Raw genomic sequence first — 144,179 nt, 5'->3', positions numbered from 1 at the left:
CAACAGGCTCTCCATGCATGTGTTGTGATTCTCATCCTGTACATGCAGTCACCAGACAGGAAGAACACAGAAGATGGAAGGAGCGGGAGCTACGCAGCCGTCAAGGTAAGACAGCCGTGCACAGCTCCAGGACCCTAGCACCGACGTGTGCACTGCAGCACGCACCACTTTAATGCATGATGGGGCCCAGTGAGCAGAAGTGCATAAGTGGGGCCCGAACCTGCAGGCCCCTCTGTGCACCGCTGCTCACCGGGCCCCATACAGCAGTAAGGGCATTAATGCCCTGATGGTGGCCCTGCCTTTACTTGACAAAAACTCGGTTTCCCCTCCCAAACTGGACAAGCCATTATATTTAACCCTGTCTAAGCTAACTGCAGCCCCAGTGAGTGTCACCCTTTCATAACATACATGAACATCAAATAGATTTAATCCTTTAGCGCGGCGGTTCTCAACCTGGGGGTCGCGACCCCGAGGGGGGTCGAACGACCAAAACACAGGGGTCGCCACCTCTCTCACCTCCCCATCCACCTTCCCCCGTATGCCTGGACTGCTAGCTTTACTCCCGGCATAGCTTTGGGATCCCCGCAGGAAAATGAATCGATCGCGCATCGGATCTAGGGAGATACCAACTTCCGACGTCCCCCCTTCTTGTTTGGTGCAGCCAGGACAGATCCGGAATCTGTAGCACGTATCTGGCAACGGAATCCAGGGATGCAGGAAGAACGCGGCTGCCGGCATCGGTAATCGGCTTGAAGGGCTGCGGAAGAGCACGCCATAAAGGAGCCGTTCGGTACCCAGCAGTGATCCGCCGCCATCACTGTGTTACAGTGTGCCCCCGGACAGACACCTCCCCCATCACCTCCGGAGTAACAAGTAAGACTCCGAGTCCCAGACATTGGAAACCTACCAGTTATTTTTGTGGCTCAATAACTGGTCATTTAAAGCAGAATGTCCTATTTTATACTTTTATGCACTGACTGTGGGCTAGGGGGGAAATGGATGAATCTGGAGTGGACTCTGGAGGGAGGCTTTCTATGAAAAATGTGCCCAGGAGCTGAGGGATGGAGCTTGCTGACCCAGCTATAGGAAACCTAAAAGAAGTGACAAATGGAGAATTATCCCTGTAATAAGGAAGGATGTCTAATTAAGGAGGGGGGGACGCTCCACAATCCATAACATCGCATTACGTGTGTCCGGCGCCGGATTGTGGAGCTGCCAAGAAGATTATAAAGATTAATTTCTGAGCATTCCTGAGGATGAAGAAGATAAGAAAAGATGTATAAGGATGCTATTCACTGCACCCACAAGGTAATGGCAGCAGCTTCATAGGGTCAAAGGGGGTGACAGGTGCGCTTTAAGCATGTGAATACAGCCCCCTGGTCATAGTAACAGGTGTGTAATAGAAAACAACACAGGGAATAGTAAATAATAGGAAACTTTAACAAGCTCTTTAGACGCGACCATCTTTTATTTATTTTTTTAGGAAACTGTCTCATGACAATGAATCGTGTAGAAAAGAATATTAAGAAAAGAAAATACACTGAGGATTTCTTGCAGTATGGTTTTACCTCCATAATTTCAGCAGGAATTGAGAAACCACAATGTGTTATTTGTACTGAAGTTCTCTCAGCTGAATCTATGAAGCCGAACAAACTAAAACGGCATTTTGATAGCAAGCATCCACTCTTTGCTAGCAAGGATATCAGCTATTTTAGAAGCAAAGCTGATGGACTCAAGAAATCTAGATTTGACACTGGTGGCCAGTACCATAAACACAATGTAGCAGCTGTTGAAGCGTCATATTTGGTGGCACTCAGAATTGCCAGAGCTATGAAACCTCACACCATTGGTGAGGATTTACTGTTGCCAGCTGCAAAAGACATAGTTCGAGTGATAATTGGAAATGAATATGTTCAGAAATTGAATGCAATTTCCTTATCTAATGACACTGTCCGCAGAAGAATAGAGGACATGTCTGCTGATATTCTTGATCAGGTGATCCAGGAAATTAAATCTGCACCACTACCAATATTCAGTATCCAGCTTGACGAATCTACAGACGTGGCAAACTGTGCACAGTTGTTGGTTTACGCAAGGTATATTCATGATGGCGACTTTAAAGATGAGTTTCTTTTTTGCAAACCGCTTGAAACAACAACAACTGCACATGATATTTTTGATGCAGTTGGTTCTTTTCTAAAAGCGCATAACATCTCCTGGGAAAAGGTTTGCGGTGTATGCACAGATGGTGCTCCTGCTATGCTAGGATGTCGCTCAGGATTTCAGCGTTTGGTACAAAATGAATCGCCAAAAGCAATCGGAACACACTGTATGATACATCGCCAAATATTAGCGACTAAGACACTGCCGCAAGATTTACAAGAAGTAATGAAAAGCGTCATAACATGTGTCAATTTTGTTAAGTCGAGCGCCTTAAATAAACAGTCGGCTGTTTTGCCAACTGTGCAACGATCTAGATGCGCCAAACAATGCTCTGTTATTTCACACTGAAGTCAGATGGTTGTCAAGAGGAAAAGTTTTAAAACGTGTCTTTGAGCTTCGTGAGGAACTGAAAACGTTTTTTAATCAGAAAGCAAGACCGCAATTCAAAGCATTGTTTAGCGATAAAACTGAGCTGCAGAAAATAGCTTACTTGGTGGACATCTTTGTCATCTTGAATGACTTAAATTTATCACTGCAAGGACCAAATGCAACGTGCCTCGATTTGTCTGAAAAAATGAGATCATTCCAAATGAAACTTCAGCTTTGGAAAGATAAATTGGATAAAAAAAAAATTTACATGTTTCCTACATTATCTGCCTTCTTTGAGGAACATGACATTGAGCCAGACAACAAAATTATGATGATATCTTCTGTGAAAGAACATTTGCACATGTTTTCAGAGGAAATTTCATCATACTTTCCTAATCTACCTGACACCCCATTTGCACTTGCCAGAAGTCCATTCACAGTGAAAGTTGAAGATGTTCCGGAGACAGCGCAAGAAGAGTTCATCGACCTAATTAACAATGATGCAGCGAGAACAGATTTCTCTACAATGCCACTGACAAAATTCTGGATTAAGAGTTTACAGTTATATCCTATTCTGTCTGAGACTGTGCTGCGCCTTCTTCTTCCTTTTCCAACAACATATCTTTGCGAAACAGGGTTTTCCAGATTGCTGGTAATCAAGTCTAAATACCGAAGTAGACTTGTTGTGGAAAATGATCTTCGCTGTGCCCTTGCAAAGACTGCCCCAAGAATTTCTGAATTGGTAAGCAAGAAGCAACCACAACGATCTCACTGAATTTGGCAGCATACTGTTGCAAAATATTGCACTGTTGTTTACTGTTATATTTAAACCCATGGTATGCCATGGTGAAATGTTATTTATTGGAATTCGTAATAAATATTTCTCAACATATACCGTATATACTCGAGTATAAGCCGACCCGAGTATAAGCTGTGCCATATACAATGCTCTGCACCGTTGCCCCAGATAGATACTCCACATAAAGCTGTGCCATATATACAGTGCTCTGCACCGTTGCCCCATAGCTGTGCCATACAGTGCTCTGCACTGTTGCCCCATAGCTCTGCCATATAGTGCTCTGCACCATTGCCCCACAGCTGTGCCATATAGTGCTCTGCACTGTTGCCCCATAGCTCTGCCATATAGCGCTCTGCACCATTGCCCCATAGATGCTCCACATAAATCTGTGCTGCTGCTGCTGCAATAAAAAAACACATACTCACCTCTCTTGCTTGCAGCTCCTCGGCGCCATCTTCCCGGCGTCTCTCTGCACTGACTGATCAGGCAGAGGGCGGCGCGCACACTATATGCGTCATCGCGCCCTCTGACCTGCACAGTCAGTGCGGAGAGACGCCGGGAAGATGGAGCGGCGCCCGGCGTGTGGAACGAGGGAAGGTAAATATGACATACTTACCTGCTCCCGGCGTCCCGCTCCTTCCCCCGGACAGCTGATCTTCGGTGCCGCAGCCTCCTCGAGTATATACGGTAATTGTTTTTGTGATTATTTATTATGTTTGATTTGTAGCAATGAGAATACAATACATAATGCATATCAGATATTTACATTCCGAATCATAACTAATAAAATTACAGTTTTAAAGTAGCCACCAAAATTATTTTTTGGGTTGGGGGTCACCGCAACATGAGGAACAGTATTGCGGGGTCACGGCATTAGAAAGGTTGAGAACCACTGCTTTAGCGTGTCAGGCAGCAGACCATCAGCTCCACCACTCCTACACATGCACCCTCAGAATGGAGGAGGGACATTTAGATATGGAAGCGCAGATTTAACTGGATTTTATTTGGAGGGGAGCCTTTTCTAAACCCTTTTAAGCTGCCAGTCAGGGCCGCCATCAGGACATTACAACCCTTACTGCTGTATGGGGCCCGGTGAATAGCAGTACAGAGGGGCCCGCAGGTCCAGGGCCCGGCTTATGTGCTACTGTTTATCAGGCCCCATCGTGCAGCAAAGTAGTGCGCACTGCGGCACACACATCGGCGCTGGGGCCCGGGAGCTTTCCCGGAGCTGTGCAGGGCCGTTACCTTGACGGCTGTGCAGCTCCTGCTCCCTTCGTCTTTTGTGTCAGGTGACGGCGCGTACGCGATGACGTCATCACGTACCTGCCTCCCGACATGTTCCAGACGCTGGAGGCAGAGTAGCGCTGCTGGGGAGCGACTGTTTGGTAAGTATGCAAAACTTTTTTGTTTTCTGCACAAAATGAATTAAATGGGTGAGGGGAAAAGGAGTAAGGGGGACTGCACATGATGATGTGGGGGGTTAAAGGGGGGCTGCACATGATGTGGGGGTTAAAGGGGCACTGCACATGATGATGTGGGGGATAAAGGGGGACTGCACATGATGTGGGAGGGTTAAAAAGAACTGCACATAATGTGGGGAGGTGGTTTAAGGGGGACAGCACATGAAGTGGGGGATTTAAAGGAACTGCAAAGGATGATATGGGGTACAGGGGACTGCACACGATGATATGGGGGATTAAACGGGGACTGCACATGATGTGGGGAGGGGATTAAAGGGACTGTGTTGTGAATTCTGTGGCAGAGCTCCCTCCTGTGGTCACAAGTGGTACTTCGGCTGATTCTCTCTGTGAGCTTCCGTTGGTGGAGGAAAGTGGTACTGCGGCTTCTGAGTTTCCTTCCTCAGGTGATGTGGTGAAGTCGTTAGGTGCTGCTCTATTTAACTCCACCTAGTGCTTTGATCCTGGCCTCCAGTCAATGTTCTAGTATTGGACCTGTTTCCTCCTGGATCGTTTCTGTGGCCTGCTGCTCTGCATAGCTAAGTTCTGCTTTGCTATTTTGTTTGCTGTTTTTTCTGTCCAGCTTGTCTATTTGTTTTTTCCTGCTTGCTGGAAGCTCTGGGACGCAGAGGGTGTACCTCCGTGCCGTTAGTTCGGTACGGAGGGTCTTTTTGCCCCCTTTGCGTGGTTTTTGTAGGGTTTTGTGTTGACCGCAAAGTCATCTTTCCTATCCTCGCTCTGTTCAGAAAGTCGGGCCTCACTTTGCTAAATCTATTTCATCTCTACGTTTGTCCTTTCATCTTAACTCACAGTCATTATATGTGGGGGCTGCCTTTTCCTTTGGGGTATTTCTCTGAGGCAAGGTAGGCTTATTTTCTATCTTCAGGTTAGTTAGTTTCTCAGGCTGTGCCGAGTTGCATAGGGAGCGTTAGGCGCAATCCACGGCTGCCTCTAGTGTGGTTGGAGAGGATTAGGGATTGCGGTCAGCAGAGTTCCCACGTCTCAGAGCTCGTTCTATGTTTTTGGGTTATTGTCAGGTCACTGTATGTGTTCTGACCTCTATGTCCATTGTGGTACTGAATTACCTTTCACAACAGTACTGGAGGCCCAAAGTACTAATGATTCTCAATAGAGGGAAAAAAGAAGTTCTGAGACCATTTTTTTTTTCTCTGCACTGTGTTTTGCCTTTTTTTTCCCCTAGACATTTGGGTGGTTCAGGACACAGGTGTAGCGATGGACATTAAAGGTCTGTCTTCATGTGTGGATCAGCTCACGGCAAGAGTACAAAATACTCAAGACTTTGTGGTTCAGAATTCTATGTTAGAACCGAGAATTCCTATTACTGATTTGTTTTTTGGAGATAGAACTAAATTTCTGAGTTTCAAAAATAATTGTAAACTGTTTCTGGCTTTGAAACCTCGCTCCTCTGGTGACCCAGTTCAACAAGTTAGGATCATTATTTCTTTTTTATGTGGCGACCCTCAGGACTGGGCATTTTCTCTTGCGTCAGGAGATCCTGCATTAAGTAATATCGATGCGTTTTTCCTGGCGCTCGGATTGCTGTACGATGAACCTAATTCAGTGGATCAGGCAGAGAAAAATTTGCTGGCTCTGTGTCAGGGTCAGGATGAGATAGAGGTATAGTGTCAGAAATTTAGGAAGTGGTCCGTACTCACTCAATGGAATGAAGGTGCGCTCGCAGCTATTTTCAGAAAAGGTCTCTCTGAAGCCCTTAAGGATGTCATGGTGGGATTTCCTATGCCTGCTGTCTGAATGAGTCTATGTCTTTAGCCATTCAGATCGGTCGACGCTTGCGTGAGCGTAAATCTGTGCACCATTTGGCGGTATTACCTGAGCTTAAACCTGAGCCTATGCAGTGCGATAGGACTTTAACCAGAGTTGAACGGCAAGAACACAGACGTCTGAATGGGCTGTGTTTCTACTGTGGTGATTCCACTCATGCTATCTCTGATTGTCCTAAGCGCACTAAGCGGTTCGCTAGGTCTGCCACCATTGGTACGGTACAGTCAAAATTTCTTCTCTCCGTTACCTTGATCTGTTCTTTGTCATCGTATTCTGTCATGGCATTTGTGGATTCAGGCGCTGCCCTGAATTTGATGGACTTGGAGTATGCTAGGCGTTGTGGGTTTTTCTTGGAGCCCTTGCAGTGTCCTATTCCATTGAGAGGAATTGATGCTACGCCTTTGGCCAAGAATAAGCCTCAGTACTGGACCCAGCTGACCATGTGCATGGCTCCTGCACATCAGGAGGTTATTCGCTTTCTGGTGTTGCATAATCTGCATGATGTGGTCGTGTTGGGGTTGCCATGGCTACAAGTCCATAATCCAGTATTAGATTGGAAATCCATGTCTGTGTCCAGCTGGGGTTGTCAGGGGGTACATGGTGATGTCCCATTTCTGACTATTTCGTCATCCACCCCTTCTGAGGTTCCAGAGTTCTTGTCTGATTACCGGGATGTATTTGATGAGCCCAAGTCCGATACCCTACCTCCGCATAGGGATTGTGATTGTGCTATCGATTTGATTCCTGGTAGTACATTCCCAAAAGGTCGACTGTTTAATTTATCTGTGCCTGAGCACGCCGCCATGCGGAGTTATGTGAAGGAGTCCTTGGAGAAGGGGCATATTCGCCCGTCATCGTCGCCATTAGGAGCAGGGTTCTTTTTTGTAGCCAAGAAGGATGGTTCACTGAGACCTTGTATAGATTACCGCCTTCTAAATAAGATCACGGTTAAATTTCAGTATCCCTTGCCGTTGTTATCTGATTTGTTTGCTCGGATTAAGGGGGCTAGTTGGTTCACCAAGATAGATCTTCGTGGTGCGTATAATCTTGTGCGTATTAAGCGAGGCGATGAATGGAAAACTGCATTTAATACGCCCGAGGGCCATTTTGAGTATCTAGTAATGCCATTCGGACTTGCCAATGCTCCATCAGTGTTTCAGTCCTTTATGCATGACATCTTCCGAGAGTACCTGGATAAATTCCTGATTGTGTACTTGGATGACATTTTGATCTTCTCGGATGATTGGTAGTCTCATGTGAAGCAGGTCAGAACGGTGTTTCAGGTCCTGCGTGCTAATTCTTTGTTTGTGAAGGGATCAAAGTGTCTCTTTGGAGTTCAGAAGGTTTCATTTTTGGGGTTCATCTTTTCCCCTTCTACTATCGAGATGGACCCTGTTAAGGTCCAAGCCATCCATGATTGGACTCAGCCGACATCTCTGAAAAGTCTGCAAAAGTTCCTGGGCTTTGCTAATTTTTATCGTCGCTTCATCTGCAATTTCTCTAGCATTGCTAAACCATTGACCGATTTGACCAAGAAGGGTGCTGATGTGGTCAATTGGTCTTCTGCTGCTGTGGAAGCTTTTCAAGAGTTGAAGCGTCGTTTTTCTTCTGCCCCTGTGTTGTGTCAACCAGATGTTTCGCTTCCGTTCCAGGTCGAGGTTGATGCTTCTGAGATTGGAGCAGGGGCTCAGGGGCGGACATACCATTGGTGCAACCTGTGCGGCCGCACAGGGGCCCAAGAGGTAAGGGGGCCCATGTCTTGCTCCAAAGCAAGTGCAATTTTGCATTTTTAGGAGTTCTCGGGCTGCAAAGGGCCCATATATTTTTTTTGCACAGGGGCCCTTTTTTGACTGTGTCCGCCTGTTTTGTCGCAGAGAAGTTCTGATTGCTTGGTGATGAAACCATGCGCCTTCTTTTCCAGGAAGTTTTCGCCTGCTGAGCGAAATTATGATGTGGGCAATCGAGAGTTGCTGGCCATGAAGTGGGCATTCGAGGAGTGGCGTCATTGGCTTGAAGGAGCTAAGCATCGCGTGGTGGTCTTGACTGATCATAAGAACTTGAGTTATCTCGAGTCTGCCAAGCGGTTGAATCCTAGACAGGCTCGTTGGTCGCTGTTTTTTGCCCGTTTTGACTTTGTGATTTCGTACCTTCCGGGCTCTAAAAATGTGAAGGCGGATGCTCTGTCTAGGAGTTTTGTGCCCGACTCTCCGGGTTTATCTGAGCCGACGGGTATCCTCAAAGAGGGAGTAATTGTGTCTGCCATCTCCCCTGATTTGCGGCGGGTGCTGCAAAAATTTCAGGCTAATAAACCTGATCGTTGCCCAGCGGAGAAACTGTTTGTCCCTGATAGGTGGACGAATAAAGTTATCTCTGAGGTTCATTGTTCGGTGTTGGCTGGTCATCCTGGAATCTTTGGTACCAGAGAGTTAGTGGCTAGATCCTTTTGGTGGCCATCTCTGTCGCGGGATGTGCGTACTTTTGTGCAGTCCTGTGGGATTTGTGCTCTGGCTAAGCCCTGCTGTTCTCGTGCCAGTGGGTTGCTTTTGCCCTTGCCGGTCCCGAAGAGGCCTTGGACACATATCTCTATGGATTTTATTTCAGATCTTCCCGTCTCTCAAAAGATGTCAGTCATTTAGGTGGTCTGTGATCGCTTCTCTAAGATGGTCCATTTGGTACCCTTGTCTAAATTACCTTCCTCCTCTGATTTGGTACCATTGTTCTTCCAGCATGTGGTTCGTTTACATGGCATTCCAGAGAATATCGTTTCTGACAGAGGTTCCCAGTTTGTTTCGAGGTTTTGGCGAGCCTTTTGTGGTAAGATGGGCATTGACTTGTCTTCTTCCTCGGCTTTCCATCCTCAGACTAATGGCCAGACCGAACGAACCAATCAGACCTTGGAAACATATCTGAGATGCTTTGTTTCTGCTGATCAGGATGACTGGGTGTCCTTTTTGCCTTTGGCTGAGTTCGCCCTTAATAATCGGGCCAGCTCGGCTACCTTGGTTTCGCCGTTTTTCTGCAACTCTGGGTTCCATCCTCGTTTCTCTTCAGGGCAGGTTGAGTCTTCGGACTGTCCTGGTGTGGATACTGTGGTGGACAGGTTGCAGCAGATTTGGACTAATGTAGTGGACAATTTGACCTTGTCCCAGGAGAAGGCTCAACATTTCGCTAATCGCAGACGCTGTGTTGGTCCCCGACTTCGTGTTGGGGATTTGGTTTGGTTATCTTCTCGTCATATTCCTATGAAGGTTTCCTCTCCTAAGTTTACACCTCGTTTCATTGGTCCGTATAGGATTTCTGAGGTTCTTAATCTTGTGTCTTTTCGTCTGACCCTTCCAGATTCTTTTTCCATACATAACGTATTCCATAGGTCATTGTTGCGGAGATACGTGGCACCTATGGTTCCATCTGTTGATCCTCCTGCCCCGGTTTTGGTGGAGGGGGAGTTGGAGCATATTGTGGAGAAGATTTTGGATTCTCGTGTTTCAAGACGGAAACTCCAGTATCTGGTTAAGTGGAAGGGTTATGCTCAGGAAGATAATTCCTGGGTCTTTGCCTCTGATGTCCATGCTCCCGATCTTGTTCGTGCCTTTCATATGGCTCATCCTGGTCGTCCTGGGGGCTCTGGTGAGGGTTCGGTGACCCCTCCTCAAGGTAGGGGGTACTGTTGTGAATTCTGTGGCAGAGCTCCCTCCTGTGGTCACAAGTGGTACTTCGGCTGATTCTCTCTGTGAGCTTCCGTTGGTGGAGGAAAGTGGTACTGCGGCTTCTGAGTTTCCTTCCTCAGGTGATGTGGTGAAGTCGTTAGGTGCTGCTCTATTTAACTCCACCTAGTGCTTTGATCCTGGCCTCCAGTCAATGTTCTAGTATTGGACCTGTTTCCTCCTGGATCGTTTCTGTGGCCTGCTGCTCTGCATAGCTAAGTTCTGCTTTGCTATTTTGTTTGCTGTTTTTTCTGTCCAGCTTGTCTATTTGTTTTTTCCTGCTTGCTGGAAGCTCTGGGACGCAGAGGGTGTACCTCCGTGCCGTTAGTTCGGTACGGAGGGTCTTTTTGCCCCCTTTGCGTGGTTTTTGTAGGGTTTTGTGTTGACCGCAAAGTCATCTTTCCTATCCTCGCTCTGTTCAGAATGTCGGGCCTCACTTTGCTAAATCTATTTCATCTCTACGTTTGTCCTTTCATCTTAACTCACAGTCATTATATGTGGGGGCTGCCTTTTCCTTTGGGGTATTTCTCTGAGGCAAGGTAGGCTTATTTTCTATCTTCAGGTTAGTTAGTTTCTCAGGCTGTGCCGAGTTGCATAGGGAGCGTTAGGCGCAATCCACGGCTGCCTCTAGTGTGGTTGGAGAGGATTAGGGATTGCGATCAGCAGAGTTCCCACATCTCAGAGCTCGTTCTATGTTTTTGGGTTATTGTCAGGTCACTGTATGTGTTCTGACCTCTATGTCCATTGTGGTACTGAATTACTTTCACAACAGGACTGCACATGATGATGTGGGGAAGAGGGTTAAAGGGGGACTGAACATGATGTGGAGGGTTTAAGGGAGACTGCGCATGATGTGGGGAGGGAGTTAAAGGGGGACTGCACATGAAGTGGGGGTTAAAAGGAACTGCAAAGGATGACATGGGGGTAAAAGGGACTGCACAATGAAGTGGGGGAAGGGGACTGCACATGATGAAGTGGGGCGAAGGGGACTGCACATGTGGGCGAGGGACGGAAGACTGCAAATGATGAATTGAGAGTGAGGGAAGAGGGACAGCAATTGAATTGAAGGTGGAGAGTGGGGAGAGCAAATGATGATCGGGAGAGCAAATAATGAATTTTGATTGTTGGGGACTTAATGATGTATTGAATGTGGGGGGAGAACTGTTGATAATGAATAGAGGGTGGGAGAGAGAAAAGACATGACAATTAGTTGGGGTGGGAGGGGCATGTAAATATGAGTAGGGGAGCAGGAGGTACATAGTGGGGGTCATTGAGTATTCAGTGACTGGTCATGAATTATGGCAAAGAATACAGGTGCTAATTAATTTCTATATTTATTAGGTGGGGAAAGTGGCTATGTATAGCTAGAAGGGGCTCAGTGGCGTATTATAATTTATATTTGGAATGGTGGGTTGCATAATAACCAATTATGTATTAATGGTGGGTGCATATCTGTATTCAGATGTGTAGTGTAGAAGAAAGGGAAAAAGTGGGGAATGTGCTCTGGAAGCCATGCTCTAGGTAACTGTGTTATTTTATGCAGAGATGACTCCTGGCTGGAAGAAGTGATGGCATTCTACGCTTCATGAAAAAGAAAAGTAAAGATGAAGGACTTCAGCTAGAGATGTTACTGGTGAGTCAGTGTGTTACCTGTACACTGACACTGTATACTCTGTATAGAGTTCCTGTCACCAGTGATCATTATATTATCTGTACACCTGACACTGTATACAGATGTCCTGTGTATAATGTTACTGTATTACCTGTACACTATATACAGAGCTCCTGTGTATGATGTCACCAGTGATCACTGTATTACCTGTACACTGACACTGTATACTATGTACAGAGCTTCTGTGTATAATGTCACTTAGTATTGTGTTTTTTTTTTATTAGTGATCACTATTGTAGTATTCAGTCACTATGTGGTGGTAATATGTGGTCTGGCCATGGTGTGGTGGTATTCGTTCCTGGTATGTGGTATTATTTGGTCACTATGTAGTGGTAATATGTGGTCTGGACATGGTGTGATGGCATTTGTCCCTTGAATATGGTATTATAGGTCACTACGTGGTGGTAATATGTGGTCTGGTCATGGTGTGGTGGTATTTGTTCCTTGTATGTGGTATTATTTGGTCACTGTGGTGGTAATATGTGGTCTGGACATGATGTGACATCATTTGTCCCTTGTATGTGGTATTATAGGTCACTATGTGGTGGTAATATGTGGTCTGGTCATGGTGTGACTGCATTTGTCCCTTATATGTTGTATTAATGGTAATTTAAAACAATGCATGTGACTCATTCCCTTAAAGAAAAATACTTAAAAATATATTTATGTTTAATAGATTAGAATAGAGTAGGGTCCGACCAAAAGAGTCTACCGTGTCGTTTTGGAGGCTTAAAATTTTTTTGGGCCACCACAAAAGCTGCTGGTTATGAATGTGATCTGGTGTTTGATGGGAACTGTTAATATCTGATTGATGAGGACGTGGTGGTGAAGTTGAGTTTTTCCAAGATTGAGCGGAGGGACTGTGGAAAGTTCGAAGGATGGAGGCAGAGCTGGGGTAGAGCCTGGGCGGAGTCTCAAGGGGGCCCAAAAATTTTGCCAGTATGGGGCCCTGAAATTCCTAGTGGAAGCCCTGCTGCCAGTAATGTGTAAACCCCCTATTTGTGGCTGGCCAGAAAAGAGGCTGTATGCAGTCCAGTGTGTCTCCATCTGCTTCATTACAGTGAATTGTTACATCCATAAAGGCGGTGTTTTTAGTGTTGAAGCGGTTTTCACAATTTTTTTTGTGGGTTTTTCCTACAAATTTTATAGAAATGTTTTTTTTACTGAGTCCCATTGTTGAATATTTTACACTTTGATCTCTGGTCTGATAAACTGCAATACTTCTGCACTATAGTGCATCAGAACTGTTATGTTTTAATCTGATACTTGGTCTGTTAGATCATGCTTATGGAGAGGCCTAACAGGCCACCGTATCAGTAAGTATTACTAGGCCTCAAGTTGTTGTGGCAACCACAAAGGCTGATAGTATTGAAAAGGGAGTCACCTTCCTCTGTTAATCATTTTGATGCCACTGTTGCTATTGACTGTGACATATAGTGGATGAAAGAGCCACGTTTGGTGCTAATACCGACTGTGGCCAATGCAGCAGGGATTCAGCTATAGCTGATAAAACAGCTTTCAACCTCTGCTTCTTTGCATGTCAGGGGGTCCTATTTACTTATTCCTCAGTGCTGTAAAAGGTGGCATTAAGGAATGAGGCATCTAAATGAAAACTGTATATTGAAATGAAAACTGCATATTGGTGGTCATTGAGTGCTTGACACGCAATAATAAACTAGGCCACACTGATTTGCGGAGAGTAATTACAATGTACATAGTATTTGTGTCCTTCAAGGACTATTAGCTGTTATCAGGGATGGACACAATAGCTATGTTAACAGCAACCTGACCTTTTATTAGATAATGTTATTGACTTTGAAGTTATTTGTCTTGTTTTGTCCATTGAAATGGTCTTAAAAAGACAAATAGAAAATCTATCTAGTCACTCTTTATTTTTCTTAGGACATCATTCACATCATGTGTCATATCAAGCATTTCACTGTGTGACCTTAGGGTATGTGTACACATTCAGTATTTGAAGAATTTTGTGCTGCAAAAACCAGAGTGTTGGCAGGAAAAATGCGTAAAATACATGCATTTTTGCATCCGTTTTTACTTGCGTTTTTGCCCATTCCTTTAAATGGGTAAAAACCGCTGCAAAAACCGCTGAAAGTATTGACATGCTGCAAATTAGAAAAATGCATTGCATTTTTCAAATCTGCAAAGAAAATATAAGCAGCATGGGCATGAGATTTCAGAAATCGTATGGATTGGGCATGTATCAGCTGTCAGGTTCACTTTAAATATGCCAGCTTGCGCTACTCATATTGTGTTGCTATGTGTACAAATTATTTTTCCCACATCAAATCACAAAATATTATAGCATGTTATAACATATGTTCCATCAAGGTATACTTGGCTGAGCCTGTAACAGCTTTCTGGCGCATATCTTCTTAGGCCTCTTTCACATTTCCGTCGGTATGGGGCCGTCGCAATGGCAGATCCGACGGACAAAAAACGTTACATTGAACGTTTTTTGTGCCGATGGTCCGCCAAAACACGCCATCGCACGACGGATGCGACGTGTGGCAATCCGTCACTAATACAAGTCTATGGGCAAAAAACGCATCCTGCAAGCACATTTGCAGGATCCGTTTTTTTCCCAAAACGACGGATTGTGACGGATGGCAAAAGACGGAAGTGTGAAAGAGGCCTTAAAGGGAGTCTGTCAGCACAGAATGACTGTTCAACCGGTGCGGCTGTATGAGGCAGAAGCCTTCAGGCAGCTGCATAGACCCGATCACTATAAAAAACTTGACGCTATACTATTGCCTTTATTTCAACGCGAATTAAGCCATCTTCTGGACGAGGGAGAAGAATGCTTGGCCATTACTAATAAAATGAGGATAGCATTATTACCGGAATTGCCGATCATTCCAACCTTCTACCTGCTCCCTAAGGGTACCGTCACACTAAGCGACGCTGCAGCGATACCGAAACGATGTCGATCGCTGCAGCGTCGCTGTTTGGTCGCAGGAGAGCTGTCACACAGACAGCTCTCCAGCGACCAACGATCCCGAGGTCCCCGGTAACCAGGGTAAACATCGGGTTACTAAGCGCAGGGCCGCGCTTAGTAACCCGATGTTTACCCTGGTTACCAGCGTAAACGTTAAAAAAAACAAACACTACATACTTACCTTCAGCTGTCTGTCCTCCGGCGCTCTGCTTTCCGGCTGGCCGGCGCTGACACAGGATGCAGGAGGAGTGCAGAGAAGCACAGCGCCGGGGACAGACAGCTGAAGGTAAGTATGTAGTGTTTGTTTTTTTAACGTTTACGCTGGTAACCAGGGTAAACATCGGGTTACTAAGCGCAGCCCTGCGCTTAGTAACCCGATGTTTACGCTGGTAACCAGTGAAGACATCGCTGAATCGGCGTCACACACGCCGATTCAGCGATGTCAGCGGGAGATCCAGCGACGAAAGAAAGTTTCAAACGATCTGCTACGACGTACGATTCTCAGCGGGGTCCCTGATCGCAGTAGCGTGTCAGACACAGCGAGATCGTAACGATATCGCTGGAACGTCACGGATCGTGCCGTCCTAGCGATCAAAATGCCACTGTGTGACGGTACCCTTAGATTCACAAAGACCCCCTATGCCCACCTGGTAGACCCATAGTGTCGGGCATGGGGGGTCTTTGTGAACCGGCCTGTCAATTCATCGATTTCTATTTACAACAATGTGTTGAGACCCTCCCGCCTTTTGTCAAGGACACCACAGATGTCCTGAGAAGGTTGGATGGTCTTATACTCAAAGATGATATGTGGTTTGTTACCTGTGACGTGGAGTCCCTGTACATGTCATTAGGGCATAGCCACGGGATGCGGGCTGCCAAATTTTTTCTTGACATGACAAATTTTGAACCAAATTTGATCAATTTTATATTGTACTTATTACAGTTCATACTCGCCCATAACTTCTTTGTGTTCAAGGACTGCCCCTTCCTACAGCTCCAGGGTACAGCTATTGGGGCATTTTGTGGGCCCTCGTATGCTAATCTCTTCCTGCGGCTGTTTTGTGAGAGGGATACGGTAATTGACACACCCGGTCACAGCTCCGTCATCTTGTGGCTATGCTATTTCGACGATATCTTCTTCATCTGGCAGGGCTCCACGTCACAGCTAAATGTGTTTATGAACCATTTGAACACTAATGATGTTAACATCAGACTAACTTGGAAATATAGTCAAAGTTCCATCGACTTTCTGGATTTAGAAATCTCTAATTCTATAGATGGTGTTATTAATACAGACATCTTTCGTAAAAAAACGGCCACTAATGCACTGCTGCACTTTACATCTTCTCATCCCCCTAAATTAAAAAGCTCTATACCTATAGGGCAATTTTTACAGGCACGCCATATCTGTTCTGATGACAGCAGTTTCCATAATCAAGCCATGGATTTAGAGACTCGCTTCAGGAATAGAGGATACAAAGGAAGGGACATTCACAGAGGCTATTTAAGAGCTTTACACTCAGACAGGTCCACTCTGTTGGCGAGGCCGCCCAGAACTACCAAAAACATGGACACAGCACCAAGATTTATTACCAGATTTAATTCCAACTGGGCCAACATAAATGGGATTTTTAGAAAACACTGGTCAATATTGCTAACAGATAGGGACCTGTCTAATCAACTGACTCCATACCCTCTTATTACATGGCGCAAATCCCGTACTTTGCGAGACATATTATACAACAGCCATTATGTCCCTCCTAAGAACAAATTTCTCGGTTCCAGCAGTAATGGCCCTCCATGGGGCTGCTTTCCATGCGGCAACTGTTCGGCCTGTCGTTCTATTGTAAGAACAAAAGACTTTGCATATTCCGCTGGGGATAAAACCTATAAGATTGTGCATCATATCACCTGCAATACAGAAGCAGTGGTATACCATGCCCGCTGCCCATGCGATTGTATTTACATAGGCATGACAACTAGATCTTTAAAAGTTCATGTGCAGGAACATTTAAGGGATTTCAAAAATTCAGCCAATTGTTCTGAACCACATCTACTTAAACCAATCCCGAAACACTTCTTCGAAAGGCACAGTAGTAATTCTAAAGGGTTTACAATCTGTGGCAACGATCACGTCTATATAGGGACACGGGGCGGGAATGTTAAACAGAAACTGCTTCAAAAAGAAGCCCGATGGATAGTGATTCTAGATACGCTTTCACCAAAGGGCCTGAATGAAGCCCTCAGTTTCAAGTCTTTTCTATAATTCTCATTGTTTTTAAGTTTTTGGGCCTGGTTGCTGTTTTCCTTTGATTTTAATTTTTTCATTTTCAAATTTGCACTCATTCATTGATTTTATCTCTTATCAAATTAGATGCTGTGCTACGTAAGATTTTCACACCTACTTCATCCTTCATTCACCTATTAAAGGGACCCCATATCGGATGCTCCTCCAGATGACACCATTACATCTGAAGACTTATGGACTCTCGGAAAACTCCGTGTTTATTTATGTTTAGTAGTATGTACATGTTAATAGACTGCCATTAAATTCTGGGACGCCCGGAGGTGATATGTCCTTATGTTTTTGTCATCTTCGGTTGGAACAGGTATTTTTCGTCCTTTTGGATTGGTAGATTACGGTTGTCTCATTAGAATAATACAACTATTATCTTTTGAGTGCTTGATGCACTCCAAAGTGATCTCGTATCATGATGAAACAGGATTTCTGAATTTTCTGACTTCTAACGTCTACCTACTATGTCTTTTTATCTGATGGCACATTTATATTAACCGTTTTCCTGTCCCAACCGAATATGTCAGTTGAATCGACATATGGATGGCATGCCATGTGTTTGCATGCAGTATCTATTACATGGCGTGTTAAATGCATGTATGCACTGTCTATTAATATATTATTGCATTGTGAAGGGATTTTGTGTGGCTTTTTTTTAGCCCTATTGATGTTATTTCGTGTTCTTTATCATCTGAAACAATTTTGTCTTATGTTTATCTGGCTGTCATATGTATATAGTTGATCGACAGTCAGTGTTTATGCCTTATGCATGCACCATGTCGATTGTGTGACATAATCGCTCTAGCATGCCACCGCAGGGATGAGCTTTGACGTCATCCCCATGTGCTTACTACTACATGTATCTTCTCACCTGTAAAGCCTGGTAAGGTCTAACTCTCCCCTTACGGCGATACACTGTCTTTATAAAATTCCCTCTGGTGCAGATGCGCCCCACGCATGCGCTGTGTCGCTGGCTGGAAGTGTTGCTGTGGAGATGGACAGCGATGATGCACGTCCTCCTGCCCATGGTCCGTAGCACGCGGCGGCCCGCTTCACTGTCGGCGTGTACGCATCATGATGGGTCTGCATGCCGATTCGCCAGGGGTTCCTTACACTCTCACATAAATATCCCGGCCCAGTTTTACTGACCACGCCTCCTGACGAAGCCAAAGCGGTGAAACGCACGTCGAGGATCTCCCGTATCCTGCTAGCACACCTGCATCTCCCTGCTATGATGTCTCAAGGTACTAGTACATAGCCAAGTTTCGCAGTTACTTATTCCTAGATACCTTAGATCATATTAATGCTTTAGTGACCCATCATCCCGGGTGTTCAGTAGGACCACTGTCAACCTATTTAGGCTCTCCACTTACTCTCTTTCAGTATGGCCTTCCTGACACCCTACCCCTATCAAATGTCCAAGAATGGTTAGCCAGACATATAATAAACACCTATAAAAAGAGGCACCACGCATTTGAAATATATTCAATAAAGTTTTATTAAAGATATAAACAAAGACCACAACATGGTCATAAAACCGCCTAAAAAGGCACAAATGAGAACACTACAAAACACAGGAAAAAATGGTGGACCTCCTGGAAAATGGTTACAATATCAACAATACCAGTGTATTTTAGTGCAGCTCACATTCAAAAGGACATAATAATATAGGACCAGACGGTATTTGTTCGACTTACTAGCAAGTGCTAATATAATCACCACATTAGTTAGTAAACTGGTTAACACAAGTAAATAAAACCCTCTCAGTAGAGAGGCCCTGTAAGCCACTATGTGCTCATGGAAGTAACAGACAAAAACCGTCAGATAGTATATACATGTCCTATACATAAACCACATAACATATCATAGTTACCAAATGAATGGAGACGGACCAGGAGACCACCACACCCGACGCGCGTTTCGCAATGAAATGCTTCGTCTGGGGGTGGTTAGTCATTGAAAAGGTACCTGTTTTATACAACATTGTGGCCACATAGATGTCAAACAGCTGTGGAATCAGAACGCTAGCGCCGACGTGAACCGGAAGTAATGGACAGGTCATTACCATGGAATTTTAAAATAGATGCATCAAAGAAAACTAAGTATTCTGCCATATCAGGGACAGCATTATATAAATAAAAAGAACCGCATTACAAAACCGTGAAAACAATGCGTAAAAGTGTTTACGTGCACAATGCTCCGGTCTTTACCGAAGAATCACTTCCGGGTGTCCGGCCGTAAGTGACAATGGTGACGCGTGATTACCTTACCGCAAGTGTTGGGTAACCCAGCAACGCCAGCGCACATGTGACTGCTGCGCAGCATGCTGGGAACCTGTGGGCGGTGTTGAAAAAAGTACGTATCCTAATGGTATAAACGCTAAGGTTGCCAAAGCAACAAGGAAATAAGGTGTTTGTTAAACAATACCAGACAAACATAATTATATTATAACCCCCCTCCAGTCGTTATAAACTAAAAGAGCCACCTTGTGCAGCAGTAATGCTGCATTCTAACAAGGTGGCTCTTTTAGTTTTAGGTTCAAGTATACCCCAAATAAAGCGTTTTTATACTTAGCCACAATTCCTGTCTCTAGCCAGGGAGGCAGGTCCTCACTCCCCAGCTCTAACCGCTCCTCTGCCGTCACTCAACTCTTCCTGCGCTTTCGGCGCCGCCCCCTCAGCGCTGTGTACATTTCAAAACCGGCGCCTGCGCAGTGTACTGCTGTGCTGCGCAGACGCAGTAAGCTCTGGCCGTCTGACATCCCAGCCAGGCTTGCAGACTGCGCCTGCGCGGGCATTGCGGCCAGCCACCTTTGGAATCCCCGCCCCGCACTGTGCATAATGCATAACACAGTGCGGGGCGGGGATTCCAAAGGTGGCTGGCCGCTATGCAGGCCCAGTCTGCAAGCCTGGCTGGGACGTCAGACGACCAGAGCTTACTGCGTCTGCGCAGCACAGCAGTACACTGCGCAGGCACTGGTTTTGAAACGTACACAGTGCTGAGGGGGTGGCGCCGAAAGCGCAGGAAGATTGGAGTGACGGCAGAGGAGCGGTTAGAGCTGGGGAGTGAGGACCCGCCTCCCTGGCTAGAGACAGGAATTGTGGCTAAGTATAAAAACGCTTTATTTGGGGTATACTTGAACCTAAACTAAAAGAGCCACCTTGTTAGAATGCAGCATTACTGCTGCACAAGGTGGCTCTTTTAGTTTATAACGGCTGGAGGGGGGTAACAGTGGCCATTTAATTCACCACTGACCAGTCAAGTGTGCAATACCATACCATATATAATAGTGTTGGTTTAATATTGATTATAATATGACTACATAATTTTATTTTACATTTACTATTTATACTATTACACACCTGACTTCTCATATAAACTAGTACAAAGATCTTTTTTAGATGTCAATTATAACATAATGCAATATTACTAAAGTAACAGTGCAAGCACAATAGATGGCTAAATTAGCTCTCTATAGAGGGTTACAATATGTGATTAAGCCAACCCATATGTGCCAAAAAATATATTGCTAATGAAAGTGCAGTGAAGAGAAAACATAACAAATAATAGCAATGAGAACATTTTCATGTTTGAGTATATGAGAGTGATGAAAAAAATAAAATGGTAGAAAATAAGAGAAATAAAAAAGGGAAACAAAAAATATAAACAATATAAGAAAAAAACAAATGAAAAACAATGTGTCCTTGTCATGTTTGCTATTTTGTATATTTGTTATGCAATTTTCTTGTTAAAAGGACACTGTCACCTGAATTTGGAGGGAACAATCTTCAGCCATGGAGGCGGGGTTTTCGATTCACCCTTTCCTTACCCGCTGGCTGCATGCTGGCTGCAATATTGGACTTAAGTTCATTCTCTGTCCTCCGTAGTACATGCCTGCACAAGATAATTTTGCCGCGTGTACTATGGAGGACAGAGAATGAACTTCAATCCAATATTGCAGCCAGCATGCAGCCAGCGGGTAAGGAAAGGGTGAATCAAACACCCAAAAACCCCGCCTCCATGGCTAAAGATTGTTCCCTCCAAATTCAGGTGACAGTGTCCCTTTAATAAAGCATTGACACTACATTTGTGTGTATTAGTGTTACTGACCTTTTCGGAAATCATTTTTTTTCACGCAATTTTGTTGGTGTTCAGGGGTATTGACAACTCTTCTGCTTAGTAGGCCTGGCATGATATCATGGGTGCATGCATCACACTGTAATTGTGACATAGAAATCAGAAGAAACACCAGCAGGTAGGCAGCTGTTCGCAGCAGTCCCATCTAGTGGCTAGAAGATACTAACAATGTCACCTGACCAGGGTCCTACGAATATTGCAATTCACTCATCTCTAGTTAAATACTGTTTGTTTTTTACAAAGGGGCTCACCATACTCTGTGCCTGCTACATGCACATACAGTGGCATGTAAGTTTGGGGACCCTTGGTGAAAATATGTTATTGTGAACAGCTAAAGTGAATCTGTCACCAGGTTTGATGGTTATCAGAGCTGATACACAGCATTCTATAACGCTGCAAACCTGTCCCCAACCTGACCTGCGGGGCGGTCTGGTCAGAGGGGTGTCTCTGGTCTTGGTCCGGCGCCTCCCTTCTTGCGATGCCATCCACCTTCTTGCTTCATGTGGATGCCATGTCCCTACATCATCCACACAGGACCCCAGCATCGCTCCTGCACAGGCGTACTGATCTGCCCTGAGAGGGGCAGAGTAAAGTACTGCAGTGCGCATGCGCCGGGGCTCTTTGATCTTTCCCACACCTCCGCACTGCAGTACTGTGCCCTGCCCTCATCAGGGCAGAGACGTGCGCCTGCACACGAGCTGTGGACACCATCAGGTAAGTGGCAGTACTCCCTGACTCAGCCACACTGCATCAATGAAATAGAACCTTCAAATAAATTTGCACCAATTCATACTTTTTAGGCTAGGGTCACACTGACATGTTTCTCTCATCCAAGAAAATTGGTTGGATTATTCTGACCACACTTTGATCTCATTTTCTCAGAGGTGGAGAAAAAAAAAAGTTTATCCATTCTCTCCATGCTGTCAGTTCATGAAAATCAGAACACTCGGATGTCATCCGAGTGTGGTCAGATATCTTTCCACAGGCCCATAAAGTTGAATAGGTGAGTGCCATCTGATTCTCGGAGGCAAATTGTCCATGCTGCGACTTTTCCCTTGAACAGAGGTAAAAAATTTGAGATACCAAGCCCCTTAGAACAACACCGGAATGAAAGCTACTGTCATAACAACATAAAGCACTAATCAGATCATTTAACCCCTTAAAAACATCAGTTACTTATTCAAATATGTGAAAATCGGCTGTTTGCCCACTTTGATGCCAATTCTGATACCCAGAACTCATTTGGGCCAGGCTGGAGGGACCTGGGTTTGTTGCAGGGCATCACTATCTGTGAATTCATAGTGTTAGATCAGTGGCCCAGTCATTTAACCCCTTAAAAACACCAGTTACTTATTCAAATGGACAAAATCGACTGCCCACTTTGATGCCAGTTCTGATGGTCAGAACACATTTGGGCCAGGCTGGAGTGACCTGGTTTTGATGTGGGGTGCCCTGTTCTATATGTCTGCAGTGAGAGATCATTCAACTCTTTCTTTGACGCTGTTTGGTGCCCACTTTGATGCCCATTTTTGTGCCAGTTAAATAATTTTTGCAGCTGTTTTTAAGTGTATTCACAACAGGGCATCTCGCTGCATTGTATGTTATTATTGTGATGCTTATTTTATTTTAGGTTAAGGCTATAAAAAACAGAAACCAAAAAATTGCCAAATAAGAAACTGAGGAATAAGAAACCAACTTCAGCCTGGTGAAAATCTCCATGATACACGTGCGTTTCGGGGAGGATTCCGACATGGATTTTTCTGCTGGTTCCAACCTATAGGACCCAAGAGGGCCGGCATGGACAGCCGCGCACAGATCCTGTCAGGGTTGCCAACTTCAAATCACAGACAGACAATATTTTTTACGGACACGTTGGAAAACCATAATACAAGACTATGATTATCAGCGACCCGTGTCTGCAGCCGGTAATTCTGAGGCGACGTCGGCTGCCCTCACTGGAGACTCATAATTACAGCCAAAATTATCTCTACAAGTTTCTAAGGTCTCAAAAAAAAAAAAGGACTTTTTTTTGCTGACACCTATTTGTCCAGACTGTCCTGGATTTTCTGGCAGGTTGTTACCCTTCTACCTGTTGGAGCGAAGAGTCTCTGGTTATAGAGAAACCCAATATGGCAGCAGTCACCAGCTTGCTAAAGTATCTGGATGGAACAAAACTAAAAAGGTTCGGAGAAGCGTCTACAGCTCTACACGTCAGTGTTCGGTGTGGCGGCGGAGGATATGGCGGTGCGGGGCCGTGTGCTGCTGCTGTACTGTAGCGGGAGCGCAGTAGTCGCGCCTTTCCTCACCCCCGTCAGGTGACGTCACAATGCAGACGCGCGCTCCCGCCTCGCTCTAAACTGGAGTGTGCGCGTCCCCGCGGCCGCTGCTCGTGTGACCCGGAAGCAGTAGCGTGCGGAATCTGCGCAGAGCGAGCAGCGTCGGTCCAGCTGGCGGCCTGGAGCCCGGGGAGCGAGTCCTGGCTGTGAGCGGAGCCTCCCCGGTCCCCTATGGATAGCCTGTAAGTAATGCTAGGTGGAAGGACCGGGCGGGATTACTCCTCATGCTCTGCAGCCCGCGGGGAGGGGGAACATGGCTGCTCTCTGCACTCCTGCCTGGAGCAGTGCTGGCAGGGGGATGGCGCACTCTGCTCTGCCAGCCGGGACTGCAGCCAAGCTTATGTGCTCCGGCGTGACGTCATCTGCTACTGTTACGTCACTGGTGTCTGCAGTGATGGTGTGCGTCTCCTGTGCGGTTAGTGGAGGGTCACTAGCAGTGTGCACAAGGTTCACTATTAACTACAGAAATGGATAGGGTGGTGCCCATCTTGTCAGCGGGCGGCCGGGTGCCCGCAGTCAGTTTTGGGTGGGCTGTGACCACTGCTGGATTTCTGGCTCATTTTCTCTGCACATTGACTTGTATAGAGCAGCAGTTGTAGTGTTTTCTTGTACCTGAAAATAAATATTATGACACGAGATAAACTTTGTGTTCAGTTCACTAAATATATATTTTTAACATTTTAATTGCCAGTATGTATTCCATACTGCAAAATACTGCAGTTCTGCACTTAGCCCAATTGTCATTTTCCGTGTATTTCTCCAGCTCCCCATAGACGTTTTATGGGGGAGAATGCACAATGCCACAGCGTCTGTAGATGCACAGTGGGCTCGAGATTATGAAGTCACATCAGCTTTTGCAAGAACTGATAAACCAAGAGTTTTGTGAATCTTTCAGCTCTGCACAAATCAATGTTGCTAATCACAAGCAAAGATGTAGTTAAATGGGATGGGATTGTTCTGCCTATCTCATCACTGATTACTACAGTGATTGCCTGCAGCGGTCATATGTTGTAGATGGCACATTACGGCCACAGCCGTGTAATAATGTTGCATTACATTGACCCCACGGCACTGCCTCACTACTGAGTATGTACATATCCCGACCCCACAGCACTGCCTCACTACTGAGTATGTACATATCCCGACCCCACAGCACTGCCTCACTACTGAGCATGTGCATACCCCGACCCCACAGCACTGCCTCACTACTGAGCATGTACATACCCCGACCCCACAGCACTGCCTCACTACTGAGCATGTACATACCCCGACCCCACAGCACTGCCTCACTACTGAGCATGTACATACCCCGACCCCACAGCACTGCCTCACTACTGAGCATGTACATACCCCGACCCCACAGCACTGCCTCACTACTGAGCATGTACATACCCCGACCCCACAGCACTGCCTCACTACTGAGCATGTACATACCCCGACCCCACAGCACTGCCTCACTACTGAGCATGTACATACCCCGACCCCACAGCACTGCCTCACTACTGAGCATGTACATACCCCGACCCCACAGCACTGCCTCACTACTGAACATGTACATACCCCGACCCCACAGCACTGGTCACTACTGAACATGTACATAAAGTGCAGCATAGATACATCTCAACTAACAGCCGAGACACCAAGATCAGGAACAGAACAGACATTTATAGGACATTTCATAACTTTCTCAAATTATTATGAAAACATTTAAAGCACATCCTGCACTGGATATTTTACGTGGCAGTCCACTTTATTCCAATGGACACAAATACTCCAGAAGATTGGAAAGAGGGTAATTTTATTGACAACGCATTTCAGAGTTTTTCTAACTTCTCCATAATATTTGGCGTGTAGGGCAGCAGCCACCTCCTGCCATTCTTCATCCATATGCAGTATTGTGTTGGCAATTTGCACAACCTTACCAAGGTGAGTGGCTCCCTTGAGTTAAGGTACCGTCACACTGAACGATATCGCTAGCTATCTGTGACGTTGCAGCGTCCTGGCTAGCGATATCGTCCAGTGTGACAGGCAGCAGCGATCAAGATCCTGCTGTGATGTCGTTGGTCGCTGCAGAAAGTCCAGCACTTTATTTCGTCGCTGGACTTCCTGCTGACATCGCTGAATCGGCGTGTGTGACGCCGATTCAGCGATGTCTTCACTGGTAACCAGGGTAAACATCGGTTTACTAAGCGCAGGGCCGTGCTTAGTAACCCGATGTTTACCCTGGTTACCAGCGTAAAAGTAAAAAAAAAAACCAAAACACTACATACTTACAGTACCTTCCGCTGTCTGTCCCTCGGCGCTCTGCTTCTCTGCCCTGTGTAAGCACAGCGGCCGGAAAGCACAGCGGTGACATCACCGCTGTGCTTTCCGGCCGCTGTGCTTACACAGGGCAGAGAAACAGAGCGCCGATGGACAGACAGTGGAAGGTAAGTATGTAGTGTTTTTTTTTTTTTTTTTTACTTTTACGCTGGTAACCAGGGTAAACATCGGGTTACTAAGCACGGCCCTGCCCTTAGTAACCCGATGTTTACCCTGGTTACCGGCATCGTTGGTCGCTGGAGAGCGGTCTGTGTGACAGCTCTCTCCAGCGACCAAACAGCGACGCTGCAGCGATCCGGATCGTTGTCGGTATCGCTGCAGCGTCACTTAGTGTGACGGTACCTTAAGTTTCACACATTGAGCGCCTCTTCTTGATCTTTCATACAGGCTATGTGCACACGTTGCGGATTTGCCTCAGGAATTTTTTGTGTGGATTTGATGAGTTTTTTATGCGGATTTCTGTAATGGAATGGGTACAAAAACACTGCAGATCCACACAAAAGTGACATGCTACTTCTTTTAAAGGGAACCTGTCACCCCGTTTTTTGAGATTGAGCTATAAATACTGTTAAATAGGGCCTGCGCTGTGTGTTCCTATAGTGTATGTAGTGTACCCCGATTCCCCACCTATGCTGAGATATAACTTACCAAAGTCGCCGTTTTCGCCTGTCAATCAGGCTGGTCAGGTCGGGAGGGCGTGGTGACATCGCTGGTTCTTCCTCAGCTTTACGTTGGTGGCGTAGTGGTGAACAAGCAGCGCGCGATCTGCGCTGTCATCCCTTTCGTCGGTGGGGGCGGCAATCTTCCTGGGGCCGCGCATGCGCAGATCGAGTGCTCTGCTGCACGGGGCTTCAGGAAAATGGCCGCGGGATGCCGCGCGTGCGCATTAGAGATCGCGGCGGCCATTTTCCCAAAGCCGAGTTTGCATCTCGGCTTTGGGAAAATGGCCGCCGCGATCTCTAATGCGCACGCGCGGCATCCCGCGGTCATTTTCCTGAAGCCCCGTGCAGCAGAGCACTCGATCTGCGCACGCGCGGCCCCAGGAAGATGGCCGCCCCCACCGACGAAAGGGATGACAGCGCAGATCGCGCGCTGCTTGTTCACCACTACGCCACTATGCCACCAACGTAAAGCTGAGGAAGAACCAGCGATGTCACCACGCCCTCCCGACCTGACCAGCCTGATTGACAGGCGAAAACGGCGACTTTGGTAAGTTATATCTCAGCATAGGTGGGGAATCGGGGTACACTACATACACTATAGTAACGCACAGCGCAGGCCCTATTTAACAGTATTTATAGCTCAATCTCAAAAAACGGGGTGACAGGTTCCCTTTAATGCGTGGAATATTCCGCACCATTAGCAGAGCATTTTTTTTTTCATTTATTTACATTGTACTGTAAATCATTTGTGGATCTGCAGCGTTTCTGCACAGTATTTGCAGGAAATCTGCAACGTGTGCACATAGCCTAATAGCATACTGGTACAGGGCAATCACAATGTATTATACTGAGTTATTTTTATACAATGCTCATAGATGTATAGGTACATCAATAAGGTGATAAATGTGGGAAGGGGAACACAAGCAGCAGAAATGTGGGAAATACTTTATTTTACCCCTTTTTTGGGAGATGATGGGGCTCTGGGATCTGCTGTGACTTTGAGACGGAGGAAGTTGGGGGGTAGCACTAAATTTCACATATCATATTATCAGTGGTTGATACCTTTTAATGGCTAACTGAAAAGATGGCAACAAATTGCAAGCTTTCAAGACTACACAGGTCTCTTCATCAGGCAAAGAACAGTTAGCCATTAAAAGGTATTAACCACTGAGGACTCTCAATTCTAAATATTTTTCTATCTACTGGCTAACACGGTACCAAGATATATATCTTTCCTGTGACATCATATTAGTGATTTGCAGTTTTGGAATTGTAGTGTCTTCATCACGCTGAACCCGGCCTTATACTAGATTTTCATGCATTGATGGAGCTACACAGATAAGTTTCTTTGTGACTTCCACATAGACCGGTGACCAACAACCTTCTGTGCTTTGGCTGCTAAGCGTTGGGCTGGATTCATTATTGGAAATAAGACTAAGCGCTGATTTCCGATGTGACTGGCTCCATGTGCTCATCGACATGCATTAATCTTCTCCACTAAAGGTTGGATCATGACGGAAATCAACTTTATAAACTGACTATACTGATGCCTGGTGCGGTCTGAGGCATATATGGACAGAACACGGACCAATTATATGCTCGTCTGAACAAGTCCTTACATGGTGGAATTCGGACAGTATTTGTAAGCCAAAACACATGTTTGCTTTATTCTTTTCCTGTGTCTTTCCTACTTTTGGTAGCCAATAGTGATGCCAGATCCTGACCAAATTCTGCAGTACTACTGCTGTCTGAATGCAGGATTTCCAGAGATTTTAGATTTTTTGGAACACTGGCTTAAATGTGTTCTCACCCGTGCCACAAATTTCTCTAACTGAGGCTATGTGCCCATGGTCAGGTTATTGCAGCGTTTTGGATACCGAGTATTTTCACTGCATCCAAAAACCTGCGTCATAATCTTGCAGGTAAATCCACATGTGTTCATTGAACCGTATGGATTTACCACATCTAGTGAATGGCTATGGGTGAAACTAGTGTACCCGCTGCAGATAACTGGCATGCTGCAGCTCCTAAGCCCGCACCACGGGTGAGTTTACGCACAGTGGCATGGTATTTCCTGTAACCTAGAACGCAGTGTTTGGGACGCAGCAAAATCTCATTTCCCAACTAAGGGCAAAATCCCCAGCATAAATTGGCCATCAATTCAGGTTTGAATTTGCAGCGCGTCAGTTTATTCTACGAGTGTAGCTACAGACTTAAACTTGGCAATCCAGAAGGTAACCTATTCGGTAAAAACCACACTGTTTGGTAACTTGATCTGTAGCGGTCTTTGTTTTTTGAACTTATTTCTTTGCTATAGAAATGCTAAATCAGATATGAAATGTAGAAAGGTGAAATTGGTAAAGGGGCACTTTTTTAATGCCACCATCAGAGATGACACTTATATGGGGTGTTCAAGGTAAGAAGAAAAGTCTGCGGTCAGTGTGATGCGCACACTGTCACGATTTCCCTGTTACAGTCCATGCAGATGGCTGTTATTGTAACTGTATATTTGAGATTTGCATACTTGTTGTCTACACCAACTAGCCTTCTCAATGTTCAAACGGAGGAGATTCTCGCCGCACGTACACATAGGGAATACAGGGAAAGCGTGAGCGCGTCGCACAGTGCCAGAGGTCAGTAGTCTGAGGTCACACTGCTATGATTGAGACTTTTCTTCTTGGGCTGGACAACCCATTTATAATGTAATATACCTATGGACAAGTGGCTCACGTTCTGGTGGACTTCAGCCATTCTTGCATTACTTACCAAACCATTTGTGAATGAGTGTCCTATAATACTACATTTGCCCTGCAGGCTCACAGAGACCAATCCTTTTAAGGGGTCTAAAATATGTCTGTAAAAATAAAGCTTAAAGAGAAGCTGCAAAAGTCAAGTCAAACGTGTACATTAAGGTTTCTGGACAGCTCATAAAGGGAGCTTATTAAAGGAGTGGAGGTAGGGACAGTGTCTGTTCGGTAATCACATAAAAACTGTACTGTGCAACCTGAAATGGAACATACAATACCAGTATTCGTACAATACCCGTACTATACTGCACCGCATTAGTGACGTCAGTAGACGTTGGATCTGATCTTCTAGGTCTATAATCAGATGCACCATAGATGATTATAGGCTGCTCTAAAATGAAGCCTTAATTGGTGAGATAAGGGATACTCTTACTGTCTGATCATTTCAGAGATTCTTACATTATTGTAAATTAGTATATGCTGTAGATAAGCCCCTGATGCCGGTGGGCTTAGCTCACCCTCGATTTTGGGGGTGACAGGTTCCCTTTAATTGAGAGATTTGTACTAAAGTATTTAGCTCACACATGATTGCTTGGCTATAATTGTAGTAAACTCCTTAATACCTAATCGATCAGTATGGACCAACCTTATCAAGGGGACTCGTCCCCATTTGAGTGAAAGAGCATTAGTGATGAGCGAATATACTCTTACTCGAGATTTCCCGAGCACGCTCGGGTCTCCTCGGAGTATTTTTTAGTGCTCAGAAATTTAGTATTTATTGCCGTAGCTGAATGATTAACATCTGTTAGCCAGGCTAAGTACATGTGGGGGTTGCCTGGTTGCTAGGGAACCCCCAGATGTAATCAAGCTGGCTAATAGCTGTAAATCATTCAGCTGCAGCAATAAAAACTAAATTTCCGAGCACTAAAAAAATACTCGGAGGACCCTTTTTTGTGCTGTGGTACGGGACTGTAGGCAGGTCTCTTCTTGGTTTCTCTGGCCTAGAGTAACAGATAAGGCTCTGCCTATAGTCCCGCCGCAGAGCACGGATATATCATTAACTGAAAACTTTTAACACTGATTACACAAGAACCACAAGATGGAAGACTTTACCCCAGGTATCATTTTTCGTAGTGTAACAACACCAACCTGACAATGCCTGTAGTTTACTTGGCAAAATCCCGCTGACAGGTTTGCTTTAAAAGCCGACAGTCTAATATCTTTTGAGTCATTTCATATATATGGTTCTGTTGATTTACTTTTAAGACTTGTGTGAAAGTCTGATGTAGTATTTTACATCAAGTTTCTGTAGAAATGCGTAAGATTCTGAAAGGTTCACAAACTTTCAAGAACAATGTAGATGTTCCTGGTATTTGTTCCAGTTCTATTTATAGATATCCAAATGCAAAATTCTTACTTGAAAACGCAGGTGTGTAGCCTTATAGATGTTGGCCACCATTTGGACGACCCATTCTTAACCCCTTAACCCCCGGAGCTTTGTTCGGTTTTGTGTTTTCGTTTTTCACTCCCCTCCTTCCCAGAGCCATAACATCTGTATGGCCATGTGAGGGCTTATTTTTTGTGGGACGAGTTGTACTTTTGAACGATACTATTGGTTTTAGCATGTCTTGTACTCGAAAATGGGAAAAAATTTCAAGTGCTGTGAAATTGCAAAAAAGTGCAATCCCACACTTGTTTTTTGTTTGGCTTTTTTGCTAGGTTCACTAAATGCTAAAACTGACCAGCCATTATGATTCTCCAGGTCATTATAAGTTCATAGACACCAAACATGTCTATTCTTTTTTTTTTTTTTTTTTATCTAAGTGGTGAAAAAAAATTCCAAAGTTTGCTAAAAAAAAAAAAAAAATATTGCGCAATTTTCCGAGACTCGTAATGTCTCCATTTTTTGTTATCTGGGGTTGGGTCAGGGCCTATTTTTTGCATGCTGAGCTCACATTTTTAGTGATACAATTTTTGTGCAGATACGTTCTTTTGATCGCCCTTTATTGCATTTTAATGCAATGTCTTGGCAACCAAAAAATTTAATTCTGGGGTTTTGATTTTTTTTTCTTGCTACGCCGACTAGGGATCAGATTAATCCTTTTTTAGTTGCTACATCGGGCGATTCTGAATGCGGCGATACCAAATATGTCTGTTTGATTTTATTTTTGTTTTATTTTGAATGGGGCAAAAGGGGGTTATTTGAACTTTTTATTTTTTTCATATTTTTAATCACATTTTTTTTCACTTTTGGCATGTTTCAATAGCCTCTGTGGAAAGCTAGAAGCCACCATAACTTTATCTGCTCTGCTACATAGAGGTGATGCTCAGATCGCCTCTATGTAGCAGAATTACTGCATTGCTTTGAGCGCCGACTACAGGGTGGTGCTCATAGCAATCCAGCATCGTCAACCATAGAGGTCTCAAAGAGACCTCTGGTTGTCATGCCGACACACCGCTGACCCCTGATCACGTGACAGGGGTCAGCGGTCCATGTATTTCCAGCCCGATGGCCGAAAGCGCGCATTAAATGCCGCTGTCAGTATGACAGCGGCATTTAACTGGTTAATAGGCACAGGTGGATCGTGATTGCACCAGTGCCTATTGCGGGCACATGTCAGCTGTTGAAAACAGAGACACGTCACAGCTTTTAGGTGGGCTCACCACCAGAGCCCACCTCAAAGTGGGGCTTCTGACGTCGGACGTACTAACCCCTCCGACTTCAGAAAGGGGTTAAATACTATTTTTTTTTAGTGTAAAATAAAATTAACACATACTCACCTCCCACACTTACAGCGTTCCAGCACTATCTACACCTGGCCTCCCAGGATTTGTGACATGCCATGTGAGCATTGCAGCCAATCAGGGGCTACTAATGCGCTGCTTTGCCCACACTTCCATTGTGCAATCCTTGGATGACAAAGTAGTGTGAGAACTGCAATCCATTAGCGAGTGCTGATTGGTATTCCACATGAGCCCTGAAAGACCCAGTGTCATCATCACCGGAACGCCAGTATTGTTATTTTCAGTTATGTGTAATATATTGTCCAAGTAGTGGACAATCCCTTTAATAGTAATATGAGTATAAAGAATATTTGTTTAAATGACAATGATATAATGTTCAATAGTCCTAGCAGCAGGGCTGTGGAGTCGGTGTCCATTTTGGTAGAGTATAAACTGAACCGACTGCGACTCCAAAAAATGTATAATAAATTGGGTTCAGTAGTTCAGTGCAGGATGTGATTTAAATGTTATCATAAGGCCATGTTCACACTATGCGGTTTTTACTGCGGAACCGCGGCGATTTTGCCGCTGCGGGTCCGCAGCTGTTTTCCATGCAGGGTACAGTACAATGTTACCCTATGGAAAACAAAAACCGCAGTGCACATGATGCGGAAAAACCCGAAAAAAAACGCGCAGAATTGCTGCGGAAAAAAAGGACCATGTCACTTCTTTGTGCAGAATTGCAGCGATTCTGCACCCATAGAAATGCATTGTTCCGCTTACTTCCCGCATGGGGCTGTGCCCACCATGCGGGAAGTAATGCGGATAATGTGCGGGTTATACCCGGGGTGGAGGAGAGGAGACTCTCCTCCAGGCCCCGAGAACCATATTTGTGTTAAAAAAAAAGAATTAAAATAAAAAATCATGATATACTCACCTCTGAAGTCTCAGCGCTGCACGCGGCCGTCCGGTCTCAGGTTTGCTATGCGACCAGGACCTTCGGTGACGTCGCTGTCACATGACCGTGACGTCACCGAAGGTCCTGGTCGCACAGCATCTTTGGAACCGGACCGCCGCCTGCAGCGCCGAGGAGATCGGGACGTCAGAGGGTGAGTATATCATCATGATTTTATTATTTTTAACACTACTATTGATGCTGCATATTGCTGCATATGCAGCATCAATAGTAGGGGTAAATCCCGCAGCGGAACCCGCAGGACAAACCGCGATAAATCTGCAGGGATAACCGCAGCGGGTTTGCCCTGCAGATTTATCAAATCCGCTGCGGGAGAACCCGCAGGACAGGACGCATAGTGTGAACATGGCCTAAGAATTTGGGAAAGTTGTCTAATGTCCTGTAAATGTCTGTTCTGTTCCTGATCTAAGGATCTTTGCTTTTAGTGGAGTTGAATCTGTGCTGCACTTAATGAACATGCTCAGTAGTGACCAGTGCTGAGGAGTCATAGATGAGATGAATCAGTAATGACCAGTGCTGTGGAGTTGGAGGTTTGGCTGACTCCACAGCTCTGCTTTGCAGACTCATTATCCAACAGTTTGTCACTGCTTTCCCATAGTGGGTATAAGATAGCTCGTCTGGTTAGAATATAGTGTTGTTGTCGGGGACTAAAGGTACCTTCACACTGAACGATATCGCTAGCGATCCGTGACGTTGCAGCGTCCTGGCTAGCGATATCGTTGAGTTTGACAGGCAGCCGCGATCAGGATCCTGCTGTGACATCGCTGGTCGGAGCAGAAAGTCCAGAACTTTATTTTGTCGCTGGACTCCCGCAGACATCGCTAAATCGGCGTATGTGACGCCGATTCAGCGATTTCTTCAGTGGTAACCAGGGTAAACATCGGGTTACTAAGCACAGGGCCGCGCTTAGTAACCCGATGTTTACCCTGGTTACCAGCGTAAACGTAAAAAAAAAACAAACACTACATACTGACATTCCGGTGTCTGTCCCCCGGCGCTGTGCTTCTCTGCACTGTGTAAGCGCCGGCCGGAAAGCAGAGCACAGCGGTGACGTCACCGCTGTGCTTTCCGGCTGGCGCTCACAGTCAGTGCAGAGAAGCACAGCGGCGGGGGACAGACACCGGAATGTAAGTATGTAGTGTTTTTTTTTTTTTACGTTTACGCTGGTAACCAGGGTAAACATCGGGTTACTATGTGCGGCCCTGCGCTTAGTAACCCGATGTTTACCCTGGTTGCCAGGGGACTTCGCATAGTTGGTCGCTGGAGAGCTGTCTGTGTGACAGCTCTCCAGCGACCACGCAGCGACACTGCAGCGATCGGGATCGTTGTCTAGATCGCTGCATCGTCGCTAAATGTGACTGTACCTTTAGTAATTTAATAATTTGCCTAATATACCGTACATGGGAACATGCAGAATGTACAAAGAAAAGTAACACTATACTGGTAACTAAGGGTCCTTTTATCCATCTTCATTTTCTTGGTGACTATTATTTTAGTGCTTGTGAGTTGTTAATATAGCTGTCCGCACAGAGCTTAATATAAGTCACATGAGTGTCAACATTACACTTTATATAGACATTTAAAATAAACAATCTCTATTGTCTGTGCCCCCAGATTTTACCACTATTAACCCCTTAGTGACAGAGCCAATTTGGTACTTAATGACCGAGCCAATTTTTACAATTCTGACCACTGTCACTTTCTGAGGTTATAACTCTGGAACGCTTCAACGGATCCCACTGATTCTGAGATTGTTTTTTCGTGACATATTGTACTTCATGTTAGTGGTAACATTTCTTCGATATTACTTGCGATTATTTATGAAAAAAACGGAAATATGGCGAAAATTTTTAAAATTTTGCAATTTTCAAACTTTGTATTTTTATGCAATTAAATCACAGAGATATGTCACGAAAAATAGTTAATAAATAACATTTCCCACGTGTCTACTTTACATCAGCACAATTTTGGAAACAAAATTTTTTTTTGTTAGGGAGTTATAAGGGTTAAAAGTTGACCAGCAATTTCTCATTTTTACACCACCATTTTTTTTAGGGACCACATCACATTTGAAGTAATTTTGAGGGGTCTATATGATAGAAAATAACGAAGTGTGACACCATTCTAAAAACTGCACCCCTCAAGGTGCTCAAAACCACATTCAAGAAGTTTATTAACCCTTTACGTGCTTCACAGGAACTGAAACAATGTGGAAGGAAAAAATGAACATTTAACTTTTTTTTGCAAACATTTTAATTCAGAACCATTTTTTTTTATTTTCACAAGTGTAAAAACAGAAATTAAACCATAAATTTTGTTGTGCAATTTCTCCTGAATACGCCAATACCCCATATGTGGGGGTAAACCACTGTTTCGGCGCACCGCAGAGCTTGGAAGTGAAGGAGCGCCGTTTGACTTTTTCAATGCAGAATTGGCTGGAATTGAGATCGGACGCCATGTTTAGAGAGCCCCTGATGTGCCTAAACAGTGGAAACGCTCCACAAGTGACCCCATTTTGGAAACTAGACCCCTTAAGGAACTTATCTAGATGTGTGGTGAGCACTTTAAACCCCCAGGTGCTTCACAGAAGTTAATAACGTAGAGCGTGAAAATAAAAAAATCGCATTTGTTTACACAAAAATGATCTTTTCGCCCACAAATTCTTATTTTCACAAGGGTAACAGGAGAAATTAGACCACAAATGTTGTTGTGCAATTTCTCCTGAGTACGTCGATACCCCATATGTGGGGGTAAACCACTGTTTGGGCGCACCGCAGAGCTTGGAAGAGAAGGAGTGCCGTTGTACTTTTTCAATGTAGAATTGGCTGGAATTGAGATCGGACACCATGTTGCGTTTGGAGAGCCCCTGATGTGCCTAAACAGTATAAACCCCCCACAATTGACACCATTTTGGAAACTAGACCCCCCCAAGGAACTTATCTAGATATGTGGTGAGAACTTTGAATACCCAAGTGCTTCACAGAAGTTTATAATGCAGAGTCGTGAAAACAAAAGATATTTTTTTTTCCACAAAAAAGCTTTTGTAGCCCCCAAGTTTTTATTTTCACAAGGGTAACAGGAGAAATTGGACCCCAAAAGTTGTTGTCCAATTTATCCCGAGTACGCTGATGCCCCATATGTGGGGGTAACCCACTGTTTGGGCGCACGGCAGGGCTCAGAAGGGAGGGAGCACCATTTGACTTTTTGAGCACAAAATTGGCTGTCGTGTTTGGAGACCCCCTGATGGACCTAAACAAGGGAAACCCCCCAATTCTAACTCCAACCCTAACCCCAACACACCCCTAACCCTAATCCCAACCCGATCCATAATCCTAATCACAACCCTAACCCCAAAACAACCCTGTCAACCATAACCCTAATCAAAACCCTAAATCCAACACACCCCTAATCCTAATCTCAACCCTAACCTCAATCCTAACCCTAATCCCAAGCGTAACCTTTATGCCAACCCTAACCCTAATACCAACCCTAATCCAAACCCTAACCCTAATCCCAACTCTAGCCCTAACTTTAGCCGCAACCCTAGCCCTAACTTTAGCCCCAATCCTAGCCCTAACCCTAAATTTAGCTCCAACCCTAACCCTAGCCCTAACTTTAGCTCCAACCCTAACCCTAGCCCTAACTTTAGCCCCAACCCTAAACCTAGCCCTAAGGCTACTTTCACATTTGCGTCGTTTGGCATCCGTCGCAATCCGTCGTTTTGGACAAAAAACGGATCCTGCAAATGTGCCCGCAGGATGCGTTTTTTGCCCATAGACTTGTATTGCCGACGGATGGCCACACGTCGCGTCCGTCGTGCACTACATCAGTTGTGTTTTGGCGGACCGTCGGCACAGAATTAGCGTTCAATATAACGATTTTTTTGTACATCGCGTCCGCCATTTCCGACCGCGCATGCGTGGCCGTAACTCCGCCCCCTCCTCCCCAGGACATAGACTTGGCAGCGGATGCGTTGAAAAACTGTATCTGCTGCCCACGTTGTGCACAATTTTCACAACGTGCGTCGGTATGTCGGGCCGACGCATTGCGACGGCCCCGTACCGACGCAAGTGTGAAAGAAGCCTAACCCTAACTTTAGCCCCAACCCTAACCCTAAATTTAGCCCCAACCCTAACCTTAAATTTAGCCCCAACCCTAACCTTAAATTTAGCCCCAACCCTAACCCTAAATTTAGCCCCAACCCTAACCCTAACCTTAAATTTAGCCCCAACCCTAACCCTAATTTTAGCCCCAACTGCTCTTCTCCTGCCGGCCGGCAGATGGTGACAGATGGCGGGCGCACTGCGCATGCGCCCGCCATTTTCTTTCCAGATGAAGACGCCGGCGGGCAGGAGAGGATGCAGGAGGACCCAGGGACACTGGTAAGTATAATAGGGTCCCCGAATCCCCCTATTTCTCTGTCCTCTGATGTGCGATCACATCAGAGGACAGAGAATTACACATCGCTTTTTTTTTTTTTGCGATCGCCGATAAACAGTTAATTACCGGCGATCGCAAAACAGGGGTCGGTAAAACCGACCCCGATCATGTTCTTTGGGGTCTCGGCTACCCCCGGCAACCGAGACCCCAAAGATCCTCCCGGGGCACTGCGCATGCGCCCGCCATTTTTTTTTTTGCCGGAAAAAGATGGCGGCGCCCATCGGGAGCCACGAGGAGCACCGGGGGGAGACAAGTGAGTATCGGGGGGCTATCTGGGACCCCATTTCTCTGTCCTCTGATGTGCGATCACATTGGAGGACAGAGAAATTAAAAGGGAAGTCGCGTTTTTTGTTTGTTTTTTTTTATGATCGCTGGTAAACGGTTAATTACCGGCAATCGCAACTCGGGGGTCAGTAAAAAAAACCCCGAATCATGTTCTCTGGGGTCTCGGCTACACTCGGCAACCGAGACCCCAGAGAAAATCTGACTCTGGGGGGAGCTATTCACTTTTTCCACAGCGCCGTTAATTAACGGTGCTGTGGTTTAAGTACCCTTAACTGCCGCCGTTAAAAGGCATATCGGCATTCGTTAAGGGGTTAAAGAGGCACTCCATGTAAACACTGTTATGTCTCGTGCATCCCATGTAGCATTGATATTACTTCTCTCTTCTGGGCTATTTCTTTGCTACTTTTGCACTTATATTTTGTGACTGTTTGGAGCATCTATCCCTCTGGATTGTTTGGTCGCACAGCCTGCTTTACAATGATATAATACAAAACTTTTAACATGCATTCCTGTGACATGTACTGCTTGAGGATTTTTTCTGTTGTATGTCAAGCAGAAGTGTATTTTCAGGCTGTTGGTTGTTCCTTAACCCCTTCGCGCCACGCGCCGTACTAGTACTGCGCTGCCGGCACTGCATTTGTGCCAGCAGCAGTACTAGTACGGCGCACCGATCACCGCGGTATCGCGCTGAGCGCCACGGTGATCGGGTGCGGGTGTCAGCTGTATATAACAGCTGACACCCCGCAGCAATGCCCACGATCGGCGCTATCGCCGATCGCGGGCATTTAACCCTTCTGATGCCGCTGTCAGTAGTGACAGCGGCATAGAGGGGGATCGCGCAGGGACGGGGGCTCCCTGCGTCCTCCCACCGGAGCAACGCAATGAGATCGCGTTGCTCCGGTGACCCGGAAGGAGTCCCCGGATCCAAGATGGCCGCCGGACTCCTCCCGGGTCATGAAATGACCTGGCTAGCCGGCGCCTGCTGTGAACAGGCGCTGGAAAGCCAGCTAAACTGCCTGTCAGATCGTTGATCTGATCTAATACAGAGATGTCCCACCCTGGGACAATGTTAGAAAGTAAAAAAAAAAAAAAATAGAATGTGTAAAAAAAAAAAAAAAATCCCCAAATAAAAAAAAAAACATTTCCCAATAAATCCATTTATTTATGTAAATTGAAAAAAAACAATAAATGTACACATATTTGGTATCGCCGCGTCCGTAACGACCCGCTCTATAAAACTATCCCACTAGTTAACCCCTTCAGTGAACACCGCAAAAAAATAAATAAAAAACAAGGCAAAAAACATTGCTTTATTATCATACAGGCGAACAAAAAGTGGAGTAACACGCGATCAAAACGACGGATATAAATAACCATGGTACCGCTGAAAAAGTCATCTTGTCCCGCAAAAAAAAAGCCGCCAAACAGCATCATCAGCAGAAAAATAAAAAAGTTATAGCTCTCAGAATAATGCGATGCAAAAACAATAGTTTTTTTTATATAAAATAGTTTTTATTGTGTAAAAGCGCCAAAACATAAAAAAAATTACATAAATGAGGTATCGCTATAATCGTACTGACCTGAAGAATAAAACTGCTTTATCAATTTTACCAAACGCGGAACGGTATAAACGCCCCCCCCCCCCCCAAAAGAAATTCAGGAATTGCTGGTTTTTGTTCATTCCGCCTCCCAAAAATCAGAATAAAAAGCGATCAAAAAATGTCATCTGCCCGAAAATGTTACCAATAAAAACGTCAACTCGTCCCGCAAAAAACAAGATCTCACATGACTCTGGATAAATGGATAAATTATAGCTCTCAAAATGTGGTGATGCAAAAACTATTTTTTGCAATAAAAAGCGTCTTTTGACAGCTGCCAATCATAAAAATCCGCCAAAAAAACGCTATAAAAGTAAATCAAACCCCCCTTCATCACCCCCTTACTTAGGGAAAAATAATAAAATGTAAAAAAATGTATTTATTTTGATTTTCCCATTAGGGTTAGGGCTAGGGTTAGGGTTGGGGTTAGGGTTTCAGTTATAATTGGGGGTTTCCACTGTTTCGGCACATCAGGGGCTCTCCAAACGCGACATGGCATCCGATCTCAATTCCAGCCAATTCTGCTTTGAAAAAGTAAAACAGTGCTTCTTCCCTTCCGAGTTCTCCTGTGTGCCCAAACAGTGGTTCCCCCCAACATATGGGGTATCAGCGTTCTCAGGACAAGTTGGACAACAACTTTTGGGGTCTAATTTGTCCTGTTACCCTTGGGAAAATAAAAACGTGGGGGCTAAAATATCATTTTCGTGGAAAAAAAAATATTTTTTATTTTCACGGCTCTGCGTTATAAACTGTAGTGAAACACTTGTTGGTTCAAAGCTCTCACAACACATCTAGATAAGTTCCTTGGGGGGTCTAGTTTCCAATATGGGGTCACTTGTGGTGGGTTTCTACTGTTTAGGTACATCAGGGGCTTTGCAAATGCAACATGACACCTGCAGTCCATTCCATCTAAGTCTGCATTTCAAACGGTGCTCCTTCCCTTCCGAGCTCTGCCATGCACTCAAACGGTGGTTCCCCCCCCCCCCTCACATGGGGGGTATCAGCGTTCTCAGGACAAATTGGACAATAACATTTGTGGTCCAATTTCTCCTGTTACCCTTGGAAAAAAAAAAATGGGCTAAAACATCATTTTGTGGAAAGAAAAAATGATTTTTCACAATGCTACATTCTAAACTTTAGTGAAACAATTGGGGGTTAAAAGTGCTCACCACACATCTAGATAAGTTCCTTAGGGGGTCTTCTTTCCAAAATGGGGTCACTTGTGGGGGGTTTCCACTGTTAAGGCACGTCAGGGGCTCTCCAAATGCGACATGGCGTCCGATCTCAATTCCAGCCAATTTTGCATTGAAAAGTCAAATGGCACTCCTTCCCTTCCGAGCTCTGCCATGCGCTCAAACAGTGGTTTATCCCCATATATGAAGTATCGGCGTACTCAGGACAAATTGCACAACAACTTTTGGGGTCCAATTTATCTTGTTACCCTTGGGAAAATAAAAAATTTTGGGCAAAAAGATAATTTTTTGTGAAAATTAATATCATTTTTTTTTTTACGGCTCTATATTATAAACTTCTGTGAAGCACTTGGAGGTTCAAAGTGCTCACCACACATCTAGATTAGTTCCTTAGGGGGTCTACTTTCCAAAATGGTGTCACTTGTGGGGGTTTCCACTGTTTAGGCACATCAGGGGCTCTCCAATCGTGACATGGGCTCCGATCTCAATTCCAGCAAATCTTGAATTGAAAAGTCAAACGGCGCTCCTTCCCTTCCGAGCTCTGCCATGTGCCCAAACAGTGGTTTACCCCCACATATGGGGTATCGGCGTACTCAGGACAAATTGTACAACGACTTTTGTGGTCCAATTTCTCCTGTTACTCTTGGTAAAATGAAACAAATTGGACCTGAAGTAAAATTTTTGTGAAAAAAAAGTTAAATGTTCAATTTTTTTAAACATTCAAAAAATTCCTGTGAAGCACCTGAAGGGTTAATAAACTTTTTGAATGTGGTTTTGAGTACCTTGAGGGGTGCAGTTTTTAGAATGGTGTCACTTTTGGGCATTTTCTGTCATATAGACCCCTCAAAGTCACTTCAAGTGTGAGGTGGTCCGCAAAAAAATGGTTTTGCAAATTTTGTTGCAAAAATGAGAAATCGCTGGTCAACTTTTAACCCTTATAACGTCCTAACAAAAAAAAATTATGTTTCCAAAATTGTGCTGATGTAAAGCAGACATGTGGGAAATGTTGTTTATTAACTATATTATGTGATATAACTCTCTAATTTAAGGGCATAAAAACTAAGAGTTTGAAAATTGCTAAATTTTCATAATTTCCGACAAATTTTTGTTTTTTTCACAAATAAATGCAAGTCATATCGAAGAAGTTTTACCACTATCATGAAGTACAATATGTCACGAGAAAACAGTGTCAGAATCACCAGGATCCGTTGAAGCGTTTACGAGTTATGACCTCATAAAGTGACAGTGGTCAGAATTGTAAAAATTGGCCCCGTCACTTAGGTGAAAACAGGCTTTGGGGTGAAGGGGTTAAAGGGAACCTGTCACCCCCTTCAGGCGTTTGTAACTAAAAGAGCCACCTTATGCAGCACAAATGCTGCATTCTGACAAGGTGGCTCTTTTAGTTATGCTCCCTGCACATGCTGAAATAAACGTTTATAAAATGTGCCCCCTCATACCGTGAAACCGTCCCGGAGGCGGGACTTTCCTTCCTAATCAGACGCAGCACAGCCGTCACTCCGGCCCTGTGCGCGCCGGGCACCGCCTCCTCTTGCTGCATTATTGTCCCCGGCGCCTGCACTGTAAGTACGAAGGGCAGCGCCACTGCGCACACCCTGAAAAAAAAATTTAATGCGCAAGCGCCGGGGACGATAATGAAGTAATAGGAGGCGGTGCCCTGTGCGCACAGGTCCGAAGTGACGGCTGTGCTACGTCTGATTAGGAGGGAAAGACCCGCCTCCGGGAACATTTCAGGGTATGAGGGGGCACATTTTATAAACGTTTATTTCAGCGTGTGCAGGCATCATAACTAAAAGAACCACATTGTCAGAATGCAGCATTTGTGCTGCACAAGGTGGCTCTTTTAGTTACAAACGCCTGGGGGAGGTGACAGGTTCCCTTTAAAGAGGTTGTTGTCCACTACTTTGTCATTGATGAACGATTCTAAAGGTACCGTCACACTGAACGATATCGCTAGCGATCCGTGACGTTGCAGCGTCCTGGCTAGCGATATCGTTCAGTTTGGCACGCAGCAGCGATCAGGATCCTGCTGTGATGTCGTTGGTCGCTGCAGAAAGTCCAGCACTTTATTTCGTCGCTGGACTCCCTGCAGACATCACTGAATCTGTGTGTGTGACGCCGATTCAGCTATGTCTTCACTGGTAACCAGGGTAAACATCGGGTTACTAAGCGCAGGGCCGCGCCTAGTAACCCGATGTTTACCCTGGTTACCAGCGTAAAAGTTAAAAAAAACAAACACTACATACTTACCTTCCGCTGTCTGTCCCCGGCGCTGTGCTTCTCTGCACTGGCTGTGAGCGCCGGCCAGCCGGAAAGCAGAGCACAGCGGTGACGTCACCGCTCTGCTTTCCAGCCGCTGTGCTCCCGGCCGGTGCAGGAAAGCACAGCGCCGGGGACAGACAGCGGAAGGTAAGTATGTAGTGTTTGTTTTTTTTACTTTTACGATGGTAACCAGGGTAAACATCGGGTTACTAAGCGCGCCCCTGCGCTTAGTAACCCGATGTTTACCCTGGTTACCGGCATCGTTGGTCGCTGGAGAGCTGTCTGTGTGATCATCGTTGTCGGTATCGCTGCAGCATCGCTGAGTGTGAAGGTACCTTTAGGATAGGTCATCAAGGTCTGATCGGTTGGAGTCTTAACACTCGGTACCCCCGTTGATAAGCTGTTATCGGTGTCTGCGGCCACTAGCCGGAAATGCTCGGTCTTCTGATAGTAGCTGCGGCAGGATACTGCAAAGTAACGTCCTATTGATTTGAATAGGATAGGTCATCAAAGATAAAGTATTGGATAACTTCTTTAATATGGTAAGATACGTAGCCTTTTGTGCTTGTAAATCGGAATGTCATTGTTACATGGGCCCCCTAATCTTACTTTAATGGGGGCTTGCATTAATCACTTGATTTACAATACAGTAGTTTTTAAACATATTATTCTGTCCATTGAGAATGCTTAATTTCTGTTAGACTAACTACATTCTAGCTCCAAAGATAGAGTATACAGCATAAATAAAATCAGTAGATTGGGACTCGTACAGTTCCTTGTTTTTATGACAATTTTATATTTATGGCATTTTTTAGATTTGATTAAAGTTTTCCCAATGTGTACCTGTGGCTGGATTCAGACATCCGTGTTTCACCGACTGCCATCTCTGGGCATCACTGTGGTTCACTAAGGGTATGTGTCCACGTTCAGGATTGCATCAGGATTTGGTCAGGATTTTATGTCAGTATTTGTTAGCTAAAACAAGGAGTGGGTGATAAATGCAGAAGTGGTGCATGTTTCTATTATACTTTTCCTCTAATTGTTCCACTCCTGGTTTTGGCTTACAAATACTGACATAAAATCCTGACCAAATCCTGATGCAATCCTGAACGTGGACACATACCCTTAGGCTACTTTCACACATCAGGTTTTTTGGATCAGGCACAATCCGGCGAATGTTGGAAAAACCGGATCGGGCGCAGATTGTGAAAAACTGATGCAATGGATCCGTTTTTTCGATGGAACCGGCTAGCATATCTAGATTATTGGATGAAAAAAAATTCGGAGCATGGTCAGTTTAAAAAAACGGAATCCGGCGCCGGAATCCATCATTTTTCCCAGCCGGCTCCCACAGGGTTTCATTGTAGCAAACAGCCGGAAGCGCCGTATCTGGCGCATCCGGCTTTTTCGCCGGAGACAAAAAAAATGTTGCTATGGACGTTTTTTCTGGAAACGGCAGATATGCCGGATCCGGCGAAATCCGGACCAAATGCAATGTCATTCGGCGCAATCCGGCACTAATACAAGTCTATGGGAAAAACAACTGGATCAGTTTTTTTGAAATTTAGCCGGATTTAGCCTGACAGCGAAAACCTGATGTGTGAAAGTAGCCTAACCCAATCTAACAGCTAGGGCTCTGGAGTCAAAGTCATGGAGGTGAAGTCAGTCCTAAAATATATAATAAAGTGGGTTCAGTATTTCAGTGCAGGATATACTGTGAATGTTTTCATAAGAATTTGGAAAAGGCATGAAATGTCCTGTAAATGTCTGTTCTGTTCCTGATCTTAGTGTCTCGGCTGTTAGTTGAAATGAATCTGTGCTGCACTTTATGTACATGTTCAGTAGTTAGTCAGTAATGTGGGGTCGGGTTATGTACATGCTCAGTAGTGAGGCAGTGCTGTGGGGTCGGGGTATGTACATGCTCAGTAGTGAGGCAGTGCTGTGGGGTCGTAAGTACATGCTCAGTAGTGAAGCAGTGCTGTGGGGTCGGGGTATGTACATGCTCAGTAGTCAGGCAGTGATGTGAGGTTGGGGTATGTACATGCTCAGTAGTGAGGCAGTGCTGTGGGGTCGGGGTATGTACATGCCTAGTAGTGAGGGAGTGCTGTGGGGTCGGGGTATGTACATGCTCAGTAGTGAGGCAGTGCTGTGGGTCGGGGTATGTACATGCTCAGTAGTGAGGCAGTGCTGTGGGGTCGGGGTAGGTACATGCTCAGTAGTGAGGCAGTGCTGTGGGGTCGGGGTAGGTACATGCTCAGTAGTGAGGCAGTGCTGTGGGGTCGGGGTATGTACATGTTCAGTAGTGAGGCAGAGCTGTGGGGTCGGGGTATGTACATGCTCAGTAGTGAGGCAGTGCTGTGGGGTCGGGGTATGTACATGCTCAGTAGTGAGGCAGAGCTGTGGGGTCGGGGTATGTACATGCTCAGTAGTGAGGCAGAGCTGTGGGGTCGGGGTATGTACATGCTCAGTAGTGAGGCAGTGCTGTGGGGTCGGGGTATGTACATGCTCAGTAGTGAGGCAGAGCTATGGGGTCGGGGTATGTACATGCTCAGTAGTGAGGCAGAGCTGTGGGGTCGGGGTATGTACATGCTCAGTAGTGAGGCAGAGCTGTGGGGTCGGGGTATGTACATGCTCAGTAGTTAGTCAGTAATGTGGGGTCGGGTTATGTACATGCTCAGTAGTGAGGCAGTGCTGTGGGGTCGGGGTATGTACATGCTCAGTAGTGAGGCAGTGCTGTGGGGTCGTAAGTACATGCTCAGTAGTGAAGCAGTGCTGTGGGGTCGGGGTATGTACATGCTCAGTAGTCAGGCAGTGATGTGAGGTTGGGGTATGTACATGCTCAGTAGTGAGGCAGTGCTGTGGGGTCGGGGTAGGTACATGCTCAGTAGTCAGGCAGTGCTGTGGGGTTGGGGTATGTACATGCTCAGTAGTGAGGCAGTGCTGTGGGGTAAGGGTATGTACATGCTCAGTAGTGAGGCAGTGCTGTGGAGTCAGGGTATGTAGATGCTCAGTAATGAGGCAGAGCTGTGGGGTTGGGGTATGTACATGCTCAGTAGTGAGGCAGTGCTGTGGGGTCGGGGTATTTACATGCTCAGTAGTGAGGGAGTGCTGTGGGGTCGGGGTATGTACATGCTCAGTAGTGAGGCAGAGCTGTGGGGTTGGAGTATGTACATGCTCAGTAGTGAGGCAGAGCTGTAGGGTCGGGGTATGTACATGCTCAGTAGTGAGGCAGTGCTGTGGGGTCGGGGTAGGTACATGCTCGGTAGTGAGGCAGTTCTGTGGGGTCGGGGTATTTACATGCTCAGTAGTGAGGCAGTGCTGTGGGGTCGGGGTATGTACATGCTCAGTAGTGAGGCAGTGCTGTGGGGTCGGGGTATTTACATGCTCAGTAGTGAGGGAGTGCTGTGGGGTCGGGGTATGTACATGCTCAGTAGTGAGGCAGTGCTGTGGGGTCGGGGTATGTACATGCTCAGTAGTGAGGCAGAGCTGTGGGGTCGGGGTATGTACATGCTCAGTAGTGAGGCAGAGCTGTAGGGTCGGGGTATGCACATGCTCAGTAGTGAGGCAGTGCTGTGGGGTCGGGGTAGGTACATGCTCGGTAGTGAGGCAGTTCTGTGGGGTCGGGGTATTTACATGCTCAGTAGTGAGGCAGTGCTGTGGGGTCGGGGTATGTACATGCTCAGTAGTGAGGCAGTGCTGTGGGGTCGGGGTATTTACATGCTCAGTAGTGAGGGAGTGCTGTGGGGTCGGGGTATGTACATGCTCAGTAGTGAGGCAGTGCTGTGGGGTCGGGGTATGTACATGCTCAGTAGTGAGGCAGAGCTGTGGGGTCGGGGTATGTACATGCTCAGTAGTGAGGCAGAGCTGTAGGGTCGGGGTATGCACATGCTCAGTAGTGAGGCAGTGCTGTGGGGTCGGGGTAGGTACATGCTCGGTAGTGAGGCAGTTCTGTGGGGTCGGGGTATTTACATGCTCAGTAGTGAGGCAGTGCTGTGGGGTCGGGGTATGTACATGCTCAGTAGTGAGGCAGTGCTGTGGGGTCGGGGTATTTACATGCTCAGTAGTGAGGGAGTGCTGTGGGGTCGGGGTATGTACATGCTCAGTAGTGAGGCAGTGCTGTGGGGTCGGGGTATGTACATGCTCAGTAGTGAGGCAGTGCTGTGGGGTCGGGGTATGTACATGCTCAGTAGTGAGGCAGTGCTGTGGGGTCGGGGTATGTACATGCTCAGTAGTGAGGCAGAGCTGTGGGGTCGGGGTATGTACATGCTCAGTAGTGAGGCAGAGCTGTAGGGTCGGGGTATGCACATGCTCAGTAGTGAGGCAGTGCTGTGGGGTCGGGGTAGGTACATGCTCGGTAGTGAGGCAGTTCTGTGGGGTCGGAGTCGGTGGTTTGGCTTACCATCTCCACAGCCCTGCTAACAGCCTCAAGTATGTCTTTGCAGTTCGTACACAGACCATGAAACAGACAAGTTAATTTAGTATTACAATACTTAAAGAAATTTTGTTAATTCTGTTCCCTTTTTTCTTTGTGTTTCTAAAAAATAACGAATGGATTGCGCCGTCCAATTTTATTATGTACTGCCGCAGTCATCACAATCTGCAGACCAAAGATTATACTACGTGGCATATTGCCTGAAAAAAAGTTCTGTGAGGCCAGACAAAGTTCATTTAGAAGGATAAAAAAAATCTTTCACCTAAAACTTTTTGTGGAACGGTTTCTCATGTGTCAACTGAAAACTTCAAACACGACTGACTTTTTTTTAACAACTAAAAATACACTTCATATTTTCATTATATGTAATATCATCTACTAGTTAAGATTGGAAATGTGGATCTCTAGACAAGATGGTGACATCTTGGTTGCATGGAAGTCTTCTAGTCTTTGGTAGTGCCCGATTAATTTTTCTTTTTCTGCACAGTATGAGAGATTCCTGTACTGAGCAGCAGTATGTTGCGTAGATCTCTCTATTAGTAGCCTAGTAATAGGCAGAGCCAGGCCGCACTGACTTTGAATTTTCATAATGTGATGAATAGAAGCTGACCAGGCGGCCCCCTGACAATAGGCCCCCCTGCGGAGTGCCACAGCGCTTTTCTGTAAAGATGTGAAATGCATCAATGAGCATGAGCTTCAAGAGGAGTTTATCAAAAGTGAGTCCAGCCCTAGTGTTTCATAGCTCGTTGAGAGGTCTTCTCAGCATTTAATCTATAGCTCCAATAATCAGCCATCCATAATGTATTCGTCTGGAGCTCATTAACTGGCAATACATCTCAATGCAAAATTATGTCTTTTGAAATTGCAATTCTGACGAACCCACAGCAGCTTTGCCCCATATTCCTGAAATTGTACTGTAACCGCACACAACCTGGCAGCATGTCATTCTTAAGTATTTTCTTCCTGAAAGTTTCTATATATCTTTTTATTTTAAATAAAAATTACAAATAATGGAAATATTTGCAGTCGTCATTCTCCCACATTAGTTAAGGTGAAGAAGATAGAAAACTGGAAAGCGTTATTTCTATATTTAAAAATAAACTTTTTTTTAGAGGCTATTTTTACAAAAATAAATTCCAAAGAGAAACTGGAGAAGAGACAAAGTGAAAATAGGATCTTACCTGGGGAACAATATAGGATATGCACGATGGTGTTTACACAACCACTTACAAGGCTAATGCAGACCCATGAGGAGATAAATATATAGAACTGGAGAAACAAATGGGTTATTCTGCACTGCCGTGGAGACAAAATGAAGGATGCCAATCCAATTTCAGGTGGTATTAGTCAGTGCATTTCAAAGTATATCACTTCATCAGGATAAACCACAATCAATGGTTCATGACTTGTCCTGATGAAGCTTTATACTTCGAAACGTGTTGACTAATAAAACCACCTGAAATTGGATTGGCATCCTTCATTTTGCCTCCACGGCAGTGCAGAATAACCCATTTGTTTCCCCAGTTCTATACAAAAATAAATTGGCATATTAAGGTTGATAGACCCAATAGGCTGTCCTCAGTGATCTTGAAGGGATCCTGTCACCAGTTTTGGCCGATCTAAGTTACGGCCATCACCTTTCAGGGCTGATGCACAGCATCCTATAATCTGATTACCCACCCTGTAAGAGAAGAAAAATAACTTTTATTATACTCACTTGTGGGACGGTCCGGTCCGAGGGTTGTCACAGGTCTTGGACCGGGCCTCCCATCTTCTTCTGATCGCCGCCCTCCTGCTTGCTTCGTGTGGATGACGTGTCCCTGCGTTGCAGAGGATAGAAGAAACTTTGCAATATATTTATCCATATGTGAAAAATACCGATGACCCACTGATATCATGCGTACTTTTTTTTTTCTTTTTTGCGTATAATTACTGACAGCTTAATGAGGCCTAAATGTTTTTTTCCGCTGCAATCTCTGACAATCCACTTTAGGAATTAAATGTAATGTTGCTCTCTGGAAATGGCCAACAAGCTGTTATTGACTCATCTGTTCTGTTAATTATGTTCTCCTTTAGGGCTTATTTAAAGAGGCCTGTATTAATTATTCATGTAGAACTGTATGGCTCGCAACACCATGTAAAGGGGTAGTTTGGTGCCGCTCAATTCTGCATTGGTGGATTAGCAATGCCAATGATATTGATGTTGTGTCCCCTAAATACCTGCTGACGGTATACACATTCCAACAGGTATATGAGGATGTGACAACAGCACCACTTGCCTCTTGAAGTGTTAGTTAACAGCACCAAACAATCCCTTTCAAGCTGAATTTCCTCATCAGAAATCTGTGCCATTTTGGTATTATCTGTATTGGTCGGACATTTACATCTATCCATTATAGGGTGGTATATGTTGGATTAATTGTGCTCTTGAGAATGGAAGAACCCCAGTTCTCTGCACAACCACAGTATGAACTAGTTTATCTGCTTGCTTGACTCTCAAACCTTAAAGGTATCTGGTTCGTTACATAAAGCAAAAAATGCGTCTAACAGGCAGGTAATTGCAACTTGCCTGCCTGCTGTGCATGATGCCGTTCTTCCCCAGCACAGATTGGTCACAGACCGCTCCTGCCAGGGATTCAGCTGCCTCTGCTGACGCAATGGGTGTGACTTCCAAGGTCACACTGATTGACAGCTGGCTCACCCAGTTAGGCAGTGGGGATCCGGCTGTCAACCAGAATAGACCATGGTAGCCCCACCTCGTCAACAGGACGAACTGGAAAATAAGCCTCCGCTCTGTACATGTGAGGTCAGCAGAGGCCTTTGAATCCCCGGCAGGACTGTCTGTGACTGCTCTGTGCCAGGGAAGAACGGTGTCGGGCACAACATGCAGGTAAGTTGCAGTTGCCTGCCTGTGCTTGGATACATTTTTTGTTTTGTAAAGTTCCTGATACGACCTTTAAGGGAATTTCAGAAAGCTGAGCGTTGGTAAAGACGATACTTGTCATTGTCCTTTGATATTTTGACTTGTATAGTCCCATATTACTATTCAATTTGCTCATATTAAACATTGTGGTTAGAATCTGCATGGTGTAATACCGCTCTATCTCCTGGAATGTTTAATGTGTTTTAGAGTAATGGCTAGCACATATTTAACATGCCTCTGCTATTATATCACATTAGCAAAGTAAATATAATTTTGGGTTTTACACAAACATCTATTGCCTGAACCTGTCTCTGCATTCACAATGATTTATTTATCTCATTATTTAATCACCTGGTGCATATTAGACATCTTCTGTAATCCATAGCAACAGCAAGGAGTGTGATGTGTGATCTGTATACCATATAATAGTATGACTAGTGATTATCTGACCATCGGGACCCAACTGATCCCAAAACGGGGTGGTACCTTTCACCGTTCTTAACAAAAATCTCGCCAACCTTAAACATTAAAGGGGTTGTCCGGTTAAAATCGATAAGTCTACAGTGACTTTGTGACTGCAGACTTATGAATCCCCCTCAAGTGCACGCACTGTGCGCTGCAGGGATTCGTCGTTTTCAGACCCGGGATTGGCGGGTATTTGAGTTATGCATATCCCCGGGCCTGTCCTCACTCCATACACTTGTTTTGAGCTATGGCCTCGCCCTGTCTAGTGATGAAGCTGGCCAGTGGGTGGCAACTAATGTAACAGCTAAGATACTTTAAAACAAACTCCCATGCTTATGCCATCGGTTGTGATTGATGTTGGTCTGACTCTCACCCAAGACTAGTCTCTAGAATTGAATATCAGATCTATTCATATACAGACGTGCACAATATTGTTGATACCCTTCTGTTAAAGTAAGATAAACTCACAATAGTCACTGAAATAACTTGAAACTGGCACAAGTATTTTCCCATTTAAATTTACTGAATATCAACTAATGAAAATCATAAATTTTTCTAGAATTTTTGGTTCAATTTAAAAAAAAAAAAAAAACTAATGAAACTGGCCTGGACAAACATGATGGTAGACTTAACTTTGTTGCTTAATCTCATTAGGCAATCAATACAATGCAAACGATTTCTGTAATTGAGACAAAGGGTACCGTCACACTGAAACGACACTGCAGTGATACGACAACGATGTCGATCGCTGCAGTGTCGCTGGAGAGCTGTCACACAGACAGCTCTCCAGCGACCAACGATCCCGAAGTCCCCTGGTAACCAGGGTAAACATCGGGTTACTAAGCGCAGGGCCGCGCTTAGTAACCCGATGTTTACCCTGGTTACCAGCGTAAACGTAAAAAAAACAAACATTACATACTTACATTCCGTGTCTGTCCTCCGGCGCTCTGCTTTCCTCTGCACTGTCAGCGCCGGTCAGCCGTAAAGCAGAGCGGTGACGTCACCGCTGTGCTTTCTGGCTGGCCGGCGCTGACACAGGATGCAGGAGGAGTGCAGAGAAGCAGAGCGCCGGGGACAGATAGCTGAAGGTAAGTATTTAGTGTTTGTTTTTTTTACGTTTACACTGGTAACCAGGGTAAACATCGGGTTACATGTTACATGTGGTCCGATCCGATGTGTGTCGCAGGTCCGGGTCCGGTGCCTCCCATCTTCTTATGATTGCTGCACTCCTATTGCTTCATCTCTCCCCGGCATCGCGACAGAGAAGTACACCTGCGCAGGAGCGCGATGCTGGGGAGCAATGAAGCAACAGGAGGGCGGCAATCATAAGAAGATGGGAGGTGCCAGACCCGGACCTGCAACACCCATCGGACTCCCACTGCACCCCCCCCCCCCAGTGAGCATAATAAAATTTATATTTCTCATCTTTTAGGGGAGACCGGGGGCTTATCTACAGTATTACAAAATGCTGTAGATGAGCCCTGAAAGGCAGTAGCCGTATCTTATAACTTTTTCATCTGCCATTTTCCTTTTTGTTATTTTTAAAATGTAAAAAATTACACTATGTATAATTTTTGCCTAAAATTCAAAGGACTTGTCATCTTTAACTTTAATCCTCTTAGAGATCATTTCATCTTCAACTTGCTTAACTAGTCGCAATAAGAGGTGCCCAAACTTTTACATGCCACTGTACATGTACGTAGTGAAGGGGTTAAAGACTTCCATTGTACACTTGAATAAGACTATTTTGCAGTTTCTGATACAGCAGGTGGGCAACGTACTGATTTCTTATGCCGCGTCACCAGGTTTTTGCTACCTCATCTGAGAGCAGTATAATGTAAGGGCAACGACCTTATTGACAATGATGTAGCACTTAGGCTTTTTTCACACATCGGTATTTTTGATCAGTATTGTATGCCAAAACCCGGAGTGTCTCCAATACACAGAACAGATGTCAATCTTGCAATTATATTTTTTGTCTGTAATTTCCACTCCTTTTTTGTTGTTTAAAAAAATACTGTCCTCTTAATAAGCCCTTAGTTTACTGGGTTCAGCAGTTGTGACATACTTAGAGGTTTTAGGTGTAACATGTATCAGAGAAAGATAACCCCCACGCACACCACAACTTTGTATCTATTGACAGTGAGCTGCTTATCGGAGGAGGCTTTGTCAGACCAGGGGTCACATGCACTGTTCTTCAGGCAGTGATAATGTCCTGGTGATACAACCTTCATTGTAAGTAAACAGCACGCAGCCTAATAAACGACACACCGCTGAAATAAACATTATGCTGTCCTCTGATTACATAGCAAAAACCTGCAGATACCTACTGCCTCTAATGGTTTTGAGGTGTAAAATAGCATTTCAAACTATTTTATGCGTACCAAAAGGGTCTCTCTCTCCTAATACATAAGCACTTAGTTTGGCAGACAACCCATATGTTTTCAACAGGTAGAAAAGAGAAAGCTGCTGCCAGACTTCTCTGGCACATGCTCATCTGCCCTGAAAACAAAACCATTTGGCATTAAAATAACCAACTGCCCGATTCCTCTCTACCCCACACATATTAGATGATAGGTGGGTTCAGACAGCTTTCAGTTAATGTGTATGGGTCCAAAAACATGTTCTAGATTTGTGGACTAAACTTGTCTATTCAAATGTATGGGTCAGTAAGAAAAACTAGTCAGCATATGGATCCAACCTGAGTCTTTTTTTTGTGTGTATGAGAAAAAATGAAAGTCTGACTGATAGAAGCGGACACATAGATCCAGGACACTGAAGAAAATGTCCTTTTTTGTGGACGAGAAAAACACTGCTGCGAATTGGCCTAAGGTAGAATTTGTGCGTTAGAATTTCTATGACTCCAAATGCATTTTGTGTATCTGCGTGGGGACATTTCTACTTCAGGTACATGGATTTCTGCATGCCTCATTCAGAAGAATAGGACAGTTTCAAAAAAATCTGGCACAAATCTGCCATGTGTGAATTCTTCCTGAGGTAAAATTCCAGTGTGAACATATTATTCTTTGACTAGTCGGAGCGGTCTTCCACAGTTTTATCAGTCTCAGCTTTTCTTGTAATTCTTAGCAGCCTTTGAGCCAGGAGCAGAGCCCTTCGTGAGGGATGCTAATCATAACTTTAGTTTAAATTGCTTTTAGATTTTCCTGTCAAATCCCGTTTCTTTCCATCTTTTTCCAAGTAAAATATTTTTTTGTAATTGAAACCAACGCTGTGTGCCCTGATGCGTTCTTACGGTTCACATTATACCAACCAATGTTAACATTTTATTTTCACTGAAATGAAATAAAAGGAGCCATTTCACAAACTCCTTTTTTTGCACGATGTCTTAGATGTCGGCAGAAAGTACGAGGAAAGCGATGTTTTGTCAAGCCTCTATGTATTCACATTACCTCATAGGCTTTCAGTTCTGTCAGCTGTATATTTATCTTGAGCACAGCCACGCGGGTCAGCGTTTATCTGGGGGGCTGATAGGTGAAAATGGGCCTCATACCTGCCCCTTCCATCTGTAACACGCAGAACTCCTTCAAAATGTCAGGGTTTGGATATATCCCAGGAGCTGCAAAGAATGCAAGCTTTTCATATGGCATGTGATGTGAAACTTACCAACGGCCGGGGGATAAGTGAGACTCTGTATTTTCTGGGCTTATTTAAACACTTGGCCCTTAGACTCGCTCGGTGCCAAATGTGTTTCTCAAGTGCCGCAGAGCTGGAACAATTCACAGATTGTAAGTGCCAGAAGCCGCTGGCTCTCTTGACCTTTTTGGTGCGAGTTCTAGGAATAAACATGAACGCGAGTTAAAGAAGCCTTGGGGGTGAAGTAGTAATTAACTGTACTGACGGGCTGCTAGCCCGGGTAGTCCTCTCTATAGCGCTTGTTTACAGCATTCATTTTTCTTCTATAGTGCTTAAAACTAACTTGTAGTTTGCTTCGTCTACAATGACTCTGAGTGCAAGGTAAAGTAAGAAAACAACCTGGATTTCGGGCTCGGACAGAATCTAATGCAGTGCTTCGTTTTTTAACCTGGAGGCGTACGGAGGTGCAGTAGGATCCCCTATTTAGGTTGCCCTACTATGGCTCTAGTTACAGTCTGTTTCTGTTGGCACTACCCAGGGCTGACCCTGTACCTTGGCGCAGGAGTGGGATGGCTAATCTTAAGTGTTTATATCTTTTAAAGGAACTTGTCACGTGGTACATGCAGTCAAATCTATGGACAGCGTGGTATAAAGAAGAAGCAGAGCTGAATGACATAAAGGTTTGCGGGAAAATATTCAGTGTAACTTGGATTTTATTCATTAAAATCCCTCGTGTCTGCACATGAGTCCAGTGCGTTGTCGTACCCGCTAGTGATTGACAGCTATCGCTGCATGCACAGTTATAAAGGGGCTTTGTCTCAGGTTTTTGCTTTGTCAGATGAGTAGCATGATGTAGGGACAGAGACCCTGACTTCAGTGATGTATCATTTACTAGGCTTCTTACTGCAGTTTTGAGAAAATCATAACAAAAATCCTGGTGATGGACCCCCTTAATAAAATGCTAGGTGTAATTTTCCACATAAACATATATTAATCTGATCAGCTACTCCTGCAGCAGATCAGATACCATTGTGAATGATGAGGTTTCCTTTAAAATTGTACTGCTAAACATGAATGCTGGTGTTCTGAATGGGGAGTGAAGAGTAAACTACTTCCAGATACATATCTCTATGTGGGCGGGGTGCCTTACCAAAATGATTTGCTGTGTACATCAGATGGCCAGTGTGGTCAGCCATCATTATCCTGAGAACGACCAGCTTTAGGCCGGAGTCACACTACATCACAAGTAAATGTAAATACATGGGATTACTGCTACTGTGGAACGACAGACAACTTAGCAAAACAACCACTTTGCTATGTGCCTCACAATATGGCCGGAGTCACACTACAGCGAGATACGGCCGAGTCTCGCTGGTTAAAAGCAAGCTCTGGCACCAGCACTCCGGAGCGGAGCGTGCGGCTCCATGTATTGCTATGCGGCCGCACGCTCCGCTCTGGAGTGCCGGCGCCAGAGCTTGTTTTTAACCTGTAAGACTCGGCCGTATCTCGCTGTGTGTGATCCCGGCCTTATTGTGAGGCACATAGCAAAGTGGTTGTTTTGCTAAGTTGTCTGTCGTTCCACAGTAGCAGTAATCCCATGTATTTACATTTACTTGTGATGAAATCATCAGCTACTGTGTCAAATATCAGAGTACAAAACCAAGAAAAATGTATCTAGTAGAAAAATGTTAAAAACTATTGTAAGTAGAAATCAAATAAAGGAGCAACCAATATTGTACCACAGTAATATAAGTTTATTGAATAATAATCAAAACATTACATGCAGCAGGTGAATTAAGTATTGAACATGTCACCAGTTTTCTAAGTAAATATATTTCTAAAGATGGTATTGCCATTAAATTCTCACCAGATGTCAGTAACAACCCATCCAATCCACAGAGGCAAAAAAATCAAACCATATATGTTTATAAATTGTTATATGTAATAATAAGAAATGACACAAGGAAAAAGTATTAAACATATGAAGAAAGAGCGGTGCAAAAAGCCATGGAAAGTCATTACATCAGCTGAAATCTATCAGTAATTAGAAAGCATTCCTGCCACTTAACCCCTTAGTGACCGAGCCAAATTTTTGAAATCTGACCAGTGTCACTTTATGTGGTAATAACTCTGCAACGCTTCAACAAATCCCAGTGATTTTGAGATTGTTTTTTCGTGACACATTATACTTTATGATAATGGTAAATTTTGTTCAACATTTTTTGTGTTTATTTATAAAAAATATCAAAAATTTGAGAAAAATGTTAAAAAATTAGCAATTTTCTAAATTTGAATGATTATCCCTTTAATCCAGATAGTCATACAACAGCAAACCATTAATAAATAACATTTCCCACATGTCTGCTTTACATCAGGACCATTTGTAAAATGTTATTTTATTTTGTTAGCATTTTAGGAGGTTTAAAAATGTAGCAGCAATTTTTCATTTTTTCAAAGAAATGTACAAAATTTATTTTTTTAGGGACTTATCCATGTTTGAAGTGACTTTAGGGGTCCCATATATTGGGAAACCCACAAACGTGATACCATTTTAAAAACAGCAACCCTAAACATATTGAAAACTGCTGTCAGGTAGTTTATTAACCCTTCAGGTGCTTTACAGGAATTAATGCAAAGTGGTATGACAGAAATGAAAATGTGTATTTTTACCACCTAAATGTTGCTAACTTCTAAACAGATTACTACAGCCGTCAGACTCTAAGGCCACTATTTGGTCATGAATTGCCATGGCAAACATCAGGACAACAAAATCATGATCTGAGGGCACCAATTGTGACAAAGAAGAAGCCCCCACAGTCTGTTAACCATTTATAATGATGTAGTCACTATTGACAGCAGCATCTAAGGGGTTAAACAGATTTAGATGGTGCAAATACTGATCGTGGCTGGTACAGCAAGTTGTCAGCTATAGTGTACAACCGACAGATGCTGGATTGTCATCTGTATGGGGAGGCTATTCTCTTATATCTCAGGTCAGTTAAAAGACGTATTGGCGGTCATTAAGGGGTTAAAGTGAGAAATAATATCAGCTGGTGTAACTGATGGCCTATAAAAATCTGACGCATTACCAAAGTACCACATAAGAAACCTCTCATGATGGTTAAAAAAAGTGAGCTGTCTCAAGGCCTTCGCAACCTTATTGTTGGAAATCATACTGATGTAACTGAATGGTTGCAATAATGTAATCGTTACAGAAGAATTTCTAAACTACTGAAGCTTTCCTTGAACACAGTGAACATAATGTCGCCATAAACTGTCTATGACCATGTGCTCCCCATAAGATTTCAGATAGAACAGTGGAAAGAATTATCAGAAGAGTTGTCATAGAGCCAAGGGCTACCTGTGGAGAGCTACAGAAAGACCTGCAATCAGCAGGTAATGCACTCAACCTCCATGCCCTGTATGCACGCTGACCACGCAAGACTCCATTGCTGAACAAAAAGCATGTGATTATAATCAACACCTACCGATAAATCCACTATATCAAGAATACAATTGAATGAATATCAAGTAACACCATGTCACGTCATGTTACAGGCTGCATGCATAGACTAGATAAAATGCGTAAATTAAGGGATTATAATTGCCATTACCTTTAGATATGATGATACCTTTAGGTATAATGAATGTGAGGGAGAGGTATGAATAGGAGGCGCATAAGCACCTCGACGCGCATTTCACCACATTATGCTTTGTCAGGAGGCGTGGCTTGATAAGTCTTGGGCACTTTATATAGGTAGTCAATACAATCAGGCAATACATGTGAAGTCCGACCCCACCCCCGTGACTGCACAAAGAGCATGATGGAAAGGGGTATGGTCCCCAAACATCATCATATTAATGGGCAAGCCACACCCCCAAGGAGGGTCAGGCATTGCATGCGAAGACATGTCCGCTTTTGATGGGAGTGCAGCAAATTAGCACGCAGCCTCACATGATGCTCCGCCCACCACAATGGTGCATCACCATGGCAACAAGCCACCACCACAGAGGGCTGCGCAGTGCAGGCATGGAGCACATTTGTGTTGATTAAATGTGAATGAGTGGATAGAAGCAAAAATGAATGGCTGAACTTAGTGAGACAAAAATAAGATATACTAAGCCAATAGGCTTCAGTGAATGTAACCGTGTGAAGATCAGAGTTAATATTGAATATAACCATTAAAAAGGCATATTAATAATTTAAAAAAATTAAAGTGAAATACAATAAAGCAAGAGTTGTTCATAGAATAAATACAGAATAAAAAAAAAAATAGTGAATAAAAATTAAAAAAACAAGATTTAGTGAAAAATTAAGGCATAAGGAAACCATCAAGGAGTGATGGAAAGATGCTAGATTAGTTCATTGCCATGAAAGCACTCCCATGTCCATTTCAAGATTGTAACACTCTCATATTTATGCGCTGAGGAACAGTACAATCAAAGAAGCCTAAAATAATACAAACAGACAACAATAAGTATGGTGATTTAAAACTAAGGACCCAATTATTATTAAAATCGTGCAAAATTAAAGAAGACTTGAACGTGACCGCTTCATTAAGGCTTTGTGGTGCGACTTTATTAGGAGACACGTTGGATAGTTACTCTTTTTGGAGAAGTGTACACTTAATATCCTGTCTGATACCCAGATATGATCAGTACCACGTAAAAGACAACTTTTTGGATTACAGTTATGATGGTAGAAAAAATCTCTTGAAATTGTTTTTTACTATTCAAACTAATGACAAACTAGTTGGCCCGTGCAAAATTTTCCACCTTGGTTGTTGGGGCGCAGGCAATTTCAGGAAAATCAAACTGGTCAAAAGTTAATGTATTTAATGAGATGATGAACACAGAGAGGTATTTATATATGTAGATTGGTAATACAATAAATTGGTTTGATAAGTAGAGGCTAAAATAATGTCTTGAGGTTGTGGTGCCACCTGCAGGTTATTGGTTTTTTTTCTGCAGTTTTCTGAAAATTAATGTTTAAACTGTGTTTATTGATCAAATCGTGAATGTGTGGTTTGTTTGTGTCTTTTCTTGCTGAAGGGGGCAAGTTTACCTTTCAAAGGGTGTATTATTTGTGTGTGTGGGGCGAAGTAATCAAAGAAAAAGCAGTGCATGTTTACAAATGTGTTTGTATATGTGACTCACCTGCAGTGAAGTGTGCAATCCTCGAATTTGCCTGAAATAGGTTGGGCAAGCACTTCGGCAACTGGAAAGGCCCCAAGGCAAATGACACCTGCAGGTAATTTGACCTTTGAAATGGTGTATCATTTGTGTGTGTTGGTGGAGTATAAATGGAGCAAGTGTGCAATTGAATAGGCAGTGTATGTTTACAAATGTGTTCGCATACGTGACTCACCCGCAGTTAAGTGTGCAATCCTGCAATGTGCCTGAAGTCGGCTGGGCAAGGAGTTTGGCAAGCTGGAAAGCACCCAAGGCAAATGTTAGGATTTGTTTGTGATGTCTGTAAGCAGCTTTGGGGAAGTGTGGTGCCACCTGCAGGTCATTTTTCCTTACTGCATGTTTATGAAAATCATTGTTTAAACTGTATTTTGTGATCACATCGTGGATGTGTGGTTTGTTTGGCTATTCTCTTGCTGAAGGGGGCAAGTTTACCTTTCAAATTGTGTATTATTTTTGTGTGTGGATGCAGTATGAATGGAGATAAAGTAATCACGAAAAAGAGTGTTTATAAATAATATATAAGGATGTCTACATTTGTAATGTTTCTCTCATGGTCTTGGACACATCCCCTAAGGGTTCTAATAGTCATGCTTGTATGAATTAGGCCAGAAGGGCAGGTGGCATAATATATAACCGCCTCTGGACCACATGTGCCTAGCAAGTTGCAAAATTCCATGGTCCATGAAATATGTCTGCAGGAAGAACATCCACTGCAGGGAGATTAACCTCATGACTGTCCCCTAACCCCAAACAGGTAACACGTTTTTGGAGGGACATAATGACTACGAAAAATGGACCACAGTGGCACTGCACAAACTAATACTAAAGCTGCTGGTACCTAGACAGGTGCTGTGCCCAATACTGTCAAACAACTGAAAATGAATAAGAAATGTAAGGTCCCGTGCTACGAATAATAAGATAACTGTAAAGTTGCATGTGCACCCCTCCTGAGGTGCACACTTGCTAAGGGTATGTGCACACATTGCGGATTCCATTGCAGATTTTTCCGCGTGGATTCTGCAGAATCTGCAGGTAAAATGACCTGCATTTTACCTGCGGATTCCCTGCGGGTTTCGCCTGCGTTTTTACACCTGCGTTTTTACACCTGTGGATTCATATAAAGGAATAGGTGTAAAACGCTGCGTTTCCGCACGAAATTTTCAGCAGCATGTGCACAGCGGATTTGGTTTTCCATAGGTTTACATGGTACTGTACACCGCATGGAAAACTGCTTCGGATCCGCAGCCAAATCTGCTGCGGATCCGCAGCCAAATCTGCAACGTGTGCACATACCCTAAGACTTTATAGTATATTAGATCCAAAAGCTATTAAATGGGAGCAGTCAATAATGACAACCGATGACTACTTAGCACATTACAGAAAATGGTAATGCACCTAATAGTGTGTTCATTTGGGGTATAGCACCTGTATCATAGAAATGCTTTACCCAAAAGCAGGGATGATAGGTTAATCAGATAGTGACCTGGTAACATGAATGAATAAATAGGTGCTAATGTGAAACCGGCCTAAGAAAATCATCCAGCTGCTATGTGGAACCCTGCCAGATGAAAAGTACCGTATATAAAGTACTCGAGTATAAGCCGAGCCCCCTAATTTTGCCACAAAAAACTGGGAAATCTTAATGACTCGAGTATAAGCCTTGGGTGGGAAATGGAACAGCTACTGGTAAATTTCAAAAGTAAAAATAGAAACCAATAAAAGTAAAATTAATTGAGACATCAGTAGGTTAAGTTTTCTGAATATCCATATTGAATCAGGAGCCCCATATAATGCTCCATAAAGTTCATGATGGGCCCCATAAGATGCTCCATACAAAATACGCCCCATATAATGCTCCATAAAGTTTATGATGGGCCCCATAAGATGCTCCATATTAAAATATGCCCCATATAATCCTGCATAAAGGTTAATAATGGCCCCATAAGATGCTCCATAGACACATTTGCCCAATATAATGCTGCACAAACGTTAATTATGGCCCCATAAGAAGCTCCATAAAGATTGTTGCCCCATACAGTGCTGCACAAACGTTGATTATGGCCCCATAAGATAAGATATTTGCCTCAAATGCTGTTGCTGTGATAAAAAAAAAATCACATACTCACCTCTCGTCGCTTAGGCCCCCAGCACTTTCAATATTCACCTCTCCTCGTTCCGGGCGCCGCTCCGTCTTCAGTAATAAAAATAGACAGCGCTCCATCCAGGTGTATAGACCAAAACCAGTGAATTTATTCAGCCATGATAGCAACGTTTCGACCCTAGTGGGTCTTTGTCAAGCATACAATACAGTGCCTGGGTTCGGCTTTAAATAGGGTGTATGCCACGCAGGGCACCAATCCCCATCAAGCCGCCCACTAACAAATAATCAGTGTGAATTTATATCAAAACAAACATCAAACCATATAACATTAAAAGCCCCCAACCGCCCATATTATCATAATGCAGGGCAGATAATTATTGCCCACCAAATCTGAGAGAACTGCAGTGATCACAATAGTACATAAACAATCGAGTTCCGGCTTCAGGGTTGTCATGGTAGCGTCCTCCAATCACCGTCCACATAATACAGCGTGTCCATGGAGAGAGCCAATAGCTATACAGCTCCCTCTATCGTCATGAGCCTGGAGTATGATGCGTCATCGACCATTGATCTAAGTCCCTGTTCTCGGCTGTATGGGAGCTAACGATTGGTGTTGGGATTAGTCATGACGATAGAGGGAGCTGTATAGCTATTGGCTCTCTCCATGGACACGCTGTATTATGTGGACGGTGATTGGAGGACGCTACCATGACAACCCTGAAGCCGGAACTCGATTGTTTATGTACTATTGTGATCACTGCAGTTTTCTCAGATTTGGTGGGCAATAATTATCTGCCCTGCATTATGATAATATGGGCGGTTGGGGGCTTTTAATGTTATATGGTTTGATGTTTGTTTTGATATAAATTCACACTGATTATTTGTTAGTGGGCGGCTTGATGGGGATTGGTGCCCTGCGTGGCATACACCCTATTTAAAGCCGAACCCAGGCACTGTATTGTATGCTTGACAAAGACCCACTAGGGTCGAAACGTTGCTATCATGGCTGAATAAATTCACTGGTTTTGGTCTATACACCTGGATGGAGCGCTGTCTATTTTTATTATTGGATACCGTATGGTCCTAGTGGGTTCCCTGGACCTGGACGGGCGCTCCGGCCTATGAGTGCTGTCAGCCAACTTTTCGTTGCTCCGTCTTCAGTGTCTTCTGCACTAACGTTCAGGCAGAGGGTGCGCACTAACCACGTCACCGCGCCCTCTGACACCTGAGCGTCACAGCAGAAGACGCTGATGAGGGAGCGGTGCCTGGAACGAGGAGAGGTGAATGTCGCGCAGCACTCCCCCTCCCCATCATACTCACCTGCTCCTGGCGCGATCCCTGATTCTCCTACGCCGCAGCTTCTTCCTGTAGTGAGCTGTCACCGTTACCGCTCATTACAGTAATGAATATGCAGCTCCACACATATGGGAGTGGAGTCTGGTCCATATTCATTACTGTAATGAGCGGTACCATGTGACCGCTTACTACAGGAAGAAGCAGCAGCGGTGCTGGGAGAACCAGGGACCTGCAAGGACCGCGCTGGGAGTAGGTGAGTATTATTAGACTACCCTCCCCTGCCGACCCCTGGGTATGACTCGAGTATGCGCCGAGAAGGGAACTTTCAGCCCAAAAAAATGGGCTTAAAATCTTGGCTTATAATCGAGCATATACGGTACTTCATCTAAATAACGAGAACACGATATTATGGCGTTGTGACATGTGTTAAGGAAACAGTTTCTCTCACATAGCCCCAGGAACAGATTAGAATACGAGGGGCAACACAAAGTCACTCCCTCCCCATATCTCTGCCCCGGAGCTGTAGGAAATAGCGGTCCGCAAACACAATTCGCGCTTACACATAACTTTTTTGTCAAGGGGACAAGATGAAGTCAGTCAATTCTGAATCTACATCACAGGTGACCATCCACATACTGTCCTCCAATTTTATACCATCTAATCTCAGACCATGAGTGGTGTCTCTGATAAATAAGTGTTTCTATATTTTTTTTGTAGGTAAAAGTCAATAAACCTACAGATGGGTTCACAAAGACCCCAATATCTTAGACGATGGACCTACCAGGTGGGGTAAGGGGGTCCTTGTGAACTTTAGGTAAAAGATAGAAAGTGGGAACAACTGGGTGTTTCGGAACAAGAGCTTCTCTCATTTTAATGGAGATAACGGATTTTTCAACCCCTTAATACAATTTATCAATGAGTTCCATCTTAAAGGTCTGTAGTGGATTATTAGGTAGTCGTTTATAGCATTGAGGGACACCCAATTGTCTAAATGCCTGTTTCGCACATCTTTGCTGGCCAAAGTACAACATTGCCTTCCTTTTCCGTCTGTTTGATGACCAAGTCTTTCAGATTATTTAATTCTTGAATGGTCCATCATTGCAGGCGTGTTAGGTTATCATGAGCGATCCTTCCTGTAAGATGGGCGAGCTCATCCTTAACCAACTTAACAAATAATTCAACTTGAGGACAGGCGGACAAGGGAGGAAAAACTTGATGTACAGATGTACAGACTGAAGAGGGGTAGGGGTTGTAGAATTATTGAACATTATCTTCATGTTTTCCAGCCAGTTCCTTTAAGTCACTGAGAACCTACAATTCAGCCTCAGCGGTTCCTAAAAATCAATTTACGAGCAAATAATTCAAGATCCTTGACCGCAGTAAAATAATTAAACCTCACAACTGGTGAGAATGATAAACCCCTAGATATGCAAATTGCCTCTTCATAGAAAAAGAGGACTTTATACTCTATAGCGCCACCTGTTGGAAGTAGCGATCATACAAGTCACAATTAACCCTTTAACGAGTCGTGCAATATGACTTAGGATAAAAGCCAAATCAGTATCTCAATTCGCAGACACGGTGTTTCGGGCTGTTGGCCCTCGTCAGTGCGAAACATGAGAACTGATTTGGCTAGGTGAGAGGCTCTGGACTGGGGTCTAAGGGGTATCGTTTCTCCTTATGGAGAGTGACATACCAGCTCTGGCTTGTCAATGTAAGGAGGCTTATTCGCCGTGCAATGCTCCTCTGGGAAATTTGATATGCAAATTGCCTCTTCAGAGAAAAAGAGGACTTAAACTCTATAGCGCCACTTAGATAAAACTTCACTTTGCCATCAAGTGAGAATGTGGTGTGATAAACTAATAGTAAGTGAGGATCTCTCACTTAGGCTGGAGTCGCACTGAGGCTGTGTGCACACGTTACGGATTAGGCTTAGGAATTTCTGGTACGGATTCTGCCTTTCCTGGCAGAAAACGCAGGTGCGGATTTGACGCGTTTTTTGTGTGCGGTTTTGCTGCGGATTTTTTGCGGATTTACTGCATTTTTAACCTGCGGATTTCTATAATGGAATGGGTACAAAAACGCTGCAGATCCGCAAAAAAGAAGTGACATGCTACTTTTAATCCGCACAGCATTTTTTTTTTTACTATTGATTTATATTGTACTGTAAATCACTTGCGAATCTGCAGCGTTTCTGCACCGCAAAAAACGCTGCGGATCCACAGGAAATCCGCAATGTGTGCACATACCCTCAATGTATGAATCGATCCGAGTCTCCCTGCCGAGTTGCACGAGTGTAATGCGAGTGTTATTCGAGTACAATCCGATCTACATCCGATTGCTATCCGATTGCAATGTGATGAGCTGTTACATAGAGCAAATCTCAGTCATTTCCACATCGTTTTCAAAGGAAATATTGAAAAGATCACGCGACGGCGATGTCATCGAAGGTCCTTCGCTCAATTCATCCTTAGGAACGGAAGCCGCCGCTTGCACCGCTGAGAGCCGCGGGCTTTCGGAGGGTAAGTATATCCCATAATTTTTTTATTTTTTTTTTTTTTTTACATGAATATGGATCCCAGGGCCTGAAGGAGAGTCTCCACTCCTCCAGACCCTGGGAACCATCCACACCGCACACACAAGATGACTGGGCGTATAAAATGACCGTTTGAGGCAAATACCAAACCTCAAAAATCCAGAAAAATTGAAGGCAGCACACCGTTTAAAGTGAAAAGATGCTATTTAATCAGCCCAGAAGGCGACGTTTCGGTCCCAACAGGAACCTTTCTCAAGCAGTAAACATGTGAAAGTGCCAGGTATATAAAGAGTATACATAATTATAATCATTTGCATTAATCATCATTGTAAGAGCATGTATTTACATTATAATTGACATGCATAAAGTGCAGACAGTGATACAGGGGCTCCCTGCGGGCTTCCCTGAGACCCCGCAGCAACGCGATGTGATCGAATTGCTGCGAGGGTCTCTTCCCACCTCATCCTCCTTGCAGGCCCGGATCCAAGATGGCCGCGGCATCCGGGTCCTGCAGGGAGGTGGCTTCACTGCGCCTGCTCAGAGCAGGCGCCGGGAAGCATAGGAAAAGTGCACATCAGATCGCTGATCTGACACCGTGCACAGCAAAGTGTTAGATCAGCGATCTTACACTATAACATGATGCCCATCCCCAATGGGCAATGTAAAAGTATAAAAAAAAAATATTCCAATGTGTAAAAAAAATTAAAAAAAAAATTCCAAAAAAACCTATATATTTTGTTCCTATAAATACATTTCTTTATCTAAATAAAAAAAAGCAATAAAAGTACACATTTAGTATCGCCGCGTGCGTCACGACCCCACCTATAAAACTATATCACTAGTTAACCCCTTCAGTGAACACCGTTAAAAAAAAAAAAAAAAGAGGCAAAAAAACGCTTTATTCTCATACCGCCAAACAAAAAGTGGAATAACACGCGATCAAAAAGACAGATATAAATAACCATGGTACCGCTGAAAACGTCATCTTGTCCCGCAAAAAACGAGCCGCCAAACAGCATCATCAGCGAAAAAATAAGTTATAGTCCTCAGAATAAAGCGATGCAAAAATAATTATTTTTTCTATAAAATAGTTTTTATTGTATAAAAGCGCCAAAACATAAAAAAATGATATAAATGAGGTATCGCTGTAATCGTACTGACCCGAAGAATAAATCTGCTTTATCAATTTTACAAAACGCGGAACGGTATAAACGCCTCCCCCAAAAGAAATTCATGAATAGCTGGTTTTTGGTCATTCTGCCTTACAAAAATCGGAATAAAAAGCGATCAAAAAATGTCACGTGCCCGAAAATGTTACCAATAAAAACGTCAACTCATCCCGCAAAAAACAAGACCTCACATGACTCTGTGGACCAAAATATGGAAAAATTATAGTTCTCAAAATGTGGTAACGCAAAAAATATTTTTTGCAATAAAAAGCGTCTTTCAGTGTGTGACGGCTGCCAATCATAAAAATTCGCTAAAAAACCTGCTATAAAAGTAAATCAAACCCCCCTTCATCACCCCCTTATTTAGGGAAAAATTAAAAAAATGTATTTATTTCCATTTTCCCGCTAGGGTTAGGGCTATGGTTGGGGCTAGGGTTAAGGCTACAGTTAGGGTTGGGGCTAAAGTTAGGGTTAGGATTACATTTACGGTTGGGAATAGGGTTGGGATTAGGGTTAGGGGTGTGTCTGGGTTAGAGGTGTGGTTAGGGTTACCGTTGGAATTAGGGTTAGGGGTGTGTTTGGATTAGGGTTTCAGTTATAATTGGGTGGTTTCCACTGTTTAGGCACATCAGGGGCTCTCCAAACGCGACATGGCGTCCGATCTCCGTTGAAATTCTGCGTTGAAAAAGTAAAACAGTGCTCCTTCCCTTCCGAGCTCTCCCGTGTGCCCACACAGGGGTTTACCCCAACATATGGGGTATCAGCGTACTCAGGACAAATTGGACAGCAACTTTTGGGGTCCCTTGGGAAAATACAAAACTGGGGGCTAAAAAATAATTTTTGTGGGAAAAAAAAGATTTTTTATTTTCACGGCTCTGCGTTATAAACTGTAGTGAAACACTTGGGGGTTCAAAGTTCTCACAACACATCTAGATAAGTTCCTTGGGGGGTCTAGTTTCCAATATGGGGTCACTTGTGGGGGGTTTCTACTGTTTAGGTACATTAGGGGCTCTGCAAACGCAATGTGACACCTGCAGACCAATCCATCTAAGTCTGCATTCCAAATGGCGCTCCTTCCCTTCCGAGCCCTCCCAATCGCCCAAATGGTGGTTTCCCCCTACCCCCCACATTTGGGGTATCAGCGTACTCAGGACAAATTGGACAACAACTTTTGGGGTCCAATTTCTCCTGTTACCCATGGGAAAATACAAAACTAGGGGCTAAAAAATAATTTTTGTGGGAAAAAAATTTTGTTTTATTTTTACGACTTCTGTGAAGCCCTTGGTGGGTCAAAGTGCTCACCACACATCTAGATAAGTTCTTTAGGGGGTCTACTTTCCAAAATGGTGTCACTTGTGGGGGGTTTCAATGTTTAGGCACATCAGTGGCTCTCCAAATGCAACATGGCGTCCCATCTCAATTCCTGTCAATTTTGCATTGAAAAGTCAAACGGCACTCCTTCCCTTCCGAGCTCTCCCATGCGCCCAAACAGTGGTCTACCCCCACATATGGGGTATCAGCGTACTCAGGACAAATTGTACAACAACTTTTGGGGTCCAATTTCTTCTCTTACCCTTGGGAAAATAAAAAATTGGGGGCGAAAAATAATTTTTGTGAAAAAATGATTTTTTATTTTTATGGTTCTGCATTATAAACTTCTGTGAAGCACTTGGTGGATCAAAGTGCTCACCACACATCTAGATAAGTTCCTTAAGGGGTCTACTTTCCAAAATGGTGTCACTTGTCGGGGGTTTCTCAGGACAAATTGTACAACAACTTTTGGGGTCCATTTTCTCCTGTTACCCTTGGTAAAATAAAACAAATTGGAGCTGAAGTAAATTTTTGTGAAAAAAAGTTAAATGTTCATTTTTTATTTAAACATTCCAAAAATTCCTGTGAAACACCTGAAGGGTTAATAAACTTCTTGAATGTGGTTTTGAGCACCTTGAGGGGTGCAGTTTTTAGAATGGTGTCACACTTGGGTATTTTCTATCATATAAACCCCTCAAAATGACTTCAAATGAGATGTGGTCCCTAAAAAAAAATGGTGTCGTAAAAATGAGAAATTGCTGGTCAACTTTTAACCCTTATAACTCCCTAACAAAAAAAATTTTGGTCCCAAGATTGTGCTGATGTAAAGCAGACATGTGGGAAATGTTACTTATTAAGTATTTTGTGTGACATAGCTCTGATTTAATTGCATAAAAATTCAAAGTTGGAAAATTGCGAAATTTTCAAAATATTCGCCAAATTTCCGTTTTTTTCACAAATAAACGTAGGTAACATCAAAGAAATTTTACCACTATCATGAAGTACAATATGTCACGAAAAAACAATGTCAGAATCACCAGGATCCGTTGAAGCGTTCCATAGTTATGACCTCATAAAGGGACAGTGGTCAGAATTGTAAAAATTGGCCTGGTCATTAACATGCAAACCACCCTCGGGGGTAAAGGGGTTAATTATAGGGGGACCCTATGTCTTTTTTTTTTTTTTTAGGGTCCCCCATTTTAATAGCCAGTAAAGGCTATGTGTGCAGTTGTGAGTTGATATTAATAGCCTGGGAAGCTCCAGGTGTATTGCCCCCCTTCCCAGGCTATAAACATCGTCCCCCAGCCGTTGGGGGACAAAAATTGCCTGGTAAAGAAAATTACGCGGGAGCCCACGCTATTTTTTTTCTTCTCCAGAATATTAATCTTATTTGTCACTGACATCTGTATATCTACCTATTCTATGTGTATGTACAGTATGCAATCCACCTAATCCTTCCTTTCGGCTCCTGCTGTGATTTATACAGTACACGGTTGCTGGCTTTTCTTCTATCTATCTAAGGTGTGTGTGTGTGTATATATGTGTGTGTGTCACTGACATCTATGTATTCTATGTGTAAATATCTATTCTATCCTATTCTAACTGGTCAGTGTGATTTTACTGTACGCGGCACATGAATTGCCGGCTTTTCAATCAAAGGACACCGGTGCGTAAAAATCGGACAGCAGTCGCATGGTCAGAGTGCTGTGCGAAATTATTTTTATTTTTTTGCTCGCACCCATAGGCTTGCATTGGCGAGTCTCCGTGCCATTTGCAGCATTCTGCAATTTTACACACACGCTGAATACGGCTGAGAAAATAAACAGTGGTGTGAGCTGCCCCATAGAGTAACACTGAGTGCTATGCGATGTTTTCTCGCATAGCACTCGGCCGTATTCTACAGTAGTGTGACTCCGGCCTTACTGAGAACTCTTCCTGAGGAGCCTGTCTGGCTTCTGTCCAGTGCTCCAGCTTTCTATCCATGTCTATATTGTAAGCTGGACGGCACATTTCCCTCACTTCTCCTTTAAGTACCTATGCTGTGTGGTAAAGGCTTCTTGGCAGGAAACTGACATTGGCACAGGGAAAACAATTATATCTGGTGTGGGTGTGTGAATCTTTTATTAGTGTCAGAAGGTGCTGTAGATGTTAGTAAGGAGAATATACCTGAGCTGTATCCAGGGCTGTGTGACAGGTGCCCGACCACACTACCAGGCAGCAGGGACTCTGCAGAAAAACACACTACCTACTACATAAGAGTATTTTTTTTTTTTTTTACGATCCAATAGAAAAGATAATATTCATGTGCATGACATCTGAGGGATGCAAGCGCCAGCCCATGTTCCTCTAGAATTAAGGACCCCCTTGACATTGCGTGCTGTAGATATAGCATTCTTATCCCAGGCACAGCAGATATGACAAATAAATTACAGATTTTTTTTTAACTACTTGATTAAGGAAGAAATCTCAAGGACTGGTGTACTGCGGGAATACTGTAACCATAAAAATTTCTGGTATGTAGAGCCTTGTGCTGTTTAGGAACTGTAAATAAATAGTGAAGTGCGCTTGCTCCTCGCTGTGACTTCAGACCTCTGTGCAGTGTCTTGGCGGCTCTGAAGACATTGAACAGAGAGGGGTTGGTACAGCCTTGCTGCGCTGAATGAGGCCTGACAGTTCTTTTCTTGTGCTTGCAGTAGCAGTTCTTTTCCCTCATGCACAAGAGCTGTGTGGTCTTCTTTGTGCGGTGGGTGGTCAGAGAACACGGTTTGTAGACGCATGAATTGGCCCAATCATTGTGGGAGTGTGCGCTGAGTGAATGTAATGTGCAGCTCGGGACATTTTGGTGTGATAATGTGAGAAGGGCATACACTTTTCTGCAACTGAATAGAAAATGTATGATGCGTGCATATGTACGGTATGTATATGTATGTGTGTATATAATATACACACACACATTTATATACATAAATGCACACACACATATTTATACATATATACACACACATACATATATATGTATATATGTGTATATATACTGTATGTGTGTGTATGTATATACACACACACACACACACACACACACACACACACACACACACACATATACACACACACATACATGGATGACAGTTACCGAGCTCTAGGAAATGGTTGTAGTTTTGTTTGGCACACAACTGTGTTTCTGTTATCAGAATTGATCTTTGTTATCATCACTATTAAATGATGAAAATGGCCAGAATTATGGTTTATAACTAGTCAAGGATTGCACAGCATAATGCTTTCTATCTAACCATCACTTGTGTATAATGTCTGGCAAGTTATTTATAAAAAAAAAAAAAAAACTGAAACTTGGGCTGGCTTTGGTTATAGGTGTTTCTTGGTAGTTGTTCTTAAGAGTATGATTTCCCAGTTTTCCATGCTCTATAAAGCAGACCTAAATAGAGGACTTCTATATGGATGATCTATCTTTTCCTGAGGATAGGCCATCAAAATCTGATCAGCGCAGACCTGCAGTACCTACAAGCAGCCACTACAGCAGGCTCAAACATGGCTCCATACAGTGTACATCAGGCCACAGTAGGAGCTCCAAGAACTGCAATATATATGTAAAAAAATAAATAAATAAATATATATATATATATATATATATATATATATTTATATTCCACCTCTCGTGTCTCCCCTTTTCCTCATAGTTTGTAAGCTTGTGAGCAGGGCCCTCATTCCTCCTGGTATCTGTTTTGAACTGTATTTCTGATATGCTGTAATGTCTATCGTCTGTACAAGTCCCCTCTATAATTTGTAAAGCGCTGCGGAATATGTTGGCGCTATATAAATAAAATTATTATTATTATTGTGCATGCTCAGATAGGATATTGTCCGAATAGTGATTGTACTTTGATTCAAAGGGGTTGCCAGTGAAAGCAAGTTGTTACCAATCTACTAGATAGGTAATAACTTGCTGATCCATGGGGGTCTGACTGCTGGGACCCGCAACAATTCGCAGAACGGAGGAGCTTTTGTCCTCATTACAATGGTGCAGCAGTGCACATTCTTGGCTCTTGCTCCATTCCTTCCCTATGGGGCCGCACTTGGCTTTTTTGGCCTATAGTGAATGAACAGCGTCCAGCCTGCCTTGCCATTTTGTAACCGGTAGAAAAGTTCCCTGTCAGGTTCTCCATTTACTGCTCAGCGTAGGTCCCGGCATTAGAACGCCCAGCGGTCATCATGGATAGGCAATAGCTTGTTTTCTCCGGACAACCCTGTCATTGTGCATTGCTAGGTACACGTACAGCTTTAATGAAGAATACATGGTCACATCTTGTAGTGGATTCTAACAGTCGGGTGCCCAAGTTACGTCACAGTGGCTGCAGTATCAGATTGTTTGCTCACATTGATCTTAAATCCGTATTTCTTGTGAACTAACCTATTTTACACAAATTGTTTTTATGTATTTGTAAGGAAAGATTGCCATGAAAATGTTCAGCATCTGAGCTAAAATCACATTGTTTTTGTCCCATCCTCATGTTAGGGGTTTTGCATGGAGAAGTGAGTAAAACCTCTGTATTTGTTCTCTTGTTCAGTTATCAGTGTAGGCTAGTGGGCTTACTACAAATGTCGCTGTCCCCGCGCCTTTCTCTTGTAGGACAAGGCTGGCTCCTTCATTCTTTGTGTAAGTGCGATCTGTCTTTGATGTGAACCTTCTGTCCCTCTCACTCCACCCTGCACAAATGTTGCTTGAAGTTTGACATAAGTAGTGTGGGAGTTAAAGAGAAAGACCTTTCCCACTTTAAAAAGAGAGGGAGACATTTCTGTTGCCAGGGAACCTCTTAAACAGACTCTGCCCATATAAAAAGCTACGCGTTGCCAGGGTTACTTGGGCTGTTGAGGGGAAATGTCGGGTGGGCTTTTGGAATATAAGGTACAGAAGATTTGTAATCCATTCGTTGATGGGCTGTGTATTACAACATTTAATATCTTGACACACATCCCGGGCATCATATAGGTGTTTAATTCTTCTGGAAAGTATTATCTGCATTGCCCAGCTCAGAAGAATGCATTTTTGGCATGTGTAGTGGGACTCGTTCTTTCCAGCTACTTGCTTGATAGTCTAAAATCTATATGGCCATTAGTGATGGTCATAAAGAGAATCTGTCACCAGATTTTAGCTATCCCACGTGAGAGCTGCATAATGTATAATTGCTTGCTGTCATTTTGATAAAACTACGGTTTCATATGCTGCAGATCTGTTATCTGAATGCTGAGCTCGGGTATAACCCCGCCCAGATCACTGATTGGCAGCTTTCTGCCTATGTACAGTGTACACAGTAGGCTGCCAATAAGGCTGCTTTCACACAAAAGTTTTTTGCCATCCGTTACAATCCGGCGATTTTTGAAAAAAACATCCTGCAAAAGTTGCCACCCGATCCGATTTTTTTCTCTCATACACTTGTATTACCGATGGATAGCCTCACGTTTCATCCGTTTTTTGCCAAAGCCGTTGAAAATCTGTTTTCCGGCAGACAGAGAAAACGGACATAGGAACGTTTTTTCTGTCTGTCAAAAAAAATGGACTGCGATGGATCTGGCGAAAAATGGGTGAAACGTGCGCTCAAATAAGGATATCTGGCAACAGATCCCTTTTTTTTAAAGAAATCATGGACAAATTATGCATTTTTCCTTTATGGAGAGTCTCCTCTTCCTCCTCCTTCGTTTTTCACAATTTCCTCCTTCTCCCTTTTTTCACAATTTCCTCCTCCTCCTCTGCTTTTCACAATTTCCTCCTCCATTTTTCACAATTTCCTCCAACGGATCCGTTTTTCACAATTTCCTCTGACGGATCTGTTTTTCAAAATTTCCTCTGACGGATCTGTTTTTCCCAATTTCCTCCGTTTTTCACAATCTCCTCCTCCGGATCTGTTTTTCACAATTTTCTCCTCCGGATCCGTTTTTCACGGTTTCCTCCAACGGATTTGGTTTTGTCAAAATCCGCCGGATTGTGCCTGACAACAACACCTGATGTGTGAAAGTAGCGTAACTGGCAGCAGATTTACTAGTCCGCTAATGATCGAATGCTTATAATGTAGTGATTTTATCAGACTGCAGCAAGCAGCCCAGTAAGTGCCATCGCTGGAATTGGGGTCTCTGTTTCTACATGATTCTGCTCTCAGATTAGGTGGCAATAACCTGGTGGCAGATTCCCTTTATGGAGTATTTACACTGAACCTAAAGGAGCCCACACGCATTAGATGAGTCTTTCGAGCATGTGTGTATGGAAGGAAAATGTCCATAAGTCAAACCATGTGCCGTTACCTTTTGTACATATGCAGTCTTCCAAAAAACTGTATTCTCTGAGATATTTATATTTGGCTTGTGTCTGGATACATTTACGGTACTGACCTATTTATTGTGCATACACACCATCAATGTTCTTAGGGAGGTTGTCGGCATGGGGGCTAGGTGCAGCCTTGTGGTCAGGTTGTTCAGTGCTTCTTCCCACCTACTTGGTTGACATCTCTGACTCTGTCCCTCTTTCTTGATTGACACCTCTGTTTTTTTCACGAGCGAAATAAAATCCGAGATAGATGTGGGGGAAGGAGCTCTGAACTGTTTGGTCACACCAAGGGTGCACCACGCTCCTGTGCTTGGTTTGAGCACTTGCTTTGTGCGGCAGACTCCTCCTAAAGCTAGATTTATTTTACTCATATAGCACCATTGATATCCACAGATATTACAGACATCATCGTTGCTGTCCCTATTGGGGCTCACAGTATTCAGTATGTCTTTTAAAGTGTGAAAGGAAACCCATGCAAACATGGAGAGAACATGGCATCTGCAAGAAGTTTCTATTGTTGGTGGTATTTTAACCCAGGACCTTGGCATTTCAAGGTTACAATGCTAACCACTGAGCCACCTTGCTGGCATATCTGTGTCTATTCTTCCATCTATGCAATGCGGAACGTTTTTCTCTCCAGTGTCATCTGTATTGCTTCCGTAACGCATCCAGCTTGTTTTTTTTTTTTTTTCTCTACTTTTACAAACTGAAGAGGTAGGCTGTCTGAACTTTTATCTCTCCATTAACTCTTAACAATAGATCAAGGGATGAAACTTGGATAGAATTCTGAAGTACAAAATAATGTGTTCTGGGTTTCATCAGTTTCCTTTCCAATCCCATAGACTTTAATGGTGATAGGACGTGTGCTGAGGCTCGCGGACCGGAGACACGAATCTGATTTACCACAAATGTGTATGTGGATCAAGGGATCTCTGCGGGTCAGTTCTGGACGTGTCACATGGTTGTGTACGTCCAGCCTTAGGATGATCATACAAGTACTAATTTATGGTGGTTGTGCCACCACCCTCCCCCAAGCCTCTAAATGCACCTATCTGTATGGCTAAAAAGTTATTTATTGACATCATTCGCACAAAAACCATATATTAGAAAGCCCTATTCTGGTTGTTTTCTTTTTTTTTTTTTTTTTTAAATTGAGAAACCGCTGCCAATATATTTAAATAATTTTATAAACAGACCTGTTTTTAATGCACATGGTAGTTTCAGTACAAAGCGTATTTCAGCGGGTCCATATGGGTATGGTTTGTAGCCTATAGAAGTCAATGTTCACCGTTGGCATCATTTTAGCATGGGTTCTATTTTCAATTTTTTTATTTTTTATCTTGTGTATTTCTGCAACATTGTAAAAAAGAAAAATGTAAAAATGAAACAAATGTCAATGAAAGAATGGACAACTCTTCATAATAGAGAACAAATCGTAAAAACAAATTGTGCATTGCACATCATTATTTTATCCAAGTGTGAAAGAGGGTTATTTTGTTTGCTTTTTTTTTTAATTATTATTATAAAGGTCATTATTTTTCTTGCTCTTTTTTATTTAGCTGCCAACATATTTCTTCGTACATGCTGGCGCTGGGTGAGTGGTATCCGTGTGTTAACAAAACTATTTTCTGCCACTGAATTTGTAAATGTATTCTTTACCTTGGTAGGAAAGGGACTGAAAAGCAGATAATTTAGTATCGGCTTGTATATGTGTCGCCATACTTGTTCTGAAAGTGTTGTGCAATGTCTCTTTAAGCGGAGTGAACAGACAAACCAGTGTGTGTCTCTAGGCTGTGTCCCCGGGAATGTTTACTCATGTGTAGGTGGATGAATATTTTCTTGCTGAGTGATTTCATGCATAGGACTACCAGGTTTCATTTTGATTTCATTTATTTGTTAATCCGTATTGTATTTATTTTTTTTCTGTTACATTTTTCCTCTTCGTCATAAAGGCTCATTTTTGCGATGACGACATTTCTTTCTTTCTCACACCTGTAAGAGATGCTGCTCCTAGAGGAAACCAATGCGTTAAACGATTCTTCTGGAGGCCTGTGCTGCACATAGTGAGAACTCGAAGAGCCTGGGAATTTGTGTGTGGGTTGGCAGGGAGATGGCGGGGAAGTGACATGCAGAAGATATTTGGAACATGCCAAATGCTAGAATGCTTCTTTGGATCAGGTTTAATGTGAAGCATGCTGCCAGTGCGAGGTCTGCAAAACGCTGAATTTCTTGTCTTTTCTCTTTTTTTAAGGTGAAAAGCTGCTTAAGAAGTCCTACGGTATGCTGTCATGGTACGAGAATGACGTCCTAATGCTGCATCTGAGGCTAGGGAGATTAATGGCCAGATCTATGTAAGTTGCTTGTGATTAGTAAATAATTACTTGCTAATCTTGTTTTTTCTGGAAGCGATTTCGAGCATTTTTATTATAAACGATGTTAATTTGCATATAGTTATTAGCTTGTAATTGGATTTGTACAGTGCTTAGCAGATATATTCTTGTAAGGCACTTGCTGGGGCACATCAAGGGCTCATATAAAGAGTTGCCAAGAAATCTAGCCAGGGCGGTGACTCTTCTCTATAACGTGACACACCACTCACTGCAGCAGCGCACATCGGCTGTAGTCACGTGAATCCATCTATTACCCTTAAGGCCGGACTTACACTTGTAAAACTGTCTGGTTCTTTTTCTCCACAAAAAAAAAAAAACCTGACATTTTTCTATCTGTATTTTTTTCATATGTCTGTTTTTCTAATCTGTATTGTATCAATATTTTAGTGTTTTTACTTCCATGTCCCATCCTTATGTCTGTTTTGTCCGGCAATATGGCATAGAGTTTTTCCCTGAACAATTTAATAAATTAAAAGACTTAAATACAATTTCCCAGATTTAATAATTGGAATGGATCCGTGAAATTCTCATGACATATAGATGGTAACCGAAAAGTGGACCTTTGTGCACCCATTAATTTATAATGGGCAAGTCTGATCAATGTAGTACATTCTACAATCTTTTTTTTTAATCCCAGACCATGAGACAGCGTTACAAAACTTCATGTGAATTATCACATTGTCTTGCATTGGTTTATATGTTGTTCGTTTTGCGTACGGATACCACATAGACGTTTAATACGTTCATCTGAATGAGGCCTCGCACACAGAACCACTTTAACCCCTTAACGACCGCCGATACGCCTTTTAACGGCGGCCGTTAAGGATACTTAAACTACAGCGCCGATAATTACATCAGGGGCTTTGCAAACGCAACATAACACCCGCAGACCATTCTATCAAAGTCTGCATTCCAAAACGGCGCTCCTTCCCTTCCGAGCTCTGCCATGCGCCCAAACAGAGGTCCCCCCCACATATGGGGTATCAGCCTACTCAGCATAAATAGCACAATACATTTTGGGGTCCAATTTCTCCTGTTACCCTTGTGAAAATAAAAATTTGGGGGCAAAAAGATCATTTTTGTAGAAAAAAATGTGATTTTTTATTTTCATGGCTCTACGTTATAAACTTCTGTGAAGCACCTGGGGGTTTAAAGTGCTCACCACACATCTAGATAAGTTCCTTAAGGGGTCTAGTTTCCAAAATGGTGTCACTTGTGGGGAGTTTCCACTGTTTAGGCACATCAGGGGCTCTCCAAACGTGACATGGCGTCCGATCTCAATTCCAGCCAATTCTGCATTGAAAAAGTAAAACTGCACTCCTTCTCTTCCAAGCTCTGCGGTGCGCCCAAACAGGGGTTTACCCCAATATATGGGGTATCGGCGTATTCAGGAGAAATTGCACAACAAAATTTATGGTTACATTTCTGTTTTTACACTTGTACCAAATTGGCTCTGTCACTAAGGGGTTAAATGACCTATAAATGTGATTACAATATGTAGTGCCCAGAAAAACAAACACCGGGATAACAAACAGTAAGGCTACGTTCACATTAGCGTTGCGTCGGGCGCAGCCGCGGCGACGCATGCGTCATGCGCCCCTATATTTAACATGGGGGGCGCATGGACATGCGTTGCTCTTGCGTTTTGTGACGCATACGTCACTATGGCGCAACTGTCAGGGCGCAGAGGACGCTGCATGATGCAGATTTTTCTGCGCCAAAAGCCATGAAAAAAATGAATGCATGCATCACAAAATGCTGCGTTGTGCATGCGTTCACATTTGCGTTGTGCGTTGCCGACGCTGCACCGCACAACACTAATGTGAACGTAGCCTAAAAGCACAACCCCAACGTTGCAGGGCAACAGTGTTGACCACCTAATTTGTTATGCTGGGTTGTTTTTTCCTACGTTCAGTGGCTCCCGAACCCCGGCCCCAGGAATAACTTGCTAATGGCAGCAGCTGAATTAGGCTGGGTTGACATTTGTTTTTTGTTACCTTCAGTGGCCCCATTGGGATTATGTCTGAACCCCCACACCCACCCCACTGATATAATGATGCAGAGGCGGCCCCATTGTGCTCTGTTGTGCACCATTTCTGTCCAGTGTCGGGCTAGGGTGCCAAGGGCCCACCAGTAACCAACTCCAGGGCCCCCCTTTTCAGCTTCATGCAAATGTGATATTATCCTCAATCACAAATGTATACAACAATGAATTTGGTAGATTTATATGAGTAAGATGCTGCCCGTGTCTGTACATAGTGATTCACGGATGTTGTGCCAAGTACTGTTCATATAAGAGGTGGTGGCCCACTCCTGCACTGGGGCCCATCGGGGGATTCTCCTATTCTCCAGTCCCAATACGTCTATTAGAGGTGGGCACCAAGGTGTTGTCTAGTATGTCGTGCTGTCCGCCTCCGATGGGGATATACAGACGGAAATTGTGCATGACAGAGCACAGTGACTCTGCGTTATTCTAGTCAATGGCCTCATTGGTGCATACTATTGAACCCCTTTTTTTGCAGGGAGAGGGTGTGGACATAAGCCCGCTTACAGGGCCACTGAATGTAGGAAAAATCGCTATGTGACCCCAGCCTAGTTCCGTCGCTGCTATTGGCCAGTTATTCTGACGTCCAAGCTTCTTAATTTATGCTTGTCCTATAGATGTCCCACTGTTTGATAGAGCGCATATGTTCTGTAAGGCTAGAACATATGTCTGGTGTAATGTCTGCCACTGTACAATTTTTCCGTTATAACATGAGTGCAAAATAAATGATGATCTGTAATAATTTGTATCTTTGTCTTTGTAGCGATCTCATGGTCTTCTAAAGAAGCAATGGGTAGCTGTTGTAGCTGTCCAGATAAAGAAACTTTCCCAGATAACCACCAAAACAGGTTTAAGGTAAGTGTTTTCTACAACACAATGCTTGTACATCATTTGGAGTGGTAAACTTCTGACACTTCAGACACACACAATGTTGATGTTTTCACCATTACCTTTATCATAGGAATCAAACTACTGACAATACGACAAAGCCACTAACAATAGTGCACTGTATGTAGTGTGTTTATGTAATGTGGCGTTTGGAGGAAAACTGCAGCCACCAAATAGCATGAATAACATGGCGCTTTTTAGAAAGACGTTGCTTGTGAAAGAAGCCTGGATGCTGTATTGGTCTCCCTGAGCAGTCATTCAGCAGGCGAACATTGACCAGGCACGTTAGGACACTACTCTGGTGAATGCAGGAGTGGTACAATGCATGCTTGGCCATGCCAGCTTGCCCTAGGCAGTGTTTGACATGTAGTGAATGAAGGCTGGGCTAATGCTTCCTTCTTGGTTCCCACAGGTTATTAATGTGGATGATGATGGTAATGAGCTGGGCACTGGAGTAATGGAGCTAACAGAAAATGAGCTCATCTTGTATACGCGGAAGCGAGATTCTGTTAAATGGCCGTACCTCTGCCTGCGCCGATATGGATACGATTCTAATCTTTTCTCGTTTGAAAGTGGCCGACGATGTCAGACTGGACAAGGTTTGTAATAGGCTCAATTATTTTTCAATTCTTTATGAACTTGCTGCTTTAAATCCTTAATTATGACCGATCTGTTACATTTCGGTGCATTTTAAGACTGTCTAGGTTATGTTGTAAACTAATAAATCTGCTTCATCCTGTACATTCATGTGGATGTGTACTGTTTAAAGGGAACCCATGCTGCCCAGTTTGCGGACGGTAGGTATCAGGCACTGGCTGTATGATCTCAGCCAGGTATGTGTGACAAACATACATTAAAAGCTGCTGGAGACCATGAACTAGTCAGACAGGTGGGTCCCCGACGGCTTCTCCTCGCCCGCGGTCACTGGCAGTTCTCAGGTAATACGTGCATGTAGGCAGAGACCTGTCACTCCAATGCAGCAGTTGGGGAGATGTCGCCGAGGATCTGCCTGTCTGACTAGTCAACAGCGTGGCTCCCTTTTAGGATTTACGATTACTCTCATTATACGATACGTACAATACTGCAACATATGGAATATTCGAAAAGTCAAGACCACTACTGTCCCACAAAACTCGATTGGTAATATGAATGTTAATTTTGACTTAATGCTTGCGAAAGGAAGAGCAATCCATTGCTGGGACCTCATGTGGTTTTCTCTGCCGGTACTGGTAAGTTGGGCTCCCTCTGCTGTCCAGAGAGGGAATGTACATCAATATCAATGCCTCCTTTGTACCTTCTGTCTTTTCCTCTGCCATCCTTCCTAGAGGCCTGTACAAAGGGGGTAGTTGCTTTTTTTGCCCTCTATGATGGAAGGTTCAAAAAAGAAAATGCGTATATATACTGTGCTGTGCAAAAGTTTTAAGCAGGCGTAGAAAAAATGCTACAGTAAGAATGCTTTCAACAGTATAAATGATGAAAGGTTATTTTTTTATCAGTTAACAAAATGCAAAGCGAATAAACAGAAAGTTGAATCTAAATCACATCAATATTTGGTGTGACCACCCTTTGCCTTCAAAACAGCATTAAAATGTCAAGTCTTCTAGGTACAACAGGAAGGTTGTTCCAAACTTCAAGGTGAACCGCTGATCTTCAGTGGATGTAGGGTTATACACATCCTTTTGTCTCTATGTAATCGCAGACATATGTGATGTTTAGATAAATATGCTGTGGATGCTATAGGAATAGTTCCAGGACTACTTGTTCTTCAAGATAGTTCTTAGTGGCATTGGCTCCAAATTTATTATGCAGCAGGACAATGACCCCTAGCATACAGCCAACCTCCCTGATGGTGTATCGTAAAATGGATAACTATCTACCTGTATTTCTCAGCACTAAGGACACCATTATTCATGACCAAATCCCCAACTCCACATGCTGAACTGCAGCCTCAAACTTGCAAGGAACCTCCACCATGCTTCACTGTGGCCTGCAGATATTCATTATTGTACCTCTGTTCAGCCCTTTGGCCAACAAACTGCCTTTACAGCCAAATAATTCACATTTTGATTCATCAGTCCAAATCACCTGTTGATATTTTTCTGCACCCCAGTTTCTACTTTTTAATGCATATTTTAGTCGCGTGGCTTCATTTCCAGGTTGAAGGTATGACTCTTTGGCCGCAAGTCTTCCATAATGATCACTTCTTGCCAGACTTATCTGAGACATAGATTGAGGTAGCTGGGCCCCGTGGTTACTGCCACTTCTGAGCCCATGTCTCTGCTGGATATTTTAAAGGGAAGTAAGCATGATGTGTCTTTCATCATTGCACCGTTTCCTTAGCCGGCCACGGCATGTATGGGTCCTCAGTGTTTCTTGGTTGTTATTTAAAAGAACTTGAACAGCACATCTAGAAACCCCAGTCTGCTTTATCTTTACCGGAGAGAGACACTGCAGTATAACTACCTCATGTCTTGCTATGCTCGGTCTTGCCATGGTGTCTGACCTGTGGCATGAAACTGTCTTCCACAACCTCACCGTTGTAGCAGTGTGTGGCGGTTTCTCACCCTGTTTCAGCCTCCTACACAGCTGTTTCTGTTAATGACGGTTTCAAACTACCATATATACTCGAGTATAAGCCGAGATTTTCAGCCCAAATTTTTGGGCTGAAAGTGCCCCTCTCGGCTTATACTCGAGTCAAGGTGGGTGGCAGGGTCGGCGGGTGAGGGCGCTGAGGCATACTTACCTGCTTCCAGCGATCCTGACGCTCCCCCTGCCGTCCCACGGTCTTCGGTGCTGCAGTTCTTCCACTGTTCAGCGGTCACGTGGGACCGCTCATTAGAGAAATGAATAAGCGGCTCCACCTCCCATAGGGGTGGAGCCGCATATTCATTTCTCTAATCAGCGGTGCCGGTGACCGCTGATAGAGAAAGAGGCTGCGGCACCGAAGACAGCTGTGACAGGCAGAGGGAGCGGGACGCCGGGAGCAGGTAAGTATGTCATATTTACCTGTCCCCGTTCCAGCCGCCGGGCGCCGCTCCATCTTCCCGGCGTCTCTCCGCACTGACTGTGCAGGTCAGAGGGCGTGATGACGCATATAGTGTGCGCGGCGCCCTCTGCCTGATCAGTCAGAGCGGAGAGACGCCGGTACCTGCAAGCAAGAAAGGTGAGTATGTGTTTTTTTTTTTATTGCAGCAGCAGCGGCGGCACAGATATATGTGGAGCATCTATGGGGAAATATGAACGGTGCAGAGCACTATATGGCACAGCTATGGGGAAATATGAATGGTGCAGAGCACTATATGGGGCACAGCTATGGGGAAATATGAACGGTGCAGAGCACTATATGGCAGCTATGGGGAAATATGAACGGTGCAGAGCACTATATGGCACAGCTATGGGGAAATATGAACGGTGCAGAGCACTATATGGCACAGCTATGGGGAAACATGAACGGTGCAGAGCACTATATGGCAGCTATGGGGCAATATGAACGGTGCTGAGCACTATATGGCAGCTATGGGGCAATATGAACGGTGCAGAGCACTATATGGCACAGCTATGGGGAAACATGAACGGTGCAGAGCACTATATGGCAGAGCTATGGGGCAATATGAACGGTGCAGAGCACTATATGGCGGAGCTATGGGGCAATATGAACGGTGCAGAGCACTATATGGCACAGCTATGGGGAAACATGAACGGTGCAGAGCACTATATGGCAGAGCTATGGGGCAATATGAACGGTGCAGACACTATATGGCGGAGCTATGGGGAAACATGAACGGTGCAGAGCACTATATGGCACAGCTATGGGGCAATATGAACGGTGCAGAGCACTATATGGCAGAGCTATGGGGCAATATGAACGGTGCAGGGCACTATGTGGCACAGCTATGGGGAAATATGAACGGTGCAGAGCACTATATGGCAGCTATGGGGAAATATGAACGGTGCAGAGCACTATATGGCAGAGCTATGGGGAAATATGAACGGTGCAGAGCACTATATGGCACAGCTATGGGGAAACATGAACGGTGCAGGGCACTATATGGCAGCTATGGGGAAATATGAACGGTGCAGAGCACTATATGGCAGGGCTATGGGGAAATATGAACGGTGCAGAGCACTATATGGCAGAGCTATGGGGCAATATGAACGGTGCAGAGCACTATATGGCACAGCTATGGGGCAATAATGAACGGTGCAGAGCACTATATGGCACAGCTATGGGGCAAGAATGATCTATTTTTATTTTTGAAATTCACCGGTAAATGCTGCATTTCCACCCTAGGCTTATACTCGAGTCAATAAGTTTTCCCAGTTTTTTGTGGCAAAATTAGGGGGGTCGGCTTATACTCGAGTATATACGGTAAATATGAAAATGATAATTATCACCTATTTGGTATCACGGATTACTCATACACTTGATTACAATCCTACAAAATCCCCGATTTTGTGCAAGTGTACCTTGATTGATGCTGCTTTGAAGGCAAAGGGTGGTTGCACCAAATACTGATGGGATTTAGGGTTCTCTTTTGTTTGTTCACTTTGCATTTTGTTAATGGATAAAAAAAACACCTATTAACTTTTTATTCTTTAAACCATTTTTACTTTGCAACTTTTTTTTCCATTTCTGCCTAAACCTTTTGCACAGTAGCGTATATACAATATGTATGTATTTGTATGCTGATTTGACAGCCATAACTCAAATGCTCCTGCTTTTCAGTCTGAAAGGCCCCAATTCTCTCAGTAGTCTTTGTATCCTCCTGTATTGGACAATCTGTACCTTGTGTTAGTGCCTTCCTGATGCGGATTAGTGTAGTGTTTTGTTTTCATTTTTCCTCATGTCACATTAGACCAACAGTAGTTCTGACTAATCCACACAATTTTATGAATTTTGCTTTTTAATGAATGAGTTGTTTTTATTTTAAAGGAATTTTTGCTTTTAAATGTGCACGGGCTGAAGAACTGTTCAATATGTTGCAAGAAATCATGCAGAATAATAGTATAAGTGTGGTGGAAGAACCAGTGGTCGAACGAAATCCTCAAACCGATCTGGACGTGCCAAGAACCCCACGCACTCCAACAAGTAGGTTTTTTTAGCTCCGTGTTTTGATTGAACTCTATCCTGGGCAATGGCAGTTTTCCTTAAAGAGAATGTGTCTTCAGAAAATGACCACTTGTTTAACCTCTTCACCCCAAAGCCTGTTTTCACCTAAGTGACAGGGCCAATTTTTACAATTCTGACCACTGTCACTTTATGAGGTCATAACTCTGAAACGCTTCAACGGATCTTGGTGATTCTGACATTGTTTTCTCGTGACATATTGTACTTCATGAAAGTGGTAAAACTTCTTCGATATGACTTGCATTTATTTGTGAAAAAAAAAAAATTTGTCAGAAATTATGAAATATTAGCAATTTTCAAACTTTTAGTTTTTATGCCCTTAAATTAGAGAGTTATATCACACAATATAGTTAATAAACAACATTTCCCACATGTCTGCTGTACATCAGCACAATTTTGGAAACATAATTTTTTTTGTTAGGGAGTTATAAGGGTTAAAAGTTGACCAGCGATTTCTCATTTTTGCTACAAAATTTGCAAAACCATTTTTTTTACGGACCACCTCACACTTGAAGTGACTTTGAGGGGTCTATATGACAGAAAATGCCCAAAAGTGACACCATTCTAAAAACTGCACCCCTCAAGGTACTCAAAACCACATTCAAAAAGTTTATTAACCCTTCAGGTGCTTCACAGGAATTTTTTGAATGTTTAAAAAAAAAATTAACATTTAACTTTTTTTTTCACAAAATTTTTACTTCAGGTCCAATTTGTTTCATTTTACCAAGAGTAACAGGAGAAATTGGACCACAAAAGTCGTTGTACAATTTGTCCTGAGTACGCCGATACCCCATATGTGGGGGTAAACCAATGTTTGGGCACATGGCAGAGCTCCGAAGGGAAGGCGCGCCATTTGACTTTCCAATGCAAGATTTGCTGGAATTGAGATCGGAGCCCATGTCACGATTGGAGAGCCCCTGACGTGCCTATACAGTGGAAACCCCTACAAGTGACACTATTTTGGAAAGTAGACCCTCTAAGGAACTAATCTAGATGTGTGGTGAGCACTTTGAACCTCCACGTGCTTCACAGAAGTTTATAATGTAGAGCCGTAAAAAAAAATTCTTATTAATTTTCACAAAAAATGATCTTTTTGCCCCCAATTTTTTTTCCCCAAGGGTAACAGGATAAATTGGACCCCAAAAGTTGTTGTGCAATTTGTCCTGAGTACGCCGATACTTCATATATGGGGATAAACCACTGTTTGAGCGCATGGCAGAGCTCGGAAGGGAAGGAGCGTCATTTGACTTTTCAATTCAAAATTGGCTGGAATTGAGATCGGAACCCATGTCGCATTTGGAGAGCCCCTGACGTGCCTTAACAGTGGAAAGCCCCCACAAGTGACCCCATTTTGGAAAGAAGACCCCCTAAGGAACTTATCTAGATGTGTGGTGAGCACTTTTAACCCCCAATTGTTTCACTAAAGTTTAGAATGTAGCGGTGTGAAAATTAAAAAATCATTTTTTCTTTCCACAAAATGATGTTTTAGCCCGCAATTTTTATTTTTCGCCAAGGGTAACAGGAGAAATTGGACCACAAAAGTTATTGTCCAATTTGTCCTGAGTACGCTGATACCCCATATGTTGGGGGGAACCACCGTTTGAGTGCATGGCAGAGCTCGGAAGGGAAGGAGCGCCATTTGAAATGCAGACTTAGATGGAATGGTCTGCAGGTGTCATGTTGCATTTGCAGAGCCCCTGATGTACCTAAACAGTAGAAACCCCCCACAAGTGACCCCATATTGGAAACTAGATCCCCCAAGGAACTTATCTAGATGTGTTGTGAGAGCTTTGAACCAACAAGTGTTTCACTACAGTTTATAACGCAGAGCCGTGAAAATAAAAAATATTTTTTTTCCACGAAAATGATATTTTAGCCCCCACGTTTTTATTTTCCCAAGGGTAACAGGACAAATTAGACCCCAAAAGTTGTTGTCAAACTTGTCCTGAGAACGCTGATACCCCATATGTTGGGGGGAACCACTGTTTGGGCGCACAGGAGAACTCGGAAGGGATGGAGCAGTGTTTTAGTTTTTCAAAGCAGAATTGGCTGGATGTGAGATCGGACGCCATGTCGCGTTTGGAGAGCCCCTGATGTGCCGAAACAGTGGAAACCCCCCAATTCTAGCTGAAACCCTAATCCAAACACACCCCTAACCCTAATCCCAATGGTAACCCTAGCCCCAACCCCAACCCTAACCATAGTCCTAACCCTAGCCCTAACCCTAATGGGAAAATGGAAATAAATACATTTTTTTTACATTTTATTATTTTTCCCTAACTAAGGGGGTGATGAAGGGGGGTTTGATTTACTTTTATAGCGTTTTTTTTGGCGGATTTTTAGGGTTGGCAGCTGTCACACACTAAAAGACGCTTTTTATTGCAAAAATAGTTTTTGCATCACCACATTTTGAGCGCTATAATTTATCCATATTTTGGCCCACAGAGTCATGTGAGATCTTGTTTTTTGCGGGACGAGTTAACGTTTTTATTGGTAACATTTTCGGGCAGATGACATTTTTTGATCGCTTTTTATTCCGATTTTTATGAGGCGGAATGAACAAAAACCAGCAATTCCTGAAATTCTTTTAGGGGGGGCGTTTATACCGTTCCACGTGTGGAAAAATTGATAAAGAAGCTTTATTCTTCGGGTCAGTACGATTACAGCGATACCTCATTTATATCATTTTTTTATGTTTTGGCGCTTTTACACAATAAAAACTATTTTATATAAAAAAATAATTGTTTTTGCATCGCTTTATTCTGAGAGCTATAACTTTTTTATTTTTCTGCTGATGATGCTGTTTGGCGGCTTTTTTTTTGCGGGACAAGATGACGTTTTCCGCGGTACCATGGTTATTTATATCCGTCGTTTTGATCGCGTGTTATTCCACTTTTTGTTCGCCTGTATGATAATAAAGCAATGTTTTTTGCCTTGTTTTTTTTTTTTTTGCGGTGTTCACTGAAGGGGTTAACTAGTGGGATAGTCTTATAGAGCGGGTCGTTACGGACGCGGCGATACCAAATATGTGTACTTTTATTGTTTTTTTTTAAATTTACATAAATAAATGGATTTACTGGGAATTTTTTTTTCTTCATTTGGCGATTTTTTTTTTTTTTTTTTAATACATTCTATTTTTTTTTTTTTTTTTACTTTCTACCATTGTCCCAGGGTGGGACATCACTGTATTAGATCAGATCGTTGATCTGACAGTGTGCATAGCACTTTGTCAGATCAACGATCTGACAGGCAGTTTAGCTGGCTTTCCGGCGCCTGCTCTCAGCAGGCGCCGGCTAGCCATGTCATTTCATGACCCGGAAGGAGTCCGGCGGCCATCTTGGATCCGGGGACTCCTTCCGGGTCACCGGAGCAACGCGATCTCATCGCGTTTCTCCAGTGGGAGAGTGCAGGGAGCCCCCGTCCCTGCGCGATCCCCCTCTATGCCGCTGTCACTACTGACAGCGGCATCAGAGGGGTTAAATGCCCGCGATCGGCGCTACCGCCGATCGTGGGCATTGCTGTGGGGTGTCAGCTGTCAAATACAGCTGACACCCGCACCCGATCACCGCGGCGCTCAGCGCGAGACCGCGGTGATCGGTGCGCCGTACTAGTACTGCTGCTGGCACAAATGCAGTGCCGGCAGCGCAGTACTAGTACGGCGCATGTCGCGAAGGGGTTAAACCAGGTTTTTGTGGTGTTTTTTTTAATGTTTTGGCAAAAAAGAAAAAATCATATGACAAATCTATGACAATCTATATTAACCTTTAATTAGTGCTGTGGGGACTTAGATGCCAAGCGAGTTTTTAGTCAGATTTGCACAAGTATGGAAGGTAGGTAGCCTTCCGTTTCGGTAGCTTCCTAGTTCTGGTGCCCCTTTCTCAGTGAGATGCGGTATTGACTACACGTGTAACTAAATGAAGGTTTAGGAGAAAATTAGAAGCCTTTCAATTTTGACACTGGCCTCTGGGGCTATTGTTTTCACAAGACTCAATATCTTCACAGGCAGGATTAAGGCCTACATATATATATTAGATAGCCGTCTGCAGAACGATTCCCCCGACTTCCACCATAAAGAGGGGACGCCATGCTCGGCTGAGCACTCCTGTGGGAGAACGGGAGGATTGGTTATTGGAAATCCTTCTCTCCATCAACATCATATGTTGGGGAAAGATTCGGGAGGCCCCATACAAATTGGTCCAGTGGCCGATCATACTGTTATTGGCAGGTTTGGACAACTTTAGTCTACTCTGCATGTAGAATGTTGCATTGACCGTTAACCCCTCTATACACAGCTCATGCCACAGAATCCCATCATTCACAGTAAAGCATGTCACAACTCTCCTGCACCCTCTCCCATCAAAATGACCATTGCACATGCTTATTAGACGCTTCAATGGAAAAGTGAATCTATATCTGCTAATGTACATGTGCATTTTCTGGAATAACATGAAGATTAAGTCTAGAATAGCCCCAATTGCCAATGTGAAAATTGCAAGATTTCAACTTTTTTGTTAACAGATTGTAATGTGAAAAATAAATACCGTAGTTACAAACAAAATACCTTTTTAAATCAGGTTTTTGTGTTGCATATATTTATTTTTTGTAATTATTTTGCCATTTTTTTCTGTTTCGAATCATGATCTTTCTTGCAATTTTTACGTTGGCCACTAGGGTTTTTTTTAAATAGACTTTTTGACCTTTCAGGACACAAAGACTTAATATTTTCACAGGCAAGATTACAATAACTGATGACACCTCTGTACCCAGCTAGTAACACAGGACCCAACAAATACGATAGGAGATGTCACACAAGCTCCTGCTCCACCTCCGTCCTCAATGACCTTTGTGCACGCTCAGTAGATAAAGGTTAAGGTCTGACAATTGTGGCTAATGTACATGTAGATTTCCTGAAACACAAGTATGAGTCTAAAAAAAAGCCAATTGGCCAGTGTGAAGATTGCAAGATTTCTATTTTTCAATAGTTTGTGATCTGGTTAAGAAAATGTAACAAAAAGCCTGATTTAAAAAGGTCATTCTCTGATGAGGGCTTCTTGTTAACATAAACAGTAGGACGGTAGGTCTCTTTTTCATTTGTTAAAAAAAAAAAAAAAGATTAAGGCTGTGTGCACACGTTGCAGATTTTTTGCGTTTTTTCGCTATAAGAACATGAAAAAAACACATACATTATGCATCCCATCATTTAGAATGCATTCTGCAATTTTTGTGCACATGATGTGTTTTTTTTCCACGAAAAAAACGCAGCGCGGTAAAAAACGCAGCATGTTCATTAATTTTGTGGATTTATTGCGGATTTCCCACTATATTATTGCATTGGGAACCTCCGGAAAAAGCCGCAAAAAAAAAACAAAACGCACCAAAAACGTGAGAAAAACTCATGCGGATTTCTTGCAGAAAATGTCCGGTTTTGCTCAGGACATTTCTGCAAGAAATCCTGAGCGTGTGCACATAGTCTAAAACCGTTTTCAAATTATGGTAGTGCTATCACGTTTCTTTTGCCCCGTTATGGCATAAGGGGGGTAACTATAAAGATGAGCTCTACAAAAATATTTGATGCCATTCTATATTACGTTCCTAGTGACTTCAGTAGATGCCAAATAACACTTTGCTAATAACTTTTGTATAAAATTGCCATTTTTTTTCGCCAATATCTCAGTTTATAGATTGAAAGAGAACCTGCTAAAATAAATTACCACTCCATGTTTTTGGAGACAAAAGGAGCCCAGAAAGGATACCACTCCTTAATCCCCTTATAACTCCCTAACAAAAAAAAAATTTTGTTTCCAAAATTGTGCTGATGTAAAGTAGACATGTGGGAAATGTTACTTATTAAGTATTTTGTGTGACATATCTCGGTGATTTAAGGGCATAAAAATTAAAAGATGGAAAATTGCGAAATTTTCTAAATTTTCACCAAATTTAGTTTTTTTTTCACAAATAAACATAGGTAATATCAAAGAAATTTTCCCACTATCATGAAGTACAATATGTCACGAGAAAACAATGTCAGAATCACTGGGATCCGTTGAAGCGTTCCAGAATTATAACCTCATAAAGGGACAGTGGTCAGAAATGTAAAAATTGGCCCGGTCATTAATGTGCAAACCACCCTCGGGGCTTAAGGGGTTAATATAACACTTCAAAAAAGTCTGGCACTCTTTATAACTTGAATGATCTCTTATTAATATGAAAAATCCCAGTAGATTTATTGTAACATTTCGGTCTTATACATAGACCTTCTTCCGACGGATAGTGGTATACTCAGGGACCCCAGAAAGGAAGCAGTGCTGTGTGAGCTGTGGTAACCTTGTTACCTGTGGAGAGCGCTCTATATACCATTATCTGTCTGAAGAAGGTCTATGTATAAGACCGAAACGTTACAACAAATCTATTGGGATTTTTTCATATTACTAAAAGATCATTCACGTTATAAAGAGTGCCAGAATTTTTTGAAGTGTTGGGTAATGCTACTAACCTGAAGATATAAGGCTGTAGGCATGCCCCGGCAGTTTGACTGACAGCAGGCTCAGCAGTGCATCAGTAAATGCAGGGCTGTCCATGTCGTGGCGTGCTTATAGCGGCTGCAAACTGAGCCGTGACTGAAAGCCGACGGCTCCCTGGTGCCGCACTTTCAGTATAGTAGCTGGGCATCTTCATAATTAACTAACTTACAGATTAACCCTATATCTATAGGCTAATGGCATTAACGGACATGACATGTTCTCTCTAAGGCTGGTTTCCCATTTGCGTTTTTTGCCGCAGCGTTTGTACCGCATATAAACGCATGCGTCGTGTTTTCCTATATTTAACATTAAAAACGTCTTTTTGTCGCTTGCGGCTTGGCGCGGAAATGCAACATGTAGTAATTTCTAGAGGCGTCTATTTGCCGCCAGGAAACGCATGCGTTCGATTGCGCACGGTTTGCATCAAAAAAACGCATTGCTGTCTATGTAAACGCATGCGTTTTTAAGCACATGCGTTTGGTTGCGTTTTTAAACGCATGCGTTTCAATAGAGAAAAACAAGTCTAGACACTGATAAGCCACCCCCCACCATCAAGGTGATAAAGGGATCCAAACCCTAACCCTAAGCCACCATCAAGGTGATAAAGGGATCCAAACCCTAACCCTAAGCCACCATCAAGGTGATAAAGGGATCCAAACCCTAACCCTAAGCCACCATCAAGGTGATAAAGGGATCCAAACCCTAACCCTAAGCCACCATCAAGGTGATAAAGGGATCCAAACCCTAAGCCACCATCAAGGTGATAAAGGGATTCAAACCCTAACCCTAAGCAACCATCAAGGTGATAAAGGGATCCAAGCCCTAACCCTAAAGGTACCGTCACACTAAGCGATGCTGCAGCGATACCGACAACGATGTCGATCGCTGCAGCATCGCTGTGTGGTCGCTGGAGAGCTGTCACACAGACAGCTCTCCAGCGACCAACGATCCTGAAGTCCCCGGGTAACCAGGGTAAACATCAGGTTACTAAGCGTAGGGCCGCGCTTAGTAACCCGATGTTTACCCTGGTTACCATTGTAAATGTAAAAAAAACAAACACTACATACTTACATTCCCGGTGTCTGGTCAGGTCCCTCGCCTTCAGCTTCCAGCACTGACTGAGCGCCGGCCGTAAAGTACAGCGGTGACGTCACAGCTGTGCTTTGCTTTACGGCTGGCCGGCGCTCACCACTCAGTGCGGGAAGCTGACGGCGAGGGACATGACCAGACACCGGGAATGTAAGTATGTAGTGTTTGTTTTTTTACATTGCGCTTAGTAACCCGATGTTTACCCTGGTTACCAGTGACGACATCGCTGAATAGGCGTCACACACTCTGATTCAGCAATGTCAGCGGGAGATCCAGCGACAAAATAAAGTGCTGGACTTTCCCCAGCGACCAACGATCTCCCAGCAGGGGCCTGATCGTTGGTCGCTGTCACACATAACAATTTCGTTAACGATATCGTTGCTACGTCACAAAAAGCAACGATATCGTTAACGATATCGTTATGTGTGACGGTACCCTAAGCCACCATCAAGGTGATAAAGGGATCCAAACCCTAACCCTAAGCCACCATCAAGGTGATAAAGGGATCCAAACCCTAACCCTAGCCCTAACCCTAATGGGAAAATGGAAATAAATACATTTTTTAAATTTTTTAATTTTTCCCTAACTAAGGAGTTGATGAAGGGGGTTTGATTTCTATTTATAGGGGGTTTTCTAGTGGATTTTTATGATTGGCAGCTGTCACACACTGAAAGACGCTTTTTATTCCCAAAAATATTTTTTGCGTTACCACATTTTGAGAGCTACAATTTTTCCAGATTTTGGTCCACAGAGTCATGTGAGGTCTTGTTTTTTGCGGGACGAGTTGACATTTTTATTGGTTACATTTTCGGGCACGTGACATTTTTGATTGCCTTTTATTCCGATTTTTGTGAAGCAGAATGAACAAAAACCAGCTATTCATGTATTTCTTTTGCGGGGCCATTTATAACGTTCCGCATTTCGTCATAATACACGCCCTCTGTAGTCCCATTAGCGGTTTCTGGATCTTGATTTTTCTCTTGTGAAATTTCTCATCATGCGTACCAAAAGCGGAAACGCAGGAAAAAACGCATGTAAACGCGTACGAACGTGGCGTTTTTTTAACTGCATGCAACAACGCATGTGTCTAAAAAACGCAGCGTTTGTACGCGTTTACATGCGTTTTTTTTCACCACTTGCGGATGCGTTTTAATCGCTGCGGATTTAAACGCAAATGTGAAACTAGCCTAAGAGTATCATTTGTTTTGTTGATATTCAATGCATATCTGTTGAACATTTTATACAGTTTTCCATTTTCCCAGATATAGCCATGATTGTAAGGCATGCATGTGCCGCAATTTTTCCTCTAATAGCATTTCTCCTTCTTTTAGCCCCTGGCTTTAGTGCTTCAAGTGTACCCAATGGATATCCACGGTACCCATCCTTTGGTGATGCATCTTCCCATCCTTCTAGTCGCCACCCATCAGTGGGTAGCACACGCCTTCCTTCTGTAGGAGAGGAGTCAACCCATCCTCTGCTTGTTCCTGAAGACCACGTAAGAGAATCCACACTATGCCTGTATTTGTATATTTGGGAATCGTTTCCAATTTGAAGCTTGAATCCTTCAAGTACCATCACATATTCCAGGATCCGTCTCTGTCTCAGCTTGAAGTTACCATTCTGAATTATGAACCCGATGGCGTGTACTCCTATTCCCAAAGTCCAGTCTGGTCACCTCCAGCTCAGACAAATTCTCTTCTGATTTTGAGATCATAGTTAAAATATTTCTCATGTCAGGTTATGGTCACAAAAATAATCTACTTGTATTGAGAAAGTAGAATACAAGAGAAAAAAAATCCACCATCTTTGTGCAAGAAATCTGTGACAGATGGCGGCTATGTCAAACCTCCACTGCATTGTGGTATCAAAGATGTAAGTGAGCACTTTTATTTTTTTTTAAAGACCTCTCTTTTCAATTTTTTAGGTGCACACATATGTCAACACAACCGGTGTACAGGAGGATCCAAGGTCCAGCGCTCCAGCACTTGAGCAACGGCTATCCAATGCAGAAGGAAGCGCAGTCAGAGATGATGCCATTTCCATTCCTGATGGAGACTCACATGTTGTCATAGAGCCAGAAGGTGTGAAGTTTGTTTTAGGACCAACTCCTGTTCAAAGACAGTTGATGGAAAAAAAGAAACTGGAGAAACTTGAGGAGAAACTTGAGGAGCAACAAAGTGGTGAAAAGGGTGTCAGCAGTAGCTGTCCTAATAGCACAGAGTGGGACACTGGTTATGACAGTGATGAACGCCGAGATACACCTTCCAGCAATAAAATGGTATATGAAAATGTTAATGGTTTGTCAATTCCTCCATCCGGGGCAAGAAGAGGACGTGTTCCACCGCCTATCTCCACAGACGCACAAAACATCAACAACTCTGCCCAGAGGAGGACAGCATTAATAAACTATGAAAATTTACCATCTCTCCCTCCTGTTTGGGAAGCCCGAAAGCCCAGTAAGGAGGAGGATGACCTCTTAGGACCAAAGACCCCATCTCTTAATGGTTTTCACAATAATCTAGACCCAATGCATAACTATGTGAACACAGAGAATGTGACTGTTCCACTAAGTGCTCATAAAGTTGAGTTTTCGAGGCGTCGGGACTGCACACCAACTGTTTTTAATTTTGATATAAGACGCCCAAGTTTAGAACACAGGCAGCTTAATTATATACAGGTTGATTTAGAGGGCGGTAGTGATTCCGACAACCCTCAGACACCTAAGACCCCAACCACTCCACTCCCTCAAACCCCTACCAGACGCACAGAGCTGTATGCTGTAATAGACATTGAAAGGACTGCTGCTATGTCTAACCTGCAGAAAGCACTGCCACGCGACGACGGTACTTCTAGAAAGACTAGGCACAACAGTACTGATCTACCCATGTGAGCCTCGAGTCATTTGCACCTTTTTATTTTATTTTTTTTTGCATATTTCTGTTAAAAACAAAAAAACACAAGAAAACGAGTTATCACATCTTAAACACTAACACTTTTTTGATATTTTTTCCATGTGCTTTTGTGTAAAGGGAAATGATGTAGAGCAGGTACTCCTCAAATAATGATCACTCTACCGTAGTTGTAGGTACTGTGTAGTAGCGGAGCTGTATTACCTCTTATTTAATTGGTTTGCAGTGACATGCCAGTTTTACTTTGCTGGACATACTAAATATTTGCTGACATTTTTGCATCTAGACTGTTGCCATTTGAAGCTACAGAGAATTTTTATTTTTGGGATGATATTTACAGTACGAATGTGTGAAGTTATATATGAGTATGTATTTTTATACTAACTTTTTATGATTCCAATATTTGCCAAATTTTTTGTCGCACCAGCATTTTGAATTAAGGACTTTGGTACGACAGTTGTGACTGTGTTAAGTGTGCTGGATTACAGCCTTACAACATGCTACACCCACACTGGCATGTTGCATTTTGCACATTAAGCACTATTCAGGCTATATTTTTCCCATAACAGCCCCCCCTGCATTTTACTTTCCACTGCAGGTGATCGGTTGTAAATGGAAGGTAGTCCTGTGCGTGGGGTTTGGTGTTTTAAGTTACAATATGTCAGGGTTGCATTTATTTAATGCAGACATATATATATATAAATATATATATACATTTGTATAAAGGCCAAAAACTATTTCCCTTTTTATCACATTGTATGATATTGTAAGATTATTGTATGTTCCTAATTTGCATTATAAATTTAATTTTTCATACTTAAAAGTATATAAATAGTAACTTTGTATAAAGGTAGGATAGACCATTTGGAACTGTTTTCCTCTTTTTTTTTTTTCTTAAAGAGTTGAGTAGATGTGCATTGCCAAACTTTTCATGCCATGTTTTTTTTTAAATGATACCTTAGATATATATCTGCACTAAACATTCCATGAAACGGTCTTGTACTGTGACCCCTTCTAACGCTTGGAAGTGTGTAGCATGGTAATGGCCAGCCTGTGTTCTAGCTTCTCTTACTGACGTGCACCTCTGCCATGACACTAAGCCATCTCCTCGCTGGACGGTTGGCCTCCCTCAGGCTTAACACAGTGCAAAGCCACATGCTGCTGTTCTCTTCTTTTATTTTTATTGCACTGAAGGGTTCAAGCAAAGTGATACTATGCAGAAAACATAATTTCTAAGTAAACCTGTGCTCCAGTCTCAATTCTAGTTTTTAATTTACATTTTGGTGTGCACCAGGTATTGTCAAGTACTGATATTGCTTATCAGACGTTCATTAAAATATATATTTTTTGATATTGACAGCATTGTCACTTCGTTGGTTCCAACATAATTTTGTAGCATGGCAATAAAATACTGATTACACTCAGCTTGCCTGTCACTTTAATTCATTGGAAAATGGAAAATGTTCACGTTTTAAAGGAATGATTTATAATAATGTATACACACGTACATACAACTTTAGTATACCAGCATAGTTTAGATGTGCTGGCATTGCTTTTTTATACTAGGTGATATATTAAAATGTCCATGCTTATCAAAAACTGTCCGTTGATGTGTTTATGTTCAGTGGTGCCCAAAGAATTATCTCTTAAGTAGTTTGGGGCTTTTCATGGTGATGAGTTTGCAAGTTCTCAAACACGTAGAAAGATGTACAGTCAATGAACTGTCAGTTTCCTCTTATATATATGATAAAACCTTATCTACACTTAAAAAGCATCATTTCCACCAAACTGTGTAAATGTGTACGTAATATACAGTGGGGGAAATAAGTATTTGATCCCTTGCTGATTTTGTAAGTTTGCCCACTGACAGACATGAACAGTCTATAATTTTAAGGGTAGGTTAATTTTAACATTGAGAGATAGAATATCAAAAATAAAATCCAGAAAATCACATTGCATAAATTATATAAATTTCTTTGCATTTTGCAGTGAAAAATAAGAATTTGATTCCCTACCAACCCTTAAGCGTTCTGGCTCCTACAGACCAGCTAAATGCTCCTAATTGACTCGTTACCTGCATTAAAGGCAGCTGTCTTAAGGTACCGTCACACTAAGCGACGCTGCAGCGATACCGACAACGATCCGGATCGCTGCAGCGTCGCTGTTTGGTCGCTGGAGAGCTGTCACACAGACCGCTCTCCAGCGACCAACGATCCCGAGGTCCCCGGTAACCAGGGTAAACATCGGGTAACTAAGCGCAGGGCCGCGCTTAGTAACCCGATGTTTACCCTGGTTACCATCGTAAAAAAACAAACAGTACATACTTACATTCAGCTGTCTGTCCCTTGCCGTCTGTTTGCTGCACTGACTGCTGGCCGTAAAGTGAAAGCAGAGCACAGCCACAGCGGTGAGTCACCGCTGTGTGACTCACCGCTGTGCTGTGCTTTCACTTTGCGGCCAGCAGTCAGTGCAGCAAACAGACGGCAAGGGACAGACAGCTGAATGTAACTATGTACTGTTTGTTTTTTTACTCTGGTAACCAGGGTAAACATCGGGTTACTAAGCGCGGCCCTGCGCTTAGTTACCCGATGTTTACCCTGGTTACCAGTGAAGACATCGCTGAATCGGTGTCACACACACCGATTCAGCGATGTCTGCGGGGAGTCCAGCGACGAAATAAAGTTCTGGACTTTCTTCCCCGACCAGCGATCTCCCAGCAGGGGCCTGATCGCTGCTGCCTGTCACACTGGACGATATCGCTAGCGAGGACGCTGCAACGTCACGGATCGCTAGCGATATCGTCTAGTGTGACGGTACCTTTACATGGTCACCTTTATAAAAGACTCCTGTCCACAGACTCCATCAGTCTGACTCTAACCTCTACAACATGAGCATAGATCATAGACCTGCACAAACCTGGAGTGGGCTACAAACCATACATAAGACCCTAGGTGAGAAAGAGAACTGTTGGTGCAATAGTAAAAAAATGGAAGAAATACAAAATGACTGTCAATTGACATTGATCTGGGGCACCATGCAAAATCTCACCTCATGGGGTGTCCTTGATTATGAGGAAGGTGAGAGATCAGCCTAAAACTACACTGGGGGAACATGTTAATCATCTCAATGCAGCTGGGACCACAGTCACCAAGAAAACTGTTCGTAACACATTACGCCGTAAAAATTTAAAATCAAGCAGTGCCCGCAAGGTCCCCCTGCTCAAGAAAGCACATGTGCAGGCCCGTCTGAAGTTTGCCAATGAACAACTGTTTTATTCTGTGAGTGATTGGGAGAAGGTTCGGTGGTCAGATGAAACAACAATTGAGGTCTTTGGCATTATCTCAATTCGCAGTGTTTGCAGGAAGGGAAATGCTACATATGACCCAAAGACTACTGTCCCCACTGTCAAGCATGGAGGTGGAAACATTATGTTTTTTGGTGTTTCTCTGCTAAGGGCACAGGACTACTTCACCGCATCAATGGAAGAATGGATAGAGCCATGTACCGTAAAATCGTGAATGACAACCTCCTTCCCTACGCCAGGACATTAACCGCTTCCTGACCTCCGACAGTAGATAAACGTTGGTGCTAGCAGGGCTTTGTCTACGGTCGGTTTTGTGCTGATCTGGCCCCCCCATGTACGTTATAATGAGGGGATACCGGCGGAACAATGTTTCCTGTGACCCCCGACCTCATCGAGACCTGATAGGTTCAGGTCCTGATGATGTCAGCATCACAGCAGCCAATGAGACAAATCGGTAGGAAAGTTTCTTGTAGCAACGAGCTTTCCCGGGCGATCTGCCTAATAAAAACGCTGTTTGTCCTCAGATCTCCTGTCACTGAGAGATTTGAGTAGAAACAGTGTTACATGTGCTGCTGGCAACATCTGTATCAGTCAGCGCTCTTGCTATAAAGTTAAAAAGACATGGCAGGTTAGGGTTTAGTGCTATAGTTGGGGTTAGTGTTAGGCTAGGGTTAATGTTACTGTTAGGCTAAAGTTAGGGTTACTGTTAGGCTAGGGTTAGTGTTACTGTTAGGCTAAAATTAGGGTTACTGTTAGGCTACGGCTACTTATAGGCTAAAATTAGGGTTACTGTTAGGCTAAGGATAGGGTTTTTGTTAGGCTAAAGTTAGGGTTAGGTACAGGAAAGATATATATCTTTGTACCGTGTTAGCCAATAGATAGAAAAATATTTAGAATTGAGTCCTCTGTGGTTGAGACCTTTTAATGGCTAACTGAAAAGATGGTAACATATTGCAAGCTTTCGAGAGTACTGAGGTCTCTTCATCAGGCAAGACTAATACAAAATCTAAAGAATCACATATTTATGCACAACACAGCACAGAGCTTACAACCTGCAGTAACCACTGATCGACCAAACTGCTGCACGACCAGCTCTACTCTCACCTACTGTATCCTCACCCATCCCTTGTAGATTGAACCCTCGCAGGCAGGGTCCTATCGCCTCTTGTACCAGTCGTGACTTGTATTAAGATTATTGTACTTGTTTTTTTATTATGTATACCCCCTCCTCACATGTAAAGCATTTGTGGATTCAGGCGCTGCCCTGAATTTGATAGACTTGGAGTTTGCCAGGCGCTGTGGTTTTTTCTTGGAGCCCTTGCAGTATCCTATTCCATTGAGCGGAATTGATGCTACGCCTTTGGCCAAGAATAAGCCTCAGTACTGGACTCAATTGACCATGTGCATGGCTCCTGCACATTAGGAGGATTTTCGCTTTTTGGTGTTGCATAATCTGCATGATGTGGTCGTTTTGGGGTTGCCATGGCTACAGGTCCATAATCCAGTATTGGATTGGAAATCTATGTCTGTGTCGGCTGGGGTTGTCAGGGGGTACATGGTGATGTTCCATTGCTGTCAATTTCCCCTTCCACTCCTTCTGAAGTCCCTGAGTTTTTGTCAGATTACCGGGATGTATTTGAAGAGCCCAAATCCGGTGCCTTACCTCATAGGGATTGCGATTGTGCTATTAATTTGATTCCTGGTAGTAAGTTTCCTAAGGGCCGACTGTTTAATTTATCTGTGCCAGAGCACGCCGCTATGCGGAGTTATATAAAGGAATCCTTGGAGAAAGGTCATATTCGCCCGTCATCACCGTTGGGAGCAGGGTTCTTTTTTGTGGCCAAGAAGGATGGCTCTTTGAGACCTTGTGTTGATTACCGCCTTCTTAATAAGATCACAGTCAAATTTCAGTACCCTTTGCCGCTGCTGTCTGATTTGTTTGCTCGGATTAAGGGGGCTAGTTGGTTCACCAAGATAGATCTTCGAGGGGCGTATAATCTTGTGCGAATTAAACAGGGCGATGAATGGAAAACAGCATTTAATACGCCTGAGGGCCATTTTGAGTACCTGGTTATGCCATTCGGGCTTTCTAATGCTCCATCTGTGTTTCAGTCCTTTATGCATGACATCTTCCGAGAGTACCTGGATAGATTCATGATTGTATATTTGGATGATATTTTGGTCTTTTCGGATGATTGGGAGTCTCATCTGAAGCAGGTCAGAATGGTGTTCCAGGTCCTTCGTGCGAATTCCTTGTTTGTGAAGGGGTCGAAATGTCTCTTTGGGGTTCAGAAGGTTTCATTTTTGGGTTTCATTTTTTCCCCTTCTACTATCGAGATGGACCCTGTTAAAGTTCAGGCCATTTATGATTGGACTCAGCCGACATCTGTGAAGAGCCTGCAGAAGTTCCTGGGCTTTGCAAATTTTTACCATCGCTTCATCGCTAATTTTTCTAGTGTTGCTAAACCGTTGACTGATTTGACCAAGAAAGGTGCTGATGTGGTCAATTGGTCCTCTGCGGCTGTAGAGGCTTTTCAGGAGTTGAAGCGTCGTTTTTCTTCTGCCCCTGTGTTGTGCCAGCCAGATGTTTCGCTCCCGTTTCAGGTCGAGGTTGATGCTTCTGAGATTGGAGCAGGGGCTGTTTTGTCGCAAAGAAGTTCTGATGGCTCGGCGATGAAACAATGTGCCTTCTTTAATAGAAAATTCTCGCCTGCTGAGCGCAATTATGATGTTGGCAATCGAGAGTTGTTGGCCATGAAGTGGGCATTCGAGGAGTGGCGACATTGGCTTGAAGGAGCCAAGCATCGCGTGGTGGTCTTGACGGATCACAAGAATTTGACTTATCTCGAGTCTGCCAAACGGTTGAATCCTAGACAGGCTCGATGGTCGCTGTTTTTCTCCCGTTTTGATTTTGTGGTTTCGTACCTTCCGGGCTCTAAGAATGTGAAGGCTGATGCCCTGTCAAGGAGTTTTGTGCCTGACTCTCCGGGTGTTCCTGAGCCGGCGGGTATTCTCAAAGAGGGGGTAATTTTGTCTGCCATCTCCCCTGATTTGCGGCGCGTGCTGCAAAAGTTTCAGGCTGATAGACCTGACCGTTGTCCAGCAGAGAAACTGTTTGTCCCTGATAGATGGACTAGTAGAGTTATCTCTGAGGTTCATTGTTCGGTGTTGGCGGGTCATCCTGGAAACTTTGGTACCAGAGATTTGGTGGCTAGATCCTTTTGGTGGCCTTCTTTGTCACGGGATGTGCGTTCTTTTGTGCAGTCCTGTGGGACTTGTGCTCGGGCTAAGCCCTGCTGTTCTCGTGCCAGTGGGCTGCTTTTGCCCTTGCCAGTCCCAAAGAGGCCCTGGACGCATATTTCCATGGATTTTATTTCTGATCTCCCTGTTTCTCAAAAGATGTCGGTCATTTGGGTGGTTTGTGATCGCTTCTCTAAGATGGTACATTTGGTACCCTTGTCTAAATTGCCTTCCTCCTCTGATTTGGTGCCATTGTTTTTCCAGCATGTGGTTCGTTTGCATGGCATTCCGGAGAACATCGTCTCGGACAGAGGTTCCCAGTTTGTTTTGAGGTTTTGGCGGTCCTTTTGTGCTAAGATGGGCATTGATTTGTCTTTTTCTTTGGCTTTTCATCCTCAGACAAATGGCCAAACCGAACGAACTAATCAGACTTTGGAAACATATCTGAGATGCTTTGTTTCTGCTGATCAGGCTGATTGGGTGTCCTTCTTGCCTTTGGCTGAGTTCGCCCTTAATAATCGGGCCAGCTCGGCTACTTTGGTTTCGCCTTTTTTCTGTAATTCTGGTTTCCATCCTCGTTTGTCTTCAGGGCAGGTTGAGCCTTCGGACTGTCCTGGTGTGGATACGGTGGTGGACAGGTTGCAGCAGATTTGGACTCATATGGTGGACAATTTGATATTGTCCCAGGAGAAGGCTCAACGTTTCGCTAACCGCCGGCGCTGTGTTGGTCCCCGACTTCGTGTTGGGGATTTGGTTTGGTTGTCATCTCGTCATGTTCCTATGAAGGTTTCCTCTCCTAAGTTTAAGCCTCATTTCATTGGTCCGTATAAGATTTCTGAAGTTCTCAATCGTGTCATTTCGTTTGGCCCTTCCAGCTTCTTTTGCCATCCATAATGTGTTCCATAGGTCGTTATTGCGGAGATACGTGGTGCCTATGGTTCCCTCCGTTGATCCTCCTGCCCCGGTGTTGGTCGAGGGGGAGTTGGAGTATGTGGTGGAGAAGATTTTGGATTCTCGTGTTTCGAGACGGAAACTCCAGTACCTGGTCAAGTGGAAGGGTTATGGTCAGGAAGATAATTCCTGGGTTTTTGCCTCTGATGTTCATGCTGCCGATCTAGTTCGTGCCTTTCATTTGGCTCGTCCTGATTGGCCTGGGGGCTCTGGTGAGGGTTCGGTGACCCCTCAAGGGGGGGGGTACTGTTGTGAATTCTGTTATCGAACTCCCTCCTGTGGTCATGAATGGCACTTCGGGAGTTCTGTCCATGGACTCCCTCTGGTGGCTGTGAGTGGAGCTGCTGCTTCTGAGGTTCCTTCCACAGGTGACGTAGGTTATTCTTTGGCTGGCTGCTCTATTTAACGCCACTCAGATCGTTACTCCATGCCAGCTGTCAATGTTCTTGTACTGGTTCAGTTCGCTCTTGGATCTTTCTGGTGACCTGTCTACTCCAGCAGAAGCTAAGTCCCTGCTAGTTATTTATTTGTTCATTGTTTCCTTGTCCAGCTGGCTATCATGATCTTTCCTTGCTAGCTGGAAGCTCTGGGATGCAGAGTGGCACCTCCGCACCGTGAGTCGGTGCGGAGGTCTTTTTGCACACTCTGCGTGGTCTTTTTGTAGTTTTTTGTGCTGACCGCAAAGATACCTTTCCTATCCTCAGTCAGTTTAGTAAGTCTGGCCTCCCTTTGCTGAAACCTGTTTCATTTCTGTGTTTGTGACTTTCATCTTAACTCACAGTCAATATATGTGGGGGGCTGCCTTTTCCTTTGGGGAATTTCTCTGAGGCAAGGTAGGCTTTATTTTCTATCTTTAGGGCTAGTTAGCTCTTAGGCTGTGAAGAGGCGTCTAGGTCGTGTTAGGTACGCTCCACGGCTATTTCAAGTTGTGTGATAGGATTAGGGGTTGCGGTCAGCAGAGTTCCCACTTCCCAGAGCTTGTCCTGTGTGAGTTTAACTATCAGGTCGTTCCGGGTGCTCCTAACCACCAGGTCCATAACAGTACAGCTGGCCCAAAGTATTAGTGCATCTCAATAGAGGGATAAGAGAAGTTCTGAGACCATTTTTTTTTCTCTGCAGTGTTTTTTGTCTTTCATTTCCCCTTAACCTCTGGGTGGTTCAGGACACAGGTGTAGATATGGACATACAAGGTCTGTCCTCTTGTGTGGATCATCTCACTGCAAGGGTACAAAACATTCAAGATTTTGTGGTTCAGAATCCGATGTTAGAGCCTAGAATTCCAATTCCTGATTTGTTTTCTGGAGATAGATCTAAGTTCCTGAATTTCAAAAATAATTGTAAACTGTTTCTAGCTTTGAAACCCCGCTTCTCTGGTGACCCCGTTCAACAAGTAAAAATCATTATTTCTTTGTTGCGTGGTGACCCTCAAGACTGGGCATTTTCCCTTGCGCCAGGAGATCCTGCATTGCGTGATGTAGATGCGTTTTTTCTGGTGCTTGGATTGCTTTATGATGAACCAAATTCAGTGGATCAGGCAGAGAAAATCTTGCTGGCTTTGTGTCAGGGTCAGGATGAAGCGGAGGTGTACTGTCAGAAGTTTAGAAAGTGGTCTGTGCTTACTCAGTGGAATGAGTGTGCCCTGGCGGCAATTTTCAGAAAGGGTCTTTCTGAAGCCCTTAAAGGGAACCTGTCACCTGAATTTGGCGGGACTGGTTTTGGGTCATATGGGCGGAGTTTTCGGGTGTTTGATTCACCCTTTCCTTACCCGCTGGCTGCATGCTGGCTGCAATATTGGATTGAAGTTCATTCTCTGTCCTCCATAGTACATGCCTGCACAAGGCAAGATTGCTTTGTGCAGGCGTGTACTATGGAGGACAGAGAATGAACTTCAATCCAATATTGCAGCCAGCATGCAGCCAGCGGGTAAGGAAAGGGTGAATCAAACACCCGAAAACTCCGCCCATATGACCCAAAACCAGTCCCGCCAAATTCAGGTGACATAGTCCCTTTAAGGCTGTCATGGTGGGATTTCCCACGCCTGCTGGTCTGAATGAGTCTGTTGAGGGAGGATCTAAAGTGATCCTTCACGGTTGACTCAGTGATTTCCAGATTAATCTACAGGGCGTTGCCGGCAACTGAAAATGACCAGACGGAGACTCGTGCCTCTGTGTGGGGGATCGAGCAGATCTCTGGGCCCCTGTTTATTGTCTGACTTTTCATAGTCATAGAAATTATACTTTAACCAATCAGCATAAGAACACGTTCACAGTTCTTAACCTATAAGAATACAGGAAAAACTTAACCCATGAGGATACAGGAAAAATGGAAACTACAGATATGGTCATGTCTTTTTGGCATAGAAAAACATATTAACAGATGCCTCAGTCTTGTATAGCGATACCCCCACGAGTCTCTTATCTGGCTCACTCGAGTTAGAATACTCAAGGTCTTTATACCAATTATGAACCATAGACTAGCTGAATAACAAAATGTTATCTTCGTGAGAAACAGGACAGAATTATTTCATAGCAGCTGTAACCTTCTACCTAAGTAAATAACAGAATTTATCTTTAACCAACAACAAAATGGAGTCAAAGCACAAAATGGAGAATCTTTCATAATTTGTTCCTTCACATTCCCCCCTAGATAAATTTTGTTAACTAATGTCCAGCATCAGAGGTACTATCCCAAGCTATAAGCTCGAGGGGTACTGGTCTTCACGTGACTGGTGCCATTTTACCAGCCATGGCTGTTGCGGCGTACCCGTCCCCCCTGTATACTAGAATTTATGAATAACAATTATTGATAACAGTAGTTGGGATCTTTTGAAGATAGCCATGCGCTTGGCTTCAACATCTTCATCAGGTAACTTTGTAAAATCGGTGTAGAGAAGAGCAGGGGTGGCAACGCTTTTGGTTTCATCATTAGTTGTCTTAGTGCAGAATTTCCTAATACATACAGAAATACACCAAAAAACAAGTTTTAGTATTACATACATGACAAGGATAAAGGCAGTGATATGTAACAAACTTTGTAAGATTCCAGCTATCCAGCCGCAAGTCCCTCAAACCAATTGGCTGGATTAAGAAAGGAGAAGGTGTCTGCCCACCAACTGTCCTTATTACGGTCATTGTCTTTATCATATTAATCTCTGAGTCTTTGAATATCTTCTAACTTATGTGAATACTGGCAGCCATCTTAAATACAGTTAAATTTGCATTAGCAAACATAAGGGGAAAAACTTATTGTTTCACAGCATAAGAATATATAAAAGTACAAAAGAGTATAAAGATATATATTTTCAACTTGACAATCCCCCCTAAACACTAAGTTTTTTCCTAAAAAGAAAGATCCTTCGAGACTGTCCATGTGATGGGGAAAGGGGAGGTGGATTTCTTCATCCAGACACCTCAGAAGCTCTCCCCTTGTGAGAGGCCTCCAGGCAGCTGAACCCTTCACTAGCTTCACATGGAGTTCTCCTGCTGTCCCTAAACTAAATCTCTTTGCATCATCTGAGAGTAAAGGGTCTTGTCTAACTTCTTGAGGGGGACGTACTTGGGGATCTCCCCTGGATCAGTGCCATCATACTCTGGTGAGTCTACTTCTTGGTTGAGGAAGGTGCCAGTCGGAGTTGCCTCAGTGATAACCTTTTTATACAGGGGAATAACACAACAGAGGATTATCGATCCAACTACAAGAAGGGCAATCAGTACCAGACAAGCTTGTTGAAAGAATCCTTTGAGCCCACCCAACCAGCCTGAAAAGAAAGATGTGTCTACTCCAACATTAGTTTTTAATTCTGCTGCTAACCCATTTATCTTTTTAAGGGCTATCATGGTCTTTCCATTTACCCCAGAGTTCTGAGGGATATAGGTACAACATTCCTCTCCCACCATCCCACAGACTCCTCCTTTCTCAGCTAAGATCATATCAAGGGCTAGTCTGTTTTGGAGGGTCATTCTAGTGTTAGGGCTCAACTCCTCAACTATACCTTGGAAAGCATCACAGGTAAAATTGACAAACCTTTGTTCACTGTAATATATGTAATTGATCCAATCAACATTTTTATTAATCTGCACCTGTGGGATTATAGAAGCAAAGCTAGCATAGATCTAGTTCTGGGCTTTAAATTGGTCAGGCACCCCCCTTGGCACTCCAATGCCATCGACATATATCAATGGATTTTCTTCATAACTCATATGGAGCTGATCGAGACTTCTCCTCTTTCTGGTATATTCATCAGGTGTCTCCGGATCCCAAGGTAAAATCTTGAACTGCATAGCTAGTTTAACAAGGGTACATTGACCTTTCCAGGCATTAGGCAACCTAGGACGGAGCTTACCATCTCCACATAACCAATAAATGTCGTACACATACTGTGTATGATTAGCTAGCAAGTCAGTATCCAGGGAACTGTTCTCTTTACAGAAACCTGTCTCGAAGACCCCTACTGGTGTACCTGTAGTGTCGTGGGAATTATAGCAGGTATAATTATCAGCTAATACGGTTATCCCCCCTGGGACCTTTAGTTTAGGTGCTTCATGAATTAGTGGGACATAATCTGAGCAATCAGTGGGCTTTAAACCCTTCAACAGATTCATAACACAGGCAGTGGTATTAAGTATATCCAATATATCCCAAATTTGATCATCTGGATAATCTGTGGCCCTAACCAATTTATCCCACATTTGTATAACTGACAATTTTATTGGCTATACCCATCTGTACTACTAATCTTTCATGATATTGTACAAACTTATTATTCAAGGATGTTGGAGAATTTAGGCTGTCCCATTCGGTTATCAATATTATTATATGGAAATACGAAAAACCAAAACATCATGTCCCCTTATTTGCCACTAGTCTGTTTGACCAGCTTGCAGTGCGATACGTGGATCCACGTCGGCCTTCCTTCCAGCTTTACTGACATAGGAATAATGAGGAGGACTTGGTAGGGACCATCATACAAGGGTTCTAGTCCGTGTTTTCTGACATAGCTTTTCACGACCATAAAACCACCAGGCTTCAAATTGTGACCAATATCGGTTTCTGCTGAATCTGGAAGGGAAGAAGAAACTAAAACATGGGTGTTAGCAACATTTCTACTAAACTGAATAACATATTGAACAGCACGGTCAGTTTCTTCTGACAACTACTGAGACTGAAAATTTACAACTGAGAACATAGCACCAAACAATATCTCATATGGGGACAGGCCATGTTTTGCAATAGGGGTAGTACGAATATATAAGAGCCCTGGCCATGGAGCCATAGTCTCCTGCATCATTTTGGTCAATTGTCCCTTCAATGTGCCGTTCAGCCTCTTAACTTTCCCACTAGATTGTGGATGGTACGGAATATGGACGGCTACAGTGGATCCAAGCATTGTCAGAACCTCCTGATACACATGAGAAGGAAATTCCGGGTCTTGGTCACTTTCAACAACTTCTGGAACACCATATCCGCATATAACTTCCATCACCAGTTTCTTTGCTGTGGTCTTTGCAGTCACGTTGGTAACGGGGAATGCTTCTGGCCAATTGGAGAACATATCGACAACCACCAGACAATATTCATACCTTCAGACTTAGGTAACGTGATGAGGTCCACCTGGAGCCTTTGGAAAGGATAGTCGGGCTTAGCAAGGTGCTTCGGGGTTACACGTTGAAGTTGACCGGGATTGCAAGTCTGACAGATACCTCGATGTGTGGGCCCATGCGCCCATGTGGCAATAGCAGGGTACATCTGCTTAGGGAGACACACAAGTTGGTCCTTTTTCCAGAGACCATTGTCCATACATGCTCCATCAGCTTCCACTGCTTCACTTCTTCCTTTGGAAACATTCGGTCTCGCGGGTTCCGGCAGAAAACCTCAGTCTGGCATAGATCATCAGGCTCCTGTAGAGTCAGGGTTTCTTGTAACTGTTTACGCTGAGAGCGTGTGGTCACCATAGCTGGTATGGGCGGTTCAACGGGTAGAAGAGCAGCAGCTTTTGCTTGCATATCCGCAAAGGTGTTACCAACAGTCTGTGGACTGTTCCATAGTACCATGCTCCTTAACTTTGATAATGGCCACCTGGGTAGGTAATTTGATTGAGTCCATAAGGGTTTTAACAGCTTCAGCATTCTTCACTGGAGTCCCGGCAGTAGTAACAAATCCTCGATTGGCCCATAGGGCTCCGAAATCATGAGCAATACCAAATGCATACTGTGAGTCCGTGTATATATTAGCCCGCCTGTCTTTGGCCAGAACACATGCAGTAGACAGATCCTGAAGTTCCCGACAGTTCAGATCTGCCAGATACTTGCGAAAACTAACAGTGGCAACAATGGCTTCCTGCTCTGTCTGTGCACACAACAAAAGATTATCCACATACTGAAGCAACGTGACATAAGCATATTGTAACTGACAGGGTTAAAGACACTCGCCCATATTTTTTTGCAAACTGATTGGGAAAGGGCGTGTAGGATACACATCTCATTATATTCATCTGCATAGGGGTAATATAACGTAATGACCATCTGACCATCATCTTGGCTCACCAACTCTCTAGGTCTGCTCAGGTGCACTTATACGTCCATCATATTATCTTTGTCTGTAAAATGGGAAAGGTTTGTTCTCAGGGTCAGCCAATTATTTTAGCATTGCTAGCTAGTCAGAGGGCTTCCAGGGATAATACTCCTGTATCTGTCATACACTACCTGATATGGTTGGTTCTCTGGTGGTGGGGGTGACATGACATGCTGGTCTACAGCTCCTTCCCAAAAGGATTACTGTCAGCTTACTCCCAAAAGTTAATGTCCCCACTACCCACTAACCACAATCCTGTGTCAGCTTCTTATATCACTACATGTGATCTTGTCTGGACAGGATTCAGCGTAATTCACTTAGGTTGGGTTGCAGCACAGATTATACAAGTATTTCTCCAGTCTGGGTTTGTCTGACCGTAATATTTACAAGTCCATCTGTCTTGTCTTGGTCTGAGAATTAACATGGCGAGGGAGATTTCCAGACACAGGGTTAAAATAAATATTGGAGTATGAGACTGGATTTGTGTAAGGGAGGGGGGCTGGAGCTGAAGTCTTCTGCTTGGGCCACTGATAAGGAACGAGCTGGGAGCTGTGTCCTTGCAGCTGTGGGGGGGGGGGGGGCTGAGAGTGGTGGGGGCTAGAGAGCGCAGCTGCTGATACAGAATGGGTTAAGTTCTTCTGGAAACTTTGTACTACTTTTTTTTTTTTTTTTTCAATGCATGGTCCAGAATGGAAGTCTCAGTATCGGGTCTCATTGACATTATTGCCTCTTTCAATTCAGATTTAAGGCCGGACATCAAAGCTACTGCAAAAAAAGTGTGAATGGGCTTTATTATATAGTGAAAACCCCAAATCTTTAAGTACTACCATAAGACGCCTATAGAACTTCTCGGCAGTCTCCCCCTTGTCCTGTGTGACATCTGTGAGGGAGGTAGCGTGGTCCGCTCGTCTATCTTGTGCCCAAACCTTTAAAGCATTACAGAAATCAACATCACTCTCATAGGTTCCCCCTCAATAATTGGAAAATACCCCTCCCCAGCCTTCACATGGAGTAAGTGTAACAGATCTCTCCAGGGAGTGGAATAAATCTCTCGATTCGCTGCTATTTGTCTATAGAAAACCATGGGGGATATTTCTGAATCGGGTAACTAAAGTAGGAGGGGGTGGATACTCATAACCACTAGCAATACTAAGCATACCAGGGACTGGTGCTGGCGGTGGCTGATAATAAGTGCCGTCAGCGTTTAGCAAGGGAAAGGTGGGGGCTACAACTCCGGGTCTTCTTGCTTCACAATTGTAACAGACCTGTCTCCACTGAGAATTAGTAACTCCGCATACATCACAAATCCACCCGGCAGGATCATAGGGTGGGGGCGCACTGAGTTTTGGCAACCCAGAATATATTGGTGCTTTGGGATTGAGGGGCACGGAGCTTACAGTCGGGAGGAGAGGCTTGATTTCCTGGGGAGGGACCATATCATCTAACAGGGAGCCCCCCTGTTTCAGATTATTATTTTTTAATTATTTGTCTTTCTAACACATTACCCTCAATCACTTTCTCAATTCCTTCCTGCACCACAAAACATTCAGCCACTTTCTCAGTCTTTGTCATAGTAGTAGACAGCTTCCCTTTTTCAACGTAACAAAAACAAATCCGAATTCACTTTCTCTGTTAATCCTTAATTTGCTATATATCAACCACTCAACTTGAAGCAGATAAATCTTTTACCAATCTTTTAATTACACTGACAACCAAACTATCATACAAGTTCCTTCTAAAACAAGACACCATATTTTACTTTAAACTTACAATAATTCTTACTACACAAGGAGAGGATGCAGCGACTCGCCCCCTCCATACCAGAAACACGGAACAGATAAGAACATCACAGCATTCCTCAGCACAGAAAGCAGAAAGACACAGCGCAGTTGTTTGACCCCTCCCATTGGGAAATCTACACAGAAACAGAATACAGCAGTTCTCAGACTTAATTAATTTCTACAAAACCTTCATCACACAATTCATATGCCAGAACACCTTAGAAAAAACAATGATTGAGAATATTTTCCTCATCTTTGGGCTAACAGTATCAGATTCAACACACAAATTCAAAGTCTTCTCTTACTTCCATGGAAACATCATTCTCCTTTAGAGCTAAATATCCTTACCTAGTTGTGCACAATACCGAGAGGCCTTTACGGTTTGTTCCACTGGGTCTCTCTGTCCCCCGCTGGGACAACCCAAAAACGTGGTACTCAGTGAAAGGAGGAGGGCGTCTTAGACTTCCCTCCGAATACCTCTGGATATATATACTGTATACTTCTATATATTCCTGAGTTACGTATCCTACCCAATCTTCGATCACCTCACCGCGCCTGATTCTAACAATGATCAGGAATTCAGGATATTTTGACAATAAAGAGAATTGCATCACTGGTCAATCCGGGGTGTCCGTCCCTTATGAGGTACGGTTCGAGCACTGGGCTCCCAACGGAACTACACCTCTATATGATTCCACCCAAAAATCACCCACCATCGGGGACAAACCTCAGATCCTCTTTGCAGCAACAAACACAGGAAAACCACACCAAACGGTCAGTCTGGACAGTTGTTCTGAACAGGTGATTCAGAACCACAATGGACCTAGTGGTTAAGAGCACACAAAGTGACCTGATAGTTACTAACATAGGACGAGCTCTGAGACGTGGGAACTCTGCTGACCGAAATCCCTAATCCTATCATACCACACTAGAGGTAGCCGTGGATTGCTCCTAACGCTCCCTATGCAACTCGGCACAGCCTGAGAAACTAGCTAGCCCTGAAGATAGAAAAATAAGCCTACCTTGCCTCAGAGAAATTCCCCAAAGGAAAAGGCAGCCCCCCACATATAATGACTGTGAGTTAAGATGAAAATACAAACACAGAGATTAAATAGATTTTAGCAAAGTGAGGCCCGACTTACTGAATAGACCGAGGATAGGAAAGATAGCTTTGCGGTCAGCACAAAAACCTACAAACAAACACGCAGAGGGGGCAAAAAGACCCTCCGCACCGACTAACGGTACGGAGGTGCTCCCTCTGCGTCTCAGAGCTTCCAGCAAGCAAGAAAAACCAATATAGCAAGCTGGACAGAAAATATAGCAAACAAAAGTAACACAAGCAAAAACTTAGCTTATGCAGGGCAGACAGGCCACAAGAACGATCCAGGAGATAGCAAGACAAATACTGGAACATTGACTGGAGGCCAGGAACAAAGAACTAGGTGGAGTTAAATAGAGCAGCACCTAACGACTTAACCTCGTCACCTGAGGAAGGAAACTCAGAAGCCGCAGCCCCACTCACATCCACCAGAGGAAGCTCATAGACAGAACCAGCCGAAGTACCACTCATGACCACAGGAGGGAGCTTGACCACAGAATTCACAACAGACAGTATAACTGCCAACTTACCGTGGTTGTTGTGGGGGATGATCAGTCCCAATTTTCCAGTGCCCGTGTCCGCTCCGAGGGTCCTTTGTCTGGTTGTCCTCCGGGGGGCAGAGGCGTTCCTGGTTGGGGCCCCATGTTTCGGGCGCCAAGCTGTTGAGGGAGGATCTAAAGTGATCCTTCACGGTTGACTCAGTGATTTCCAGATTAATCTACAGGGCGTTGCCGGCAACTGAAAATGACCAGACGGAGACTCGTGCCTCTGTGTGGGGGATCGAGCAGATCTCTGGGCCCCTGTTTATTGTCTGACTTTTCATAGTCATAGAAATTATACTTCAACCAATCAGCATAAGAACACGTTCACAGTTCTTAACCTATAAGAATACAGGAAAAACTTAACCCATGAGGATACAGGAAAAATGGAAACTACAGATATGGTCATGTCTTTTTGGCATAGAAAAACATATTAACAGATGCCTCAGTCTTGTATAGCGATACCCCCACGAGTCTCTTATCTGGCTCACTCGAGTTAGAATACTCAAGGTCTTTATACCAATTATGAACCATAGACTAGCTGAATAACAAAATGTTATCTTCGTGAGAAACAGGACAGAATTATTTCATAGCAGCTGTAACCTTCTACCTAAGTAAATAACAGAATTTATCTTTAACCAACAACAAAATGGAGTCAAAGCACAAAATGGAGAATCTTTCATAATTTGTTCCTTCACAAGTCTATGTCCTTGGCCATTCAGATCGATCGGCGCTTGCGTGAGCGCAAAGCTGTGCACCATTTGGCGGTATTCTCTGAGCATAGGCCTGAGCCTATGCAATGTGATAGGACTTTGACCAGAGCTGAACGGCAAGAACACAGACGTCGGAATGGGCTGTGTTTTTACTGTGGTGAATCCACTCATGCTATCTCCGATTGTCCTAAGCGCACTAAGTTGTTCGCTAGGTCTGCCACCATTGGTACGGTACAGTCTAAATTTCTTTTGTCCGTTACTCTGATTTGCTCTCTGTCGTCCTATTCTGTTATGGCATTTGTGGATTCAGGCGCTGCCCTGAATTTGATGGACTTAGTGTTCGCCAGGCGCTGTGGTTTTTTCTTGGAGCCCTTGCAGTATCCTATTCCATTGAGAGGAATTGATGCTACGCCTTTGACCAAGAATAAGCCTCAGAACTGGACTCAGTTGACCATGTGCATGGCTCCTGCACATCAGGAGGATATTCGCTTTTTGGTGTTGCATAATCTGCATGATGTGGTCGTTTTGGGGTTGCCATGGCTACAGGTCCATAATCCAGTATTGGATTGGAAATCTATGTCTGTGTCCGGCTGGGGTTGTCAGGGGGTACATGGTGATGTTCCATTGCTGTCAATTTCCCCTTCCACTCCTTCTGAAGTCCCTGAGTTTTTGTCAGATTACCGGGATGTATTTGAAGAGTCCAAATCCGGTGCCTTACCTCCTCATAGGGATTGCGATTGTGCTATTGATTTGATTCCTGGTAGTAAGTTTCCTAAGGGCCGACTGTTTAATTTATCTGTGCCAGAGCACGCCGCTATGCGGAGTTATATAAAGGAATCCTTGGAGAAAGGTCATATTCGCCCGTCGTCATCACCGTTGGGAGCAGGGTTCTTTTTTGTGGCCAAGAAGGATGGCTCTTTGAGACCTTGTATTGATTACTGCCTTCTTAATAAGATCACAATCAAATTTCAGTACCCTTTGCCGCTGCTGTCTGATTTGTTTGCTCGGATTAAGGGGGCTAGTTGGTTCACCAAGATAGATCTTCGAGGGGCGTATAATCTTGTGCGAATTAAACAAGGCGATGAATGGAAAACAGCATTTAATACGCCCGAGGGCCATTTTGAGTACCTGGTTGTGCCATTCGGGCTTTCTAATGCTCCATCTGTGTTTCAGTCCTTTATGCATGACATCTTCCGAGAGTACCTGGATAGATTCATGATTGTATATTTGGATGATATTTTGGTCTTTTCGGATGATTGGGAGTCTCATGTGAAGCAGGTCAGAATGGTGTTCCAGGTCCTTCGTGCGAATTCCTTGTTTGTGAAGGGGTCGAAATGTCTCTTTGGGGTTCAGAAGGTTTCATTTTTGGGTTTCATTTTTTCCCCTTCTACTATCGAGATGGACCCTGTTAAAGTTCAGGCCATTTATGATTGGACTCAGCCGACATCTGTGAAGAGCCTGCAGAAGTTCCTGGGCTTTGCTAATTTTTACCGTCGCTTCATCGTTAATTTTTATAGTGTTTCTAAACCGTTGACTGATTTGACCAAGAAAGGTGCTGATGTGGTCAATTGGTCCTCTGCGGCTGTAGAGGCTTTTCAGGAGTTGAAGCGTCGTTTTTCTTCTGCCCCTGTGTTGTGCCAGCCAGATGTTTCGCTCCCGTTTCAGGTCGAGGTTGATGCTTCTGAGATTGGAGCAGGGGCTGTTTTGTCGCAAAGAAGTTCTGATGGCTCGGTGATGAAACCATGTGCCTTCTTTTCTAGAAAATTCTCGCCTGCTGAGCGCAATTATGATGTTGGCAATCGAGAGTTGTTGGCCATGAAGTGGGCATTCGAGGAGTGGCGACATTGGCTTGAAGGAGCCAAGCATCGCGTGGTGGTCTTGACGGATCACAAGAATTTGACTTATCTCGAGTCTGCCAAACGGTTGAATCCTAGACAGGCTCGATGGTCACTGTTTTTCTCCCGTTTTGATTTTGTGGTTTCATACCTTCCGGGCTCTAAGAATGTGAAGGCTGATGCCCTGTCAAGGAGTATTGTGCCTGACTCTCCGGGTGTTCCTGAGCCGGCGGGTATTCTCAAAGAGGGGGTAATTTTGTCTGCCATCTCCCCTGATTTGCGGCGCGTGCTGCAGAAGTTTCAGGCTGATAGACCTGACCGCTGTCCAGCGGAGAAACTGTTTGTCCCTGATAGATGGACTAGTAGAGTTATCTCTGAGGTTTATTGTTCGGTGTTGGCGAGTCATCCTGGAATCTTTGGTACCAGAGATTTGGTGGCTAGATCCTTTTGGTGGCTTTCTTTGTCACGGGATGTGCGTTCTTTTGTGCAGTCCTGTGGGACTTGTGCTCGGGCTAAGCCCTGCTGTTCTCGTGCCAGTGGGTTGCTTTTGCCCTTGCCGGTCCCGAAGAGGCCCTGGACGCATATTTCCATGGATTTTATTTCAGATCTCCCTGTCTCTCAAAGGATGTGGGTCATTTGGGTGGTTTGTGATCGCTTCTCTAAGATGGTCCATTTGGTACCCTTGTCTAAGTTGCCTTCCTCCTCTGATTTGGTGCCATTGTTTTTCCAGCATGTGGTTTGTTTGCATGGCATTCCAGAGAACATCGTCTCGGACAGAGGTTCCCAGTTTGTTTCGAGGTTTTGGCGGTCCTTTTGTGCTAAGATGGGCATTGATTTGTCTTTTTCTTCGGCTTTTCATCCTCAGACAAATGACCAAACCGAACGAACTAATCAGACTTTGGAAACATATCTGAGATGCTTTGTTTCTGCTGATCAGGATGGTTGGGTGTCCTTCTTGCCTTTGGCTGAGTTCGCCCTTAATAATCGGGCCAGCTCGGCTACTTTGGTTTCGCCTTTTTTCTGTAATTCTGGTTTCCATCCTCGTTTCTCTTCAGGGCAGGTTGAGCCTTCGGGCTGTCCTGTTGTGGATACGGTGGTGGACAGGTTGCAGTAGATTTGGACTCATGTGGTGGACAATTTGACATTGTCCCAGGAGAAGGCTCAACGTTTCGCTAACCGCCGGCGCTGTGTTGGTCCCCGACTTCGTGTTGGGGATTTGGTTTGGTTGTCATCTCGTCATGTTCCTATGAAGGTTTCCTCTCCTAAGTTTAAGCCTCGTTTCATTGGTCCGTATAAGATTTCTGAAGTTCTCAATCCTGTGTCATTTCGTTTGGCCCTTCCAGCTTCTTTTGCCATCTATAATGTGTTCCATAGGTCGTTATTGCGGAGATACGTGGGGCCTATGGTTCCCTCCGTTGATCCTCCTGCCCCGGTGTTGGTCGAGGGGGAGTTGGAGTATGTGGTGGAGAAGATTTTGGATTCTCGTATTTCGAGACGGAAACTCCAGTACCTGGTCAAGTGGAAGGGTTATGGTCAGGAAGATAATTCCTGGGTTTTTGTCTCTGATGTTCATGCTGCCGATCTAGTTAGTGCCTTTCATTTGGCTCGTCCTGATCAGCCTGGGGGCTCTGGTGAGGGTTCGGTGACCCCTCCTCAAGGGGGGGGTACTGTTGTGAATTCTGTTATCGAACTCCCTCCTGTGGTCATGAATGGTACTTCGGTGAGTTCTGTCCATGGACTCCCTCTGGTGGCTGTGAGTGGAGCTGCTGCTTCTGAGGTTCCTTCCACAGGTGACGTAGGTTATTCTTTGGCTGGCTGCTCTATTTAACTCCACTCAGATCGTTACTCCATGCCAGCTGTCAATGTTCTTGTACTGGTTCAGTTCGCTCTTGGATCTTTCTGGTGACCTGTCTACTCCAGCAGAAGCTAAGTCCCTGCTAGTTATTTATTTGTTCATTGTTTCCTTGTCCAGCTGGCTATCATGATCTTTCCTTGCTAGCTGGAAGCTCTGGGATGCAGAGTGGCACCTCCGCACCGTGAGTCGGTGCGGAGGTCTTTTTGCACACTCTGCGTTGTCTTTTTGTAGTTTTTTGTGCTGACCGCAAAGATACCTTTCCTATCCTCAGTCTGTTTAGTAAGTCTGGCCTCCCTTTGCTGAAACCTGTTTCATTTCTGTGTTTGTGATTTTCATCTTAATGCACAGTCAATATATGTGGGGAGCTGCCTTTTCCTTTGGGCAATTTCTCTGAGGCAAGGTAGGCTTTATTTTCTATCTTTAGGGCTAGTTAGCTCTTAGGCTGTGAAGAGGCGTCTAGGTCGTGTTAGGTACGCTCCACGGCTATTTCTAGCTGTGTGATAGGATTAGGGGTTGCGGTCAGCAGAGTTCCCACTTCCCAGAGCTTGTCCTGTGTGAGTTTAACTATCAGGTCGTTCCGGGAGCTCCTAACCACCAGGTCCATAACAGGGATCATTGATGGGGATGTTAAAGTCTCCCATAATGAGGGTGGGGATGTCACAGGATAGAAAGTGAGTAAGCCAGGTGGCAAAGTGGTCTAGAAACTGGTGGGAAGAGCCTGGAGGGCGATAAACAACCGCCACTCGCAAGGAGAAGGGCTTATAGAGTCTGATGGCGTGGACTTCAAAAGAAGGAAATATGAGTGAGGGAACCGGGGGGATGACCTGGAAAGCACATTGTGATGAAAGGAGCAAACCAAAACCTCCACCCTGTCTGTTCTCAGGTCTGGTGGTATGTGAAAATTTCAGCCCACCAAACGAGAGTGCGGCAGCGGCGGTGGTGTCTGAATGCTGGATGCAGGTTTCTGTAATAGCCAGAAGGTTAAGGGAATTAGAGAGGAAAAGATTGTGAATGTAAGTTAGTTTGTTACACACAGACCGTGCATTCCAGAGAGCACAGTGGAAAGTGATAGAAGGCATGCACTGAATGTTAATAAGATTAGCAGGGTTTCTATATGTAGCTGGAGGAGAGTAATGTATGCTGGTGGAGGGAGGTCCAGGGTTTGGGGAGATGTCACCTGCAACTAGTAAAAGGAGAAAAAACAGAGCAGGTGGTGGGATGATTTGTATGAACATTTTCAGTGCTGCATGGCGGTAGTGGCTGGTTGGAGTGGGTAAGAAATGTCAGTAGAGCCTCAAAGTTATACATGGGAGAGGGGAAAAGGGAGGGGTGGATATAGAGAGAGTGCCCAGAATGCGTTAAAGGGCGGGCGAGTTGTGAGAAAGTAGAAGTTAAAACAAATAAGAAGCAGATTGATATGATCAATGCATAATGTAGTATGACTGACCAAGAAGCATGATTCTTTGAAAAACGTATGCACCTTACCTGTCTCCTGCCCTGTCCAACTGCCATTGTCTAACTGCCAAGCACTTTAAACTGTTGCACTTAAAATCTGTTGCACATGCGAACCCGCACGCGTGCTATCCCAGCCAGACTAAATATATATGAAACTAGATGGTGGCCGGGGGTTTAACGCATCGGGTATTCTAGAATATGTATTTATGTACCGTATATACTCAAGTATAAGCCGAGATTTTCAAGGGAACCTGTCACCTGAATTTGGCGGGACTGGTTTTGGGTCATATGGGCGGAGTTTTCGGGTGTTCGATTCACCCTTTCCTTACCCGCTGGCTGCATGCTGGCCGAAATATTGGATTGAAGTTCATTCTCTGTCCTCCGTAGTACACGCCTGCGCAAGGTAAGATTGGCTTGTGCAGGCGTGTACTACGAAGGACAGAGAATGAACTTCAATCCAATATTGAGGCCAGCATGCAGCCAGCGGGTAAGGAAAGGGTGAATTGAACACCCGAAAACTCCGCCCATATGACCCAAAACCAGTCCCGCCAAATTCAGGTGACAGGTTCCCTTTCAGCCCATTTTTTGGGCTGAAAGTCCCCCTCTCGGCTTATACTCGAGTCATATACCCGGGGTCGGCAGGGGAGGGGGAGCGGGGGCTGTGTAGTTATACTTACCTGCTGCGGCGCGGTCCCTGCAGTCCCTGGCTTCCCCGGCGCTGCAGATTCTTCCTGTACTGAGTGGTCACATGCCACCGCTCATTACAGAAATGAATAGGCGGCTCCACCTCCCATAGGGGAGGAGCCGCATATTCATTGCTGTAAATGATCGGTAACTGTGACCGCTCAATTACAAGAAGAAGCTGCAGCGCCGGGGAAGCCAGGGACTGCAGGGACCGCGCCAGGAGCAGGTAAGTATATGGGGAGCGCAGCGCTGCGCTATATTTACCTGCTCCTCGCTCCGGTGCGGCTCCGTCTGCAGCGTCCTCTAGCAGTGACGCTCAGGTTAGAGGGCGCTGTGACGTAGTCAGTGCGCGCCCTCTGCTGAGCGTCAGTGCTGGAGACGGAGCAGCACGAGGAGCAGGTAAATATTGAAAGCGCCGGCATCCTGAGCGAAGAGAGGTGAGTATGTGATTTTTTTTTTTTATTGCAGCACCATTCTATATGGCACAGCATTATATATGGAGCATCTATGGGGCCATAATCAACGGTGCAGAGCAATATATATGGGGCACAGCTTTATAAGGAGCATCTATGGGGCAATAATCAACGGTGCAGAGCAATATATATGGGGCACAGCTTTATAAGGAGCATCTATGGGGCCATAATCAACGGTGCAGAGCAATATATATATGGCACAGCTTTCTATAGAGCATCTATGGGGCCATAATGAACGGTATAGAGCATTCCATATGGCACAGCTTTATGTGGAGCATCTATGGGGCCATAATGAACGTTGCAGAGCATTCTATATAGCACAGTTGTATATGGAGCATCTATGGGGCAATAATGAACGGTATGGAGCATCTATTTTTATTTTTGAAATTTACCAGTAGCTGCTGCATTTCCTACCCTAGGCTTATACTCGAGTCAATAAGTTTTCCCAGTTTTTTGTGGCAAAATTAGGGGGGTCGGCTTATACTCGAGTATATACGGTATGTATATAGCAGCCACATAGTATATAGCACAGGCCACGTAGTATATATGAGCCATGTAGTATATAGCAGACAAATACTACATGGCCTGTGCTATATACTATGTGGCTGCTATATACATATGTAGTGTAGAATACCCGATGCGTTAATACAGGCCACGCAAAATATAACAGTGGCCACGCAGTATATAACACAGCCACATACTATATAACATAGCCCACGCAGTATATAGCAGCCACGCAGTATATAACACAGGCGACGTAGTATATAACACAGGCCCCGCAGTATAAAACACTGGCCACGTAATATATAGCACAGTATATAGCATAGTATATAACACTGCCTATGTAGTATATAGCAGCCACGCGGTATCTAACACAGCCCACGTAGTATACAGCAGTGTGTGCACCAAATCCCTGTTAAAAAAATAATTCAAATAAAAAATAGTTATATACTCACCCCTGGGATCCAGCGAAGCTCCGGCGATACGCGCGCGGCTGCCGCCATCTTCTGTTCCCAGGATGCATTGCGAAATTACACAGATGACTTAGCGGTCTCGAGAGACCGCTAAGTCTTCTGGGTAATATGGCAATGCATCGCTGGGAACAGAAGATAGCGGCAGACGCGAGCGCATCGTCGGACGACGGAGGGTGAGAATAGCAGGTTTTTTAACATTAGATCTTTTTACTATTGATGCTGCATAGGCAGCATCAATAGTAAAAAGTTGGGGACACACAGGGTTAACAGCAGCGGTTACGGAGTGTGTTACCCGCGGCATTACGCGGTCCGTTACCGCTGGCATTAACCCTGTGTGAGCGGTGACTGGAGGGGAGTATGCGGGCGCCGGGCACTGACTGCGGGGATGAAGGAGCGGCCATTTTCTTCCGGACTGTGCCCGTCGCTGCAATTTTTTGTAGTAGCGTGTGTCCATAAGTTGTCTGTTTGCTTCCTTCATATAGTCTGATGTGTTCATCGTGACTATTGTACCACCCTTGTCAGCAGGTTTGATGATTTCTTTGTTGGTTTTCAGAGACTGTATGGCCTTTCTCTCCTGGGCACTGATGTTGGATGCTTGTCTCCTGTTAGTATCTATGATGGTGGATTTTATCAAATGTCTGAAGGAGTCTATATATTTATCCAAATGAGGGTTGCGTCCAGGTGGAGGTGTCCAGTCTGACCAGGTACTTTCAGCTGCGTCACTTCTAATGTGGTGCACCTAATTATTTGTACTAAGTGTCCAACTGGGGGTCTGTATGTGGGGGAGACAGGGCAAAAACTGAGGACAAGGATGAACTCTCATCACCATAAATTAAGAGAAAAAAGAATGGATCTACCTGTGGCAATACATTTTTGTCTCCCCAATCATAACATTATGGACATGAAATTACTTGTATTAAAGGGTAATTTCAAATCTCAGCGAGACAGAAGAATCTGGGAATATAAACTGATGATGACCTTTGACAGTCTTAGTGCAGGAATGAATGTGTCGGACGGATTTATGTCTTTTTACATCAACTAAGGAACTAAGGAAATTGCCATGTGGGGTCATCACAACAGAACCAGACCCCAATCAGGGGACAATAAAACATTCCTTATCTAAGAACTGGTCCAATATTTATGGACATAACTGTTTGTCACTCATGGTAATTTTGCTTCATGTCACCTCTCATCCATGTTTTTTGTGTTTTTTTTTCTGTGATGTGTTGTGCATAAACATGTGATTCTCCAGAATTTCTTTTAGTCTTTGCCTGATGAAGAGACCTGTGTAGTCTTGAAAGCTTCCAATTTGTTACCATCTTTTCAGTTAGCCATTAAAAGGTATCAACCACTGAGGACTCTCAATTCTAAATATTTTTCTATCTACTGGCTAACATGGTACCAAGATATATATCTTTCCTGAACTAGAATATAGCACTGGCGCTTACCACCGTGGGGTAGGGAAACTGGTTCAGAAGCCGCTGGTGATTAGAACAGGTTCTGTGTATATACCTGTTGAAAGATGGGTATGCTATATTCCCCCTCACTGGCAGTAACTCCCCAGCACCGAATCTCGGCTCAGTAACTGCCTACCTACCACCCCTCGAGTTCTGCAGTGCACGCTGTACCGCTAACGGTACCACAAGTAAGTGGATCTCTGTATTAACCACCGCAAGTGCACCGCATTAGTTTGCATATATACCTGACTTACTTTATATAGATTCAACTGCACTATAAAGATACTCTGATCTGTGCACAGCAAAGGCTCCTCTTTTCACCACTAAAACGCGGTAATATTTCTCCTCATTGACAGTATTTCCAATGCCGGCACAGCAACATAATACTGCCTATCCACTACCCCCTGCACAGATCCTGTAGTGCACGCTATACCACCAAAGAGATCACTAGTAAGTACACTTCAACATTTACAATCCTAGTATTCCGTATATACTTGATATAACTAACGAACACCTCAAGTTAATCACAGAAACAGTATTATTGCTATAACCTTTTTAACAGTTGCACCAGCCAGCAGAAATCCCTCATTGACCTACACATTATTTTAATTCAGTTTCAGTACTAGCCACCTTGTTAGAATGCAGCATTACTGCTGCACAAGGTGGCTCTTTTAGTTTATAACGGCTGGAGGGGGTGACAGTGGCCCTTTAAGTTAAAGTTACCAACATTTCTGTCCAGGACTATTTCACGAGTTTTATTTTTTTTAATTCTGTGGAAGCATGGTTGAAAAGCAATGTCTGACTTTCATTTGTTCATTTACATAGATCTTTTATTATTACTTTTGTCAGATTCAATTTATTTTTGTGACCATTGTGGGTTTTTGGGGTATTAAACGAGGGGAACCAACAATTTTGACCACGTGTGTATGTCTATAGTACAGTGTACTCCAAACTCCAGTTCTCATGGCCCCCATGTCATGTTTTCAGGATTTCCTTAGTATTGCACAGATGGTGGGATTATTATTAAAGCATCAGGAATTCTCTCCCATGTGCAATACTAAGGAAATTCTGAAAACATGACATTTTGGGGGGCCGTCAGGATGGGGTTTAAGAAACACTGTTGTATTCCACAATGCTGATATGAAGCCATCAGCTGCAACAAAGCTGAAGTTGGTTTCTTATTCGTTCAGTTTCTTATTCGGAGCTGAAGTTGGTTTCTTATTCGTCAGTTTCTTATTCGGCAATTTTTTCTTTTCTGTTTTTTATAGGTTTAACAACAAAAAATAATCATCATAATAATAAAAGACAATGCAGCGAGGAGCCCTGATGTGAATACACTTAAAAACGGCTACAAAAACAATAAAACTGGCACAAAAATGGGCATCAAAGTGGGCACCAAAGAGCGCTGGAGAAAGGGTTAAATGCCTTTGGGCCACTGATCCAACAATGCGGACATATAGAACAGGGCGCCCCACATCCAAACCAGTTATTTCCAGCCTGGCCCAAATGGGTTCTGGGCATCAGAACTGGCATCAAAGTGGGCAGACAGTCAATTTTGGACATATGAATAAGTAACTGATGTTTTTAAGGGGTTAAATGCCTTTGGGCCACTGATACGACACTTAAAATACACAGACAGTGATGCCCTGCATCAAACCGAGGTCCCTTCAACCTGGCCCAAATGGGTTCTGGGCACCAGAACTGGCATCAAAGTGGGAAAAGAGCCCATTTTCACATATTTGAATAAGTAACTGATGTTTTTAAGGGGTTAAATGCCTTTAGGCCACTGATCTGATGCACAAAATACACAGACAGTGATGCCCTGCATCAAATCCACGTCCCTCCAGCCTGGCCCAAATGGGTTCTGGGCACCAGAACTGGCATCAAAGTGGGCAAACATCCCATTTTCTTAGATTTGAATAAGTAACTGATGTTTTTAAGGGGTTAAATGCCTTTGGGCCACTGATCTGACACTTAAAATATACAGATAATGATGCCCTGCATCAAATCCACGTCCCTCCAGCCTGGCCCAAATGGGTTCTGGGCACCAGAACTGGCATTAAAGTGGGCAAACAGCCCATTTTCTCAGATTTGAATAAGTAACTGATGTTTTTAAGAGGTTAAATGCCTTTGGGCCACTGATCTGACACTTAAAATATACAGAGAGTGATGCCCTGCATCAAATCCACGTCCCTCCAGCCTGGCCCAAATGGGTTCTGGGCACCAGAACTGGCATCAAAGTGGGCAAACAGCCCATTTCCACAGATTTGAATAAGTAACTGATGTTTTTAAGGGGTTAAATGCCTTTGGGCCACTGATACAACACTTAAAATTCACAGACAGTGATGCCCTGCATCAAACCCAGGTCCCTTCAGCCTGGCCCAAATGGGTTCTGGCCACCAGAACTGGCATTAAAGTGGGCAAACATCCCATTTTCTTAGATTTGAATAAGTAACTGATGTTTTTAAAGGGTTAAATGCCTTTGGGCCACTGATCTGACACTTAAAATATACAGATAATGATGCCCTGCATCAAATCCACGTCCCTCCAGCCTGGCCCAAATGGGTTCTGGGCACCAGAACTGGCATTAAAGTGGACAAACAGCCCATTTTCTCAGATTTGAATAAGTAACTGATGTTTTTAAGGGGTTAAATGCCTTTGGGCCACTGATACGACACTTAAAATATACAGATAATGATGCCCTGCATCAAATCCATGTCCCTCCAGCCTGGCCCAAATGGGTTCTGGGCACCAGAACTGGCATTAAAGTGGGCAAACAGCCCATTTTCTCAGATTTGAATAAGTAACTGATGTTTTTAAGGGGTTAAAGGCCTTTGGGCCACTGATCTGACACTTAAAATACACAGACAGTGATGCCCTGCATCAAACCCAGGTCCCTTCAGCCTGGCCAAAATCGGTTCTGGGCACCAGAACTGGCATCAAAGTGGGCAAACAGCCCATTTTCTCAGATTTGAATAAGTAACTGATGTTTTTAAGGGGTTAAATGCCTTTGAGCCACTTATCTGACACTTAAAATACACAGACAGTGATGCCCTGCATCAAACCCAGGTCCCTTCAGCCTGGCCAAAATTGGTTCTGGGCACCAGAACTGGCATCAAAGTGGGCAAACAACCCATTTTCGGTGCCGCGCCCTCCGCGCTGTTTTCGCTTCAAAACCGGCGCCTGTGCTGTCTACTACTGTGTGGGGCAGGCGCAGTAAGCTCTGGCCGTCTGACGTCCCAGCCAGGCTGGCCGACTGCGCGTGTGCGGCCGCCCTGCCTATGAATCCCTGCCCCGCACTGTGCATAATGACCCGCCTCCATGGACAAAGATAGGTATTTTGCATAACTTTCAAAACGCTTTATTTTCGGAATACATGAACCAAAAACTAAAAAAGACACCTTGTTAGAATGCAGCATTACTGCTGCACAAGGTGGCTCTTTTAGTTTATAATGGCTGGAAGGGGGTGACAGTGGCCCTTTAAGAGGAAGCGACAGTTCATTTATAGAGCATAGGAGACAAGCTAGTAAATTAGATATTTTACTCCATAAAAAAGGAAGGCAGTGTTTACAAAGTATAAAAGATGTTCTAAAGAAGACAAACTCATATGTACATTGAAGATTAAAAAAAAAAAGGATTAACATTGAATAGAGAACAATTACAGGTCGTTCAGGTCATTTCATATCAGCATGGCGCCCTTGTGCTCAGGAGGAGAAAGGGCTTCCATATATCCAGATGCATGAGCACAGCTTTACCGAGCTGTTGTTAGTTTGCTTCCTGCACCAAGACTGCTGGAATGCTGAAACACAAAAATATTCTTAGCCCAAAAACCCAGGCACTCCCCCTGTAGTGACATCACTCTGGGGCTGAAACCTCCCCTTTACTGAAAATATTAAAACCATTTTTATGCATATCTCACTGTATGAACCTCGTATATGAAATACGCCAGGATCAAGCGGTGCACTACGTCGGGGCGATTCTTTTAATTGTAAATACGGATTGATTCCCTGAACCACTTACGGAAAAATCTGCACTTTGCCCTCGTTGGGTTTAGCTGCTAGCGCTTTCAGTGTGTGATAGATCTATCGATGGATGTCTGGAATATATAATTCTTATCTTTGTAGCTGAAATCAGTGGCGCTATAACTTTAATAGTACAAAGAAACTCAGGGCTTTACACCAGTTAAAACTAGTCTTTGGTGGGAGGGGGGGAAATGAGCAGCCTTCACAGAGACTGCTAACGGCAGCTACAGCCATAACTTCTAGTGAGGGTTTTGAATTACACTCATAGCAGCAAGCAGAAGAGGGGGGTCGGAATGACCGACAGCGTCTGTTCTCTGCTCTTGGTCGTAGCAGAGCTCGGTGTGTGCGATAATACACAATCAAATACCTCATGTTCCTGACAGGGAGGATAACTTTATGATCCCTGCCACTAACACCAATAGGACATGAACCGGGGTTGTTAGGTTGCTCACTTCTTTCTGAAGGGGAATTATTTCTGTCCCACTTCAAAGTTCCGGTTTTGAACTTGCAGCTCTATGGCACCCCCCCTTACACTCAGGTCAGAAAGGGTACTGCACCTAGGATAATTAGTAGCCAGAAAGTCTGCCTTCTTTGTACTGGCTAATTGGCACGCTGCAGCGAGGGCGATATAACTACTCCCACTCAGGCGGGAACAATAACTATCAACGCCGTCCATTGCAACAAGGTCTCCCAAATGCAACCCAAATTAGTAGAGTAATTCTCTTCAGAGGACAGGACAGTACGTTGTAGAGCAAGGAGGAACAAATCTAGTAATTTTATATATTTTACTACAAAAAGGTAGGCTGCGTTAACAGAATTATAAAAAGATATTCGAAAAATAGACAAGTATCGTATGTACAGTACAATTACAACTAAAATGGGATTAAATTTGAAAAAACACTTACAGTTTGTTATGTAATTTCATCTCATAGCAGACCATGTGCTGTGGGGGATGGGCATACATCAAGCTGCATTACAGATGGGTCTCGCAGTTGGACCCTAGACAAAAGACTAGTGAAGATTGATGTCTAACTCACTGATCTCCGTGCCCAAAACCAAGGCACTGCCCCTGTGGTGATCTCACTCAGAGGCTGAATACTCCCCTTTCTTCGAGTTATGACAAGACATTTCTATACATAACTCGCTGTATGAACCTCGGAGATGAAGGACACAATGATCATGATGCTCACCATGTCATGGGGGTTCTTTTAAGTATAAACACGGCGTAGATATATAATCCGCTTAAGGAGAAATCCTTGCCTTGCACTTTTTTGGGTGTAGATACTAGCGATTTCAGTGAGTTATAGATTTCTCGGTGGATATTCGGAATGTGTAACCCTTATATCCCAATCCCTGATCTGTGTCATTGTACATAAATTTTCAAGAACAAAAAAGTCCCATGCGGTTTGAAAGTGGCTGTACCAGTTATAGCTAGTATCAGGCGGGAGGGGGGATGAGGGGTTTAGGGAGAGGACGGCTTTCACAGCACAAAGCCATAAAAATTTCTCAGTGGAGCTTGCACGCTGCTCTTCAATTACAGCCATATTGCAGGGGGAAGGGAGGAAGAGAGGCTTTGAATTCCACCCTTGTGCTGGCAGGCAGAGGAAACTGCAGCTGAGAGCCCTGTATGTGTAATTGAAGTAATTCAAAATAATTTCAAAATATATCAAGCCTTCAAAGATGGTTAAAAATGGTATAAGTCTGTAAAAAGAAGGTTTTGCAAATTTCATTAAATATAATGAAAAATTGCTGCAACATTTTAACACTAATAAAAGTGACATAATGACAATGGTGATGGACCACAAAACCATTATGGGGGATGTAAGCGTGGAGTGACATCAGTGGCCCAAATGCATTTAACCCCTTAAAAACATCAGTTACTTATTCAAATCTGAGAAAATGGGCTGTTTGCCCACTTTAATGCCAGTTCTGGTGCCCAGAACCCATTTGGGCCAGGCTGGAGGGACGTGGATTTGATGCAGGGCATCACTGTCTGTGTATTTTGTGCATCAGATCAGTGGCCCAAAGGCATTTAACCCCTTAAAAACATCAGTTACTTATTCAAATCTAAGAAAATGGGCTGTTTGCCCATTTTAATGCCATTTCTGGTGCCCAGAACCCATTTGGGCCAGGCTGAAGGGACCTGGGTTTGATGCAGGGCATCACTGTCTGTGAATTTTAAGTGTCGTATCAGTGGCCCAAAGGCATTTAACCCCTTAAAAACATCAGTTACTTATTCAAATCTGTGAAAATGGGCTGTTTGCCCACTTTGATGCCAGTTCTGGTGCCCAGAACCCATTTGGGCCAGGCTGGAGGGACGTGGATTTGATGCAGGGCATCACTGTGTATTTTGTGCATCAGATCAGTGGCCCAAAGGCATTTAACCCCTTAAAAACATCAGTTACTTATTCAAATCTAAGAAAATGGGCTGTTTGCCCACTTTAATGCCATTTCTGGTGCCCAGAACCCATTTGGGCCAGGCTGAAGGGACCTGGGTTTGATGCAGGGCATCACTGTCTGTGAATTTTAAGTGTCGTATCAGTGGCCCAAAGGCATTTAACCCCTTAAAAACATCAGTTACTTATTCAAATCTGTGAAAATGGGCTGTAAGCCCACTTTGATGCCAGTTCTGGTGCCCAGAACCCATTTGGGCCAGGCTGAAGGGACCTGGGTTTGATGCAAGGCATCGCTGTCTGTGAATTTTAAGTGTTGTATCAGTGGCCCAAAGCCATTTAACCCCTTAAACACATCAGTTACTTATTCAAATCTGTGAAAATGGGCTGTTTGCCCACTTTGATGCCAGTTCTGGTGCCCAGAACCCATTTGGGCCAGGCTGGAGGGACCTGGGTTTGATGCATGGCATCGCTCTCTGTGTATTTTAAGTGTCAGATCCGTGGCCCAAATGCATTTAACCCCTTAAAAACATCAGTTACTTATTCAAATCTGAGAAAATGGGCTGTTTGCCACTTTAATGCCAGTTCTGGTGCCCAGAACCCATTTGGGCCAGGCTGGAGGGACAAGGATTTGATGCAGGGCATCACTATCTGTATATTTTAAGTGTCAGATCAGTGGCCCAAAGGCATTTAACCCCTTAAAAACATCAGTTACTTATTCAAATCTAAGAAAATGGGCTGTTTGCCCACTTTAATGCCATTTCTGGTGCCCAGAACCCATTTGGGCCAGGCTGAAGGGACCTGGGTTTGATGCAGGGCATCACTGTCTGTGAATTTTAAGTGTCGTATCAGTGGCCCAAAGGCATTTAACCCCTTAAAAACATCAGTTACTTATTCAAATCTGTGAAAATGGGCTGTAAGCCCACTTTGATGCCAGTTCTGGTGCCCAGAACCCATTTGGGCCAGACTGAAGGGACCTGGGTTTGATGCAAGGCATCGCTGTCTGTGAATTTTAAGTGTTGTATCAGTGGCCCAAAGCCATTTAACCCCTTAAACACATCAGTTACTTATTCAAATCTGTGAAAATGGGCTGTTTGCCCACTTTGATGCCAGTTCTGGTGCCCAGAACCCATTTGGGCCAGGCTGAAGGGACCTGGGTTTGATGCATGGCATCGCTCTCTGTGTATTTTAAGTGTCAGATCCGTGGCCCAAATGCATTTAACCCCTTAAAAACATCAGTTACTTATTCAAATCTGAGAAAATGGGCTGTTTGCCACTTTAATGCCAGTTCTGGTGCCCAGAACCCATTTGGGCCAGGCTGGAGGGACAAGGATTTGATGCAGGGCATCACTATCTGTATATTTTAAGTGTCAGATCAGTGGCCCAAAGGCATTTAACCCCTTAAAAACATCAGTTACTTATTCAAATCTAAGAAAATGGCATGTTTGCCCACTTTGATGCCAGTTCTGGTGCCCAGAACCCATTTGGGCCAGGCTGGAGGGACGTGGATTTGATGCAGGGCATCACTATCTGTATATTTTAAGTGTCGTATCAGTGGCCCAAAGGCATTTAACCCCTTAAAAACATCAGTTACTTATTCAAATCTGTGAAAATGGGCTGTTTGCCCACTTTGATGCCAGTTCTGGTGCCCAGAACCCATTTGGGCCAGGCTGGAGGGACCTGGGTTTGATGCATGGCATCGCTCTCTGTGTATTTTAAGTGTCAGATCAGTGGCCCAAATGCATTTAACCCCTTAAAAACATCAGTTACTTATTCAAATCTGAGAAAATGGGCTGTTTACCCACTTTGATGCCAGTTCTGGTGCCCAGAACCCATTTGGGCCAGGCTGAAGGGACGTGGATTTGATGCAGGGCATCGCTGTCTGTGTATTTTGTGCATCAGATCAGTGGCCCAAAGGCATTTAACCCCTTAAAAACATCAGTTACTTATTGAAATCTAAGAAAATGGACTGTTTGCCAACTTTGATGCCAGTTCTGGTGCCCAGAACCCATTTGGGCCAGGCTGGAGGGACGTGGATTTGATGCAGGGCATCGCTGTCTGTGTATTTTGTGTATCAGATCGGTGGCCCAAAGGCATTTAACCCCTTAAAAACATCAGTTACTTATTCAAATGGCAAAAATTGACTGTCTGCCCACTTTGATGCCAGTTCTGATGCCCAGAACCCATTTGGGCCAGGCTGGAAATAACTGGTTTGGATGTGGGGCGCCCTGTTCTATATGTCTGCAGTGTTAGATCAGTGGCCCAAAGGCATTTAACCCTTTCTTCAGCACTCTTTGGTGCCCACTTTGATGCCCATTTTTGTGCCAGTTTTATTGTTTTTGTTGCCGTTTTTAAGTGTATTCACATCAGGGCTCCTCGCTGCATTGTCTTTTATTATTGTGATGATAATTTTTTGTTGCTAACCCTATAAAAAACAGAAATGAAAAAAATGCCGAATAAGAAACTGACGAATAAGAAACCAACTTCAGCTCCGAATAAGAAACTGAACGAATAAGAAACCAACTTCAGCGTTGTTCAGCTGCATTCATTGTGAAGTGGAACATGATGTTAATTGTACTATCCGAATACATCAAATAACACTGCACCCTTCCAGCGCTGGGGTCCTGGGTTCAAATCCCACCAAGGACAACATCTGCAAGGAGTTTGTCTGTTCTCCCCGTGTTTGCGTGGGTTTCCTCCGGGTACTCCGGTTTCCTCCCACACTCCAAAAGGGTATGTTCCCGTGGTCAGTAAATGCTGCGGGTTGGACGCTGCGTAGACCCACAGCGTCCAGCTGTTACAGCATAGTGGATGGGGTTTCAAGAAATATCATCTCCATGATGCGTACACCGACACCTGCGGAGACGGACATGCGGCGTGTCTCTCCAGACCGCAGCGTGTCTATTTATTTTGTGGAGACGCTCAGTCTCCGTAAGATAAATGTCACCCATACAATGTATTGGGCGCAGTGTTCCGCACGGTTCAATGAACACATGCGGAATCACCTGCATTCAAAACCTGGCAGTGCTTTGGATGGAGCGGACGTGTGCAAAGTGCTGCTAATACTGACCGTGGGGACGTAGCCAAAGACATACTGATAGGGAATCTAGAGTGTGAGCCCCAATGGGAAAATACTAAAACCCTATGTGTCATATTTGTCTATACCTATGCCTATGGTAGATTTTGCCTATGGTAGATTTTTTTAGTCATATTTGTCTATACCTATGGTAGATTTTTTACAGTGTGCGGGAAATCAGCGATTCCGCAGAATTAATGAACATGTTGCTTTTTTTTCCGCGATTTGTTTTTTTTCGCGGAAAAAAATCGCAACATTTGCACAAGTTTTGCGGATTACATTGAAATGATTGGGAACCATATGTAAGCGTTTTTTTCACGTTTTTATCGCATTTTTATAGAAAAAAAACGCGAAAAATACTGAACGTGTGCACATAGCCTTACAACTCCCTTCTCTGTGTACCTGAACTGAGAGAGGGAGGGGGATGTTTTGAGTGAGATAATATTAAGGCTAGGTTCTCATTTCGTTTTCGGGTGAGCGCTAACAGACAGCGTTGCACGGCAAAATTAACGCCGTGCAACGTGTCCGTTAGCGCTCCCATTGCCAGCAATGTTAAAGCGCATTGCTAGTGCGTGCCATTTTCGGCACGTGCTAGCGATGTGCCGTTCCTTTGTGGGGCGCCTCGGACGCTGCTTGCAGCTAGCGCTAGCGGGGACATTTAACGCGACCCCTAAAAAGACATTGCGTTAGCGCAATCCACTAGCGCTTAGCGCTAAACGGATTGCCCTAACGCAATGAGAACCTAGCCTAATATTGTCTACCTTGAGATAGTTTATAAACCCTCCTCTCACACATCCAGTACCCTAGCAACCACAGAATGCAGAGTAAGTGGACATGCTAGCTGGGGCATATCTTAAGGTACCGTCACACTCAGCAACTTTGCAACGAGAACGACAACAATCTGTGACGTTGCAGCGTCCTGGATAGCGATCTCGTTGTGTTTGACATGCAGCAGCGATCTGGATCCCGCTGTGACATCGCTGGTCGGAGCTAGAAGTCCAGAACTTTATTTGGTCGCTAGATCGGCGTGTATCGTCATGTTTGACATCAAAAACAACTACGCCAGCAATGTTTTACATGGAGCGAGAACAATAAGCAAGTCGCCGTTACGTCACTGGATCGCTCCTGCATCGTTCTGTTTGACGTCTCTACAACAACATAAACAGCGACGCTCCAGTGATCGGCTCGTTGTCTATATCGCTGCAGCGTCGCTATGTGTGACTGTACCTTACTGAAGTCAAGCTGCAACACCAGGCTCTCCCATCATCGCTTTGGTAAGAATTACGAATAACGGTTTTAAGCTCCGTTTTTTTTATTGGAATTAGTTCATATTAGTACAACAACGTTATCTTCCAAGTTTCATTAAGATCTTTTTAGGGATTCAGTCGTTATGCGCCATTTTCTGCCATACCTATGCCTAGTGTGCTATCACGGTTGGAAACGGAAAAACGGTTTTGAGCTCCGTTTTTTTTATTGGAATATGTTCATATTAGTACAACAACGTTATCTTCCAAGTTTCATTAAGATATTTTTAGGGATTCAGTCTTTATGCGCCATATTCTGCCATACCTATGCCTAGTGTGCTATCACGGTTGGAAACGGAAAAACGGTTTTGAGCTCCGTTTTTTTTATTGGAATTAGTTCATATTAGTACAACAATGTTATCTTCCAAGTTTCATTAGGATATTTTTAGTGATTCAGTCGTTATGCGCCATTTTCTGCCATACCTATGCCTAGTGTGTTATCACGGTTGGAAACGGAAAAACGGTTTTGAGCTCCGTTTTTTTTATTGGAATATGTTCATATTAGTACAACAACGTTATCTTCCAAGTTTCATTAAGATCTTTTTAGGGATTCAGTCGTTATGCGCCATTTTCTGCCATACCTATGCCTAGTGTGTTATCACGGTTGGAAACGGAAAAACGGTTTTGAGCTCCGTTTTTTTATTGGAATATGTTCATATTAGTACAACAACGTTATCTTCCAAGTTTCATTAGGATCTTTTTAGGGATTCAGTCTTTATGCGCCATATTCTGCCATACCTATGCCTAGTGTGTTATCACGGTTGGAAACAGAAAAACGGTTTTGAGCTCCGTTTTTTTTATTGGAATATGTTCATATTAGTACAACAACGTTATCTTCCAAGTTTCATTAAGATCTTTTTAGGGATTCAGTCGTTATGCGCCATTTTCTGCCATACCTATGCCTAGTGTGTTATCATGGTTGGAAACGGAAAAACGGTTTTGAGCTCCGTTTTTTTTATAGGAATATGTTCAAATTTGTACAACAACATTATCTTCCAAGTTTCATTAAGATCTTTTTAGGGATTCAGTCGTTATGCGCCATTTTCTGCCATACCTATGCCTAGTGTGTTCTCACGGTTGGAAACGGAAAAACGGTTTTGAGCTCCGTTTTTTTTATTGGAATATGTTCATATTAGTACAACAACGTTATCTTCCAAGTTTCATTAAGATCTTTTTAGGGATTCAGTCTTTATGCGCCATTTTCTGCCATACCTATGCCTAGTGTGTTATCATGGTTGGAAACGGAAAAACGGTTTTGAGCTCCGTTTTTTTTATTGGAATAAGTTCATATTAGTACAACAACGTTATCTTCCAAGTTTCATTAGGATCTTTTTAGGGATTCAGTCTTTATGCGCCATATTCTGCCATACCTATGCCTACAGTGTTATCACGGTTGGAAACGGAAAAACGATTTTGAGCTCCGTTTTTTTTATTGGAATAAGTTCATATTTGTACAACAACGTTATCTTCCAAGTTTCAATAAGATCTTTTTAGGGATTCAGTCTTTATGCGCCATATTCTGCCATACCTATGCCTAGTGTGTTATCACGGTTGGAAACGGAAAAACGTTTTTGAGCTCCGTTTTTTTTTATTGGAATTAGTTCATATTAGTACAACAACGTTATCTTCCAAGTTTCATTAGGATCTTTTTAGGGATTCAGTCTTTATGCGCCATATTCTGCCATACCTATGCCTACAGTGTTATCATGGTTGGAAACGGAAAAACGGTTTTAAGCTCCGTTGTTTTTATTGGAATATGTTCATATTAGTACAACAACGTAATCTTCCAAGTTCCATTATGATCTTTTTAGGGATTCAGTCGTTATGCGCCATTTTCTGCCATACCTATGCCTCCAGTGTTATCACGGTTGGAAACGGAAAAACGGTTTTGAGCTCCGTTTTTTTTATTGGAATATGTTCATATTAGTACAACAACGTTATCTTCCAAGTTTCATTAGGATCTTTTTAGGGATTCAGTCTTTATGCGCCATATTCTGCCATACCTATGCCTAGTGTGTTATCACGGTTGGAAACGGAAAAACGGTTTTGAGCTCCGTTTTTTTTATTGGAATATGTTCATATTAGTACAACAACGTTATCTTCCAAGTTTCATTAAGATCTTTTTAGGGATTCAGTCGTTATGCGCCATTTTCTGCCATACCTATGCCTAGTGTGTTATCATGGTTGGAAACGGAAAAACGGTTTTGAGCTCCGTTTTTTTTATAGGAATATGTTCATATTAGTACAACAACGTTATCTTCCAAGTTTCATTAAGATCTTTTTAGGGATTCAGTCGTTATGCGCCATTTTCTGCCATACCTATGCCTAGTGTGTTCTCACGGTTGGAAACGGAAAAATGGTTTTGAGCTCCGTTTTTTTATTGGAATATGTTCATATTAGTACAACAACGTTATCTTCCAAGTTTCATTAAGATCTTTTTAGGGATTCAGTCTTTATGCGCCATATTCTGCCATACCTATGCCTACAGTGTTATCACGGTTGGAAACGGAAAAACGGTTTTGAGCTCCGTTTTTTTTATTGGAATATGTTCATATTAGTACAACAACGTTATCTTCCAAGTTTCATTAAGATCTTTTTAGGGATTCAGTCTTTATGCGCCATATTCTGCCATACCTATGCCTACAGTGTTATCACGGTTGGAAACGGAAAAACGTTTTTGAGCTCCGTTTTTTTTAATTGGAATATGTTCATATTAGTACAACAACGTTATCTTCCAAGTTTCATTAAGATCTTTTTAGGGATTCAGTCTTTATGCGCCATATTCTGCCATACCTATGCCTAGTGTGTTATCACGGTTGGAAACGGAAAAACGGTTTTGAGCTCCGTTTTTTTTTTATTGGAATTAGTTCATATTAGTACAACAACGTTATCTTCCAAGTTTCATTAGGATCTTTTTAGGGATTCAGTCTTTATGCGCCATATTCTGCCATACCTATGCCTACAGTGTTATCATGGTTGGAAACGGAAAAACGGTTTTAAGCTCCGTTTTTTTTATTGGAATATGTTCATATTAGTACAACGTAATCTTCCAAGTTCAATTATGATCTTTTTAGGGATTCAGTCGTTATGCGCCATTTTCTGCCATACCTATGCCTAGTGTGTTATCACGGTTGGAAACGGAAAAACGGTTTTGAGCTCCGTTTTTTTTATTGGAATTAGTTCATATTAGTACAACAACGTTATCTTCCAAGTTTCATTAAGATCTTTTTAGGGATTCAGTCTTTATGCGCCATATTCTTCCATACCTATGCCTACAGTGTTATCATGGTTGGAAACGGAAAAACGGTTTTAAGCTCCGTTTTTTTTATTGGAATATGTTCATATTAGTACAACGTAATCTTCCAAGTTCAATTATGATCTTTTTAGGGATTCAGTCGTTATGCGCCATTTTCTGCCATACCTATGCCTAGTGTGTTATCACGGTTGGAAACGGAAAAACGGTTTTGAGCTCCGTTTTTTTTATTGGAATTAGTTCATATTAGTACAACAACGTTATCTTCCAAGTTTCATTAAGATCTTTTTAGGGATTCAGTCTTTATGCGCCATATTCTTCCATACCTATGCCTACAGTGTTATCATGGTTGGAAACGGAAAAACGGTTTTAAGCTGCGTTTTTTTTATTGGAATTAGTTCATATTAGTACAACAACGTTATCTTCCAAGTTTCATTAAGATCTTTTTAGGGATTCAGTCGTTATGCGCCATTTTCTGCCATACCTATGCCTAGTGTGTTATCATGGTTGGAAACGGAAAAACGGTTTTGAGCTCCGTTTTTTTTATTGGAATTAGTTCATATTAGTACATCAACGTTATCTTCCAAGTTTCATTAAGATCTTTTTAGGGATTCAGTCTTCATGCGCCATTTTCTGCCATACCAATGCCTACAGTATTATCATGGTTGGAAAAGGAAAAACGGTTTTGAGCTCCGTTTTTTTATTGGAATATGTTCATATTAGTACAACAACGTTATCTTCCAAGTTTCATTAGGATCTTTTTAGGGATTCAGTCGTTATGCGCCATTTTCTGCCATACCTATGCCTACAGTGTTATCATGGTTGGAAACGGAAAAACGGTTTTGAGCTCCGTTTTTTTTATTGGAATTAGTTCATATTAGTACAACAACGTTATCTTCCAAGTTTCATTAAGATCTTTTTAGGGATTCAGTCTTTATGCGCCATATTCTTCCATACCTATGCCTACAGTGTTATCATGGTTGGAAACGGAAAAACGGTTTTAAGCTGCGTTTTTTTTATTGGAATTAGTTCATATTAGTACAACAACGTTATCTTCCAAGTTCCATTATGATCTTTTTAGGGATTCAGTCGTTATGCGCCATTTTCTGCCATACCTATGCCTAGTGTGTTATCATGGTTGGAAACGGAAAAACGGTTTTGAGCTCCGTTTTTTTTATTGGAATATGTTCATATTAGTACAACAACGTTATCTTCCAAGTTTCATTAAGATCTTTTTAGGGATTCAGTCTTTATGCGCCATTTTCTGCCATACCTATACCTAGTGTGTTATCATGGTTGGAAACGGAAAAACGGTTTTGAGCTCCGTTTTTTTTATTGGAATTAGTTCATATTAGTACAACAACGTTATCTTCCAAGTTTCATTAAGATCTTTTTAGGGATTCAATCGTTATGCGCCATTTTCTGCCATACCTATGCCTAGTGTTTTATCACGGTTGGAAACGGAAAAACGGTTTTGAGCTCCGTTTTTTTTATTGGAATAAGTTCATATTAGTCCAACAACGTTATCTTCCAAGTTTCATTAAGATCTTTTTAGGGATTCAGTCGTTATGCGCCATATTCTGCCATAACTATGCCTAGTGTGTTATCATGGTTGGAAACGGAAAAACGGTTCTGAGCTCCGTTTTTTTAATTGGAATATGTTCATATTAGTACAACAACGTTATCTTCCAAGTTTCATTAGGATCTTTTTAGGGATTCAGTCGTTATGCGCCATATTCTGCCATAACTATGCCTAGTGTGTTATCATGGTTGGAAACGGAAAAACGGTTCTGAGCTCCGTTTTTTTAATTGGAATATGTTCATATTAGTACAACAACGTTATCTTCCAAGTTTCATTAAGATCTTTTTAGGGATTCAGTCGTTATGCGCCATATTCTGCCATACCTATGCCTAGTGTGTTATCACGGTTGGAAACGGAAAAACGGTTTTGAGCTCCGTTTTTTTTATTGGAATTAGTTCATATTAGTACAACAACGTTATCTTCCAAGTTTCATTAGGAGCTTTTTAGGGATTCAGTCTTTATGCGCCATATTCTGCCATACCTATGTCTATGGTAGTTTTTTTTCTAAAGTTGAATGTTTTTAATCTATTTTTCCTTTCCACTTAACTCTATTTAAAAATAAATTAGCGGAGGTTAAACTTTAATTGCGTTTTCAACAAGGCAAACCCATACATTTCTATATAGTAACTTTACATTTGAAATAAACACTGAATCCCTAAGTATATTTTTATCGAAAATTTTTGCCTTAGGCCGACCTCACACTAGCGAGTTTTACGGACGTATGAGCGGTTCATAAAATACGGATTGCATACAGTACAATGCTTCTCTATGCCCCTGCTCCTATCAGCCGTATTTTACTGATCCGTATTATACGGTCTTCTACGGCCATAGAAAATCGCAGCATGCTGCGTTTGTCACCGTATTGCGCAAAAAATAAGCCAATGAAAGTCTATGGGGGCCAGAAAAATACGGATTACACACGGACCAACAGTGTGACTTGCGTGAAATACGCAGCGGTGTTAGAGAGAAAAGCCGGAAATTCAGTGCGTAGTACAGTAAAATCACACTGACAGCTTACAGTAGAATAGGTCGAATAAATGTCTACACATAGAATAGATATATATAGATGTAGATATACTAGATGGTGGCCCGATTCTAACGCATCGGATATTCTAGAATATGCATGTCCACGTAGTATATTGCCCAGCCCACGTAGTATATTGCCCAGCCCACGTAGTATACTGCCCAGCCCACGTAGTATATTGTTGTGAATTCTGTGGCAGAGCTCCCTCCTGTGGTCACAAGTGGTACTTCGGCTGATTCTCTCTGGGAGCTTCCGTTTGTGGAGGAAAGTGGTACTGCGGCTTCTGAGTTTCCTCCCTCAGGTGATCTGGTGAGGTCGTTAGGTGCTTCTCTACTTAACTCCACCTAATGCTTTGATCCATGCTTCCTGTCAATGTTCCAGTGTTGGACTTGTTTTTCCCTGGATCATTCCTGTGGCCTGCTGCTCTGCATAGCTAAGTTCTTCTTTGCTATTTGTTTGCCATTTTTTCTGTCCAGCTTGTCTAATTGTTTTGCTGGAAGCTCTGGGACGCAAAGGGTGTACCTCCGTGCCGTTAGTTCGGTACGGAGGGTCTTTTTGCCCCCTTTGCGTGGTTTTCTTTAGGGTTTTGTGTAGACCGCAAAGTTATCTTTCCTATCCTCGCTCTGTTAAGAAAGTCGGGCCTCACTTTGCTGAATCTATTTCATCCCTACGTTTGTCTTTTCATCTTAACTCACAGTCATTATATGTGGGGGGCTGCCTTTTCCTTTGGGGTATTTCTCTGAGGCAAGGTAGGCTTATTTTCTATCTTCAGGCTAGTTAGTTTCTCAGGCTGTGCCGAGTTGCATAGGCAGAGTTAGGCGCTATCCACGGCTGCCTCTAGTGTTTGGAGAGGATTAGGGATTGCGGTCTGCAGAGTTCCCACGTCTCAGAGCTCGTTCTATTATTTTGGGTTATTGTCAGATCACTGTATGTGCTCTGACCGCTATGTCCATTGTGATACTGAATTGCCTATCACAACAGTATATTGCCCAGGCACGTAGTATATTGCCCAGGCACGTAGTATATTGCCCAGCCACGTAATATTTTGCCCAGCCACGTAGTATATTGCCCAGCAACGTAGTATATTGCCCAGCCCATGTACTATATTGGCCAGCCACGTACTATATTGCCCAGCCACGTACTATATTGCCCAGCCACGTACTATATTGCCCAGCCCACGTATTATATTGCCTGTGACCGCAACGTCATCACAGGTCCTGCGCTCATACCAACCCTGGGACCGGAAGCTGCCGTGGACTACAAGGGGTCCTCAGAAAGGTGAGTATATTTTTATTTTTTAAAATGTGACAAACCTGGCTGGGCAATATACTACATGGCTGGGCAATATACTACGTGACTGGCCAATATACTACATGGCTCTTTGCTGTATACTACGTCGCTGTGCAATATACTACGTGACTGGGCAATATACTACGTGGCTGGGCAATATACTACGTGACTGGCCAATATACTAAGTGGCTGGGCAATATACTACGTGACTGGGCAATATACTACGTGGCTCTGTGCTGTATACTACATCGCTGTGCAATATACTACGTGACTGGGCAATATACTACGTGGCTGGGCAATATACTACGTGACTGGCCAATATACTACGTGGGCTGGGCAATATAGTACGTGGCTAGGCAATATACTATGTGACTGGGCAATATAGTACATGGCTGGCCAATATAGTACATGGCTGGCCAATATAGTACATGGCTGTGCAATATCCTACGTGGGCTGGGCAATATACTACGTGGCTGGGCAATAAACTACGTGGCTCTGTGCTGTATACTACATCGCTGTGCAATATACTACGTGACTGGGCAATATACTACGTGACTGGGCAATATACTACATCGCTGTGCAATATACTACGTGACTGGGCAATATACTATGTGGCTGGGCAATATACTATGTGGCTGGGCAATATACTATGTGGCTGGGCAATATACTACGTCGCTGGGCAATATAGTACGTGGCTGGGCAATATACTACGTGACTGGGCAATATACTACGTGGGCTGGGCAATATAGTACGTGGCTGAGCAATATACTACGTGACTGGGCAATATACTACGTGGCTGGGCAATATAGTACGTGGCTGGGCAATATAGTATGTGGCTGGGCAATATAATACGTGGCTGGGCAATATACTACGTGGACATGCATATTCTAGAATACCCGATGCGTTAGAATCGGGCCACCATCTAGTGTGTGTGTGTGTGTGTGTGTGTGTGTGTGTGTGTGTGTGTGTGTGTGTATATATATATATATATATACACATACTATGTGTAGACATTTATCTTAGCTATTCTATTCTAACCTGTCACTGTGATTTTACTGTACACCGCACTGAATTGCCGGCTTTTCTATAGAACACCGCTGCGTATTTCTCGCAAGTCACACTGCTGGTCCGTGTGTAATCCGTATTTTTCTGGCCCCCATAGCGGCCCTGCACTTAGTAACCCGATATTTACCCTGGTTACAGGTGAACACATCGCTAGATCGGCATCACACACGCCGATCCAGCGATGACAGCGGGTGATCAGCGACCAAAAAAAGGTCCTGATCATTCCCCAACGACCAACGATCTCCCAGCAGGGGCCTGATCGTTGGTCGCTGTCACACATAACGAGATCGTTAGCGGGATCGTTGTTACGTCACAAAAAGCGTGACGTTGCAACGATATCCTTAATGATATCGTTATGTGTGAAGGTACCTTAAGGCAAACATTTTCGATAAAGATCTAGTTAGGGATTCACTGTTTATTTGAAATGTAAAGTTATTATATAGGAATGTATGAATTAACATTGTTGAAAACAGAATTACATTTTTAAGCTCTGTTTTTCTTGCTGGAAAAAGTTCATATTAATGACAAACTTATTTTCAAAGTTTCATCAAGATCTTCTTAGGGATTCAGTGTTTATTTCAAATGTAAAGTTACTATATAGAAATGTATGGGTTTGCCTTGTTGAAAACGCAATTAAAGTTTAACCTACGCTAATTTATTTTTAAATAGAGTGAAGTGGAAAGGAAAAAAAGATTCAAAAAATTCAACTTTAGAAAAAAAACTACAATAGGCATAGGTATGGCAGAATAAGGCGCATAAAGACTGAATCCCTAAAAAGATCCTAATGAAACTTGGAAGATAACGTTGTTGTACTAATATGAACATATTCCAATAAAAAAAACGGAGCTCAAAACCGTTTTTCCGTTTCCAACCATGATAACACACTAGGCATAGGTATGGCAGAATATGGCGCATAAAGACTGAATCCCTAAAAAGATCTTAATGAAACTTGGAAGATAACGTTGTTGTACTAATATGAACATATTCCAATAAAAAAAACGGAGCTCAAAACCGTTTTTCTGTTTCCAACCATGATAACACACTAGGCATAGGTATGGCAGAAAATGGCGCATAACGACTGAATCCCTAAAAAGATCTTAATGAAACTTGGAAGATAACGTTGTTGTACTAATATGAACTAATTCCAATAAAAAAAACGGAGCTCAAAACCGTTTTTCCGTTTCCAACCATGATAACACACTAGGCATAGGTATGGCAGAAAATGGCGCATAACGACTGAATCCCTAAAAAGATCTTAATGAAACTTGGAAGATAACATTGTTGTACTAATATGAACATATTCCAATAAAAAAAACGGAGCTCAAAACCTTTTTCCGTTTCCAACCGTGATAACACACTAGGCATAGGTATGGCAGAAAATGGCGCATAACGACTGAATCCCTAAAAAGATCCTAATGAAACTTGGAAGATAACGTTGTTGTACTAATATGAACATATTCCAATAAAAAAACGGAGCTCAAAACCGTTTTTCCGTTTCCAACCATGATAACACACTAGGCATTGGTATGGCAGAAAATGGCGCATAACGTCTGAATCCCTAAAAAGATCCTAATGAAACTTGGAAGATAACGTTGTTGTACTAATATGAACATATTCCAATAAAAAAAACGGAGCTCAAAACCGTTTTTCCGTTTCCAACCATGATAACACTGTAGGCATAGGTATGGCAGAATATGGCGCATAAAGACTGAATCCCTAAAAAGATCTTAATGAAACTTGGAAGATAACGTTGTTGTACTAATATGAACATATTCCAATAAAAAAAGCGGAGCTCAAAACCGTTTTTCCGTTTCCAACCGTGATAACACACTAGGCATAGGTATGGCAGAAAATGGAGCATAACGACTGAATCCCTAAAAAGATCCTAATGAAACTTGGAAGATAACGTTGTTGTACTAATATGAACATATTCCAATAAAAAAAACGGAGCTCAAAACCGTTTTTCCTGTTTCCAACCATGATAACACACTAGGCATAGGTATGGCAGAAAATGGCGCATAACGACCGAATCCCTAAAAAGATCCTAATGAAACTTGGAAGATAACGTTGTTGTACTAATATAAACTAATTCCAATAAAAAAAACGGAGCTTAAAACCGTTTTTCCGTTTCCAACCATGATAACACTGTACGCATAGGTATGGCAGAATATGGCGCATAACGACTGAATCCCTAAAAAGATCCTAATGAAACTTGGAAGATAACGTCGTTGTACTAATATGAACCAATTCCAATAAAAAAAACGGAGCTCAAAACCGTTTTTCCGTTTCCAACCGTGATAACACACTAGGTATAGGTATAATAAATAATAATAATAATAATTTTATTTATATAGCGCCAACATATTCCGCAGCGCTTTACAAATTATAGAGAGGACTTGTACAGACAATAAACATTACAGCATAACAGAAATACAGTTCAAAACAGATACCAGGAGGAGTGAGGGCCCTGCTCGCAAGCTTACAAACTATGGGGAAAAGGGGAGACACGAGAGGTGGATGGTAACAATTGCTTTAGTTATTCGGACCAGCTATAGTGTAAGGCTCAGGTGTTCATGTAAAGCTGCATGAACCAGTTACCTGCCTAAGTATGTAGCAGTACAGACACAGAGGGCTAATACTGCATAAAGTGTATGAGAACATGATGCGAGGAACCTTTTTTTTTTTTTTTATTATAAATAGGCCACACAGGGATCGTTAGGTTAATGCATTGAGGCGGTAGGCCAGTCTGAACAAATGAGTTTTTAGGGCACGCTTAAAACTGTGGGGATTGGGGATTAATCGTATTAACCTAGGTAGTGCATTCCAAAGAATCGGCGCAGCACGTGTAAAGTCTTGGAGACGGGAGTGGGAGGTTCTGATTATTGAGGATGCTAACCTGAGGTCATTAGCGGAGCGGAGGGCACGGGTAGGGTGGTAGACTGATACCAGGGAGGAGATGTAGGGTGGTGCTGAGCCATGGAGTGCTTTGTGGATGAGG

At 43.6% G+C, this 144,179-nt stretch overlaps 1 protein-coding gene, 1 long non-coding RNA gene and 1 pseudogene across 5 annotated transcripts; 2 read left to right on the top strand and 1 right to left on the bottom strand.

The window, feature by feature from the left end:
• The first annotated feature begins 1,495 nt into the window (after window positions 1-1,495).
• On the top strand, window positions 1,496-3,542 carry LOC138675943 (zinc finger BED domain-containing protein 5-like; annotated as a pseudogene).
• Window positions 3,543-23,734: 20,192 nt separating this feature from the next.
• On the top strand, window positions 23,735-96,666 carry FRS2 (fibroblast growth factor receptor substrate 2). 4 transcript variants are annotated; one of them, XM_069764623.1, is made up of 8 exons: window positions 23,772-23,874; window positions 75,833-75,867; window positions 76,525-76,624; window positions 79,471-79,562; window positions 80,008-80,194; window positions 84,529-84,684; window positions 93,665-93,828; window positions 94,258-96,666. In XM_069764623.1, exons 4-8 carry the CDS (start codon window positions 79,497-79,499, stop codon window positions 95,221-95,223), a joined length of 1,539 nt encoding a protein of 512 aa, XP_069620724.1. In that variant the 5' UTR covers window positions 23,772-23,874; window positions 75,833-75,867; window positions 76,525-76,624; window positions 79,471-79,496; the 3' UTR covers window positions 95,224-96,666. The 4 variants fall into 4 exon arrangements, with proteins under 4 accessions (XP_069620723.1, XP_069620724.1, XP_069620726.1 ...); XM_069764622.1 differs by lacking the exon at window positions 75,833-75,867 and having other exon boundaries at window positions 23,735-23,874; XM_069764625.1 differs by lacking the exons at window positions 23,772-23,874; window positions 75,833-75,867 and adding an exon at window positions 28,294-28,318.
• An 8,937-nt stretch (window positions 96,667-105,603) lies between these two features.
• On the bottom strand, window positions 105,604-113,067 carry LOC138675941 (uncharacterized). Its single transcript, XR_011320736.1, has 2 exons — window positions 112,718-113,067; window positions 105,604-107,795 (listed from the first exon to the last, which is right to left on the bottom strand). It is a non-coding gene; the product is annotated as an uncharacterized lncRNA (long non-coding RNA).
• Between the last annotated feature and the right edge of the window lie 31,112 nt (window positions 113,068-144,179).

Source organism: Ranitomeya imitator, chromosome 4, assembly GCF_032444005.1.
Source record: "Ranitomeya imitator isolate aRanImi1 chromosome 4, aRanImi1.pri, whole genome shotgun sequence".
Taxonomy (NCBI): Eukaryota; Metazoa; Chordata; class Amphibia; order Anura; family Dendrobatidae; genus Ranitomeya; species Ranitomeya imitator.
Note: the sequence above shows the minus strand (reverse complement) of the source record. Positions and strands in the feature narration are given on the sequence as shown.

Bases quoted from the DNA above. Each gene is read 5' to 3' on its own strand.
- FRS2 (XM_069764622.1), top strand. From the start codon at position 79,497: ATGGGTAGCTGTTGTAGCTGTCCAGATAAAGAAACTTTCCCAGATAAC. The intron at 79,563-80,007 runs GTAAGTGTTTTC...TGGTTCCCACAG, and splicing joins ACCACCAAAACAGGTTTAAG to GTTATTAATGTGGATGATGA. The intron at 93,829-94,257 runs GTAAGAGAATCC...TCAATTTTTTAG, and splicing joins TGCTTGTTCCTGAAGACCAC to GTGCACACATATGTCAACAC.